At 41.1% G+C, this 144,179-nt stretch overlaps 1 pseudogene; it reads left to right on the top strand.

Annotated features, from left to right (window-relative positions):
• The first annotated feature begins 7,769 nt into the window (after nucleotides 1-7,769).
• LOC147465022 (uncharacterized) lies at nucleotides 7,770-119,884 on the top strand (annotated as a pseudogene).
• Nucleotides 119,885-144,179: the final 24,295 nt, after the last annotated feature.

Genomic DNA, 144,179 nt, shown 5'->3' on the forward strand with positions numbered 1-144,179 from the left:
TTTTTAGCTAACATAATTGAAGTAATTTTTAATACTAGGGCAACTTTTGTGTGTTGTGCTTTGCTTGGAGCTCCTCCTTGGTGGACTTGTTGCATCTCCTGCCTGAAGTGAAGCCGTGAAACAAGGTACAATCCCCTCCTCCTCCCCCGCACCCATGCTCCCACAGCTCGATAACCGTCAGCGTGCGCGCTAACGATTACCGAGCTATGGGATCATGGGTGCGGGGGAGGAGGAGGGGAAAATTGATTTATTGTGAGCTACTCATGCGTGAGCTCCCCAATCGTAAGCGCGCGCGCTGATGGTTGAGGAGCTTTACGTGGTTGATGCTTAATCCCTGTAGCGACAGCATTTAACAAGTGCACCAGCATTTAACAGCATTTAACAAGCATTTAACATTTGACAGGCGGACCAGTGCGCAGTATTCAACATAGGCAGTATTCAACACAAGCTGACCAGTGCGCAGTATTTAGCCACCAGCGAACAGCAGACCTTCGAAGTTCAACTGCACGGACAAACTTGCAAATGGACAGACCTGCAAACGGACAGCATACCTGCGAAGTGGAGGTATTTTGGCAATTATTTGACTGAATTTTGAGTTATAGAAGGGCTTGGGATTCATGTTAAGAGCATATTGGTAGACATTTAATGCAATGAAAGTATACTGCTCAGTTTTATTTGCTCTTCTAAGTGCCGTAAACAGAGATTAGCATCTTGTGAGTAACCTTGACAAAGAGGTCGAGGTCATGCTCAAAATCGGCATTTTTCAGCCTGCACACACATGACGAGTTTTGTGCTTTATTCTTATAGAACAACCCATCAAATATAGTCTCCGCCTCCAAGATGCTCCCACATTTACTGTACATATCCACAAGGACACTACCCACAAAGGGATCACAGTGCACACCATGGAGTTTGCATCAACATGTAATGCTCTCCCAACTTTGAGAGGAGTCTCTTTGACTACAAAGCCGTCAACAAATGCGGCATGTTGCTTCTCTGCACGTATGGAACATACTTGACATGCATAGACAAATGTTATGTTATTGGGCCTCACTGTTGCTTCCTCGTGCATCTTGCTATATAACAACAGGGCCTTCTCTGCTTCTTCCTACTCAACATTTGCAGAAAGCATGGCATTCCATGAGACAACATCCCGATGGTACATCTTACAAAAGACGTCGCTTCAGCAAGATCCCCAAACATAGCATAACGGTCACGAGGGCACTACTCACATAGACACTTGTGTGGATATTCCATAATTGAAACTTGTGTGGACACTTGTGTGGACAACGTTCTTGAGGAATTCCATGATTGAAACTAGGCTCTTCCTACTCCATAAGGGTGCAGCAAGCTTGGATCATGATCGAAAAGGTCCAATCACATGGAGCAATGCCATGTTCCAGCATTAGCTTAAATACATGCCAAGCTGTTTGCGGTCTCATCCAGTCTATCATCCCAGCACAGTAGCACAAATGATGCAATCTACTTGCCTACAAGAGCTAGATTACGTGTGTGTGTGTGTGAGACAGCAGACATATTTGGACAGCGGACCAGTGCTCAATTTTTTTTTTCAAAAACTTGGCAAACTAGAAACAATAGAGGTACATTTACAAAAATTTGAAGGTTTTTACATCAAATTACACTAATTTTTTTAGCATTTTGTAGGTTTTCTCATCTTCAGATATAAACTTTAGAGGTAAATTTCAAAATTTGTATGTGGGATTACACTAAACTTAGTGTTGGGGTATAAAGCCCAATGTGGTCGCCCAGGTAAGTGGGCGGGCCGCCAGGTATATACACATATTCTTTTGTTAAAACCTAATAAGAACTCATTATGCTCTACACATTACAGTAGAGCGAGTTCACCATATCGTCGTGCTCTTCTTCTCGCACTCTCTCTCGCGTCGCACTTCCGCTCGTACTCCTTCAACTGGTATCAGAGCTCAGATCGAGGCTCGGGGCAGCATTGCAGGAGGCTAGAGTCACCAGCTCAGATTGGAGTGAAATTCGACAGGCAAAGACACTGCCCCAAATCTTGTGGGAGCGCCCGTAGGCCGTGGTGTGCTCAAAATTTCATTCTGAGGTCATCTCGGTCACCGTTCGGCTTCGACAAAGTTCTGCGCAGGCCATTTTCGACTACGTGGTCTCAGCGGGTGCAGATCCGACTCTACAAATTTGGGGTTTTTGGCCTACGACTGCAAGTGCTGAGGATATCGACACTCCCAGAGTGTGGATTTGTGGCTGTCTACACATCGAAGGACGGCTCACAGTTCTTGGAGGCGTGCCACATACAACACGGGCGCATCTACACACAGACTGTAGGCGACATCCACTAGTTCATCAGGTAGCTTGTGTTTGCTGCTTGATATTCCAGATTTCATCCTGACATTGCAGGTACTTCCACATGGGATGTATTGTCAGAGATGATGTATGTCTGTTGAGGGTTTGTTGGCTGTGAGTCACGCAGCAAACAACCGCCGCAGCGGTTACAGCATACAGTGGGAAATTTGTGGATGTATGACTTTGTGGGAAGTCTATGTACTGTCAGATTTACTGTAGCCTTTGTTGAGGGTCGAGTGAGGTTTTATTGAGCTGGGGGATTCTCGAATGTTGAGATCCTTTCGGTGATACAGGTCTTGGAGCGATCCCTCGAGCACCCTTAGATAGGCAGCTAGGATGTATTGACTGTGAGTTAGACAGTTGGGATTGCATCTTTGCTTTACTGCCGTTGAGGCATTGTCGCAGTCTATGCTTACAGGACAGTGACAGGATAGTCAGAGACAGTACAGGTGCAGGACAGGTTTACCCGCAGCTTACAGTGTCAGAGAGACAGTGTTTTTTGAGCTCTTTTTTGGTCTGTTTTTAGTACACCAGAGCCATTTTACAAAGGAGACTCTGCCAAAATTTCTGCAGAATCTGAAGCTTTCTTGGTTCATTTGACAGGTTGATATTGGTTCAGAGGTCAGTTTATAGAGGAAACTCTGCCGAATTTTTCCCAGAAAAGTAAACTACTATGAAGAGTAGCTATGGCTGGATCATAGGACACTGCTCTTTACAATATCAAGAAGCTGGATGGAACTAATTTCCCATTGTGGACGAAGCAGATTTGGCACGTGTTGGTACAAAAGAAGTTGATAAAACCTATAAAGCTCAAGGGGATAAAACCAGAAGATATGGACAAAGATGAATGGAGCAAAATGGATGAATTGGCACTTTCTACCATTATAACACCATATTAGAGAGTTTGAGACTTTAGAGGAGTCACCATGTTTTGAAGATTTGACCATATAGACAAATCTCAAACTATGTGTTTAAGACCAAAGCCTTCCATAAGGTAGTCCTTGAAAAGATCTTCCAAGCCATATTCTAAAAACTTTGGCTAAGATTTGACCATGTGGTCAAATCTTAAGCTCTTGTTGAAAATGGGAATTGGGAAATTCCCAAATTCACTTATATGGTGTTATTATGCTGACTTTGGCAGAAAGCGTTTACTTCAATGTAGCAGACGAGATGTCGGCTTATCAATCATGGTTAAAGCTGAGTGATCTTTATGAGAAGCAGAGTGTAGCTTCACAGGTATACTGGCTTAAGAAGCTTGTTGACTTGAAGATGAAAGAAGGGACACCTATGTCCAATCATATGAATGAATTCAACACAATCTATAGTCATTTGTCAGCTCAAGGTGTCAAGTTTGATGAACCTGTTAGAGCTATGTTCCTGTTGATCACATTGCCGGAAAGTTGGGACACTTTTCGCACAGCTTTGAGTAATTCTGCACCTCCAGATGGTTTGAACATAGCCGGTGTAGAAGGAAGTCTGCTTACTGAAGAAACCAATAGAAAGACAATGGACAAAGGCAAAGGAACAGCCTTAGTTGTCAGGGGAAGGACCAAAGAAAAGTACAAAGGTGGAAAGAGGAATCAGTCTCGTAGCAAGTCCCGCAGTGCTAAAGGCAAGAGTGACATAGAATGCTACCATTGTGGCAAGAAGGGTCACATGAAAAGAGACTGCAGAGAACGGAAAGCAGAAAAAGTCAAAGAGAAAGCTGAAGACCATGGTGAGAAGAACAAGTCCTCAGTGAAGATTCAAGAAATAAATGTGACAAACACTGTTGCAGAGGATGACAGTCTAGTGTCAGGAGACATCTACTTCTTGAAGAATACAATGGACTCAGCTCTTCTTACAGCATCTGATGGAAATGCACTGAGTGACTGGATTATAGACCCAGGGGCATCACTTCATGTGTCTCCAAACAAGGAGTGGTTTACTTCTTATGTGACCACTAAAGATCATGTTCGGCTAGGCAATGGGCAGACATGTGAGATCTTAGGTGTTGGAGATGTTCAATTGAAGTTTCAGAATGGCTCTTCTTTCACGCTGAAGAATGTGAGACATGTTCCCGCAATTACAAAGAGCTTGATCAGCACAGGTTTACTTGATGATGCTGGCTACGTCACCACTTTTGGACAGAACATGTGGAAGATATCCAAGGGTTCTATGACAGTAGCACGTGGAGTAAAGTCTGGAGGACTTTACATGATTTATGTATCAAATGTCTCTAAAAATGTAATCAATGTAACCGAGCAGCCGAACGTTTCTTTGTGGCATAGCCGGTTAGGACATATGTCCAAGAAGGGAATGGAAATCTTGTCTCGTTCTGGTTATTTGCCTGGCTTTTCATTTAATGATTTTGAATTTTGTGAACATTGTCTGTATGGTAAGCAAACACAGAAACCACATAAGCATAGAAGCAGTAGAAGAGATACACAGTTGGCACTTGTTCATAGTGATTTGTGTGGACCTATGCCTAACCTATCTCTAGGGGGAGCTTCTTACTTTATGACATTTATAGATGATTACTCGAGGAAAGTATGGGTTTACTTTCTCAAGCACAAGGATGAAGCGTTTAGTGTTTTCAAAACGTTTGTGACACTTGTGGAGAATCAGAGTGGAAAGAAGCTTAAATGCTTACGCACTGACAATGGTGGAGAGTATGTTTCAAAGGCCTTTCAGGACTTTTGTGAGTCAAAAGGTATAAAACGTGAACTTACTGCTCCTTACAATCCTCCTCAAAATGGTGTTGCTGAGAGGATGAATAGGACCATACAAGAGAAGGTCAGAAGTATGTTGTCTAATGCACAGCTGCCAAATGGGTTTTGGGCTGAAGCTGTATCAACAGCTGTTCATCTTGTAAATAGATCTCCTAGCAAGGTTTTGCAGAAGGATTCAGTGCCAGAGATGGTATGGTTAGGCAAAATGCCCTCATACAAGCATCTCAGAGTCTTTGGCTGTGAGGCATATACTCACGTTCCAAAGGAATTTAGGAACAAACTTGAGCCAAAGAGTAGAAAGTGCATCTTTCTAGGCCATGGTAATTCTGGTGAGATGGGGTACAGACTTTGGGATCCCGAATCCAGAAAGGTTGTCCGCAGCAATGATGTTCACTTTAATGAATCCAAATATCATTCTAAACCAGAGAGGGTTGAGGAGATTAGAAGAGTTGTCTTCCAAGAAGATGGACCTGCACGTGCAAGACAAAATGTCAGGGCTCACGAGGAGCAAGGACAGGATAGAGTGGAACCACAGGTTCTGGCTGAGCCTGAGCCACCTATTGTGCGTAGATCTGGACGTGTCACGCGACCTCCTGATAGGTTTGTTCCATCTAAGAATTATGTCATGTTGACTGATTGCAATGAGCCTTCATGGTACAAGGAAGCAGTGCAAATGAAGGACTCCGGTAATTGGCAATTTTCCATGCAGTCAGAGATGACAGCTCTGCATAAAAACCAGACATGGAAGCTAGTTAAATTACCACGGGTCAAAAAGGCTCTACCCTGTAAATGGGTTTACAGGTATAAGATCACCGCTCATGATATTCAGCCAAAGTACAAAGCAAGGCTTGTTGCCAAGGGCTTTAAGCAAGAACAAGGCATTGACTTTGATGAAGTCTTCTCTCCGGTCGTCAAGATGACTACATTGAGATGCTTTCTTGCATTGGTTGCCATATTAGATTTGGTGTTGCACCAAATGGATGTCAAGACAGCGTTCTTGCATGGTGATTTAGATGTGGAAATTTACATGCAGCAGCCAGAAGGGTTTGTTGAGAAAGGCAAGGAAGATTGGGTATGCCATTTGTTAAAGAGTCTTTATGGCTTAAAACAATCACCGAGGGCATGGTACCATAAATTCCACAAGTTTATGCTTTCTCAAGGCTACAAACGTAGTGATTTCGATCACTGTCTATATACAAAGAAGGCCAAGGATGGCAGTTGGCTGATCCTTATTTTGTATGTGGATGACATGTTGATTGCTGGCAAGCACTTGGAAGAAATTTCAGCTTTGAAGTCAAAGATGGCAAAATCGTTTGACATGAAAGACATGGGTGAGGCAAGTCATATACTTGGTATGCGCATTGAGAGAGACAGATCAAAGAAGTTGATTTGGTTATCTCAAACAGAGTATATTGACAAAGTTTTGCAACGTTTCAATATGGAGAAGGGAAAGGCACTGAGTGTTCCATTGCCACCATATGTGAAACTTAGCAAACAAGATTGTCCTGTGTCTGAAGAAGAACAGGCTGAAATGGATAAGATTCCATATGCGTCTGCAGTGGGTAGTTTGATGTATGCAATGATTGCTACTCGCCCAGACATTGCATTTGTAGTGGGAGTAGTAAGTTGATACATGTCAAACCCAGGCAAGAAACATTGGGAGGCAGTGAAAGGAATATTGAGATACCTGAAAGCTACAAAGAGTATGTGTATATGCTATGGGAGTCAGGAGCTAAGTGTAAAGGGTTTTACCGACTCAGATTATGCAGGTGACTTAGACAACCGAAGGTCTACGTCATGGTATGTCTTTACATTGGCTGGTGGAGCAGTATCATGGCGTTCTAGATTACAAGATTGTGTTACTCAGTCTACTACAGAGGCTGAATATGTTGCAGCATCAGAGGCATGCAAAGAATCAATTTGGCTTAATCGACTAGTAACAGATTTGGGAATCAAAGAAGAGATGCCTGTGTTATATTGTGATAGTCAAAGTGCTATACAATTGGCTCGCACTCCAGTTTATCACTCAAAGACAAAGCATGTGGATGTGAAGTATCATTTCATCCAGGAAATGCTCGAGGATAAGCAACTTCAGCTTGTCAAAGTTCATACCACAGAAAATCCTGCTGATCTACTTACAAAAGGACTTCCCTTAGAGAGCTTTGCACATTTTTGCAAGCAGTTAGGTGTAGGGTAGTACATCACTTCTCTACATCTCTTGTATATTAGCTTGTACAGTAGCTTCTCTCACACTTAAAGTACCACATTGGACTTTAAGTGGGAGGTTGTTGGGGTATAAAGCCCAATGTGGTCACCCAGGTAAGTGGGCGGGCCGCCAGGTATGTACAAATATTCTTTTGTTAAAACCTAATAAGAACTCACTATGCTCTACACATTACAGTAGAGCGAGTTCACCATATCGTCGTGCTCTTCTTCTCGCACTCTCTCTCGCGTTGCACTTCCGCTCGTACTCCTTCACTTAGGTTTTTTTTTAGCACTGCAGCGGACAAATCCGAAGAGCGGGCAACAAATTTGGAGATCGGTATCTGGAGCAAATTTGGTACACTCTATCAAGTTCAAACAACTTTAGGCCGTAGCTTTTCAAATGCAATGGAAGTTCACTTAAATGTGTTATTAACAAGTGGTGCAGATTGTAGCTATTATTTGAATGATGATGATGTATAATTCTTTTTCAAATCTTTATTGATCTAGACATTTATGGCTCCCAAAAGACGAGGCAGCAAGTCAATCAAGAGAACGTTTGATTCTCCATGCATGACCTTGAGATCTGGTCCTTCCAAGAGAAGGCATCCAATCGATCAAGAGGCATCTTCTCATGCAATTGCTACTCGTAGTCCTCATTTCAAACGAGGGGGAAAGAGACATAGGAAATGCATCTTTGTTGATGATGAAGCTGCCGTGGAGGAAGGTTCTAACCATTTGGAGAGTGGGGATGATGTAAAAGGAGATGAGTCTTGAGAGCTGACAGTGGAGGTTGAAACAGGTGAGGATGTTGAAGATGAAGATTTAACAGAGTCTGATGGGATAGGTGAGGATGATGTGGCCCAACATTCTCGACACTTGGGGAAAAAAATCCCGTTGGGGATTATGAAGGATGTGTTAAGTCAATTTTACTTAAAACGAATAAGCAACCCTCCACTTATACCTTTATGTCGTTTGGTTGCTCATGAAGCTGTACGAGTGGCTACGGATTCTGCATCTTGGTTGATTCCTAGTTTTGACAATGTTGCTTACTTGGATACAATGGGATCTTTTTTGGTGTCGGTGAAAGATTCCTTCAGCTCTTACATGCCTGTCACTCCTCTTGTGGAAGGTAGTTGGGATCCTATTTGGCAAGCTAAGAGTGTTTCATTTGATAATCAGCTCAATAAGGAGTGGCAAGAGCGTCGAGGGCGTCTGTTTTTGGTATGGGATGGAAACCATAGGCTGAAAACATGGATGCGACGCATAAAAGAAGGTAAGAATTAACATCGATGCACTAATTGTTTGCTAGATTTAGCTGTACCTTCTTTTTGGCTAATTTGGTGTTCTTTTGTCAAGTATGGCATGATAATGAGGAATATCATGTGAGTGTGAGATGCCAATTTTTGGAAGTAGAAAAAAAAAAGAGGCCGAACTATTGCTTGCTCTTGACACCACTAATGTGTAAGTTGTAAATTTGTGGTCTTTTTGTATTTCTAAATTAATCTCGCTTTAAACTATTATTTTTCATTTGTTTATATATTTATTGTAGCATTTCACTATCAACAGTGAAACCAAATCTTGGGCATGAGATATACATGTTCCAAAAATTTGGTATCCCCAATAAAGAGAGCATTCTTGCATGTCTCACTCAAGAGGACAGAAAGTGGGCTGAGATAGAGATGGCAGTTGAGAGTAGATTATATCAAGGAGTTCCTCCTTGGTATAATTCTCCTTGTGTGTTGATTTCTCAACTAGTTTGGAAGGTGAATTGTTGAATTGAGTATTAACTATATATATTTTTAAAGATTGTTTATGATTCATTCATTGAATGTAGTTGTGGTTATGTAGGATGATTTTAATGCATTTTTTTCAAAGGAAACTGCAAAATTGAAAGCTCTTGGATTAGATAAGGTGGAGTTTGAAAGGCGATTGCAAAAGGCAACTAAACAAGAAGAAGCTCGATTGAAGGATAGAGGTTATAAGTTTTTGACAATTGCCAATCCAGTTCATGGAGAGGAATTTTTTGAGTTGCTCTTTGATGTGAAGTGGGATGATCCATCCATGGTAAAAATCACACGAGACAAGTTAAATGCATTGTTCTCCTCAAAACTACCTTCTGAAAGGTATCACACTTTTCATTACTTTTTTACTAGTTTTTTGTTTATGTTTTTCAATTCTAATGAAAATAGTGACATTAAAAGAGAGTTAAATTTTCACTTGAGCAAAAAATTTCTACATGAATGGTATATGAATATACTTATATAAGATGGTGTTTAAGTTTTTGATATATTTTTGGTCTATAATGAAGGAAAAAATATATATTGGAGATGATGAGTCTTACAAAGGCCAAAGATCCAGTCTTTTTCCACTTTGGTGATTTGAAGCACTTTAGGGCTTACATTAGAAAAGAAGTTTATTGGGCTCACATGCATGATGAAGCTTTGTTGATAATAAGAAGGTTGGAGGTTGAAGAGTTCAAATTGCCAGATGGATTTGAAGCTTTTTTCAAGGTTGTTTTCTAAACTGGTCACTTTTTCCTAATAAATGTGGATTTTATTGCATTGTTTTATGATTTGAATGACTACCATAGGTGCAATTAAGAAATCATGGCTTGCAAGCTTTTCCTCAACTTTTAGGAGATATTAAAAGTGCCTGGGACTCTTCCAAAATGCCTGAGAAACAAGAGTCTTGTAAAAGGATTTTATACAGGTGCATTTACATGATCCAACAAAGTCTTTGGCTCTTATTAAAATTATTTTTCTTAAGAGATTAAATGTTGTTATGGTGTAGATGGATGTGTGAATGTGTTTTAAATGGTACACTTGCTACTATGCCTATGGTTACTGAAGATTGGTCAAAGCTAGAGGATGAAAATACCATGTATCCCGGTTCTATGGTAGAAAAGGGTATTTCTATGTGGGAGTGCAGAATTTGCCCATGGTGGTTGGACTACCCTTTGGGGGTGATCCCAAAGCAAGAACTAGACTTACATGCAAGTAAGTATAACACTTTTTCTTTTTACATCAAGTTAATTCTCATATTATTATTATTATATTCTTCTATTATGATATTCAATCTTCCTATTATCATTCAAGTCCACCAGCCTTGAACTCGTTAGCATTTGATCTCTCTCTCTCTTGATCTCTCTCTCTCTCTCTCTCTCTCTCTCTCTCTCTCTCTCTCTCTCTCTCTCTCTCATGCATGAAAAAGTGCATAAGAAAGTATGTTCTAGATTTTTATAAATGATTGAGTTTGTAAATGCTAAATTAATTTTCATTATATCATTAAAATTTTCTTGTGGTAGAGTTTTTGGAAGAGAATAAAGACAACGATAAAAACCAATCTGCTTCTTTAAAGAACTTAGAAGACATGGATCACAATCATGACTTGACCATGGATGGGGGCTCGCAAAAAATACAAGAAAGAAATCACTCACTACCTCTTCAAAGAGAGCACCAAAATCATGCGAGTGGGTCAAACATGGGTGACCACAACAAAACAACCTATCCATTAGGAGGGCTAAAGATTGACATGCCTAAAGAAAGCAGTGAAAAAAGCGTTTCAATAGTGGTTGAGTCAGTTATGGAGCGACCAACTTCATCAAAGCAACCAACCTCATGGAATACCTGTAAGTTTCTACTTGTTAAATATTTATTTTTTTGATAGTGCAAAACAATTCTATATTACTTGTAATTAAGATAAATTTTTAATGAAAAATTGTAGGCTTTCAATTTTTGACTGTGGTAGATTCTCTTCTAGTTGATATGGCTAATGTTGATGATTTTGACATTCAAAAGTAAAAGAAAGGTTTTGTGGCTTGTGTTATCAACATCAATAGAATGTTCAAGGTGGATGGTGTACCAAGCAACAAACGTTTTGTGTGTAGCATTAAAAAAATTTTGAGCACTCAAAGTCTTGGCTTGTATCACCATTGTGGAGCACCTTGTCGTGAGGTGTTTCGTCTTATCTTTGCGGATTTCCCTACTTCTTTGTTGGTGGATGGTTTAGTCCCAATTCGACCAGGTTACTCAAAGTTTTTGTTTTGATCCATATCACTTGAAAAACTCATTCTAAACATCTTTTCAAAGGTGGATTAAGCAAAAAGATTCCACAATGGAATATATTTTTGCCTTCTCTTGTGAAAGGTGTGATGGATGTAGCAGAACCTTTCTTTGCAGATGAAGGTTTTTTCGTGACTCTATGTCTTGCACAACATATTGGAGAGATTATTACCCATGCTATAAAGGCTGGGTTACGACTTCATCGCACATGGACTCTCATGTGTAATGGGGGATATAGACACCCAGATACCCTAGAGGAGGTGAATCAAAATATCATGTTGTTGTGAAAGATTGCATTATTAACTTGATTTTGATTCAAATGTGTACAATGTATGCTTACATGTAGGTAATTGATCTCACGGTGGGAGTTTTTTGTCGAGCGGATGTTGCTATACCCACATACAGTAGGGAGGCAGGGGAGAAAGTCTCTCCTCGCATGTTTCCTGCATCACGAAGCTTTTTAATGGAGGAGCATCAAGAACGCACCATTGTTCTTGATATGCCTATCAGAGGTGGAGCAGAGAGGTCATCCGACTTCTACAGGTGAGAAGACAATCATTTTAATGTAAATTGAGCTTTAATTTATAGTTGAAAAATGACTTACATATTTTAAATTTTCATGTGTAGATGGCTCCTTGCAACCTTCACGAATGACTCAGATTATGTACTAGATGTGTTTTCAGGATGTGGAGGTCTTGGCAAGGCATGTGGTGAGGTTTATCGATATTTTTGTGCTTGGAGGGGGATGACATAGTCTATGAGGAGTGTCTCAAAAAGGTGGTTTGTGGTCCATATGTGGAAAAGAGAGTTTGGTATCACATCCATAGTTTCTTGAAACAATTATTGAACACACTCTCTATTTTTTGTTTCAAGAATGTTGACATAGGACATCTAGGGTTTTATTGTGCATGTTCTTGAAGTGATCTTGATTGCAATACTTTTGTGAACTATCTACTCTTTCTAACATCCATACCAAACACTAATGCAGACACCTTGTTAAGCTTTGTTTTGAATAGGGATTTCTTTGAATGCTCTCTCTCTCTCTCTCTCTCTCTCTCTCTCTCTCTCTCTCTCTCTAGACTAGCATATTTAAAGAGAGTAAGTTTGAATAAGGATTTCTTTGAATGCTCTCTCTCTCTCTCTCTCTCTCTCTCTCTCTCTCTCTCTCTCTCTCTAGACTAGCATATTTAAAGAGAGTAAGTCTGAATAAGGATTTCTTTGAATGCTGTCTCTCTCTCTCTCTCTCTCTCTCTCTCTCTCTCTCTCTCTCTCTAGCCTAGCATATTTAAAGAGAGTAAGTTTGAGGCGTTTAATTATGCAATGTGAGGTGATATTGTTCTATTGAATATTTCTAAGTGGTTTGTGGTCCATATGTGCAAAAGAGAGTTTAGTATCACATCCATAGTTTTCTGAAACAATTATTGAACACACTCTCTATTTTTTGTTTCAAGAATGTTGACATAGGACATCTAGGGTTTTATTGTGCATGTTCTTGAAGTGATCTTGATTGCAATGCTTTTGTGAACTATCTACTCTTTCTAACATCCATACCAAACACTAATGCAGACACCTTGTTAAGCTTTGTTTTGAATAGGGATTTCTTTGAATGCTCTCTCTCTCTCTCTCTCTCTCTCTCTCTCTCTCTCTCTCTCTCTCTCTCTCTCTCTCTCTCTCTCTCTCTCTCTCTCTCTCTCTCGACTAGCATATTTAAAGAGAGTAAGTCTGAATAAGGATTTCTTTGAATGCTCTCTCTCTCTCTCTCTCTCTCTCTCTCTCTCTCTCTCTCTCTCTCTCTCTCTCTCTCTCCCCTTTCTATAGCCTAGCATATTTAAAGAGAGTAAGTTTGAATACGGACTTCTCTGAATGTTCTCTCTCTCTCTATCGCTCTCTCTCTCTCTCTCTCTCTCTCTCTCTCTCTCTCTCTCTCTCTCTCTCTCTCTCTCTCTCTCTAGCCTAGCAAACACTAGATTTAGGTTAGATTTTAATGCATGCCAATGAAGGTGCGCTTTGCCCAAAGAGCAAACACTAGTTACACAACAATATGTATACTCCCATCAGAATTTGAAACCTATTAACTCACACACTAACCATATTCAATCAGCCATGAATCACCACATGTTCAAGTAGGTTAGATTTAAAATTAAATTTTGGATTGAGTTTTTATCTTAGAGTCTACCTTCAGGATCACGGTAAAAAATTAGAGTAAGACGATTAACGGTGATCCCTCTCTTCCTCTCTACGGATGCGACCTTAAGTTGGGCAGCTTTCAACGGAATCATAATCAGATTGGAGGCCAACATGTAATGTGCTAAGTAATCCCTTGAACAAATATCTACTGTGAAAAGATGTTAAGATGCTATGAAATGCTACAGCTAGAGAAGAGGCAAAGGGGTTTTGTCCACTACATGTACTATCATGTAGACGTGGGTGTGTAGATTTCTCGTACCCACGAATATAGGTATCGACCAATAAAGACGATATTATAACCCGCTGGTTGTGATCTCTATGCACCTCTAGACCAAGGTGTGCGGAGATTGGACATGACTAGAGAGAGAGAGAGAGAGAGAGAGAGAGAGAGAGAGAGAGAGAGAGAGAGACGGAGGATGCCAATAGAAGATTAAATTTATGTTGAGGTTATAAGGTTTTTACCTCATTATGAGTAGTGACGAGGATGTCGGGCCGTGTAACCAAAACACCTATCTCTCAACAAGGATCTTATGTCCTTGTAATCAATGCAAGTATGTTGTGCGACGGACAAGACGCGTTTCTTTGCAGCACATTCACGAATTTTCAAGTTCGATCCATCTATTAAAGATCGAGTGGTTTCCAATTATAACTCGTCGGACTATGACACTGGCCAACAGGCAGCAATCTTGTAACCCAATAGACGTGCTCGCATGCGCTTTGGTCAAGCAACATATGTGAGGCCACAAGATATAGCCTCTGACAGCTGGGGAAATGATCATGCAGACCACATTCCCAACGAGGCAATGTTTGAGCCCGAGATCGATGAAATGATCGAGATGATTATGGATTCAGACAGGCTTATCTATGATGATATGAAAAGTGAAGTCGATATGCCATTGTAGGATGGCGGCACATTTGTCTAGATTGAAGACGCTCCTGGTTCTTCTCAACATGCAGGCAAAGTTTGGATGGATCGATAAAACTCCCTAAAATGCCATGGATTTTCACAGGAGCCCAAGAATCCAAAGTAAAAGAGACCATTCGATCTGTGCGGATCCCCACTGGCGTAATGCACTCGCTCCGAACGTGTTTTACTAAAGAAGGAAATCTTACCGGTTTGAAGTCACACGACTGGCATAAAATGTGTCAGGTATGTTTGAAGTGAAATATATCATAGTGGGAATTGTGTAACAAATTTGTGTGTTAACTTTAATATCATTGCTGCATGTGTTTTGCAGTTTATTTTACCGGTGTCCATTGAGGGATGTTTGTCTCTTGACGTCCGCAACACAATCTACAAACTTGCAAAGTTGGTGCAATGGATCTCACAAAAGGAGATCAACATAGACTCCATACCATTCGCCAAACTAAACGCTGCGGAGGTTGTGTGCATGTTTGAGAAACACTTTCCTACTACCACGCTAACCATTCAGGTACATCTTCTTGTTCACATAGTTGATGTGGTGAAAATAGCTGGCACAGTACATTCCAGATGGATGTTCTTTTTAGAACGTTTCATGAAAACGCTCAAGGGATATGTGCATCAGAAGGCACGTCCGGAGGTTAGCATGGCAGAAGATTTTCTGGTATCAGAGTCGCTAGTTTACATTGGAGAGTGGCTAGACGGATTTGATAAAGCTCGGGACACGCTATTATTAAGTATGGAGCCTGATTTATCTCTTGTGATTTTTTGTGTTAAAAACGCACATTTGTAAGGCCCCCATTATGAGGAGAAGCCATCGTGCGTGAAGAAAAATAACTCGCTGAAAAATAAAATCACTTGTCGGGAACCAAAAATTTTAACGCCAGAATATTCCTTTTCGTCGGAATATTATGGCCGGACGGCGGTCAAAAAGTGATTGGAAAACGACCGGTCGGTTGGCCGGCCGGTGGCCGGAAGTCAATGGCCGGTGGCCAAATTCAAAAGCGGAATTGTCTTCTAAAGGGCGGCCACACATGGGTGGATTGGAGGATCCGATTTGGACTTATCTACACAAGGGCAGCCACACATGGCTACCTCTCATGAGAGAGGGCATCCGTTTTGGTCTATAAAAGGAGGTCATTTCTACACACATTTCATAGTGTAAAGTTGATGCAACAAGGTGGGTGTGAGGTGGTGAGAGTGAAGCAAGGCGGGAGCTCCAAAAGGGTATAATCCCTTTCTAACCTACTTCTTGTTTTGAAGTACTAAAGCCATTGAGTGGCTGCTTTCCCGTAGGCGTAGCCCACATTGGGTGAACCACGTATCTCGTGTGTACTCTCTCTCTCTCTCTCTCTCTCTACTCTATAATCTCTTGTATGTGTAAATTATCTCTCTCCCTTAAGTAATCTACTCAATTATCTACTTAGCTATGTCTTATTTCCTAACAACAACTGGTATCAGAGCAAAGTTTGATCGTAGCTAAAGTATCTCAAGGAAAGGATTCCTTGAACAGTGAGTGGGAGTTATGGCGGAGGAAGGGAAGCTCAAGATTGAGAAGTTCAACGGCAAAAATTACCAACACTGGAAGATGCACATTGAAGACTATCTCTACCAAAAGGACCTCTATTTGCCACTAGGCAGTCTTGCAAAGAAGCCCGCAATGATGGCAGATGAAGCATGGATTTTCCTTGATCAAAAGGCACTGGGAACAATCCGCTTAAGCTTGGTGTCAACGCTGGACTTAAATGTTTCGGAGATGAACACCACGGGGGACTTGATGAAGTCATTTGATGACTTCTACGAGAAACCATTGGCATCCAATAAGGTATTTCTTATGAAGCGCTTGTTCAATCTAAAGATGGTAGAGAATGTTTTAGTTGCAAAAAACCTAAATGACTTTAACACAAACATAAGTCAACTTCAATCGGTGAAAATCAATTTCGATGACAAAGTGCGAGCTCTCCTTATACTATCATCTCTACCAGATAGTTGGGACAGCCTTGTGATGGCGATAAGTAATTCTATCTCTGGCACAAATACTCTTAAGTTTGATGGCGTTGTGGGTGTTCTCCTAAGCGAGGAAATGTGAAGGAGAAGCACAGGAGAATCATCAAGTGCTGCAATATCGATGGAAACAAGAGGAAGGCCTAATGAGAGGTTCAAAAACCAAAAGGGTCGTGATCGCTCAAGGCGGAGCAAGTCACGCACAGAGTCAGTTCTTGAATATTGGAACTGCGGCAAGAAGGGCCACGTCAAAAAGGATTTTTGGTCCAAGAAGAAGAAGGATAAAGAGTTTCAAGACAACAAGCCAACATCGAAGGCCAATGTGGCAGGTAAAGTAGAGCAAGATGCTCTAATTCTCTCATTAGACAATGTGTCTAATTCCTGGATAGTAGATTCCGGGGCTTCGTTCCATGCGACACCACACAAGCAACATTTCCAAGATTACACCAAAGGTAATTTTGGGTATGTATACTTGGGAGATGATGAAGCTTGTGAGATTTTCGGCAAAGGTACAGTTTCTGTCAAAACTGCTAACGAAAATGAATGGAAACTTAAAGCTGATAGGCATGTTCCTTCTCTTCGGAAAACTTTGATCTCTATAGGACAATTGGATGATGAAGGTCACAACATTGCATTCAAAAACAAACGGTGGAAGATCTCAAAGGGATCTTTGGTGGTTGCCAAGGGAAAAAAGGTCGGTACACTTTACTTCTGAATCAGCAAGCAACCTTCAGCTTGTGCAGCAACTATAGAAGTTGACAGTGCGGTGTGGCACTACCGGCTTGGGCATATGAGTGCCAAAGGAATGAAAATCCTTCAAACAAAGAAGCTTCTACCAGGTTTGAAAGAAGTAGACTTAGAGTTCTATGAAGATTGTGTTTATGGTAAATAAAAGAGGGTAAAATATCCAAAATCAGGAAATGAAAGAAAAAATAGAAAACTTGAGTTGGTTCATTTTGATGTTTGGGGTCCTGCAAGTACACCATCACTTGGTGGCTCATTGTACTATGTAACATTCATAGACGATGCGACTAGAAAAACATGGGTTTATGTCATGAAGAATAAATCTGATGTATTTTCCATATTTCAAAGTTGGAAAGCCTTTGTGGAGAATGAAACAGATATCAAGGTTAAATGCCTCAAATCCGACAATGGAGACAAATATTGCAGCCAATCTTTTGAAAGCTTTTGTGCTAGCAATGGAATTGGGAGGCAAAGGACAACCCCAAGGACACCTTAACAAAATGGGATTTCATAAAGGATGAACATGACAATCATGGAGCGAGCACGAAACATGCGGCTACATGTAGGCCTACCGCTTGAGCTTTGGGCGGAAGCTGTAAGTACGTCCTATTACTTAATCAACCGGTCACCCTCAACGGCATTGGATGGGGGAGTTCCAGAAGAGACATGGACAGGTAAACCGGTGAATTATGCATTTCTCAAAGTGATTGGGTGTGAGGCTTTCATGCACATAGATAGAAGCCTAAAATCAAAGCTAGATGCAAAGTCCAAAAAGTGTTTCTTCATTTGCTATGGAGAAGGTGACTTTGCGTATCACCTATGGAATCCTGAAGATGGTAAAATCTTAAGGACTAGGGATGTAATATTTAACGAACAACATATTTACAAAGATTACTTGGAAAGAAAACAAACAAAAGAAATAGGTGATGAGTACATGGAGCTTGAGGATGGTGAAGACTCAAGGACTGCAAACGATGACAAGGTGCAACAATGGCAACCAAATGAGGAGCCTCAAACTATTCCACGAAGATCTATAAGAGCAAGTAGACCTCTTGAAAGGTTTGTTCCTTCCTTCAACCATCTCTTGATCCTGAGATTCTGGAGAGTCGGAATCATATGAAGAAGCTATGCAACACGAATCCAAAGAAGAATGGACGAAGAGCATGCAAGTGGAGATGGACTCACTACATCGCAACCAAACATGGGAGTTGGTTCAGTTGCCTAAAGGTAAGCGGGCACTTCAAAACAAACGGGTGTACAAGCTGAAAGAAGAATTGAAGGTGGGAAGAAAAGGTACAAGTCTAGGCTTGTGGCAAAAGGGTTTTCTGAAAAGAAAGGTATTGACTTCAATGAAATATTTTCTCCTGTTGTAAAAATGAACTCAATTAGGCTTGTCTTAATCCTTGTGGCTGCTCATGATCTACATCTTGAGCAAATGGATGTAAATATGGCATACCCTCACGGTGACTTAGAGGAGGAAATTTACATGCTTCAACCAAAGGGGTATGAAGTAAAAGGTAAGGAGAAAATGATTTGCAAATTAAAGAAAAGCTTGTATGGTTAAAGCAAGCATCAAGACAATGGTACTTGAAGTTTGATCGATGTATGTTGGATCTTGGATTCACAAGATGCAACTCAGATCATTGTGTTTACACGAAGACTTTGGGAGATGGGAAGTTCATCATCCTAATGTTGTATGTTGATGACATGCTGATTGCAAGTGCTAACATGCAGGACATCAAAGACCTAAAAGAGGAGCTCTCTGAATCTTTTTCAATGAAAGATTTAGGTGTTGCAAAGAGGATACTTGGTATGAAGATATCAAGGGAAAGATGAAGAAGACAATAAAGCTATCTCAAGAGGATTACATCAAGAAGGTACTAGAAAGGTTTGCAATGCAAAATGCAAAAACGGTTTCTCAGCTTTGGATGGTCACTTTAAAATTACCAAGGATATGTGTTCAAAGACACAAGAGGAGATAGCCTATATGTCTAAAGTTCTATATGCTGCAACGATAGGTTCTCTTATGTATGCTATGGTCTAGACAAGGCCATACATTGCACATGCAGTGGGAGTTGTAAGTAGGTTCATGGACAACCCAAGTAAAGAGCACTGGCAAGCTGTGAAGTGGATATTTAGGTATCTAAAAGGGACAACAACAAATGCTTTGTATTTTGGAGGAATTGATATTTTTTCTAGAAGGGTATGTTGATGCAGATATGGAAGGTGATAAAGATACTCGAAGGAGCACTACTAGCTATGTCTTCACGGTTGGAGGTACAGCAGTAAGCTTCAAAGCTGTAGAAAGTGGTCTCACTTTCTACCATGTGTAAGGTTTCCAATTTCAAACCCTGATCAAATTAACTTGGTTGTTAAGAAAACACTGTAGAATGATCCAACTATGGCAAATATTGGTATTTTTGAAACCGTAACCAAAGCTTTACTCGGATTAGAATTTTTCAGAACCGAATTCCAATAAAATCTGGAAAAGTTACGGGCTCTGAAAGGTTACACTATGAATCTTATTACTTAAGTAAAATTGAATGGTTTCAGAAATTATTATTGCTAAAGACTTTTTATCCTAAGGTTCTAGAAATTGCAGAGATTTCCAAGTTTAATCATTAAAAGTCAGGAAAAATAGCAGAAATCGATTCTGGAAGCTGGGGGGGAGGGGGGGCTGTGTGGGGCTGTGATGAACCTGCCCAAGCAAATTTAGTAGCAGGGGCCGCCATCTTGAGCCTGGGGGCTGCTTGACCTGCAAGTAACTGCTTTTTTTCAGCCTATGAGAGCTTGTGAGTGCCAGAAATCTTTAAATAGGACCCCTTGCTTCACAATTTAAAACAGACTCGAAGCCTTGGTACATTCTCTCTCATCTAGAGGGACCTCTACGCAGAAATCAGTAAAGAGCAAAGCTCTAGTTGGTTGATCAACGGTAATTAGCACTAAATTTTTTTTAATTAGTAAAACTATGTTAACCTATTTACCTTTTTATTAATTAATTAAAGATTAAACCTATGTATACTCTAAAATTCTCTCCTAATTCAAAATTCTCTGCTGATTATTGAGGTTACGCTTAGGGACACTAAACTCATTAATTATTATATTATATTAGGATTGAAATTACTCATTTTAATCATAAATTAATGATAATGTTTTACTAATTATCTGAGTAGAATTACACTGTTTGTAGGGGAAAATAAAAGAGAGAACATAGCAAACTAATCCAAAATGCTTTGAGATAATTATTAGATAAAAAAAACATTCTATGAAATCCGTAATAATTATCTTAACCTCAGATAATTAGTTTAACTAATTATCGCATCAGAGAAACACTATTTTTAAGATAAAATACAAGGGGAGAAATAGCAAACTAATCCAAAGAGATTTTAGATAATTATTAGAGGTAAATACATCTTAGTAAACCCGTGATAATTATCTTAACTTTAGATAATTAGTTTAACTAATTATCCCAATTAAAAAACAATGTTTTTTAGGAAAAATAAAAAGGGAAAAACTGCAAACTAATCCAAAAGGCTTTGAGATAATTACCAAAGGTAAAACACATCTTAGCAAATCCGTGATTATTATCTTATTGACAGATAATTAGTTTAGCTAATTATCTTAGTAAAAAAACACTATTTTTAAGGATAAATTGAAGGGGAAAATTATCAAATCATGATATATGATTACATACTATTTATCATAGTTAGATTACATGATAAAAAGGTCGTGATAACTATGTCCATATTAGAAACTCAGTATAGATATCTCTCTAAGTTAAATTCCACTAATTCTAGCTAAAAACTAAAGAGGGAAATAAAGTAAATTATGCTATATGATTACATGCTATTTATCAAATCTATATTTTATGATAAAAAGGCCATGATAATTATTTCAAGGTAAGACTCTTAGTATAGATATTGATCTAAGTCAAAATATACTAATTCTGGCTAAAAGTTAAAGGGGAAAATTAGTAAATCATGTTATATGATTATATTCTATTTATCAGAGTTAGATTACATAATAAAGAGGTCGTGATAATTATTTCAAGGTTAGAAAAGTAGTATAGCTATTTTTTCAAGTCAAATTATACTAATTTTAGTTGAAAATTAAAGATGAAAATTATATAATTGAGCTCAAAAATAATAAGATAATTACTAGAGGTCAAAAATATCCTTAGCTACTTGTGATAATTACACCATAGTCAATTAACGAGTTAGAAAATTATAATTGACCAAAAGTCCTATTTTTAGCAAGAGATTAATTAAAATAAATAGACTTTGTGGTCAAAAGTTTTTAGGAAAATTATAAAAAGTGTAAACCTACGATATAAAGTTGAAAAAATGAAATCTTTGAGAGAAAATAAATAAAAGTAACATTAAGCTCAAAATAAGCAGATTCCAAGCTTAAAATTCGATGGAAAAATTAGAAAAAAGATATACAAAATAATAAGAAAATTAGGATAGCTTAGAAAACGTACCCTTAGGGAATCTGTGGAAAAAGTTATCATGCTTATATAGACAAATAAGAAATTACTAGGTCAACAATTTACCAATTAAGACTACAAATTTAACCTTGGATGGGTTACGTTTGAATACAAAGGTTAAGTCTAGATTTCAAATAATTTACCTAATGATTAGACATCCTTTTTATAAGGATAAGAAGTTATGGCACCTAAAAGGACCTGAGCAAATCCTACATCTGATGATGAGGACGTAGCTCCAAAACGAACTAGAGCGTCGCACGACGACGAAGCCGGGCCTAGTAGTGGACCTACGGAGGAGTCTTCAGGCGCCAGCACAGCAGCATATGGCCGATCAATCCCAAGTGGGTTTCCCATTATTCAATCAAGTCTTTAAATAGTTTAACACTAGAATGGTAACATGACACTTTTATGTCCTTAGACACTTTTGTGTCCTGTTAAGTGACCATTTTGCTTGAATTATTTGAAGAGTATGAAAATGAATTTCTAGGTGCTATATATCCACAAAGTTGCCTTATGATTTGAAAAAAACTTAGCAATTTTTTTTGAGGATCGACCTCACCATTAACCTTACTCATGCACAACATTTTGAACCTAAAATGTGTGAAAAAACGGGTCTTGTTTTTGGCTTTTTTTCAATTTTTGGCAACTATACCACTCTAAACTTCATGTTTGTGAGGTTTAGATAGCTAGAGGTTAGGCCTTCATAGTTCTCAACATGTTTTGATGCTTGTAGGGAGAGCTAAGTGTTAAAACTGAAAGTTATGACAAATTTACAAGATTTGCATAATCCTGTTTTTTGGCCAAAATTAGCACTTTTATGATTTTTGTGGTGGCTTTCTCGATATCCAAATTCCATTTTGATTGTGTAAGTGTAATGTATAACATAAATCTAATCTTCCTTGAGTTTTGGGGGACCTAATATGCTATATAGCATAGTATATGATGATGGTTGAGTTTTTTTATTGTTGAACAATACGATACATTTTAGAGTAGCACGTATAACTTTCTCAATATTGCTAGTTTCTTAGGCCAATTGTGTGTATTTTGTAGGTAGTAACCATATCTAATCATAGACTACAAACTTGGCTAGATATTGAGTAGTTTCTATGGGTTTCTAGAGGTCATAATGCTAAACCCAGTTTTTTCATGTTTGTTGTATTTAGCACTTTATCATTGCCCACAAGGTTCCAATTGAAAGAGATCCATTATCCTTTTGACATGCTCCATGGCTCCTTTTGAATCCAGAGGCCCAAAGGGAACTAAGAAAACATGTATATAGTATCTCTATTGAGCGTGACTATAGAAACTTTGATGATAGGTCCGCAGAATGGCAAAAATGCAACCTTTTTTGTACCTATTTTTTTTGCCCAAAAAAAAATTAGTGAGGTAAAATCAACCATATATTTTGGTCACCAACCCATTGAAGTTAACGGGGTATTTTATCTCATGTCCTACAAAAATCTCCACTCCTATTTATATGCAATCAACCGTAAGAAATTGCTGTTTTGGGCAAAATGCACTGGTCCATCAACTTTGGAGGCTTGTAGTGACCAAGGGATGAGAAAATTTACAAGTTTCTCATTTTTTCCATATGTAGTAGTTATTGAACTATAAGCTCATGAAAGGATTTTTCAACTATGGTTTTGGAATTTTTTTCCAAAACCCTGAAAGCACACTTTTATGTCCTGTTAGGTACCATTCTAGTGTTAATTAAGTTCTTTTATAAGTTAGCATTGCATACGTAAGAAGTGAGTAAGAATCAAGAAAGGAATAGTTGGTCAAAAACGGAAGGTAACTTCCAAGAAACCAATGTGCATTTGTTTATAATGTAGGAAAGAATTATTTGGGTTAAAACTGGTTGAATTAGGAAAGATATGATTGATCATCCTTAAGACAGCTTGTCTCAAGACACCTCTGACTCCTTGGTATATTTTGATGATAATGATGGCTTTCCAGCAATGGATAAGTCGGTTACCCCCATGAACGTTGAGTTTCTACTCCATGTCATGTCTTGATGTTTCTACATAAGTTAGGATACCGTTTTTTATCCTAGGGGAGCCGCCCGGTTGTATGGACAACTGGTTTGGTGTATAGGTACCTGGAACCTTGGGTGGGGGTTTATCCACTCCGGATTATGAATAAGGAATGGGTGCCGTTTTTTTCACCTTTAGGTGGTCTTGAGACAAGAAGAGTACCGGTCATGGTTATTATGGACAATCTTTTGATTGACAGTACCCTGTCTTAAGTTTAAAGATACCAGTTTGCTAAAAGAATGTTTTCAATATTGTTTTCAAGGGTTGTTTTAATAAAATTCAGTTATGAAAGTTAAAAGAAATCATTGTTTTAATTGTGACAAGAATGTGGTAGTAATTAAATAACATAGCAACATGTGTGAGTGCGGGGTGGTAAGTGGGGATTGACTAAGTTTGTCAATCATGGATGGGTGGACCTGATTAGTCAGGTAACTATCCATCCCCGCGCACTAAAAACGTTTGAAAAACATCTTCACTTGGAAGAGGAGTCCACCAGCGGCTGTGCCCTCACATATGTTAAGGGGGAAAAAGCGTTGGTTGAGGATACCTTAGCCCAATTTGTGGAAGTTATAGGGCCGAAATAGTTTTGGACTTTAATATGTTGTCCCGTTTTCGCTGGGAGACAAGACTAGGTCTTCTTCTAAGGTTATAGACCCAAGCCATTGTCAATGGTAAAGGTCTATTCCTTGGATTTTTCTGGTTTAGAGACTCTGGATTTTATCAAACCTAGAGACCTGTCAAGGATCCCATCCCGATCTTGTTATTGGCAGGTTGGGGATCTCACACCACGCAATGACGGAGGCAAGCAAAGAAATTATGTGGCTTCACAGATTCTTAGAAGAGCTTGGATTTAAACAACACAATTGTGTCTTGTATAGTGATAGTCAAAGAGCTATCCATATTGCAAAGAATTTAGCCTTTCATTCAAGGACAAATCACATTGAGGTGAGACATCACTTCATACGCACTCTTTTGGAAGAGGGACAACTAAAGCTAGGAAATGTGCGTACAAGTGAATATCCTGCAGACATGTTTACAAAGGTGGTCGACAAGGAGAAGTTGAGATTTTTCCCATCTTCAGTCGGCATTCAAGGATAAGAAGCCACGATGAAAAACAGTCACAGGTTTGGTTTGGAGATCAGTCTCCAAGTGGGAGATTGTTAAGTATGGAGCCTGATTTACCCCTTGTAATTTTTTGTGTTAAAAACGCACATTTGTAAGGCCCCCATTATAAGGAGAAGCCATCGTGCGTGAAGAAAAATAACTAGCCGGAAAATAAAATCACTCGTTGGAAACCAAAAATTTTAACGATCAGTCTCGAACAAAATATTTCTTTTCATCGGAATATTATGGCCGGACGGTGGCCGGAAAGTGATCGGAAAACGACAGTAGGTTGACCGGTGGCCATATTCAAAAGTGGACTTGTCTTCTCAAGGACGGCCACACATGGGCAAATTGGAGAGTCTAATTTGGACTTATCTACAAAAGGGCGGCTACACATGGCTGCCTCTTATGAGAGAGGGCAGCCCTTTTGGCCTATAAAAGGAGTCCATTTCTACACACATTTCATAGTATGAAGGTGATGCAATAAGGTGGGTGTGAGGTGGTGAGAGTGAAGCAAGGCGGGAGCTCCAAAAGGGTATAATCCCTTTGTGACCTACTTCTTGTTTTGAAGTACTAAAACCATTGAGTGGTTGCTTTCCCATGGACGTAGCCCACATTGGGTGAACCACGTATATCGTGTGTACTCTCTCTCTCTCTCTCTCTCTCTCTCTCTCTCTCTCTAATCTCTTGTGTGTGTAAATTATCTCTCTCCATTAAGTAATCTACTCAATTATCTACTTAGCTACGTCATATTTCCTAACAGCTATGGCAAACCATAGATGATGAGCGCATATCTGGGATTATCATGTGCAATCTCGGTGTTGAGAAGAAGATGATGGAAGATCTAGAGGCTCTTTGAGTCCCTCCCCCTTTATGAGTCCTCTCTCTCTCTCTCTCTCTCTCTCTCTCTCTCTCTCTCTCTCTCTCTCTCTCTCTCTCTCTCTCTCTCTCTCTCTCTCTCTTTCTCTCTACTTGTCTATGTTTTCTTCTCTAGATTAAATGTTCGTGTGCTTATGCAGGTTGGATGATGATGAGTTTCTTTCTTCTTTGTCACCCCAGCAGAGGCAGTGGTATGACGATCGTCATCGCTCTGGAGCACCATCACGCGTTCCTACTCCTTTAGCGTCTCTCTCCATTTTGGAGCATTCAGCAGGCTCCGAAGCTTTGATGTCAACGAGACATCTTCACACTCGTCTAGACACTGACGCTCTAGTGGTGGTGGCGGCGGTTGTTGTGGGATACCGCCGTTGATGCCTCAACACCGCCTCATGTTCGACGAGGCTCTTTACCCTCCCCTTCTTTGCCCGCTCCCACACTAGCCATGGCATCTCCATCTACGCCAGGTTTTGCGCGGCTGACGGCCATTTCTAGTAGCTACACACCACTACCTACTCCTCCGGGAGTCACCGCAGTTGACACTCCTCGCTTCGGGGCCTAGAATCTAGTGGAGACACCTGACGTCCGTACCCCCATCGACATGCCGCTAGAGACCCCTACCGGGACACCCAGGTTCACGCGCCACCAGCGAGAGGGCTTGCCTTACTCCGTCGACTTCAGTGGTTGCATCATCTTGGATGATGAAGGCAAGAAGGTGATCTTGCACATGCGCGGTCTTTGCTCCTAGGTGTCTAGACACTACATACTAAACACCTGGAGTGAAGTACCAAGTGATTTAAAAGACAGAGTCATCAGCATGCTGCATGACGAGTCTCCCATTTCAACATGGGATGATCGCTTCAATGAAGACCTGATGAAGGTTCAAATACACGAATATTGCAAGCACAAGCATTATGAAGTGCAAAAATCAATAAAGCATGGGTGGAACAAACTAGATTGGTTGTCCAAAGAGGATTAGAAGAATGAGAAGAAAGCAGCACGCGAGAATCTTGACAAGTGGAAGCAGCAACAAAAGGAGGCAGCCAAAGTGTGAGTAGAGACAGGGAGGTCGCACCACTTGGGGAGCAACTGGTGGGCATCATTTGAGACTGATTTTGTAAGTGTTTTTTCATTGCTCTTTAGGTTTGATAGTTTAGGGTTTAGGGGTTTTTAAATTCTAACATAATGGATTCTTTGTATATTTTGACAGTGGTCGATGAGGACGTGACCCCACACCGTACGAGCGCGAGTACACAGGCAGGAAGGGCTTAAAAGTCCTGATGGACATTTTGAGTTCTCGCGGTGGCATGGTTAGTATTAGGGTTTACTCTTTTCTATTTGTTGTATTGTTTTGTAAATTATATGTTTATACTTACGTCGCTTGGACACGATGAGACATCTGATTAAATGACGTCAATCTAGCTGTAGCTAGATAGCATTAGTTTCCTTTTGTCATAGCATATGTATCATGAGATGACGTGTATATTTCTTTTTGTAAATATTGGAAAGCCATGTATATTTTCTCAATAATGACAATGGTGTTGTAACTATTACAATTGCAAAGTTTAACAATCAGTTGATTTTGCCTATGATGTGTACAATTGTCATTGATTTTTTTCATCAATTTACTTTTGTCAGTTTTGTATCTTTATTCTACAAACAATACTATGGATGATGGAGTTAATGGTTATATTGTCTTGTGGGTGACTACTTTGGATCTATATCTAAGCTTGCACTTTCTTTCAAAGGTGAATCTAGGTTTATCTTGGATTCATTTAGGTTTACTCTATTATTGAAACATTTAATATGGTTGATGGGTAGCAGGGCCTTCGATGCCTTGCCACCAAAAAAATTTACTCTCGGGTGTCGCTATAAGCATCCCTATATAAGGCTCTGCAGCGTCGCTATGAACATCGCTATAGGTAGCCTGTAAGCATTGCTATGGTCGTCGCTATATGCATCGCTATATAGCGACACCTATAGCGACGCTCATAGCAACGTTTCCGTATCAACACTGTTAGCAATGGTCTTAGCGACGTCGGGGAGTATAAAAATCCAATGTATTTTCGTCGCTAACAGCGTCATAAGTGCACACAACCTCTTGTAGTGCTTGAACTTTTAATGCATAATAAATTTATTTAAAATAATTTGTATATTGATAAAAGAAAATTTCATGCTTTAAAATTTCAATGCTTTAAAAGAAATTATGGTTTGTGTTGTGAAATTTCGTTTTTGAATTAGGAAAAAATTTCGTTTTGGCTTATGAAAAAATCTTGTTTTAAAAAAAAATGTTTTTAATTATGTCGTTTTTGAAATTATGCGCTTGATGAGTTTAGGTTCTAGGTTTTGGTTAGGTTTAGTTTAGGTTATATGTTAGGTTAGGGTATATATAGGTGATATGTTAAGTTATAAGTTAGGCTATACATTAGTTCATGTTAGGTTAGGTTAGGTTAGGTTAGGTTCTAAGTAGTTAGGTTTAAATTAAAGGTTAAATTAGTTATAAGTTAGGTTATAGGTTATAGGATAGATTAGTTAGATTATAGTGTCAAGTTTAGGCAACAAGTTAGGTTATAGGTTAGGTTAGGTTAAGTTATAGGTTGTCTGTAAAAATTTAGGTTAGTTATATGTTAAGTTAACTCATGTTTAGATTATAGATGGACCCTGTGTTCGGATAGTTAGAACTTATGTACTTTTATGTTAATCTAAACACTTATCGGTGAAACGTCCAAACACGACCATTTACCAGCGTCTAACCCATAACCCTCTAACCCTATTAGCAAACTAAAATGGCCAAGCACTACAGTACTAATTGGATTTGGAGAGACCAAATCAAAAGTTGCCAAACCTAAATAGATTTACATAGCCTACCCTAACGCTTTAAATATAGTAACGTTTTAGCGGTCAAAATAAAAGTTGCTAATCTAAAGCCGATAACCCTTAGCAGACTAAATGGATTAATGATACCCTAATATGTTTTAAAGCGCTTTACCTTAGCAGCTTTACATAGTGTGCCCTAATGCACCATCCGAACACGGTGCACCATCTATTAGCGTCCAAACCAAAATCCATAGAACCCTAAGCGGCTAGCCCTAAGAAGATTGAAATGGAAAAATGCTACACTAATCCAATTTGGAGCGGCCAAACCTAGGCAACTTTACATAGCACACCCTAACACTCCAAAATACGGCCATCTATTAGCAGCGAAACCAACACTAGTCCTAAGACGTTAACCCTAGGTGGCTAGCCCTAAGCAGATTGAAATGGCTAATTACTATCATAATCCAATTTGGAGCAGCCTAACCTAAGCAGCTTTACACACCATACCATAAGTTCTAACTACCCGAACACAACGTCCATCTATTAGCGGCCAAACGAAGATGACTTGTGTACTTCTAAAAAGGCAAACAGACTTCGATTAGGTTAGGTTTAAGTTATAGGTTAAGTTAGGTTAGGTTAGTTTAGGTTTAGTTTATAGGTTAGGTAAGATTATAGTTTAGGTTAGAGCTAGCGACAAATAGTAGAAAAAACACAAACAGACTTCGAAGATGACTCGTGTACTTCAAAAAACGCAAACGGACTTTGGTTAGGTTAGCCTATAGGTTAGGTTTAGCTTGTAGGTTATGTTAGCTTAGGTTAGGTATAGGTTATAGGTTAGGTTAGGTTAGGCTAAGTTACAGGTTAGGTTAGAGCTAGTGACAAAAAGTAGAAAAAACGCAAACGGACTTTGAAGATGACTCGTGTACTTCAAAAAACACAAACGGACTTTGGTTAGGTTAGCCTATAGGTTAGGTTTAGGTTATAGGTTATGTTAGATTTAGGTTATAGGTAAAGTGAGATTATAGGTTAGGTTAGAGCTAGCGGAAAATGAATAGTAGAAAAAACGCAAACGGACTTTGAAGATGACTCATGTACTTCTAAACATGCAAGCGGACTTCAGTTAGCTTAATTTATAGGTTAGGTTTAGGTTATAGGTTAGTTTACGTAGGTTAGGTTAGGTTTAGGTTATAGGTTAGGTTAGATTATAAGTCAGGTTAGAGCTAGCGGCGGTAAATAGTAGAAAAAACACAAACTAAGTTATAGGTAAGGTTTAATTTGGTTATAGGTTAGGTTATAGTTTAGGCTAAAGGTTAGGTTAGGCACACACAAACTTCAAAAACACTAATATATATTCATTGACCCTGCGGTCCTAATCTCCGTGCACCTCTAGACCGAGGTGTGCAGGGATCGAACGTGAGATTTTTAGAGCTCGAGCTAGCAACAAATAGTTTAATGTGAGATTGTTAGAGCTCGAGCTAGCAGAAAATTGGACTTCAAAAGTGTACATAGACTTCAAGAACCTTAATATATAGTCATTGACCAATAAAGACGAGATTATTACCGTGTGGTCCTAATCTCCGTGCACTTTTAGACCGAGGTGTGCGGAGATCGGGCTTGGCTAGAGAATGTGAGGTTATTAGAGCTAGCAACAAATAGTTGAAAACGCAATCGGACTTCCAAAGTTCACATAGACTTCAAGAACCTTAATATATAGTCATTGACCAATAAAGACGAGATTATTACCCTGTGGTCCTAATCTCTGTGTACCTCTAGACCGAGGTGTGCGGGGATCGGGCCTGGCTAGAGAATGTGAGGTTGTCATGTATTTTCATGTACTTAGTAGTGTGTAGTTATAACAACTAGAGAGTTTTAATTATTTGTTGCATCATTGATAGATACAATATGAATGATAGGATGGCGTGTTCTTGTGTGCATTATTGCAAGCATCAGATCCTTCAAAAACAAAAAATATGTGACCAACACATACGCAATCACGGTCTCTTTCCGATTGAGCAACTACAAGATTTGCGTAATTGATCTCATGGTCTAGAGACTGAAGGTCAAGCTCCACAAGTAGATATTGCTCCAACTTCATCCCAGAGAAGGCAATTTTCAAACGAGCAACCATTGACTGAGTCCTCCCAACCAATACTTGATGTGGCATTCAAGAAGTAGAGATGGATCATGGAGCAGATGTTGGATGCGTTCTTTGACATGGATCCCATCATTGAAAACATAGAAGACAACAACATTGAACGCAATACTACAGACTAACCTCAGTCATCCCGTTCATATCAACGGCATGATAGCAATGATAAAGAGGACGAGATGATGCAAAGTCTTGCATGCATGCCGCTTTACAGTGGTGCAAAAATCTCAGTTCTCCGTATCGTGTTGGGCTGTTGGCAATGCTTAATTTGCAATCTGTCTACGGTTGGTCTAATGCCTCAGTCATAGAGCTTTTCAGGTAAATACATAGTATCCTAAGCATGATAAAGTGCAAATTACATTTCAATAATGTGATCAAGGGGCTGACTTGTTCATGTAACGACAGGTTTCTCAATGAGCAAATCTTTCCAGAATGGAATCACATGCTCCCTACCCGTCCAGCCGCTAAAAATCTTCTTACTAATTTGGGCTTGGATTATCACAAAATACATGCATGTCCTAATGATTGTATACTTTTTTGCAATGACTATGCAAATTTGGAACAGTGTCCCAATTATGGATCAAACAAGTACAGAGAGGATACACAAGGAAAATTTATCCCTGCAAAGGTCCTTTGACACTTTCCTATCATTCCAAGTATAAAGAGCATGGCACTCAAATACTAGATCGACAGATGATGTGATGCAGGTACCTGCTGTCACATGCATGGAAGCACATAGAGGAAAGTCGGCCTACATTTAAGAATGAGCCTTGATGCAACAAGTGAAGAAGACTATATCTTCATTCAAGACTCTAACAGGGTGCATGCAATGTTTGAAAATGGCTTTTACGAGAGATGACAATCTCAGTGGTCTTAAGTCCCACTATTGGCACAAAGTTTTACAGTTCATCTTACCAGTTGGCATAAAGGGTTGTTTGACAGATGAATTAGAAGAAAAATCTACAAAATCAGTGAGTTGGTATGCTGGATCAGTTCAAAAGAGATAAGAGAAGAAAACATCGATGCAGCACGCTTAAATGCTGTTGAACCAGTGTGCATGGAGGAGAATTACTTTCCAACAAACATTCTTACCATCCAAATGCATGTACTTCTGCATCTGGTTGATGAAGTTGCAGTTGCTGGGGTGGTCCATAGCAGGTGGATGTTCTTCTTGGAGAGATTTATGAAGATTTTAAAGGGGTTTGTTCGTCAAAGGGCTCACCCCGAGGGTAGCATGGCCGAAGGATGGCTTGTACAAGAGTCTCTTGTCCTCATCATTGAATTTTTTGTCTCAATTGATCCAGAGATGCCCCAAATGTGGACTATTGAGGTCAATGTCAAGGTGACAGGGGACGAGCCGTAGGGACAAGGCATCGTTAAGAAGATGGACATCACAATGCAAGAAAAGGTTATGAGATTTTTCCTTCTCAACTTAGACATCATGCAAAAGTGGCTAGAGAGGTACAAAGGGGAAAAGAAACAACGCTTGACAGGTCACCTTCAATTCAAGTGCAACCGTGCCACTAGAAACCTTCCTTTTCCAGATCATCTTCAAAACTTGCCTGACTTTCCAACTGGGCAGTGGTTAGATGCGACAATCTCTCAGGCAAAGAGGAACGGAGTGTTTATTATTGAAGAGGAAGAGGAGATGTCAAGGGGTTGCGATTGGCATGTATATTTCACAACTTCCTTTTCAAGCTCCACATGATCACATTTCTTTAATAACTTTTAGTCTGTTTCAATTTTGTGGCTGCAGTATCACAAATATGGAGCTTTGTGGTCACATGGGAAACACTTCAGAGGGCAATGGATCGATGAATAAAGGGTCACTTTCAACAGTGATGTTAGGGCACGCTTCGTCCAAGAAAGTAGGAGTAGTGCCAGGGATGAGAATATTGAGGCTAGCCAACTTGAATACTTTGGCTACATCCAAGACATCTTGAAGATTACCTTTAGAAAGTTTGATATTTTTATCTTTGATGTCAAGTGGTTCAATTTATCACCAGCGGCCCTAATGCAAATGTGCATAAAGACAAGAGTGGATTGATTCAAGTGAACTCTAGGCGGGTGTGAAAAGATGTGCGGAATACATTTGTACTTCTGTAACATTGTGAACAAGTTGTGTTCATAGCGATCCACTATGGACAAAAAATGATGAGAATGATCTCTCTAAACCCTGCTAGCTCTATGTCGTTCAAGTTGCTTCACGTAGCAAGCAAGTGTGTGAAGGATTGGACGTTGAGGTAGAAGAGGTGATTCATCAACAAAGTGCAGAACCAACAAAAACTTTAACTTTAGATTTTGAGGTGGATGTCAGCAATAAACAATTGTCTGAACCTAGATATGAGGTGTCAAATACTGAAGCTAATGTGGAGAACGACAAAGAAGTAGAGTTCAATGATGAAGATACAGAAGTACAGATTGAGATAGACATTTTTGGTGCATCAGATCTCAAAGAGGGTGAGAGATTAACTAATGATTTTTGCTAGGAACTCTTTTGTAAAACTCTTTTATTAGTCTATAATACACTTTAGATTCATTCATTTGTGTAGCAGCTTCATTGATTTGTTACTTGTTTTGATTAAGCATTTCTTCTGTAAACTAACGTATTTTGTGGGTGTTATTTGTGTATGATTAGACATGGCTGATGACGATGATCCATACTTTCCTAGTTTTAGTTTTCCGGTCACTTCGGTTGGCATGTCACCCGAGCGGATGGGCTCGTTTTTGTCTCAGTTCACACCAGAGCAGATCGCGATGGCACAGCACCTTTGGGTAGCAAGTCCCTCTAGACCTACTATGGCCGACCCTACGCTTGGGACTAGTGTGGTCCCTACACCGAGCGGCCCCACACCTCAGTCTAGTGTGCCCTCTACGCCTAGGACTCATGTGGCCCCTACATCGACGGGTGGTTCATTCTCGTGATGAGGTACGCATCGTTCTGGAGGTGGTGGTTGTTGTGGTAGCAGTTCTACTGATGCGTCCACACTACTGAGAGAGCATCCACCACTCTCTTCAGTGGATAGTTCACCGATTGGCACACCACGTACACCTTGGAGATTACACGAGCATGATCCTAGCAAGGCGTACAAGAGCAGGGATGGGGCTGTTGTGGCGGATAGAGTCGAAAAGGCCATACGATAGAGGATTTGACAGCTTTGTACAATTTAGTTTGGTCACTTTGTGATTGAGGTTTGGGATAATCTTGATCTTGAAAGAAAGAATTACATCATTGAGGCCATTCACAGAGAGTACAAGCCGGCAGAGGGGTACGATCCAGTCTCAAAACCTTGGATTTTGAGCGTGGCAAAGTCCACAATGTCACACCATCGGTCAGAGACAAGATACAGGTACAATGACGGTAGTCCCAAGCCGGCATGGTTGGACATAGAGGAGTGGGCGGGGATTGCACGAGAGACACAAGACAATCCTGACAGATTTCAGCAGTAGAGAGATACAGCCAAAGTACGTTTGAAGTCTGTTGGATCTTCACATTTTGGGAGTGGAGGCTACGATACACTTCAACATTGTGTAAGTAGTATACATATGCTTTAAATTATTGAAAATATATATGCTATTTGAAGATTTATCTAATGATTAAAACATAATTTTACAGGAAGTTACCATGAAGCGCCCTCCGACACGCCGAGAGGAGAAGTATGGGTACAAGCATGGACTTGTGGCCCTTTTGACCCAGCTGCAAGAGGAGCGAGAGGACCTTGACTGGGAGGAATTACCATGAGGGTCTTCTCACTCAGTGATTGTTTGCATATGTACAGTTTTGTAGTGCTTATGTTTATGGTTTATGGTTATGTTTATGGTATGGCACATATGTTATGGTTAAGGTTTGGCAATCAAGTTAAGATTATGGTTTTGCTATGATGGTATGGCAATCATGTGATGGTTATGGTTATGGTTATGGTTATGGTTATGGTTATGGTTATGGTTATGGTTATGGCTATGGTTATGGTTATGGTTATGGTTATGGTTATGGTTATGGTTATGGTTATGGTTATGGTTGTGCAATGATGGTATAGCTGTTATGGTTATGGTATGACAAGAAAGTTATGGTAATGGTTATGGTATGGCAAACACGTTATGTTTATGATTTTGTAGTTTTTGACTCATGTTTTAATTATGGTTATAAAATCTTTATGCCGTTATGCCATGATCAAGCTTTTGTTTTTGTGGTTATGTTATCCTTACAATTTTGCTAATTTCCATATACTCTCTCTTTAGCGTCAGCTTGTAGGTGGAGTGCGGTTGCTTGTGCACTCTTCCTTTGGGCAGAGAGGGATGTTTTCTTTTGCTGCAGCACATGCAACATCAGTTCCCATCCCTCTCTGCCCAAAAAAACTTTGCAGGTTTGGTCGTCGATATAGAGTACGGTACACGCCTCGGTATAACCTTCAGAGGAGGCGTCGGAATATACTTTACCGATGGTTATTTCATTGCGTATTTTGACGCTCATTTCATAGTTTATTCCGACGCACAATATATCGGTACTTATATCGACGTCACGATACCGGCGTCTCTTCTGAGGCCTATTTCAGCGCTTTTTAGTTTTAAAACTAACTTTATTTCATCGATATCTATACAGATTTCTCGCACCATGTTGTAGTGTAGAGCTATCCCCTTAGGGTTATCAACTTTATGTTTGGTCGTTAGGAGTTGGCCATGTAAATCCAATTAAGGTTGGCCATTCTAAATTGGCTTATGGCCACATTGGTTTGGTTGTTTAGTCCGTTTAAGAGCTAGCGGCTTAGGGTTAGTGGTTTTTGGTTTGGTTGCTGATAGTTGACCGTATTTGGCCGCTTAGGGTTGGATATGTAAATCCGCTTAAGTTTAGCTGTTCTAAATTGTGTTTAGAGTGGTGTTTGGCCATTTCAAGCTACTTAGGATATGAAATGTCCTTGTAAAGGTTCTTAGAGTTGGCCGTGTAAAGGCACTTGGGGTTGTATTTTTATTTAATTTTTGGGACCTAAGTCACAAATGGCCAAACATTGTGTGGCCAGTATGAAACGGTGATGGCCGAGAGTTTCAAGCAGCTTGGAAGGACAGGTTGCCACGAGATGGTTGGGTGAGTTTATTCGCACAGAAGAGGGTGTATGGCTGTCACAAAAACAATATGCTTTGGATATGTTAAAAAAGTATGGTATGGCTGATTGTAAGCCAATTGTAATGCCCATATATCAGAATGATGCAAGTCAAGTGCTTGAGAATGCTACCATGTACAGGAATGTTGTGAGTAGATTGATCTACTTGACTATCCCACATCCATGTGCTTGACTTTAGAGGTCAAGTGCTTGAGAATGCTACCATGTACAGGAATGTTGTGAGTAGCTTGATCTACTTGACTATCTCACATCCAAACGTAAACTACACAGTCAGATTGGTGAGAATGCTACCATGTACAAGAAGATTGTGGATAGCTTGATCTACTTGATTATCTCACATCCATACTTGACTACACAGTTGGATTGGTGAGTCAGTTTATGTAGTCTCCCAAGAAACCACACTTGGATGCAGTGGGGAACACTTTGCACTATGTGAATGCTACCGTGGATTATGCACTCTTTTATAGTGCTCATTTGGAGTTGCAGCTTTATGGCTATACAGATGTGGATTGGACTGGTAGTACACACAATTGCAGGTCTACCACCGGATCCATGTTCTCATTTGGGAGTGTTGTTATCACATGGAGAAAAAAGAAGCAACCTTTGGTTACTTTTTCAAGTATAGAGGTAGAGTACAAGGGTATTGCAGTGGTGTCATGTGAGGTAGCATGGTTGAGATTGCTACTTCACAACTTTGGAGTATAGGTACAGAGATCAGTTTTCATCTATTGTGACAATGTCAACAGCATATAGTTGGCATGCAACCCAATGGTTCATGCCAAGACAAAGCACATTGAGGTGCACTACCACTTCATGAGAGAGAGGGTTATAGCAGGTGACATCGACCTTGAGTACGTGGCGATGGATGAGCAGATTGCAAATATCTTCACGAATGCCCTTGGAGTGGAGAAGCTACAATGATTTCAATTGATGTTTGGCATACGAGTGATGGCATTGATCTTGAGGGTGAGTGTTGAGATGTCAAGCTCAACATATACGATTCTTGGGTGACTACCACCAACAGTCATCATCGATGGAGTGTCTTGGTGGATACACATATCTTGCCAAGTGATACTACAATTGTACTACACCAAGCTGGTCTACCTACTACCAGAATGATGGCACACTTATCTACTCACCTCACTCACTAGCAGTTCATACTAGACCATTGTACTAGCTCCTCTTTTATGTTGTACTTTCCCTATGTTTTGTAAACCTCTTATCTTGAGTTAGTGAAGAACAAGAAGTACAATCTTTTACCTCCATCTTATTGGGTGTGTGTGTGTGTGTGTGTGTGTGTGTGTGTGTGTGCACGTGTGCGTGCTTGAAAGAACTCTCCTTCTCTATCTCTTGACATCCCGAAGACTCATATTCTCCACATGTGGACTATGTCTCAAAAAAGGATGTCCGAAAAAATAACATCCTTCAAGTATGAGATGTACTTGTGTGTGGTGGTAGCTATAGACATTCAGCGACATGAGTGAGAGGGACCCTCACATACGTTGCTCCACACTGGCTAAATCTAACTCCCTGAGTTCCAAGACCATGTTGCTCACCGTGTGATTAAAACCACGTGCCAAACAAAACCATACCATATAGGCCTATCATTCCAACATGACCTCTCATGCGTCTGGTGAGCAAAATGGAAGCAACATATGCATTCCATTATACAAACACTTAATCAAAGCATATACAAAAAGGAAAAACAACCAAATTACATACTAAGATTAAGTTAGAAACATACCATGGAGTATAGAAGCCTAACTTCAAGGGGCCCAATATTGACACAACCTATCAACTAAACACTAAAGAAAAATTAGTGAATAAACACAAGCAATTACCTGATGAGTATTGCTCTTGCCTTGGCAATCTAAAACCCTTGGCAGATTGCAAATGATATGACAATTACCCTTTGGTAGATGAGAGGATCTTCCTTGAAAGTGCAAGTCTGAAGGTTCCAAGAATTGAACATTAACACTTGTGGAGTGATTTAGTAATCTTGAGTTGGGTCTTACCCCAAAATTGTGTTCTTATAGACACTCTCCGTGCTATAGACAGAACTGGAGATCCGCTCAAGTTGGAATCGTATTCACAACCGGATCCTTTCTAATCCAAAAAATCCATAATCTTGGGTTTTTTGTGAATAGTTGTGTTGTCTAAAATGCTTGCTTCATCTCTACACCTTGGTATAGATAAGCCTTTATGAGTTTAAAATTTTCAAAAATTGAAATTGATGTTCACACTAGAAGTGTGTAGTGCAAAAGTGACACCCAAAAAATCACAAATGGAAAGATCTTGCTTTTCCATTATGGTGGATGGGTACTCAATTGGATAGAATTCTTTGAGATTGATATAGCAATCAATGGATGGATTACAAATAGATGGCTCTTAGTCATTCCACTCCTAGACCCACCGAGGGGAGTGACCCTTTCAGCAGGTTGAGGCGAGCCGAGCCAAATGATGCCCACGTGCCACCAGAGGCCCAGCTGGCCCCATGACTCCATCGTAGATAGATCGATAGATTTGGACCTGAGCACATCAAGCTGCTAAGGAGAGATGAGCCCAACTGATGGATCGTCTAGTGGTGTTCATCAGGGTAGCTCTTGCTCTCGACCCTCCCATACACCATATTTTATAGCCCCCCCCCCCCCCCCCCCCCCCCCAGGATAGGATGCATTTCCATGGTTACCCTGAGCATATAGACATGCACATATCCCTAGTACTAGACCTCCACCCATCCCCATAGATCGCATTATCCACTAGAAGTCCTTTTCTTTTACTCTAAACCAGTTTGAACTATTTTGTCTTTTTGGATAGACGAAGGGCATACCCACATGTTTACTTGATTTGTCTCATTGGCCGACTCCGACCTCACAAAGATGTTAAAAATATTTATTCTCTCTCTCTCTCTCTCTCTCTCTCTCTCTCTCTCTCTCTCTCTCTCTCTCTCTCTCTCTCTCTCTCTCTCTCTCTCTCTCTCTCTCTCTCTCTCTCTCTCTCTCCCCCCCACCCCCCCCCCCCCATGCGCAAGCTTTCCCGCTTTCACTCTCTGATTTCACACGGGTGATTTCCCAATTTAATATTCTAATTTAACCCTCCCATTTATATCTCTGCATTCTTGGAACCTTGGCAATCCTGCGAGACCCTCACCTTTAGTCCTTTGAAATTTTGTGCAAGTATTGACTCCCAAGAGCTGATGATGTGCAAGCTACGGTTGTTGTCAATGCACCAAAATTTGCAGATTGAGTTGTCTCTGTAATCAGGCAAATACAATGGAAATATAGGTGCCTAGGGCTTCTCATGCGTGCTCTTCCTCCTCTTCCGCTTCGAGCTTTCGAAACCTTCTTGCATCAGAGTGGTGTGTAATGTGCACGTGTGAATGTATGTGTGTGTGTGTGTGACTCGTGAATGTGTGTGCACGCATGTGTGGACTCTAGAGTCGTGGACTTTGGATTCCTTAAGTGGAGTGGGCAACAATGTTGAATGGACATCGATGATCAGCTAGGGCCCATGCTGAAGGGGCAAGCAGGTTAAGCAGCAAATGCATGAATGAATGTCAACCGTGATGCGCCTAAATGCGCACACTTAATACTCATAGTGCATTTTATATTTTGTGGTGTTGGTGGGCACCATGGCTCGCTCTGAGCATGGCTTGGATTGTAATTTTTTGCGGTTATTAATACATTCCACTCACATATTGTGAGTGCCGCAAAAAAAAAGTCACAAGTGTGTCTTGAATTCTGCCAACCCAAGCCACAACCATAGCCACAGCCCCAGGCCCAAAGACTCAAGGAGCTTCCACTTGGAATTTGGGACTTGGCCTATTGCAAACACTTATATGTATCTCCACATGCCCCATGGGCCATGGCCCAAAGACTCAAGGAGCTTCCACTTGGAAGTTGGGACTTGGCCTATTCCAAACACTTATATGTATCTCCACGTATATATCCCTGAAAAAAAGGTTATCCCTACTCTAAACCTTTATCTCAAACCCCGCCTTTGTTCAAAATGGTATTTTAAAGATTACTCTACTTGTTAGAGCCGATTTTTGTGAACTTTTAGTCGGTAATTTTACACAAAACCCCAATTTTTTTCCGACAGTGACGCCGTCAAATCAAAATCAAAAAATGAAAATGGTCTAGCCCGCCACTATCGCACCACTGCCCAGAAGGGGCAATCAATGTCTCTATGTACTTCTTATTTACACAATGTTGGCACTTGCTTCAGCCAACCTCCATGCTTCCCTTGCTCCCCATATTCAAGAGATTCACACTCTCTATTTGGTGTCTGAAGCATGTATTCCATCCTTGTCCTCTTTGCCATAGCAGCACTATTGCTTGCCTCTTGGAATTCTCTAGGATGTGCTCTTGCCCTTTGTCATGAGGGCAATCTTGAGGCTCTCCTCGACTTCAAAAATCAAGCTTGGTCAATTGTAGCTCTAGCCTTGGAATTTGGGATGAAAGTGTGAGCTATTGTGGGTGGGTCAAGATCAAATGTGACAGCTCTTCTCTCAAAAGAGTAGTGAACATTTCTCTACACGCAAAGGGGCTTTGTGGGCACGTACTCCAAGCTCTGAGCCGCATTGCATCTCTTCAAATTTTGAACTTATCATGCAACTCGCTCAGCAACGATCTATTATGACAACTAAGCACACTCTATCATCTACGACAGCTTGACCTCAACAGCAACAACTTGTCAGGGATCTCTATGTTTTGATTGATCTTAAGAGCTTGCAAGTTATCAATCTCACTAGCAATGGATTCTCTAGAAAATTACTGTCTTTTGCAAGTTTGGGCTCACTGTCGGCTTGGTGTATGCACAAACCTTCAAATGTTAGAGCTTGGTGGAAACAAATTATAGGGTCATATCCCCCTAGATATCTGCAACTTGAGTGCTTTAACATGGATGTCCTTTGCAAAGGATAATTTCCCAGGAGCTTTGTATAGAGATGTGGGTAACCTGCATAATCTCCAATACCTCATGCTTGACTAGAATAGCTTTACCGCAGACAGTTATCAGAAAACTTGCCAGCATGTACAAAGCTAAAGTTTTTCAGTGTGAGTGATAATAAGTTTAAGGAAATCCTTGCTATGCTACAGTTCAACAAGTTGCCCATGCTTGAGCTTCATCGTTGGCCAAATGTGCTACCTTGCGGGGCCTAAACTTGGCCAAGAACAACTTTACTAGTGTCATCCCCATGGAACTTACTCGCTTGAAAAACTTGTCTTCGATGGCACTCTCTTCTAACAAATTGATGGGAGCTTGCACCTTTTGGTTTGGAGTGCGCATCTGGCTAGCATCATTTTGTCCAAGAATGATTTTAATGAGACCCTTCTAGACATTCTTATCTTATTGCAAACATAGCGAGAACTACCAACATAATAGTCAATCCATGGGATAAAGTTGACTGGACTAGTGCATGGAGGCTACAAGAGGGTGTCACTCTCTTGGAAAACAACAAACAACTTGCATCTAACACAAGCTACACTCAAATGACCTAAGTCGTCAAAAGCTAGTCACTAATCAACAAGCAAACCATGATCATTACATCATCAAATGACATTCAAATGCTATGAAATTTCTAGGAAAAGTATATAAGACCTAAGCACACATTCTTATGGTCTCAAATCTCGCTTTCAATGAGTGGAAAAAAATGAGATTATTAATAGTAGTGAGATTTTGGCCTAATCGTTTCTGACCCCGAATGCATCTAAATGCTTAGCAATGATACCCCAATACCCCACCTATACTTACTTTGTGATTTCCTAGCTTATAATAAAATTAGGCCATGGGCCGGCGACGTCAAATGCTACAATTTATCATGACATGTTTATGTCAATGCGTAGAGCTCTTACATGTGATTGCAACGCAATAGACGGCACTGCAATGTGACAACCGACAAGGGAGACAGAAGCATGAGGAAGGAGAGAAGAATCTCTCTCACGTTTTCCCATAAATGTCTTGGCCAGTATTCCTCCACAAACGGAATTCCATCTAAAGCATCTTCACTGTCAGGCAATATGAGTTTTGGCTCTTTAGTTTCAAGGTGGGGTTTTACCACCACTTTGGATTTCTCTTTATTTGGTTTCTACCACAAGTTCCTCAGGTTTTGCCATACTCTCAAGCTTGGGTTTTTGTTTTTCCAGAATTTTTTGAGTAATTCTTACCAAATTTTGATAAGCTTCAAGCTGAGATGCCTCCATATATGGAGAAGAATAGTTTTTCCATTTGTTTTCCATATTTTGGCTTGCTTTAAGTCGCACTTGGAAAGCTTCCAAGGCTGCATTGATTGGCTCAAAAATTTTGTCTACAAAATTGATCCTCCAGATTTTATTGTGGTTTCCTTGATTTCACTCTCAGTTTCTTTCACCTTTTCCTAGAATAGCTTTTTGACTTTCTCCTCAATTTCTTCCTTTTGTTTTTGTTTTCTCATCTCATATCTTTGACATCTTCTTTTCTTGGTCTTTTGCGAGAAATTTTAAGTATTCTCTGATTCATCAGAGGAGTTATGTTTCTTTTTCCTATCTTGGGCTCTAGTGATCACCTTGATTGGAACAATAGGTTCACTTTCCGAAGAGCTACTATGTATCACTTGGACTACACTGCTTTTCCTTCATTTAACGGATTCTTTGGATAGTCTTCAGGGAACCCTTCTTGCAGCATTGTGTACAAAAAGTTTCAACTGGCTTAATGCTTTTGTCAGGTTCTGGGCATTTATTTCTCCAATGATCATTTGCACCACAATTATGGCAGTTTCCAGTCTTTGGCTTAATCCTGGGTCTTACCATTGGAGGTCTAACACCTTGATTAGCTACAAAGTACATCGGTGTAAGCTCTCGTGCTATGTTTGATCCCAATTTTGGAACATGCAGCTATAATTTTGAGCTATCGTGTTATATTTGATCCCAGTTTTGGAACATACAGCTACAAATCCCTGAGCTAATTTATTTAAATCCATGACTGTCCTTGGTGGAATGTTTTGGAACCATGTCAAAGATTTTCCTTGTAAAGTCATTCCAAATCCCTCAAATTGAGTGTGGAAATCAAATATGCATTCTACTCTAAGCACTTGCTTGAAGCTAGCTAAGTGGTCATATGGATCCCCAGATCCATTGTATTTTTTGACCCATTTTTGAAAATTAGCTAGTCTGACACGTCTGTTTGGCTCCAACTCTTCTGGCAAACCAATCTGTTGGAAATAGTGACTCATGTAGCCCTGTAGTGGCTCTAATGTCACTCGGTTTCCTCTGTGATGAGGTAGGTTTGGGTTTTCTAACATTGTTTCCAAAAGATTTCTTGTGGAGTTCCTCTCTTTGGAATAGAATCGGGTCCTTGCTCCAATATCCGATCTCTTATAGAGTACCCTTGGTATCTGGTCTATTCTACCTCCGCATGGCTCATCATAACGAAGTTATTGTTATAACAATCCCTAAATAGGTAAGATGGTAGATCTCTTGGACCCTTGTCCTTGATCTTGAAGATATAGATTATCTTCATGGGTATTAACTGCCTTGTCTTGGAATGAGAGGTCCATCAAACATCCTTGACATTCCTATCCTCCCAGCAATAGACTCCAATCCTAGGATTATCAGTGCTAAGCCATTTCAAAGGTTTCAGATCAACTTGATCGTATTCTTCGAATTCTAAAGTCGGTGGACCTTCTTTTGCTGCCATATCCAAAATTATTGTATTCACTTCTAGCCCCCATTTGTCATCACATTAGGATTTTCAACTTTTACATACTTAGTCCCATTTTTATCCATATACATTTTTCCTTGTTTGTTTGCCCTGATTTCCTCTTTAAACTCTATTTCTTGGTCATCAATGCGAGTGACATACTCTTCATAGGATCCAAGTAAACGTGAGCTCCATGGGTGTAAGTCTTATAAAAGGTGAGTATGTGCTTATATTGCATTGGTATTTCAGTTCTTGACTGAGTCAAATAGGAAGACATTACATATGTTGAGTCGGAAGAAGTGTCTGGGACTTCTTCAAGGATAGTGCCCAATTGGTCACCTTGATTCACACTCTCTTTGGTGGATACCCTTCTAGCAATCTCTCCAAGTATGCCTTGATTTGCTACTATACGACCAGATATAAGGTTCATATAGACTTGTTAAGCCCTGGATAGAGTACTTACCGGTGGATTGGATTGTTATCCATTTTTTCCACTTGACTTGTATTCAGCTCCCGTCAAGCTCCCAATTCTTTGCCTGCAACTTGGTTCTTGTGGGCAGTTTTAACTAAGTTAGTTGTTTTCTCTCAAAGACTGTACAATTTTTGCTAACTATTGTGATTGGTCTGTGTATATCGCTTCAATCAGAGCTAAGTGAGTCAGCAAATGAGACTTCCAGATTCTACCCTTGCAAAGAGCCAAAGGAATAATCTGCAACCTGGAAACTAATTAATCATGTACTAATTTGGATCCGATGGAACCCAAACTTGACCAGGGACCTTGTATTATATTGCTATAACACTATACAGGCTCAAAAGTCCAAAATCTTATCTCTAGGGCTCAAAAGTAAATAATCAAATTATTTACTTTTCTTTGTTTTTTCACTTTTTAGACTTGTTTTTCCATATAGACGCCTTGTTGTAGTCTCTAGACAACCTTCACTGAGTTTGAACAAGATTTGTCCAAGTTACCAAATTGTTTAGTATCCGCAGACTCAGTTTTCAAGAATCTCGCTTAAATCTCACTTTTGTGATCCAAATTCCATCAAACTTGATATGAGTATTCTACTTGATATGCTTGACCCTGTAATGTACTCAATTGTGCAAAAACTCTCAATCTGGGGTAGATGTAAATAGTCGCGATTATTTACTTCTGGGACTTTTTAGCATTTTTTTCCAAGATGATGATATAAACAGGTAAAGAAACTCAACTTAAGCTCCCTAGCAAAGTTTCACAAAGTTTGGATAAACCCTCCTCAATTTGTCAACAATTTATTGTCCCGCAGATCAACCTCAATTTTCATTTTACAGATCCAAATTCCACCAAATTTGATATGAGTGTTCAATACAACATGATAGAACCTATGTTATGCTTGGTTGGCCAAAAAGACTTGAAAACTAAGTAATTACAATTATTTATAATTGTCAAATTTTAGCATATTTTTTATCATCTGAGTTTACACACATGTTAAACACTTTAAATAAGCCTCTGAGTCAAGTTTCACACAAATTGAAGCAAATTATCCAAGTCAGATACAATTTTTGGCCAAACAATATAGACTTTAGTTTTTCTTAAGTTTTTGGTCTGTTTTGTGATTCAAACTCTATGAGCCTTCACAAAAGATGTTTGTAATCATGCATAAAGTCTCTGGTATCAACCTTGATCAATTTGAGCCAAATGAAAATAATCACAATTATTTACTTTTGGCCTAAAATGAACAATTTTTTCAATAGGCAGTCTTTTTGTGACATGCTTTAAGCCTTTGAATCAATTCTAAGCTTAATTTGGCCTAATTCTCAAGAAAATATAAATATTATGAGTTTTTGCCAACTCTTGAAAATTTACCTCAAATGCATCCTTATGCTTTCCCACTGGTTCATGCAACTTTTATGAGCATAATCTCCGGCCGGTTTCAGTGGTTGACATTCTTTGATGTTGTTTCAAGCCGTAGACCTGAAATTATATAACTTCACATAAACAACTCACATATGATTCTTTTGGAGTGAGCAATGATTTGAGATGCCACCTTGGATTCTACTTACCCTACTTGCTACAATAGGGTTGTGGAAGGTGTCCACAAACACTTGTTTTCTTATTTTTTATGGTTTTCTGAGCATTGATCTTAAGAGTTGTCTTGTCCATCAATCATTCTTAAAATCCCAACCTAATCCTACAATTCTACAAGGTACTTAGCAAGTACAATCTACTCCCAAGCTATCTCTACACAGCAAAAGATGACACTCTTAAGCTATACGGTTTTAAAGAGAAAGTTTAACTCTAGGTGATCCTAGAGGAAATTAAATGACAACTACACTAGACACTCTTGTTCTACCTAGTTGAGGTCTACTCATCCCCGGTAGTGGCGCCAAATGTGGATGGGTTTCCTAACCTCACTCTTATCTTATTGCAGACATGGCAAGAACCACAAACATAATTGTCAATCCATGGGATGAAGCTAACTTGACTAGTGCATGGAGTCTACAAGAGGGTGTCAATTTCTTGAAAAACAACATACAACTTGCGTCTAACACAAGCTACACTCAAGTGACCTAAGTCATCAAAACTAGTCGCTAATTTGCAAGCAAACCATGATCAGTATACCATCAAATGACATCCAAATGCTATGAAACTTCTAGGACAAGTATATAAGACCTATGCACACATGTTTATAGTCTCAAATTTTACTTTCAGTGAGTGGCAAAAAATGTGATTATTAACAGTAGTGAGATTTTGACCTAGTCATTTTTATGCATCTAAATGTTTAGCAATGATACCCCAATACCTGGCATATACTTACTTTGTGATTTTCTAGCTTAAATTTGTACTTATGATAAAATTAGGCCATGGGTTAGTGGCATCAAATGCTACAATTTATCATGATATGTTTATGTCAATGCATAGAGCTCTTACCTGTGATTGCACTGCAATGTGACAACCACCAAGGGAGATAGAAGCATGAGAAGGAGAGAAGAGAGCATTGTAAGCTCACGCTGTGTATTTCTTATCCAAGAATTCAATAATAACTTTACAATTTGCTTTTATACCTTAGCCAAGGTTTCTTAGGTCAAAAACTAATCATCTGGGAGCTCTAACCAAGGATTAACTGATACAATCTGGAAGCTTATAGATTCGGCTCATAGATTACAATATCCACTCGTTCAATAGGAATTACAATATTCCCAATTTATCAATGAAGCTCCTGAAAAAGTTTTACATGAGTTAGCTTGCTACCAACTAATACCTTAACTTCCGAGGACACATACCCCAATCGCTAAAGAATTGTACAAAGCTACAGGTTCTAGAACTTTCTTAAAACCACTTAGAGGGACCAATTCCAAGATGGTTGGGGCTATTTTTACATATTTTTTTATCTGGATTTCATAATTATTATTTTTTTTGGAGACATACCAGTGGAGCTCTTTGGATTTCCCACTTTGATACGTGGAGATCAGAATTCAATAGGATTACAAGTAGTGGTGAATAACCTTGCAATTCAGCAGAAGCAGAGATCTTACAATACACTCAAGTTTTTGCATTTCCTCCATCAATTTACCTCTCTCACAATCAACCTGAGGGCCTATAACTCCGCAGGTGGGTGCATTTGTGATGCTCCTCAACATGGATCTCAGTTTTAATAACTTGTCGAGAACCATTCGTGAATCAATGGCAAGTATGACGGATCTTGAACTTCTAGATTTTTCATCAAATAGGCTAACTGGTAGAATCCCATTATCACTCTCAAATCTCACATTTCTTGCCTCCTTCAATGTATCCCTCAATCAATTGGTGGACATAATATCATAGGGTAATCATGTTAGCAGCGGCTAACACATGTAACATTTTTCGAGAACTTTTATTGTAAAAACACTTATTCTTTTGATAAATTGGGAATATTGTAACTCCTACTTTCCAAGTAGATATTGTAATCGATGAGCCGGACCTATAAGCTTCCAAGTTGTATCAATTTATTCTTAGTAAGAGCTCCCATATGATTACTTTCTGACCAAAAAAACCTTGGCTAATGTATAAAAGTCAATTTTTGTAAGTTATTATTAAGTTTTTGGATAAAAATACACAGACGCTCACTTCTCTCCTTCTTATGCTTCCTACTCCCTTGTCGGTTGTCACATTGCAGTGTCATCTATTGCATTGCAACCGCAGGCAAGAGCTCTATGCATTGACATATAACATATCATAGTAAATTGTAGCTTTTGGCATTTCATCATAAGTAGGAATTTAAGCTAGTAAATCACAAAGTAAGCATAGGTGGGGTATTGGGGCATCATTGATAATTATTTAGATGCATTCGGGGTCACAAATAACTATGTCAAAAACTTACTACTGTGAATAATTGCATTTTTTGCACTTCAAAGTGAGATTTGATACCATTAGCATGTGTGCTTAGGTCTTATATGCATATCCTATAAGTTTCGTGTAACATTCGGATGTCGTTTGATGTTGTAACGGTCATGTGTTGTTTGCCGGTTAGTGACTAGCTTTTGGTGACCTAGGTCATTTAAGTGTAACTTGTGTTAGATGCGAGTTGTCTATTGTTTTCCAAGAGATTGACACCCTCTTGTAGCCTCTATGCACTAGTCGAGTTAACTTCATCCCATGGATTGAAAATTATGTTCGTGGTTCTCGCTATGTGTGCAATAAGATAAGAGTGAGGCTAGGAAATCCATCCACATTTGGCGCCGCTGTCGAGGACGAATAGGCCTAAACTAGGAAAAAACAAGAGTGTCTTGTGTAGTTTTTCTTTAACTTCCTCTAGGATCACCTAGAGTAAAACTTCTCTTTAAAACCACTAGCTTAAGAATGTCATCGTTTGCTGTGTAGAGGTAGCTTGGAAGTAGGTTGTACTTGCTAAGTACCTTATAGGATTGTAGAATTAGGTAAGGATTTTGAGAATGATTGATGGACGAGATAAAGTCTTAAAATCAAGGCTCAAAAAACCATTAAAAATAAGAAAACAAGTGTTTGTGAACACCTTCCAGAACCCAATTACAGAAGAACCTAGGAGTAGGGTAAGTAGAATCCGAGGTGGGTTCTCAAATCATTGCTCAATCCAAAAAAGAGTCATATAATATTTTTTATGTGAAGTTGCAGAATTTCAGGTCTACGGCTTGAAACAACACCAAAAGACTGTCAACCATTGAATCCAGGCAGAGATTAGGCTCATAAAAGTTGTATGAACCAGTGGGTAAGCTTAAAGATACATTTTCAAGAGTTTGCAAACTGAGATTATTTATATTTTCTTGAGAATTTAGGCCAAATTAAGTTTTGACTTGACTTAGAGGCTTAAAACATGTCACAAAAAGACTGACCATTGAAAAAAGTGCAGAAAGTGTTCATTTTAGGCCAAAAGTAGATAATCGCGATTATTTACTTTCAACTCAAAATTGACCAAGTTTGATACCAGAGACTCTATGCATTATTACAAACATCTTTTGTGAAGGCTCATAGAATTTGGATCGCAAAACAGACCAAAAACGTAACAAAAACTGAAATTTGTACCGATTGTCAAGAAATTGAGTCTGACTTGCTTTGTGAACTTAGACTAAGAGGCTTGGTTTAAAGTGTTCACTACAACATGTCCTGTAGAAATCGATGCAGATATCGATGAGACAAAGTTAGTTTTAGAACTAAAAAGCGTTGAAATAGGTATCGGAAAAGACGTCGGTGTCACATCGTCGGTATAAGCATCGGTATATCAGGCATCGGAATAACCTATGAAATAAGCGTCTAAACAAGCGTTCGTGTGAGCATCGATAATTCTATTTCGATGCGTCTTCCAAAGTGTGTACCGACACCTATACCGTATTCTATATCGACAACCAAACCTGCAAAATTCTTTTGGGTAGAGAGGGCTGGGAACTCATGCTGCATGTTTTACAGCAAAAGAAAATAGCCCTCTCTGTCCAAAGGAAGAGTGCACAAGCAACCGCACTCCACCTACAAGCTGACGCTAAAGAGCGAGTGTATGGCAATTAGCAAAATTGTAAGAATAACATAACCACAAAATCAAAAGCTTGATCATGGCATAACGGCATAAAGATTTTATAACCATAATTAAAATATGAGTCAAAATTTACAAAACCATAAACATAACCCATTTGCCATACCATAACCATTACCATAACTTTCTTGTCATACCAAAACAATAACAGCCATACCATCATTGCACAACCATAACCATAACCATAACCATAACCATAACCATAACCATAACCATAATCATAACCATAACCATCACATGATTTTCATACCATCATAGCAAAACCATAACCTTAACTTGACTTCCAAACCCTAACCATAACATATGTGCCATACCATAAACATAACCATAAACCCTAAACATAAGCACTACAAAACTGTACATATGCAAACAATCACTGAGTGAGACTGTATCAAGAAGACCACAACTACAAAAAAAAATGTACCAAGAAGACTGTATAAAGATGACTGGGTAAAACTGTATCAAGAAGACCCTCATGGTAATGCCTCCTAGTCGACATCCTCTCCCTCCTCCTGCAGAAGCTGGGTCAGAAGGGCCACAAGTCCATGCTGGTACCCATACTTCTCCTCTAAGCGTGTCGGAAGGCGCTTCAGGGCAACTTCTTGCAAAATTATGATTTAATCATGAGATAAATCTTCAAATAACATATATATTTTCAATAATTTAAAGCATACGTATAATACTTACAAACTCATGTCGAAGCATGTCGTAGCCTCCACTCCCAAGCTGTGACGCTCCAGAAGACTCCAAACGTGCTCTGGCTGCATCTCTCTGCTGTTGAAACCTCTCAGGATTGTCTTGTGTCTCTCGTACAATCCCCGCCCACTCCTCTCCGTCCTACCATGCCGGCTTTGGACTGCCGACATTGTACCTATCTCTCACCTATGACTGACAGTGTGACATTGTGGCCTTTGCCACTCCCAAAATCCAGCCATTCGAGACTGGATCGTACCCCTCTGTCGGCCTGTACTCTCTGTGAATGGCCTCGACAATGCAACTCTTTCTTTCATCATCAAGATTATCCCAAACCTCCATCACAGAGTGACCAAAATGAACTGTACAGAGCTGTTGAATCCTCTATCGCATGGCCTTTCAGACCCTATCCGCCACAATAGCCCCATCCCTGCTCTTGTACACCTTGCCACGATCATGCTCGTGTGATCCCCAAGGTGTACGTGATGTGCCAATCGGTGAACTATCTACTGAAGAGAGTGGTGTATGCTCTCTTGTGGTGTGGAGGCATTGGTAGGACCTCTACCACAGCAACCACCACCTCCGGAACGACGCCTACCTCGTCTCGAGGATAAACCACCCATTGATGTAGGGGGCACATGAGTCCTAGGCTAGGGGACACACTCAACTGAGGTGTGGGGCCAGTCGGTGTAGGGACCACACTAGTCTCGGGTGTAGGGTCAATCATAGTAGTTCTAGAGGAACCTGTTGTTCAAAGGTTCTGTGCCATCGCGATCTGCTCTGGTGTGAACTAAGACAAAAACAATCCCATCTGCTCGGGTGACATGTCGGTCGGAGTGACAAGAAAACTAAAACTAGGAGAGTATGGCTCATCGTCATCGGCCATGGCTAATCATACACAAATAACACCCAAAAAATATGTTAGTTTACAGAAGAAATGCTTAATCAATACAAATAACAAATAAACAAAGCTACAACACAAATGAATAAATCTAAATTGTATTATAGACTAATAAAAAGAGTTTCACAAAAGAGTTCCTAGCTAGACCTTTTGGTATAGCAAACTTTCCATTGGGTTTAAGTCGAGGCCATATCTCTGGCATTCGACCCACAGCCTGCAGGCCATCTCTTTGGGCCTTGCTCTCCCTTTTTCCAGTGATGGTTTTACATATGATCTCCCCCACATTCTTGAAGATGTGCATTGGGTCAAGCAAATGATTAATCAGCAAGTCACTCCAGTACGGGAGTTCATGAAAAATAGAAATTCTTTTCATTCCAAGCGGCATCCAATCTCCCCTCTCCAGGCACATGCTTTTCCAATCACTCACTTTCGATGGATGCATGTCATGTTTACATATGTTTGGATGCATGTCATTTAGCATAATCGATAACCTAACCTATAATCTAAACCTAACCTATAACATGTGTTTGGATGCATGTCATTTAGCATAATTGATAACCTAACCTATAATCTAACATATAACCTAACCTAATTGAAGTCCGTTTTTTTTCGAACCAAACCTATAACCTAAACATGAGTTAACTTAATATATAACCTAAGTTAACTTTTTACATACAACCTATAACCTAACCTAACCTAACCTATAACCTAACTTGTTACCTAAACCTGACCTATAATCTAGCTAACCTAGCCTATAACATATAACCTAACTTATAACGTAATTTAACCTATAATTTAAACCTAACCTCTAAGCTAATCTAACCTAACCTATAAGGTAACCTAACATAATTAACGTTCTATAACCTAACATAACCTAACCTAACCTAGCATAGCCTAACGTATAACCTAACTTATAACTTATAACTTAACATATAACCTATACCTTAACCTAAACTAAACCTAACCAAAACCTATAACCTAAATCTTATCAATTGCATAATTTCAAAAACGACATAATTCAAAATGAATTTTCTTCAAAACAAGATTTTTTCATAAACCAAAACGAATTTTTTTCATAATTCAAAACGAAATTTCACAACACAAACCATAATATCAAAACAATTTTTTTCAAAGCATTATTTCAAAACAAAACGACATAAATATTTAAAGCGTTGAGCCCAAAAGATCAAGAAAATCTCAGATTTTATCAAAAACGCACTAAAGGCTCTTCTATCCAAATTTTGAGTTGATTGTCACATTTTTTGATCCAAATCATCCCATATCTCACACAGAGGGCTCTATATCATGTCTAGAACCAAGTTGCAGCAAAAAATGTCCAATTTGATGAAAAAGTTAATAATCGTGATTATTTGCTTTTTCACCAGAATGAGCTCAAATTTAAACTTTGACTTTATGGGACCAAAGCACATGATGTGTCAAGACCACCAATCAAGTTTGATCACATTTGGATCACAAAAACCTAGAATCCCTTTATATCTATTGTTTCAGAGTCTGAAGCCTAAATCTGGCACCATTTCCACCCTATGCACTCAAATGAGCCCACACTTCACTCAGAGTATCTAGATCACATATTTTTCAATCCTGTGATGTCAAAAGTGCAAAAATATTGAAAAAAATTCCATCTGTAAATAATCGTGATTATTTACTTTGGTTGCAAATTTTGCCTGGATTGCATGGTTTTTATCTCTACATGTTTTTATGCATATATGCATGCTCCAACATTGATTTGAAGCAAAATGGACATCATTTGCCAACAATCCTGACAAAAAGCATTTTAGAGCGAAAATTTGTGGAATTTTCTAACTACGAACTGTATTCTCCTACTAGGTGCAATGCAAGCGGCTGAGGAAGCAAAGAAGAGGATGACTCAGAAAGAAAAGCTGCAAGAATCTCCACCATATAAGTTGGAGCCGAGTTCAATGAAAACGGCCAAGGTAACCTACCTATCAAAGGAACATCTTGAAGAACACAATACCATAGTCTTCACCGTTCAAGAGTGAAGATGGAAATCAAGTAGAGTTATAGATGCTACCCAAAGAAATTTATGATGTAGCCGCAAAGCCAACCACAAAAGAAGCCAAAAGAAGGTTAGTACTTTGAGAATTATACAATCAAGAGCCATGTGGAGTAGATTTCAAGAGAGCTTATGAATTATTATCCACAATTAAACAGGATGGATCTGCTCAGATCACGGATCAGCAGGGACAAAAATTTGAAGTGGTCATTATCAAAAGGACATAGTGGCCAAAGCACTAAAACTGCCCACTTAAGGTATGACAATGAGGACCAGAGATAGGAAAACAGCTGGTACATTCACCAAGGATACAATTGTCACCACCTTCTCCAACCTCCTTCTAAAGCAAGTGGAGGATGTTGCCCGTCTTTATCACCAGCACTTCCACTTCCTCTCAAAGAGACCACCAAGATACACAACTTCAAATCATACGGTTGCAACCACTTTCACGCAAGTGTTGAAGTCAACAACAAGACAAACAATAGATCATGCTTAGTACGTGCTTACAACACTCAAGAGCACAAAGAAGGAAGGAAAGGTAACATATCTAGGTGCTCCAAAAGTTCCAATGCGATTGCATACCATGCCATTGGGATGGCAGATAACTTATCACCGGCCCCATATCAGAATACATGGATATTCTTAGCTCAACCCTCTCCACAAACCACTAGATCAAAGAAGAAAAGAATATATAAATCAGAAGCAGAATCGGTAGAAAGCTCGCGCAAAGCCCATAGCAATGAAAGCTCTGACAATGAAGAAAAGAGGGCAAGGAGAGTACAAATGAATAAGAAAGCAGTGGCAGCCCATCAGGAAGAACCTCAACCAAAAAAAAGCAAGGTTCAAAAGAGAAAAAGAATCGTATAAAAGAAGTTGCCAGTCTACAGGAGAAAATCCACAGTCATAAAGCCCCAAGGAAATCAAGGGTCCTAGGACCAAGAACCCCGAGAAGAAGATTGAAGAAGATCTGAAGGATTTGCTTGAGGGAATGTATGCAGAAGCCGAAGCCTTGAAGATACAAGAAGCTCTAGAAACGCAAAGAAAAGTAAGAGAAGAGTCGGTTGCACAAGAAAGGGAAGCAGAAGCTGCACAACAAAGTGAACCACAACATGAACAAGGAGAGATGTCTCCAAGACCACCTTCACTCGCTACTGAACAAGAAGACCAACCAATGTCGAGTCCAAGCCCTTCACCAACTGCCAAATCCAATGAAGGCGAGGAAAAAAAAGGGAAAGAGAAACAAGAGGAGGCAGCCGTTTATGAACAACCCAAGGAAACAAATTAGGATGAAGTTGTACCTTCTACAATACCACAAGCAGAATCAATTGAAGCATCTACAAAACCTCAAGAAGATTCAGTTGAACCATCTATAAATCCACAAGCAGAATCCATCGCACCATTGAAAGAGCCACAAGCCAAATCTGTTGGAACTTCTAAGCAGCCTCAGCTTGGGGGGTTCACCATTCAGTACTCCCCTATATAACGTGCGTTTGTGTTGGAATTAGGGTTGCAAGAAAACACATACAACTTGGAGAAGACGAAGGAAGCTCAAGGCACACAACTGAGAGTATGTTACTTAGTGTGCAATGGAAAGATAGATAGCCCTAGAGTGATGGGCGTATACACAATGCACGAGGAAAAAAACCTCCTAAAGAGGGAAAAAATGCCCCGGTGGTCCTAGTGTGTTCACACACATCACTACCACATGTATATGGTAACAAATCCCCCCTAGAGTGATGTGGTGAAAGAGAGCTGGCACATGAGTAAAGGGAAGTGCCATGTCTTGAGGACATGATCAGTCCACAAAAGGGAATAAGCCCAAAGCTTTGGGGAAACCTTCAAGCTTCTCATGAGACAAAGCCTTTGTGAAAAGATGTACAAGGTTGTCCTGTGTTGGCACATAAGCCAAGCTGATCTCTCCTAATGAGAGCCTCCCCCTGACATAGTGGTAATGCACCTCGATGTGATTTGTGTGAGCATGAAAAATTGGGTTCCTTGCAACTGCCAATGCGCTCTGACTGTTAGTGTAGATAGTGTTGGCAGTGTCCTGTCCAACACCTAAATCAGCCATAAGGCATCTGAGCCATACACACTCAACCGTAGTTCTGAAGATTGCCCTGTACTCAGCCTCACAACTAGAATTGGCCACAGTAGGTTGCTTCTGCTCAACCATGATATACATGAACTGCCAAGCATGAAACAAAAGCCACTTGTGGACACTCGTGTGTCAAAACAACCAGCCCAATCTGAGTCCAAAAAAGCATGTAAGTCGGGCGGCAATGATCCCCCCTTGGGATAAAACAAGCCAAGATGTAAAGTGCCATTAGGTAGCGGAAAATCCTCTTGACAGCCTGCTAATGCTTAGACCCTGGGCTATGCATAAATCTGCTGACCTGTGAGACTGCAAACTGAATATCCGGCCTCATGTTGCATATATAAATGAGACAGCCAACAAAATTTTGGTAAAGAGTGACATCAGCAGGATCACCAGCATCATGTAGACTTAACTTCAAACCTGTTTCCATGAGAGTAGCAATAAGTTGCAATCCTCAGGTCCAAACTTACTAGCAATGTCTCTATGTAACTTTTCTGACACAAGGCAATACCTCCATCACACTACTTAAATTGTATGCCCAAGTAATGATGCAACAGCCCCAAATCTTTCATCTTGAAAGTAGCATTCAAATCAGCCTTAAATTCAGCAATATATCTCTCATTTGGTCCAGTGATCAACAAATCATCTACATAAAGAACCACAATGAGAAGTACATCACCCTCACACTTTACATACAATGTGCTTTCTTTGGACTGTTTTTACGAAAGCCTCATTTGACCAAATGAGTGTCAGCTTTCTCATACCAAGCACGAGGAGATTGCTTCAACCCATACAAAGCCTTCTTACATCTGTACACTTTGTCCTCTTGTCCTTTTTTGACAAAACCGCGAGGTTGCTTTACATAAACTTCCTCAAATATGTCACCATTCAAGAAAGAACTAACAATGTCTGATTGATGTACATCCCAATCAAAATGAGCTATCAATGCACATGGAAAACGCACGGTAGTCATATGACAAGTAGGAGCAAAAGTCTCTTCATAATCTATGCCTTTTTGCTGTGCATAACCCATTGCAACAAGTCAAGCCTTGTGGCGATCGATCTCACCATCTGGCTTGCGTTTCAACTTGTATACCCACATCATACCAATGGTCTTTTCTCCAGGAGGCAAATCGCATAAAGTCCATGTGTCATTTCTATAAGTGCATCATATTCTGATTGCATGACAGCCATCCAATTTTTTGAATTCTGTGCTTCATCAAAAGACAAAGGTTCCTCAACATCATGTAAGCTAGACACAAAAAAAGCACAACAATCTCATGCATAAGATACATGGCTAGAGCCTGGGCGGGTACAACTAGACAAAAGTGCATCCAATTTATTGTCATGTAATGTATGCACCAGCGATTTTGGCATACCTCTAGCCTGCTCATTTTCATCCCTTTCCTCATCAAGTAAATCTTGTACATCTACGTCAGTAATAGCTGACCCGTAACATTTTTGGAAACCCCCATAGGCTGTAAATTTGCCTCATTGGAATTTACATTCGAACTTTAGCCACTGAAAAGAGAAAACAAAGTGTCATAAATGTCACATGAGCTTACATTATTGTCTCTAATACATGAATACAAGGGCTAAACGGAATCTTCCACAAACACTACATCCCATGAAACCAAAATACGCTTTGTTTGCGGATGATACAACCTGTAACCTTGGCTTTCAGCACTATAACCAACAAAAATACTTTTGATATCCTTATCATCCAATTTTTTGTGTTGTCTCTGTGACACCAAAGCATATGCCAAACAGTCAAAAACATGCATGTGCTCAATAGAAGGCTTTCTATCGTGCCATGCTTCATATGGAGTAATAGACTGCAAAGCTTTCATAGGACATTTGTTAAGTACATAAGTGGCACACATGATGGCCTCAAGCCAAAAAGAATGTGGCAAAGCTTGACTTTTGACCATACATCGTGTCATTTTTGTAATAGTGACATGTTTTTTCTCTCAGCAACACCATTTTGCTGAGGTGTATAAGGCATTGTACATTGGCGTTTTATCCCACGACTAGCCAAAAATGCATTGAATTCATGAGACATATACTCCCCCCCTCCATCGGAATGGAGGTGCCCATCGTACATTTCGATACATTTTCAGCCATAGCCAGAAATTGTTTGAAGCACATAAAAAATTCGGACTTCGCTTTAAGCGGAAATGCCCATGCATGCCTGGAGTAATCATCAATGAAAGTCACTAAGTAAAGGTAATTGCCCAAGGACAGAGTTTGCATGGGCCCACAAACATCACTATGCACAAGCTGCAACCTGCATGTGGCCCTAACTGAACCATCCTTTGGAAACTTCGAACGCTACATCTTACCCAATCTACAGCCTTCACAAACATGTTTGACAGGTTCTTCAAGAGGCAACAAAGAAGCAACCATATCAGATTTCAGCAAACGTAGCAAACGCAAAAAAATTTAGATGCCCAAAACGTGCATGCTACAGTTTTTCATCTGAAACTGTAAGGTCTCTGACCCAGACCAAAAAGAGCACCATTGTACCATGGAATGAACATAACGGAAAAAGTTACTATTTTTAGCAATTTTCCAAATTTTGTCAGTGCCATGATGTTTAGAATGTTATAAATCTTCGAAAAGTGAAAATAATTTTTGTGAAAAAATTCCAAAAATAGTAAGTTTTTGGTCACACGACCCGTCTAGTTTTGACCGTCTTGACAAATTGCACCTGTATCCCGAATTTGAAAAAAATGCATTTTCGAACCTCGGGGGACTGCTGAATATGGCAGGTACTCGGACAGATACACCTTACTTAGAGCTTAGTATAGAAATTTACTTCATTAAAATCCGACTCGTATGGCCCGTTTTAGCCCAAAACCAAAATTTCCTAAGGTTGTGCAGGGAGGCACCGCGGCTCGAGGCTGTGTGGGAATAGGTTCCAGGACACTCAGAGCTTGATTTAGCAGCTAGGGGGCGCCCTCTCTTCTTTGGGGAGTTGTGGGAGAGTTTCCATGCTTGGGAGAGAATGTGAGAGTCAGTTACACTAGCTAATTGGACACTTGGTAGGCATGTAACTGGACTTACCATGCTTAAGTGGAGTAGCTCTCAGATGCAAATAGCAAGCAAGGTCGATTTTCAGCATGGAGGGGCCTATTAAGACTGTGCTCACACACACACACACACACACACACACACACACACACACACATGCTCACACACCCACTCAGTACACACACACACACACTTACACACACACCTTGGGGAGGTGCTGCCGACACACATAGTTTTTGGAGAAGAAGCAAAGGAGGGAAGTGCTGCCCGATTCTCGTCTTGAGAGCTCCATTGGATCAGAAATTAGAGTGGATTTCAGCCCCTAATCACGGTAATATCAATTTATTTTATGCTTTGCTGCAAACCTCTCCATCATTCTCTTAATTCCTCTACTATTATGCTTAATCATAGCTAAATTACTCAATAGCTGCTCTCTAATTCTCCATATTCTTAATCTATTACATAATCATCATCCAATAGTTAATTATGCAAGCCATTAACCTCTCCTAATCATAGATTAATGCATGATTAGTAAGAACAAATCTCTCGCTAGTCATCATAGTAATTAATTGTCAAGCCGGTAATGATGTGGAATTAGTCATTTTCATCCTATTACCACACAATGTTTGAGTAGCTAAATTAGATTCAATTTGTTCATAGATTAGGAAGTAATTAAGGGAAATTAATCCGTCATTATCCACTAGGAAGGGAATTTTCTCTCACCTATGCATAAGGTAATTCTGCATCTTTCTACTTACATTAGGAAGGTGAGTGAGCATGTCTAATTCACCTCTCTAGTAGTTTAATTAAGAAAAATCTGAATTTCTAATTACCTAGGCCAAGTGCTTATCTTTAGAGCCAATTCCCATAGAACAAGTAAGGTACTATCCATAAATTACTATGCCTTAAAGGAAATATAACCCCTCGTACGGAATGAATTGTTCAGTGATTCTAATCTGTCATCTTCATTGTTATGGTACTCTCGGACATTAGTTCTTTTCTTCAAGTTGTCAATTAAGTAGTGAGTATAAAATGGCCCCGGTAAAGAGAACTCGCTTCGGTGGTGTCCACGACCGCGCGGCGGGAACAAGCAACGTGAATGGGAAAGGAAAAGCTCCCATGGATGACCAAGTACCGGCCATCTCACGGGCCACTGCGAGGAAATGGAGGAGGTAGGTCACATTTTTATTTAAGTTTGTTTAATTTAACATTGCATACGATAAGTTAGGAAAGAACACATGTTGGAGAAATCCGACGGAAAGCTCGGCATTTGAATTCAAGTGTATATTAACTTTCAAGTAGGAAAGAATGGTTGATGGATATACTGTTTGAAATAGGAAACAATGTCTGCTAGGGAAAATTTAGCTCGGCATGTTCATTCTATTTCCAATGTTGAACTAGTCCTGATCCCCCCACTAATCACGAGGGGCGGCTCGCGACGATTTCGCAGTAGCTAGAGCTACTAGTTTAGGGCCTCTACCCACGACTTGCTTTCTATGCGGTGGGAACCCACGTCTTGCTTTCTATGCGGTGGGAATGTCCATGTCATGCTTTCTATGCGGTGAACATACCTAGTTGTATGGACAGCTAGGCGACAACGAAAGGAGTAAACTCTCACTGGAGGGGGGATGTTGTACCTCCAGAACATTGGAATTTTAATGAATAAGTTTGAGTAGAATTTTTACTAGAGTTACTGTCTTGGTACCGCTTTGCAATACTGATTGAAGGGCTGTTTTATCTAATGTCATGACCTACAAAAATTGGTAGAAAACGTAGAACCGGCGGGACAACCAACAATCCCGGCAGGCCTAGCGGGCTTAATATGAAACCCAGCGGGCCCGGCTGGACAAGCAAGAATCCCGCCAGGCCCGTCGTGTACCCCCTCTATATTTGGTGGCTCTATATAACCCTTTTATAGACATCACATCACATCACCTCTTCCTCTAAATTTGGTCATCCTTTAAAATTTAGAAGAAAAACTAAAGATAAAAAAATGAATAGTCTTTAAAAAAAAATTAAAACTTAATGTAACTCTGATCATGGATCATTAGTTCTTTTTTGGACTGAACTGATTCTTGAAAGGAGGTAGAAAGGTGAATCTTTGGGTCGGTATCTCTACATTTGGGATGGACTGATCTCATGTTTGGTTCATCGTTATATTTTCTAAATTGATTGCTATATTGATTAGAACTTCTATCATGGGTCATTAGTTCTTTTTTGGACTGAACTGATTCTTGAAAAGAGATAGAAAGGTGAATCTTTGGGTCGATATCTCTACTTTTGGGATGGACTGATCACATGTTTGATTCACCGCCACTGTATTTGCTTGCTATTCTGATTAGAGCTCCAATCATGGGTCATTAGTTCTTTTTTGGACTGGACTGATTCATGAAAGGAGGTAGAAAGGTGAATCTTTGGCTTGATATCTCTACTTTTGGGATGGACTGATCACATGTTTGATTCACCGTTGTATTTGCTTGCTATTCCGATTAGAGCTCCAATCATGGGTCATTAGTTCTTTTTTGGACTGGACTGATTCACGAAAGGAGGTAGGAAGGTGAATCTTTGGGTTGATATCTCTACTTTTGGGATGGACTGATCACATGTTTAATTCACCGCTGTATTTTCTTGCTATTTCGATTAGAGCTCCAATCATGGGTCATTAATTTTTTTTTGGACTGTACTGGTTCATGAAAGGAGGTAGGAAGGTGAATCTTTGGGTCGATATCTCTACTTTTGGGATGGACTGATCACATATTTGATTCACCGTTGTATTTGCTTGCTCATGTTTGAGTAGATTGAGGTTTATTCCCTTCAGGCTTCACTACTACGCTTGTGTGTGATATTGATTATAACACTAATGTTTGGTTTGAATAATACTTGAAAGAAGAGATAGCATACTGAGCTATGTTTATTGGTATTGCAGGCATCCAATAAGTATGTCTTCCACCGGGAATGTGAGCGGTGATGTTGGTGTCTCTAGCCTAGCTTCCTTGAGGAGACCTCCTACCTCGATGCCAGGTCCTGCTTCGCAGGGCACCACTTCGCAGGGCAAGCGAAAGGAAGGTGGAAAAAGTCCAGGACCCGAGTGGAATTTTGCCACAAATTTAAATAAGTATCAAGATTGGAAATGTAACTTTTGTGGCGAAGATAAATCTGGAGGAGCACCTAGAATAAGGGATCATTTTCTAGGTGGCAATACCAGAATCCAAGGAGGAAAGTGCAAGGGCTTAGGTGCAGAAGAAGCAGCTATGCGCTTAAAAGCTTTAATTGGTAAGCTAATTTCCACGAGAAAAAGATCAAAACTCTCTACTTTCGACCATCACACCCCGGTATCGATAAGATCAAACCAGGACGAGGGATCATTGGGTGTAACGCCCACCAATGGAAGCACTCAAAGCAAGGAACCAACTTCTCATATCAATGGAACTACACCTCCAAACCATGGATCTCCTGACTTTCAGGTAGGATCGTCAAAAAGTAGACAAGTTAGCTTACAGACGAGCTTCAAAACGCTTTCCTTAGAAGAAGCACAACTTGCACTAGCTAAAGCCGTCTATTTCACTGGGGGATCATTGGCCATTGTCACCCGTGATGCATGGAAGTCGGCTTGGAAACACATTGGGGAGTATGGTGCTGTATTTACCCCTCCAACATATCACCATATGAGAAACCAACTGTTGGATAAATGTTACACAAGCACACAACAGGATATTCAAAGGGTAATATTAAATGCAACAGAACAAGCTGGAGACACCATAGTTAGTGATGGTTGGTCCAACGTTCAAAGGCGGCCATTGATCAACATCATGCTTTTCCAACGTTCAAAGGCGTCCATTGATCAACATCATGCTTGTATGTCCTCGTGGTGAATGTTTTATCAAAGCTGTGGATAGCTCTGGTCAAATAAAGTCTGGCAGTTTTATAGCTGACATCATTGGCGACGCAGTCGAGGAACTTGGAAAAGAAAATGTTGTCCAAGTAATCATGGACAATGCCAAAAATTGCAGGGCTGCAGGTAGGATACTTGAAAGTCGCTTCTCTCACCTATATAGTGCTGGTTGCAGTACACACAGCTTGAACTTGGTATTACAAGATTGGTACAAGAGTAATGACACAGAGTGGTTCAAATGGATAGTAGACAATGCTCACTTAATAGTCAAGTTTGTTTTGAAGCGTCAGAGGGTTCTTGACATGTACCATCAAAGGATGTCTACTATGTTAAAACTGCCGTGCAAAACTAGATTTTGCACCAACTACTATACGGTAGAATCACTAATAAAAAATAAGAATGCTGCGATGGAGACATTTTTTTGTGCCACTTTTTCAGAATGGGAGGCCGGTCAAAGGGAGAAGATAAAAAGCAAAATAGGGGTGATCAGAGATCTACTAGCTGATCGCCACTTCTGGGATGATGTGGTGGATGTGCACAATGTCATGATGCCAATTATGCTCGCATTACGCCAACTGGATTTTGCCTTGCCTAACATAGGTAAGGTGTGGATGGCTTGGTGGAGTATTCAAGAAAGCCTTGCAAATCCAGAGCAGCCCGAGGAGCCAATTGTGAATCCTTGGAAGACACCATTCACGCAAAAGAGGAGAGAAATTCTGAGAAAGTATGTGCATGGTCGATGGGTTGGAGCACATAGTCCACTACACAGCATAGCTTTCTTATTGGATCCAGAGTATTGGGCAATGGAAATAGACAAACTTGATGAGGAGGTGTTGGAAGACTTTTATGATGTGATAGGCAGGCTTTATGCTGATCCTGATGAGCATGCATCAGCTGTTACTGATCTTATGAAGTTTAAACTCAAAGAGGGTAAGTTTGGTACAGAATTTGTGCAGAAACTTGCCACGGAGCAACCAGCGTGGAAGTGGTGGATGATGAATGGTGGTAGTGCACCCACCCTTCTGTTAGAATCCTAGCCCAATGTGCATCCAAATCAAGTTCTGAGAGAAACTAGAGTACGTATAAATATGTACATTCCACCATCAGAAACCGCCTTCTAAATTCAAGAGCTGAAAAATTGGTGTATATGTACTGCAACCATCGGCTATTGGCAAGAGTGCAAGCTGAGAACTACAAAGAGGAGATGCCGCGCTGGACTTATGATGTAACCAATGATGAGGTGGACAAAGACAGTGAGCTGCAAGGGGAATCTCATGAAGTAGAAACTACATGTACTTAAGAAGAGATTGAAGAGAATTTGGAAATTGAACCAACTTTGACCCGTCACAAGCGACGGTGGTTTAATTAATAGATTATCGAATCCATTGAGTGACTTCTGTTTAAGTTCAGAAACTGTTTATCTTATAAGATTTTTTTTATATTTAGTTTAAGGTTTAGACATTTGCTTAATAGTAAACGAAGCCCTTAAAAACCTTTACAAGGACACAAATCACTATTAAAGCTTCATAATATACAAAGCCCTAACAAATCTTTGCATTATCAAATATCATAATTGAAGCTAAAGTGAAGACAATTCACAATTCACTAATAAATTCTCGCAAGACAATGAGTAAATGTTTTCAAATGTCACAAAAACTATCCAAGTGATAGTGAAATATTTGTGAGAATATCTTCATTCTCCTGTTCACGCTGACCTTTAAGCTTATTATAGTCTTCAGACATTTTGAACATTGCATATAGATTTTTGGATATCTCATACTCACATATAGCACAATGAAAGCTATTCATCATGCTTTTCATCAAGCATGATATATGGTACATATGTCCGCATGGCAAGCTGAAGTGACCACACCAGTCATGAAAGAATGATCTACATATGGGGCAAGGACCACCGTGCTCACCAAAAGCTGGAGGGGCCTCAATAGATGTTGGGTGCTCAATCAATGTGGCAACATTTTGTTTTTTTATAGTCGCCTCTAACTCTTTTACGTGGCGAGATAGCACCTTCACCTCCCTTTGCAAGTCTCTATTTAGGGTTGCTTCTGCATGAGAGCCTTGTGTAGCTTGTGATGCTTGCCTGAGTTGAGTTTGAAGCTCCTCCTTAACTTGGTGCACTTCCATTGATGCACCTTCTAGTGCCAATGACATCTCTTGCCGTGTGACGGTGATTGCACTGTTGCAAATGTCCTCAACCGTCATATGAGGTGTCCTTGAGCTGAAGTCCACTGCTTCACCCAAGACATAATGCATGTATAACATCTTGGCAAACCACAATGGACAATCCATATGATGCATAGGATGACCCATAACATCGAGATATATGTTCTCTCCATTGTCTCGTATGTCTGCATTAATGCATTGTGATAGCTTGAGTCGGCCTTTCTTGATGTTGTCATCTGCAACGCCTGGCCATATGGATTTGACCATTTCTCGGTCAATCCTAGAGTTCACCTCTTTCCATTGTGTACCCACTGGGTTGGCCCACTGGGAGCAACGAGCTGCAATTCGAGCGGTGTCATTCACTCCATCGCCTTGACACATGGATCTGAGATGCTCAAAAGCGCGCTTAGCCCTTTGATTATCATTATCCATATCCTGATTAAACACTATACTTCAGTTACGGCATACAAACTTAATGATAATCAATTGCTATAAGAGTAACCACCATTTTACGACAATCAATTGATATAAGAGTAACCACCATTTTACGAAAATCAATTGATATAAGAATAACCACCATCTTACGACAATCAATTGATATAAGAGTGACCACCATTTTTTAAATCAATGAATGACAATCAGTGATTCCACGTGGCTTATTGCTTGAAACTTAAGAGAAAAAACAAAACTCATAGAAAATTTGTTGTCTATTGAGATATAACAAAGTGTTTTTATTACTCATACATCATCCATGGCACATAAAACCCAAATTTTAAAAATGCTTTTATAAGTCAAAAGTCTCAGAAAACCCTGCTTCATAAAGTACATCATATATCCATCAAAAAAAGGCTACACTCATTTCAGAGGGAGGGCGTAAGCATCGTTCTGGTTGGGCTTCAAATCTTTCTAATTCTTCATCCAAAAGTGCCAAGGTCTTTCTCTTTGTGGATTTCTTCCTCACCCAACCTTCCACAACAATCCTAGATATGGCTTGTACCTCCACTGAAACCTTATGTTTGAACCAATCTGTGTTGTAGTAGTCAGAGAACTCTCCACTAAACTTACAAAATTGCCATATCACCCATCCTATGGCGTACACATTTGTGGCCTTGGTCCATTGGCACGGGTGATTGCCATCTAGTAACTCAGGAGCTCGCCAAGGATGAAGCTTTTGCTAGTTTTCATCGGTATTGTTGATCTTTTGTGTCTCTAAGCCAACACGCAGAGACAATCCCCAATCAATTTTTCCAATACGGGGAGTGAGATCCTTGGTAAAGTCCAACATGATGTTCCATGGATGGAGATCATTGTGGATCACTCCCTCGTCATGTGAGAATTGCAATGCCTTCACCAAGGCATGCTACAACGAGGGAGCATGATTGCACAGGCTCTTGATACGTGTTTTCTGGCCTTCAGAGGGCTGCTCCCATTCAAAGTCTGCAGGGATCTTTCCTTTCCCCTCTTGATGCGCTACAAGCGTCGTGAAAGAGCCATGTGGATGGGGCACTGTCTCCATAAGATCACCTAAAGTTCCCCCATTGAAGTAGGGGAATATCAGAAACCATGGCAACGTTACAGAGTGGGAAATACTCCTCACAATCCCTCTATGGTTGAGATCTACCCCACTTTCTGATGCAAAGATTTTCCATTGATGCTTGGCTTGTCCATGGAACTCCTTGGCACAATAAGTATTCGTTGCAGGAAGGAAACTGATCCCTTTGATTTGAACTTGCCACCCTGTGCCATAAGCCCCTGACCCAAGTTTCTTGATCTTCTTAAATGACTTATTTGGAATGCCCAGAGTCATACTACATTCAGAATTGTGTATACTGCTCTCCAAGTGACTGGCAGAAGCAGTAGAACCCGATGTTCCCTCAATGGCAGCCTCCTCAATAAACGGTTCTCCAACTTGGTTGCTCCCCACAACTCTGGTGACAGCCATTCTCATTTTCTTGCTTAGGCCAAACTGTGTGTCTATGTGGGATGCTCGCCTTGACCTCTCCTTTTCAGCTCTCCATCTAGTGTTCCAATGCTCTAGCTTACCCTTGTCTACTTCTTGAGGGCATTCCTCTTTCAAATCAGAGGCCACCTTGGGCAAATTGCCCACCCAACTACTCAGTAATGAGTTTATTGATTTGGTTGTTTTGTCTGGATATAACAGCAACATTTTGCGAGCAATCTCATTGTATAATTATTGCAATCTAGACTCATCTGCAACAATCTGCGCTATATAGTCGGGATCTAGTGCACTGACGATCGTAATCAACAATTGTCTAATTTTCTTTTTGAACTCTATCATTGAAGTAGCAGAAGTATCACTGTATAATTATTCCAATCTAGACTCATCTGCAACAATCTGCACTATATCGTCGGGATCTAGTGCACTGACGATCGTCATCAACAATTGTCTAATTTTCATTTTGAACTCTATCATTGAAGTAGCAGAAGGATCCATTTTGCCTGCAATGGTATTATTGCAAACAACACATTGTGAAATATAACTATGTGCCACTGCATTTGGATCTTTTCTACGTGAAAGAAAAAGTGAAATATAGACCATAGATCTCGTACCCTTTTGCAGTGACACACCTAATCGCAATTGCAACCATGTGCCAATGCCTCACCGTACAACAACTTACAAACAGATTATGCTCCCGTCATTCTAGCAACAACACACCTAGTCACAATTGCAACCATGTGCCGAAGCATGAATGACTGGGAGAAACATAAAACATAGTCACCCTACGCTTTTGCTTTGACACACCTAGCCGCAATTGCAACCATGTGCCAGTGCATCCACGCACCATGACTTCTTTCAAACAGATTCTCATGTCATTCTAGCAGCAACACACCTAGTCGCAATTGCAACCATGTGCCGAAGCATGAATGACTGGGAGCAAAATAAAACATAGTCATCCTACGCTTTTGCAATGACACACCTAGCCGCAATTGCAACCATGCGCCAGTGCATCCACGCACGGTAACTTCTTTCAAACAGATGCTCCTGTCATTCTAGCAGCAACACACCTAGTCGCAATTGCAACCATGTGTCGAAGCATGAATGACTAGGAGCAACATAAAACATAGTCATCCTACGCTTTTGCAATGACACACCTAGTCGCAATTGCAACCATGTGTCAGTGCATCCACGTACGATGTCTTCTTTCAAGATTCAAGCATATGAAGCATTATGAAATTATTTGAGCACACATTCATGCATTAAATGCTACCGTCAATCTAGCAGCAACACAACTAGTTGCAATTGCAACCATGTGCCGAAGCATGAATGACGGGAAGCAACATAAAACATAGTCATCTTGCATTTTTGCAATGACACACCTAGCCGCAATTGCAACCATGTGCCAGTTCATCCACGCACGGTGAATTCTTTCAAACGGATGCTCCTGTTATTCTAGCAGCAACACACCTAGTCGCAATTGCAACCATGTGCCGAAGCATGGATTACTGGGAGCAACATAAAACATAGTCACCCTACGCTTTTGCAATGACACACCTAGCCGCAATTGCAACCATGTGCCAGTGCATCCACGCACAGTGACTTCTTTCAAACAGATTCTCCTGTCATTCTAGCAGCAACACACCTAGTCGCAATTGCAACCATGTGCCGAAGCATGAATGACTCGGAGCAACATAAAACATAGTCATCCTACGCTTTTGCAATGACACACCTAGCCGCAATTGCAACCATGTGCCAGTGCATCCACGCACGGTGACTTCTTTCAAAAAAATGCTCCTGTCATTCTAGCAGCAACACACCTAGTCGCAATTGCAACCATGTGCCGAAGCATGAATGACTGGGAGCAACATAAAACATAGTCATCCTACGCTTTTGCAATGACACACCTAGTCGCAATTGCAACCATGTGCCAGTGCATCCACGCACAATGTCTTCTTTCAAGATTCAAGAATATGAAGCATTATGAAATTATTTGAGCACACATTCATGCATTAGATGCTACCTTCAATCTAGCAGCAACACACCTAGTCGCAATTGCAACCATGTGCCAAAGCATGAATGACGGGAAGCAACATAAAACATAGTCAGCTTGCATTTTTGCAATAACACACCTAGCCGCAATTGCAACCATGTGCCAGTGCATCCACGCACGGTGACTTCTTTCAAACAGATGCTCCTGTCACTCTAGCAGCAACACACCTAGTCGCAATTGCAACCATGTGCCGAAGCATGAATGACTCGGAGAAACATAAAACATAATCACCCTACGCTTTTGCAATGACACACCTAGCCGCAATTGCAACCATGTTCCAGTGCATCCATGCACGGTGACTTCTTTCAAACAGATGCTCCTGTTATTCTAGCATCAACACAACTAGTCGCAATTGCAACCATGTGCTGAAGCATGAACGACTGGGAGCAACATAAAACATAGTCACCCTACGCTTTTGCAATGACACACCTAGCCGCAATTGCAACCATGTGCCACTGCATCCACGCATGATGATTTGATAAAAGAAATTTTAAATCTTTAAGTTTTAACGCAAAAAACTCAAAAAACATCAAGAAAATAAGGAAGGGTTTAAAAAATTACTACTACACTGCTTTGATAATGCGGAAAGCTGCCAGAACGTTTGGTGAATCCTTTTCAATGTACCTCTTTTGTGAAAATACAAGCACCGGCGTCACCTTTATATAGCCACGGCGGGCCCGGCTGCCAAATAGCTTTACCCGACGTGACCGCCGGGAAGATTCACAAGCCCGGCGGGCCCCGCAGGCCAACTAATTAGCCCGGCGGGCTACGAGCTGGTCTCCAGGTCTCCCTAGAGGTCAAAAAACATGAATGTCAATTAACAAAATATTTGTTATTTTGCATTTCTATTGTTATTAACCTGAAATTATAGTGTGATCACGTCATTTTGAAATCCCTGCTTGTGAATCGGAATCTAATCAAGGAACTTATATGTTGAACAACCATTGTGGTAGTAATTAGGACACACAAAGAAGTGTGAGTGTGGGGGTGGAAAGTGGGGGCTTGGATCAGGTTGCCAATGCCTATGAGAAGGGTGGTCCCGATTGGTCGGGAATTCTCCATCCCCATAGTGTTATAACACGACACTAGTAATACTCATTGCCCCAAGAGCAGCGAGGTCTCAAGTGTACGTGACTCTGAAACATGGGGAAAAAGACACTCGGGATTTCTCTCCTCTTGGAAGGTGGGTCTTATCGCTAGATAAGTTAAGTACGCTTCCCCTACGAGGTGGAGCTAGATCTCATTGCTAGTAGGCTCGAACTCGACTCACTTTGTGATGAGAGATTGTCTGCTAGATGAACCATGAACCACTTTGTTTGCTTCTGCTATAGATCTAGTGGCCACCAGGTTTACCATCAGATCTGCCGTTTGAGACGGCGGTGGGGACCTCACACCTGGTATCAGAGCCAAGGTTTAGGTTAGGCTGAGAAATAAAGTCGTATTGTTTGAATATTTAAAAGAAACTAAGGGTATATAGGTAGCTGATCCAAATTCCTTGCATTGGTGTTGCAGGAAGACCTCGTGCTAGAATATCGAAAGTTCCAAGTGTTTGAGCTCATTTACGAGCAAGCTCGACGGTCCCCAATTTACCAATTCAGGCGAGATGTCATGGAGATGTTGTTGAAGGCTCATACACCACACTCCACTCGCATCGATAGAGGATGGGGGCTCGATTGGACACTTGCAGGAGGGGTTTACTACATCAACGCTCAGAAGCTAGGATGCCTAGCTACTGATTTGAAGAAGATACGTTGCGAAGAAGAATTGAGGGTGGTGCAGATATTCTACTTGCTGCCTACACGAATGGATCTGAATGTCTATGACGGCACCAATCAAACCCTCAACGCGTGGCTTTTGGAGAAGGTCACTAATGTAATCCCAGCAAACAGAGTTAGGACTTGTGGGGTACCAAAAGAAGAATCCCGGCTCGACACCATAGTTTACTATCCACTCAAGGATGAGTATAGAAACTACTTCACGAATAAAGTAGAGTATCATGTGAACACAACCTGCTAGGCGTCTCTTATAAGCATTCCAAAATCCATGTAATAAATGGATCATGAGTTATCCTAAACCTTGAGGGGTTTCAATTGTAATAAATTTTCATCAATAAAGTGTTTTTGTCTCTGGATCTTTGTCTTTTGATAAAGTGGGATCTTGAATTTTATTTAAGTCTCGTGTCTATTTGGAATCCAAGTAATGGTATCAAGAATCTCGTATAACCCATGTAGGCACCACCTACTGCTCTTTACTCGGCGGTGCAAGAGAAGAAGCTCCTCCTTAAACAAGCCCAACCTCCACTCTTTAAGGGCGAGGGGGCAAATGTGGAGAGAGATGCTGAAGTGTGGATGGAGGCTATGGACGACTACTTTGAAGCTACGGGAACCCAACCCGTAAATCAAACCATGCTTGCGATGTTCCGCTTGTCTGGCGATGCCAAGATATGGTGGAAGCAACATTGCAGGGACTTGGATATTAAGGATCTTCCCAATCCTGAGAATACATCAAGGCTGCAGTGATGGGGCGTTACTTACCACCCGCCTATAAAACCCTGAAGATGAACAAGTTATTTTCACTTCGGCAGCAGCTGACATCATCTGTCGAAGAATATTATTCAAAGTTCGTCACTCTTCGGAGATATGCTCCTAAGATGACTTTGGATCAACAGGTAGCAAGGTTCTGCCAAGGGCTAATCGACCCTTTGAATACTCGGCTGGAAGCTCTCAGGCCGACAACACTACAAGATGCTTTGTTGAGGGCCAAACCTTTAGCTCTTGAAGTACAAAAATTTAATCAGAATAGGAGGAATCATTTGGCAAAAAGGGCAAGGAAAAATGTTTGGAATAATAGACTAGCCAACCAAGCGTACGACCAGTGCCCTATTGTGGCTACCACCACAACCATGGAGTTCCCAGATGTTCGATACTACAGTTGTGGCGAGTTTTTGGGCATTACAGATCCAAGTGCCCCAAGAACACTCAGGCAACCAGCGCTAATGCCATACCCTTGAATGCCCATGGGCGTGGCCGATCTAATGGAAGAGGAGGACATGGAAGGATGAACAGAGGGCGAGGGCGTGGAGCTACCGCCAGAGTTAATGCCGTAGTGGTACAACCAACTGTGGGAGATGAAGCAGTGGAGAGAGCAACCTTGCATGTTGCAATTGAAAACCCCAATGGTTGCGAGCAATACGCAGTCATTCATACACTAGGATCTCTTAGAGGTGAACAAGTTAACTTCCTTATAGATTGTGGTAGCACTCTTTCATTTATTTCACCCAGATGCATGAGGAAGCTAAAGCTAGATAAGTATCCAACAAGCAAACTAGTCATAGAGTTAGCAAACGGCAAGGAAGTAGTATCTCAGCACTCTGCAGGTTTAGGGGGACACCCAACCTCTGCCCAATTTCGAACCCTACCCTTAGGATTCTTGATGGGATACTAGGGAAGGACTGGTTAAAGCAAAATAAGGCCCACATCCATTGTGCACAAGGGAACTTTACCTTTACAGATAACTTGGGTAATGAAGTCTTAATCTAGGGGGAAAATGGGAGACCTAGGGCTACTTTAGTTAAGGCCAGCAGACTTTTGAAGGGACTGAGAAAGGGGCAGCAAATTTATGCGGTAAATCTCAATAAGGTGGAGCAATCAGATACCACACTTGGACCAAACTGGTTGAGGGAGTATGATGATGTATTCCCATGAAGACCTTACTAATCTTCCGCCACATAGAGAGGTAGACCAGGAGATTGAGACCATCCCTGGATGTGAACCTATCTCAAGGCGACCTTATAAAATGTCACTTCCAGAGGCCATCGAAGTCAAGGAACAACTTAGGAAACTCATTGAACAAGGATTCATTCGACCCAGTACTTCTCCTTGGGGTGCACCAGTTCTTTTTCAGAAGAAGAAGGATGGAACCTTAAGGCTATGCATAGATTACCGTGGACTAAACCAGGTAACTGTCAAGAACAAGTATACAATTCCAAGGATTGACGAACTCTTGGATAGACTCCACGGCGCCAAAATGTTTACGAAGATTGATTTAAGGTCAGGATATTACCAAATCAGGATCAAGGAATCAGATATTCCAAAGACAGCTTTCAACACTAGGTATGGACACTACGAATTCATAGTAATGTCTTTTGGTCTAACAAATGCTCCTGCAAGCTTCAATCGACTTATGCAGGATATTTTCAGACCTTACCTGGATGATTTTTCCTTGGTTTTCTTTGATGACATTCTGATCTATTCTAAGAATGAGGCAGATCATGAAGAACATGTTCGCAAAGTACTTGATCTTCTTCAAGAACACCAACTTTACGCTAAAGCGAGCAAATGTACCTTCTGCTCACCTAAGGTCAATTATCTTGGATTTGTCATATCGGCCGAAGGTATTTCAGTGGACCCAGATAAAGTCAAGGATATCGTTGATTGGCCTCAACCCTCTACCGTCAGCGAAGTAAGAGGATTTTTTGGGATAACGGGATGGTACAGGATTTTTGTCAAGGACTATGCACGTATTGTTGCACCTTTGATGGAACTCTTGAAGAAAGGATTGAGGATCGAATGGAAGACCGAGCACGAGTCTAGTTTTGCTAAGCTAAAATAATTCTTGGTCTCAGCTCCTATCTTAAAGCTTCTAGATTTCAGTAAAGAATTTGAAGTAGCGATAGATGCTAGCAAATTTTCTTTAGGCAGAGTTCTTACTCAAGAAGGAAGACCGGTGGCGTATACTTCACAAAAGCTGAGGGATCATGAGAAGAATTATCCTACTCATGATTTGGAACTTTTAGCGGTTATACATGCACTGAAGTGTGGAGACATTATCTTCTCGGGCACAAGTTTCAGCTAGTTATAGACCACAAGAGCTTAGAATGGATTTTTACTCAACCTATTCTCAATATGCGACAACGGCAATGGATAGAGCTTTTACAAGAATATGACCTTGACATAAAGTATAGACCAGTGAAGGAAAATGCAGTTGTAGATGGACTTAGTCGAAGATCTTTTGTCGGAGCTATCTCTATTCCAAATATCTGGGATAGAATCAAAGAAGCATCTTTGGCAGATCCAGAATATCAACGTATAGTATCATTAGTCCAGTAGAATAAGATGCCTGAAGCTAAAGATTACTCTCTTATGGGAGGATGTCTTTACTACAGACATAGACTCTGTGTACCCAGAGACCCAGCTTTAAAGAAGGCTATTCTGTATGAAGCACACGATAGCCCTACATCTGGACATCCAGGCTATGCTAAGACTCTTCATGCTGTCAGGAGGAGTTATTTTTGGTCTGGAATGAAAGGAGACATACTTCGCTATGTGAGGCAATGTCTTTCTTGTCAGCGGATAAAAGCTGAAAGGATCAAGTTACCAGGGCAACTTCAACCTCTTGACATACCCCAGATGAAATGGGAATGCATCAGTATGGACTTTGTTACAGGATTACCTTCTACAGGAGGTTATGACTCCGTTTTCGTGGTTGTTGATATGCTCACAAAAGTGGCTCATCTAATACCCATAAAGACAACCTTTACTGCTTCGGATGTTAGCCGGGTATTCATCAAGGAGATTTTTAGGTTACATGGTTTACCCAAGCGTATCGTTAGTGATAGAGATGCCAAGTTTACATCTAAATTTTGGACTTCTCTTTTCCAATCTATTGGGTCACAATTAGCCTTTAGTACAGCATATCATCTGCAGACAGATGGGCAGACTGAAAGAGTAAATCAAGTCATTGAGGACATTCTCAGGGCCTATTGTTCGCAAGAGCCAAAGAAGTGGTTACAATATCTTCCTTTGGTAGAATATGCTTATAATTCTTCCGAACACAGAAGCATTGGAATGTCACATTTCAAAGCTCTTTATGGACAGGACTGTTTAGCACCACTGAACTTCTCGGATCCAACCCTCAGGGTAGAAGCCTCTAGGAAGATGTTAGAAGATATGGAAGCTCAGACTAGAGCTATTCGCCAAAACATTCAGGCAGCTCAGGATAGACAGAAGCACTATGCAGATAAGAACCGTTCGGAAAGAACCTTCAAGGAAGGAGATAAGGTTTTTCTACGAGTCCAACCGAAGAAAAGAAACTTATCACTAGGTAGATACAAGAATCTAAGCCCAAGGTATTGTGGACCATTCGAGATCGTTAACGTTGTGAGTGACCAGGCCTACAAGCTAAAGTTACCTACAAACTTAAAGGGTCATGATGTATTCCATGTAAGCTTACTCAAACCCTATATCCCTAATCCTGATCAACTCTTGGACTCAGATCAGATATTCATGCCAGCACAAGGAGTTCTCCAGCTCCAACCAGACTATATACTCGAAACAAGGGAAAGGAAGTTATGCAACAGAATAATCACGGAGCATCTAGTAAAGTGGAGGATTACCCTGAAGAAGATGTAACTTGGGAGGACGAACCAACGCTCATAAAGGATTACCCAAACACATTCTTGAGATGAGAACATCTCAAATTCTTCACGTTGGGGAGGTTGTAAGGTCTCTGACCCCAACCAAAAAGAACACCATTGTACCATGGAATGAACATAACGGAAAAAGTTACTATTTTTAGCAGTTTTCCAAATTCTGTCAGTGCCATCATGTTTAGAATGTTATAAAGCTTCCAAAAGTGAATTAAAATAATTTTTGTGAAAAATTTCCAAAAATAGTAAGTTTTTGGTCACACGACCCGTCTAGTTTTGACTGTCTCGAAAAACTGCACACGTATCTCGAATTTTTAAAAAAGCATTTTCGGACCCCGGGGGACTGCTAAATATGGTAGGTACTCATACAAATACACCTTTGTTAGAGCTTAGTATAGCAATTTACAGCATTAAAATCCGATTCGTATGGTCCATTTTAGCCTAAAACCGAAATTCCTAAGGTTGTGCGGGGAGGCACCGGGACTCGAGGCTGTGTGGGAACAGGTTCTAGGCCACCCAGAGCTTGCTTTAGCAGCTAGGGGGCGCCCTCTCTTCTTTTGGGATTTGTGGGAGAGTTTCCATGCTTGAGAGAGAGTGTGAGAGTCAGTTACACTAGCTAACTGGACACTTGGTAGGCATGTAACTGGACTTGCCATGCTTAAGTGGAGTAGCTCTCAGATGCAAATAGCAAGCAAGGTCGATTTTCAGCATGGAGGGGCCTATTTAAGAGTGTGCTCACACACACACACACATGCTCACACACCCACTCAGTACACACACACACACTTACACACACACCTTGGGGAGGTGTTGCCCGGCACACATAGTTTTTGGAGAAGAAGCAAAGGAGGGAAGTGCTGCCCAATTCTCGTCTTGAGAACTACATTGGATTAGAAATTCGAGTGGATTTCAACCCCTAATCACGGTAATATCAATTTATTTCATGCTTTGCTGCAAACCTCTCCATCATTCTCTTAATTCCTCTACTATTATGCTTAATCATAGCTAAATTACTCAATACCTGCTCTCTAATTCTCCATATTATTAATTTATTACATAATCATCATCCAATAGTTAATTATGCAATAAATTAACCTCTCCTAATCATAGATTAATGCATGATTAGTAAGAAGAAATCTCCCATTAGTCATCATAGGAATTAATTGTCAAGCCGGTAATGATGTGGCATTGGTCATTTTCATCCTATTACCACACAATGTTTGAGTAGCTAAATTAGATTCAATCTGTTCATAGATTAGGAAGTAATTAAGGGAAATTAATCCGTCATTAATCCACTAGGAAGGGAATTTTCTCTCACCTATGCATAAGGTAATTCTGCATCTTTCTACTTACATTAGGAAGGTGAGTGAGCATGTCTAATTCACCTATCTAGTAATTTGCTTAACTAAAATCTGAAATTTCTAATTAATTAGGCCAAGTGCTTATCTTTAGAGCCAATTCCCATAGAACAAGTAAGGTATTATCCATAAATTACTATGCCTTAAATGAAATATAACCCCTCGTATAGAATGAATTGTTCAGTGATTCTAATCTGCCATCTTGATTGTTATGGTACTCTCGGACATTAGTTCTTTTCTTCAAGTTGTCAATTAAGTAGTGAGTATAAAATGGCCCCGATAAAGAGAACTCGCTTCGATGGTGCCCACGGCCGCGAGGCAGGAACAAGCAATGTGAATGGGAAAGGAAAAGCTCCCATGGACGACCAAGTACCGGCCATCTCACGGGCCAATGACGAGGAAATGGAAGAGGTAGGTCACATTTTTATTCAAGTTTGTTTAATTGAACATTGCATACGATAAGTTAGTAAAGAACACATGTTAGAGAAATCCGACGGAAACCTCGGCATTTGAATTCAATTGTATATTAAATTCCAAGTAGGAAAGACTGGTTGATGGATATACTGTTTGAAATAGGAAACAATGTCTGCTAGGGAAAATTTAGCTCGGCATGTTCATTCTATTTCCAATGTTGAACTAGTCCTGATCCCCCCACTAATCACGAGGGGCGGCTCGCGACGATTTCGCAGTAGCTAGAGCTACTAGTTTAGGGCCTCTACCCACGACTTGCTTTCTATGCGGTGGGAACCCACGTCTTGCTTTCTATGCGGTGGAAATGTCCATGTCATGCTTTCCATGCGGTGAACATACCTAGTTGTATGGACAGCTAGGCGACAACGAAAGGAGTAAACTCTCACTGGAGGGGGGATGTTGTACCTCCAGAACATTGGAATTTTAATGAATAAGTTTGAGTAGAATTTTTACTAGAGTTACTGTCTTGGTACCGCTTTGCAATACTGATTGAAGGGCTGTTTTATCTAATGTCATGACCTACAAAAATTGGTAGAAAACGTAGAACCGGCGGGACAACCAACAATCCCGGCAGGCCTAGCGGGCTTAATATGCTTTCTATGCATGTAACATACCTAGTTGTATGGGCAGCTAGGCGACAACGGGAGGAGTAAACTTTCGTTGGAGGGGGGATGTTGTACCTCCAGAACATTGGAATTTTCATGAATAAGTTTGAGTAGAATATTTAATAGAGTTACTGTCTTGGTGCCGCTTTGCAATACGGATTGAAGGGTTGTTTTAACGAACCTTGTGAATCGGAATCTAATCAAGGAACTTATATGTTGAACAACCATTGTGGTAGTAATTAGCACACACGAAGAAGTGTGAGTGTGGGGATGGAAAGTGGGGGCTTGGCTCAGGTTGCCAATGCCTATGAGAAGGGTGGTCCCGATTGGTCAGGAACTCTCCGTCCCCATAGTGTTATAACTCGACACTAGTAATACTCATTTCCCCAAGAGCGGCGAGGTCTCAAGTGTACGTGTCTCTAAAACATGGGAAAAAAGGCACTCGGGATTTCTCTCCTCTTGGAAGGTGGGTCTTAGGATCGCTAGATAAGTTAAGTACGCTTCCCCTACGAGGTGGAGCTAGATCTCATTTCTAGTAGGCTCGAACTCGACTCACTTTGTGATGAGAGATCGTCCGCTAGATGAACCCTGAACCACTTTGTTTGCTTCCGCTATAGATCTAGTGGCCACTAGGTTTACCATCAGATCCGTCGTTTGAGACGGCGAGGTGGGGACCTCACAGAAAGAGCCCTTGAATCTGCAAGTGCATTTGCACAATTTTGTCCACATTTGTCATACAAAGTGACCTTATACAGCCCACGGCACAAAATGCCAGATGCAACAATTTCATCACCAAAATTGAGATCATGAACTGTACATCTCTCATCCACAAATTTGACTACAAGTCCAAGTTTAGCAAGTGTAGATACAGACAAAAGATTCTTCTTGATCCCAGGTACATAAAGTGCATCAACAAGTGTGAAAGAACTGCCATTTGCAACAATAAGCACAATCTTTTCAACCCCCTGATCCGGATAAGAGGCATTGTTGGCACAAGTGATTGAATTCCCGTGAGGGACAGACTCCAGAGAGGTGAACAATTCACGATGTGAGGTAATGTGCTTTGTAGCACCACTGTCAAAATACCACACATGTGAATCTACACCAACTGACATGCATGCATCATGGACAACGGGATTGTAAGTACACTCTGCACTAAAAGCCCATTCTACATCAACATCACTATCATAGTCTCCTTTTACAGAAGACTCAACAATGGCTGCATTTGTAGTGGAACCTGCATTTGCAGTGGAACCACCCTCTTTCTTCTTAGCCTCTTTGGCCTTCAACTTAGGACACTACTTGATCAAGTGATCATAAGCTTTACGATAATGGCAAGGCATCTTCTTTTTCCCCTTATCACCAGAATTTCCAGAAGAATTGCTGCCAGCAGCAGAAGCATTAGGAGTAGAAGTTTTGTCACTTGCAGCAGAACCATAAGAAGTGGCTGCATTGCTGTTACCACCCTTTCTTTGAGAAGCAATAAAAGCCTATTCAACTGCACAATGCCTAGTCCTATTTTTTTCTAGAGAGTGACTCTTGCAACAACAATGTGCATAATGCATCAAACTTGACAACTTCAAGATTTCCTTCGGTCATAAGTCTCCAAGTACTAGCAAAAGTCTTGTATGGATCTGGTAAGGCATCAAGAATAGTCTGCACAAGGGAACTGTCTGAAATGACTTCACCTACAAAAATAGGTTTCTCATTGATATCCTTGACACCAACAAGGAAAGTGTCCATATCATCTTCCTCATGCATAATCTTCGATTCCGGCTCTTTACGCAGCAAGCAATTTTAGCCTCATTCCAGCTTGCATAAAGACCTGCTAGAATATCCCAAGCCTGTTTTGTAGATTTTGTTGAACCAATGTGAGGAGTAATGGTGTGCTTTATAGACAACACAATCAATGCATGAGCCTATGCATCCTTTACATCCCAATGAGCTTGTTCTGCCGTAGGGAAAACAACTTTAACAGCAGCAATCCTTGCAGCAAGACCTGCCACATCCTCAACATCGCCTACATCCTCAGAACAAGGACGTACATCACTGCCCTGCACAATATTCTAGACACCTTTGACACAAGAACATGTTTCATCATGTAAGCCCACATAGGGTAATTGTCCCCATCCAATCTGTTCTCAGCAGCAAACATCTTGAACACATCTGTGTTGTTGTCATCCATCTGCACCTGATGTGAAAACTACCCAAAATGAGGAGAAATTGAGTGAGACCAGCATGTGCTATATAGCACAACCCGCAATAAACTATATGGGACCTATTATGCAGTAACTGGCATTGACAAAAATTCTACATAAAATGACAAAATTGCTTGTGCAGTCCAAGCTGTAGTGGAAACGGAGGTCAAAATGATCCCGAATCAGAACGCTCGCCAAAGCTCATTGAAATCCGAGAAAGTGAGCAGGCATGTGCTAGAGCTGCTGGCAACTAAGCTCGGGAGGACACAACCTGCTTTGATACCAATTGTTGGAATTAGGGGTGTAGGAAAACACACACAGCTTGGAGAAGATGAAGGAAGCTCAAGGCACACAACTGCGAGTATGTTATTGAGTGTGCAATGGAAAGATAGATAGCCCTAGAGTGATGGGCATATATTCAATGCACTTGGGAAAAAACCTCCTAAAGAGAGAAAAAATGCCCCGACGGTCCTAGTGTGTTCACACACATCACTACTACAGGTATTAAAAACCCCCTCCTTTAACAAGTCTAAATGAATAAAATGACCCCTTATTTTAGGAATTTTTTTCAAAATTGAATATTAAACCCACCTATATTAATGTATCTTTGTTAGATTGCCTTTAAAATTTTCATTTTAAAACCCCTCCTTTCGAACTCACGTTATACATTAACATGATTACATAGTGCACCCCCCAAGAGCCTCAGGTGAAATCTGAAGAATGAGAAACAACAGATGACGTCATCATCCAAGTTAATGAATATGTAAAGCAGATGCAGATGATGACAGAGAAGATATGCACATGGCAGCTCTTAGCCATAGTGCTAAAGCTAGAGAGTTGGAACAGGTAATTTATGCCCTCCAAGGCGAGCTGCAAGATAGGATGAACATCATTGAGAATCTTCAAGGCCAGATCAAAGATCTCAAAAATGAAGCAGAGCAACACCAAATTGTCAAAGAAAGGCAAAAAAAAGGAGATGGAAGATTTAGGGGAGCTTCTCACAAAGCTATTAGATGCATGTAAAAGCAAGGACCAACAGTTGAAGTAACCAACAAACTTTTGAGCACTACTCAGTCAGTCCAAAAGCTTCAAGTACAATTAAATATAGCCAATGCCTCTTTGCAATACTCAGAGAAGAGAATCAATGACCAAGTGGCATCCCTAAACAGATCAGGGAAAACCCAGTTGTAGCTTCACTCAAGGGGACAAATGAACTCTACAAGACCTTGGAAAAGAGAAACAAAGGCCTAGAACTTGAGTTGAATCTTGAACAGGCACAAAGATGGGACCTTGCCTTAATACGGGTACAAAGAGAAGAGCAGTTGCTAAAAGAAATAGAAGATCTATAGAGAGCTAACTAGCTACTGAGAGAAGGGCATATGGAAGCTCAAGAGGAGGTAGGTACCTTTGAATAGCCAAATATAGACATACCATCAATCTCCTTTGCAGATATGGAAACACAACCAACAGAAGGGCTGAATTCCAAGTACCAATCATCGAAGAAGAACAAGTGCCAATGGTCTAGCTTTCTAAAGCTGAAGAAGATGCACTTAAAGAGAAGATTGTTCATGAAGTGGATGTTGAATGGAAAGCAGCAATGGATTGGGAGTTGAGAATTCTCCACTCTGTCAATGTAACACAGCTCACTCCCAAACAAATTAATCATTAAGAGAAAGCTGGACTCACTTTTGGGCCTTTCAGTTCTAGAGAGAGAGTGGCGCTCGACCAATGAGGAAGAGGCTAACGTTACGTTGAAAATCGACATTTTGGAGTCAAACTCTTTTTTTTTTAAAGGAGGAAATATTATTTTGGTTCATCAAATCGCACAATTTTACGCTTTCAGGACATAAATGCCGTAAGTCGTACTAACTATGTACCAAGGAATTTCAGAACTTTCATTGAAGACTCTATCTAGTATCTTTGTTCCCGCCCAAATATGACTTTGCATTATGAAAATTTTGAACTCATTTTTGGGCCTTTTAAGATTGCCACATCATCAAAGTTGTACAAAAGAAAGCAACTCGGTAGACCCCTCTAAATATTGCTTAGAACCCCATGATATGACCTATCATTGGAAAGTTCTTGAAAAATGGATTCTAAAGAGCCAAGGTCCAAAAAGTTTGGATGACTTCTATGAAAGTTATGCCATTTTTTTTCAATCAGCTAGATTTTTTTACCGTTACGGTAATCTAAAATCACCTTTTTCTAAATCTACATGAAGGCAATGTCCAATACATGTATGCTATATATCAATAGATAGCATTATAAGAGTAGATTCTAAATATCCAACCTCCGACAAGTTTGGATCTTATTTGCAAAAAATTTACCGATCCCCACTTTTTGAAAGCTATGCCACATCAACAATTCTTACAAGGCCCATTTTTAAGTCCAAACTTTTCCTAATGAGTAGCTCTACTTCCCTCTCAAAACTTCTTCCCTTTTTTATATTTGCGCTAACCTTTCTGTGTATTCATTCTACTGCACGCCATGTCTACTTCTCGAAGGCCTAGCACTACCATTGACTCTGTTAGCATTTTTAACAGTTATACTACAGACGATCAAGCATGGATTCCATCTCGAATAACTATCGGAAGTTGGGTTCTACTGCAAACTAGGAGGAGGAAGAGGAGGCAACGCAATGATTTCATGGAGGCTTTCAAGGGTCAAGTTAAAGAGTTTAAAGTGTGTGCACAAAGCAAGCGGATGAAAGAGGTCCTCATACAACATGCTTTCCAGCATGCAGACTTAAGGTTGCAAACATCTCCTCCAAGTTTTCCAAGGCATCGACCCAACTGTAAGTTATTTCAGCATCTCGCTAAGTGCATGATTATATTCGAATATTAAGTGGTGGATATCATCTTTGGTATGTTTCAAATCTTTATCCATCGAATAGGACAGATTGGCAACCAGTTGAGAGTATAGTTGGGATTTTTTATGCTTTCCATGCATTTATTGGTGAGCAAATGTACCGAGGAAGACAACACAAGGAACTTGCAGATAATGGAATTTTCTTTTATGTTATGTCATATGTGGAACCGAGAACTTCCATCGGTTGGGGTCGTGTAGCTCCTTTGTCACTTCCATCCTTTGATAGCAAGGATTGGTCCCTGCCTGCTTCGCAAACTAGTGAAAGCTTCAGGAATAAGTTGTTTCAGGATATACAAAAGTCCCTCAAGTATTCAATTGCCACAAAAATAGTTTGGCTCGTACTATTTATGCCTCTTGAAGTGTTTGTAGATTTTTTCTTCGATGAGCAAATAAGAACTACCGCAACAATGTTCATTTGCAAGTCTGAGAGCTGTTTGGACTTTTTAGATGATAACTGGGATAGGAAACAATCACAAAACAAAATCTGTATTTTGCAAAAGAAGTCCATAATTTGCAAGTTCATTATAAGCTCTCAAAATTTCTTAGTATCGTTTTACTATATTAGATATCATCTTCTTAGTGGGCAGCTTATTCCACTCGACCAAGATACTGAGAACAGCCTCGAGAACAAACCTTTATCAATGGAGATCTACTTTTGAGATAGCCTACTTACTGTGATGGAGACAATGGCAAACACAACTCTGGCACAGCTCAGGATAGATCTTACATGTGAAGAACTTCCACTTTTGCCGGAATTGTATGCATTCACTCTCAACAATAGAAAGGTGCTTACTAAATCGATAAATTTTGATTGTCTTTAATACACTATGACTGAATCTAACTTTTTCTTCTTTTCAGATTCCAAGGCACAAGGAGAAAACAACATTTTGCAAGGAGTCACTAACAAATACACTTCACTTAATTGCTTCCACCGGAAGCTAGGTCACATATCTTGTGCACGCAAAGAGCTTTGATGCCATGCAAACCATGATGTACTTTTCAAAATGACTAATGCAGAGATATTTTTTGGGGGTCAAACAATGTTTCAAAATTGTACATTTTCAATGTTTCAAAACTTTACATATTGTGTTTTTTCTGTCAAGATTTATACAAGTAATTTTCTCCCTTTTCTTGCTACTGTCCTCTCCCCCGGTTTGTGCCACTCGTCCCCTGTCCTCTCCCCCGGTTTGTGCCACTTGTCCCCTATCCTCTCCCACGGTTTGTGCCACTCGTCCCTTGCCCTCTACTCCGGTTTCTCCCCTGCCCTCTGCTCCGATTGCTGCTACCTCTGCCTCTGGGGACGCTGGTCTCGGGCATCCTTTTGCGTCGCTCGAAATCATGGGCCTCTTCCATGGCTTCTGTCATAATAATCAATATCTAATTCTCCTAAATGATTTTCTCATATTAAACTGATCATTTAATGTGGGGAAGTGCCAAGGGAGAAAAAGCTAGAATATTGGTTAAGTTAGCAGACCGGCCACAGTAGGGATCCAAAGGAGGGAAAATAGGGATCCAAAGGGGGGGCCATCTGCAAAAGAGCCATGTGAAACAATGGGCTAAAAAGACCCTAAGGTTCAGCCCATTAAGACTTCCAAAATGCTAAGGTTCCAAAATTCAAAGGTTGTGTCCAAAGGTCAACCTTAGGGAAAATTGGATGCTTAGTGTGTGCCCAAAAAGTCTTTCTACATCCCTACATGGGAGGGGGCGAGCCCCAAAGCTAGGGGATGAGAGAGAAAGCCACACACACACACACAGGCTCCCTTTACACAAAGGGAATGAGGGACACATGTCAGCTCCCTAGGCCAGATGCCCACAAGGTGTGCCCAATTCCTATTGGAAGACCCTTGAAGTGGACCAATGAGAATTAGGCTAGAGTAAATCTAGTTTAATTAATTTAAAAACATTTAATAAAAGAAACCAATAAGAATTAAGTGTCCTAGAAGACTATTGGGCAGTCTCCCAAGGGGTCCAATGAGCATTCAGGAGCCCCATGGCTTGCCTGATTCCTATTGGCCAGGAGGCAAAGGGGTCCAATGAGAGTTTAGTTTAATTATTTAATTATCTAAAGCTCTCACAAAAGGGGAAAGGGGGACACATGTCAGAAGGCTATCACTTATGCTGCTTAATCCCTATTGGCTTGACCTGGGGAGGTCCAATGAGGCAAAAGCCAGACTAACTTAGCAGCTAGGGCTCGCCCAAGAGAGAGGGGGGGCTGATTTTTTCTTGGCATGGACACTCACACTCTCACACTTGACCATGTGTGAAGGGAAAATACTCTATCTCCTCCCAAGCTTTAATGGAGAGCTCATCACCTACTCCAAGCTTGTGAGATAGAAGCCTACATCAACACTCTCTTGGCATGTGGATGCAAATCCAACCAAGAGCCAAGCTTCAATGCATGCTCATCTTCTCTACCAAGCTAATTACTAAGCTAAGCTATGCTAATATGAGTGATTATGTGAGGAGATGTACTTCTTTCTCGTAAGATACTTCTTTTTCCTCTCAATCTACTCTCATACCCTGCTAGCTCTCACCATCTTCGAAGGTGTGTGAGGTCTTGGGTCTGAGAACGGGGATAATTCAAGTTGTGTTTGATTAAGTGTTTTTCTTGGTGTATGAAGCTTCCATCTTCATTGCACTAGCTAGTCTTGAAGGAACACAAAGAATTGTATTGTACAATGTCTCTCTTGATGGGAGAAACCATAATACAAAGCCTTTTGGAGGGGGGACCGGCTCCATGCAAATCCGGTCCTCAACTGTTGTCAATAGCTTAATTGCTCTCTCTTTTGAAAGTATTGTCGATGCTATCTAACTAGGTGTTATGCTTTTTGTTGCTCTCTCCACCCAAGAACTCTTGTAATTCTCATTAGGAATCTATTCTAATGAAATGCCCACTATGTTCATGCTAATTTCCGCTACAAATAAGATTTTAGGCCATTAAATGTTACATTGGTATCAGAGCTCAAGGTTTCTCTTTTCTTGCTCAAGAAGGGAGGTCCTCAAGCTAGCTACAAATGGTTGGTATTATTAATTGCCTGTGAGTAAGTAGAATAGGGATTTTTCAGCCTTTCAGTGCGCCTGCCTTTGTGCAGTTAACGGGGCATCACCGTCGAGAGCTATGGTCTTAATAGTGGAGTCCTACGGGGCTTGCCTACGGCTTAACCACTATTGAGCTATTAGAAGCTTGACAGGAGCCGGTGCTGTTTTGGTGTCGAAAGACCCTCTCTTCTATTCCTTGCAATTAATGGTATTCGAGCCGCGGGTACAGTAGCTTGAGTGCTTTTTCTAAAGGGGTAAAGAGGAGTAGCAACTAGGGCTTGAAGTGCCAAAGTACACCTAAAAAGTTTACACCTAAAAGTTGTTAGAATGGCTGACAATATTAAAGAGAGTGAAATTAATGTTGATAACTTTGATTTTGCTCATGAGCAAGCTACTAATGATGCTTCAATGCTTGTTAATTATCTTGTTTCTAGGCTTCAACAAGCCATGGGCAATCCATCTCTCCAAAGTGAAGTGCAACGCCAGCTCCGTGCTCACGGGATTCTCCAAGCTCATCACCATGACGAGAGAACACCTAGGAAGCCTCCTTGTGAGACTACCAAAAGAGGTCTCTCTCCGATTCGGGAAGAAGAAGAGAATCCATATGAAGGGCTCAAGAACTTACTTCTTGATGATGCATCTCCTTCCCAAAGGAGAACTCAAGAGCCTCCACCGAAGGAACGAGAAAGAAGCGAGTCTCCCGCCACCTCGGCAGAGATGGCTCCACGAAGACGGCGGGCTAAACGCTCTCCATCACCACCAAAGCGGAGAAGACCATCACACTCTTCTCCACGCCATAATTCAAAGAGGGATGATAAAAAGCAAGAGAAGAAAAAGGCGAGAAAGAGGACACCCTCTTCTCCATCTTCTTCATCCTCTTCCTCTTATGAAAGCTATGGTGAAGACGACAAAGATCAAGACAAGAAAAAGGCGAGAAAGAGGTCACCCTCTTCTCCACCTTCTTCAAATTCTTCATCTTCTGAAGAAAGTGATGGTGCAACTTTTGAACCATCAAAAAGAAGAGGCCATAGGAAATCCTATGCCGCATGGAAGAGGTCGTCCAAGCTGAAGAAATTCAAAGAGGGAGGGAAGAGCATCTCTTTCCTTACCTATGATGGCACCTTCGGTGCTACAGACAAAGTTTTGGCCTTTATCCAGCAATTCGATGCGGCGTTTGGAGATGAGGGCTTCACGGAGTCCTCTAAGCTACGCCATGTAGCTATGCACTTTCAAAAGTCCGCCAGACAATGGTGGTCTAGCCTACGAGCCAACGGTGAAGCTCCACGAACATGGAAGGCTTTAAGAGCTTCCATTATGAAGCAGTTTTTGGCCACCGATGCCAAAGACAAGGTACTCACCGAATGGCGAAGCTTAAAGCTCTCTCCCAATGAATCCATCCACAAATATGTAGACAAGTTTTGGGATCTACAACTCAAATCCACTGTCTTCAAAAAGTTGGATTTTGGAGAGCAAAAGCAACAATTTTGTGCGGGCTTAACCGAAGAAATGGCGGAGTATGTCAACTCCCAAAGGCCACGTACCATATCGGCGGTAATACATCATACTATGGTGGCCTTGCGAATCAATTTCCAAACGGGGGGTAAAAGAAATAATAAGCCCCCGGAAAACAAAGGTTCCAATGAGCCTAAGGGGAAGGACAATGTCCAAAAGTCTCCTAAGGGCAATTCCAACAAAGCTAAAGAGAAGGGAGTTTACAAAGGAAAGAATAAACTCTCTCCTGAAGAGCTTGAGCGTTATCGTAAAGATAACCGGTGTTTCAAGTGCGGCGAACAAGGGCATGCGTACCGCGCTTGTCCCCAAAAGAACAACCGCCAAGATCCTCCTAGAGCTTCTTTGGTTGAAATCCAAGAGGAGGAGATTCATCAAACTCACCACAAAGGATCTCCTCTATGCCATGCTTGGGGAAAGGTAAGAGAACATGATGCTTTTATTCTCTTTGACCCTGGTTCTACTCACAATTTCATATCTATGGAGTTAGCCACCAAGCTAGGCATACAATCCTACAAGATGGGAGATATCCTACCCGCAGACAGTGCCTTCAAGGGGCAAGAAGCTTCAGTCACTCCCTTAATCGGGAAATTGAGGCTTCATGTTCAAGGCTATGTGGACAAAGAGGACTTCTTTATCTCTCCTCTCAAGCATGAGGATGTAATCCTAGGGGCACCATGGTTTGACCGTCTGGCTGCCCATGTTAAATTTCCTGAAAGGAGAATCTCCTTTAAGTTCAGGGAAAAGGACATGTATATAGATGCTAGGGAGATGGGTAACACAATCCCCATTGTACATACACCAGCTTTCAACAAGTCAATAAAGAGCTCTATTTCCGTGTACATGATTTTTGTTAAAGATTCTCAAAATGAACCTAATGCTTTAGCAAAAGAAAATAAAAGCAACCAAAAGGAATTAGAGTTATCCAATTGTCTCAAGGGGTTTCAAGATGTCTTTATTGACGACATCCCTTGTGAGCTACCTCCTAAACGAGGTAATGACGACCATGCAATTGAACTTCTTCCAAGAAGTTCACCGCCTAACAAACCTCCTTATAGAGTTTCTCAAGCTCAACAAGAGGAGATTATGCGGCAAGTGCATGAGTTAATTGAGAAGGGCATGGTTAGGCCTAGCTCATCTCCATTTTGCTCACCTGTGCTATTAGTGCAAAAGAAAGACGGCACATATCGTATGTGTGTCGACTATAGAGCACTAAATAGGATCACTATCAAAAATAGGTTTCCCGTTCCACGGGTAGAAGACCTATTTGATAAGCTACAAGGATCGACCTACTTCATTAGGATTGACCTAAAAAGTGGCTATCATCAAATAAGGATAGTTGATCAAGACATTGTAAAGACCGCATTTCGTTCTACATTTGGTCTTTACGAATACATTGTCATGCCTTTTGGCTTGACTAATGCACCAGCCACATTTAACCGCTTGATGGAGAAGCTGTTCAGACCTCATCGAACCTTCACTGGAGTGTTCTTCGATGATATTATCATCTACTCTAATTCATTAGAGGAACACAAGCAACACCTCCAGGTAATATTTCAAGTTTTAAGAGAGAATAAACTTTATGTTAATCGAAAGAAAAGTGAATTTTTCTTGCAAGAGATTCAATATTTAGGTCACATTATCTCTCAAGATGGAATCCAAATGGATCCATCCAAGTTAGAGGTAATAAAAGGATGGCCTAAACCAAGGAATCTTCATGAACTAAGAAGCTTTATAGGTATGTGTGCATACTATAGACGCTTCATAGAAAAGTTCTCACAAATTGCGGGACCATTACATGACCTAACAAAGAAAAATGTTAGGTATACGTGGTCTGCTAAGGAGAACAATGCTTTCGAAAAGCTTAAAGAAAAGCTTATCTCTCAACCTGTGCTTACACTACCGGATCTCTCAAAACCATTTGAGGTCCAATGTGATGCTTGTGGTGATTGCCTTGGGGCTGTTTTGCTCCAAGAAGGGCACGCCATAGGCTATGAGAGTCGAAGGCTCGACCCTGTTGAGCAAGCTCTAGGCATATACGAAAAAGAACTCCTTGCAGTTCTACATGCCTTAGACTCATGGAAGCACTATTTATTGGGGACTCCTTTCATTCTGCGAACGAATCACCAAAGTCTTAAGTACTTCATGACGCAGACCAAGCTCTCCGACAAACAAATGAGGTGGGCAAATTTCCTTTCGCAATTTCATTTTCATATTGCTCACATTGCTGGCAAGCATAATCAAGTAGCCGATGCACTCTCAAGACGACCGAGAGTGAATGCGGTTTCCATAGCAACTCACAATGATCTATCTTCAATGATAGATGAGTATGCTATTGATCCCGATTTTAGAGATGTGATTTCATCCCTTGCATTAGGGAAGAAAGAAGAACCATTTACTTTACAAGATGGTTATCTTCTCTATGGCAATAGACTATGCGTTACTAACTCACTACGTGAGAAAGTAATGTATGAATCTCATGCTCCCCCATATGCGGGGCATAGAGGGATTCAGTCTACCCTAAAGGGAATTGAAACATATTTCTATTGGCCTACCATGAAAGTGAACATACATGAGTATGTCTCCAAATGTGTGGTATGTCAAAAGACAAAATTTGATAGAGGGAAGCAACTTGGATTGCTTCAACCCTTGCCAATCCCTAATTCACCGTGGGAGAGCATATCCATGGATTTTATCTTTGGATTGCCTAAGTCTATCCATGGGAATACGGGAATATGGACGATAGTAGACAGGTTCAGTAAACAAGCTCATTTTATACCTGTCAAAAAGACTATCAAAGCCCATCAAATGGCAACCCTCTTCATTTCACAAATTTTCAAGTACCATGGCTTGCCAATGTCCATAGTGTCGGATAGAGATCCTAGAATGACCAGTAATTTCTGGAAGGGTCTCTTTGAGAATTTAGGAACAAGGCTAAACTTCTCTTCGGCCTATCATCCACAAACTGATGGCCAAAGTGAAATAGCTAACCTAACTATTCTCGATCTACTAAAAGCCTATGTAACGGAAGTAGATCAAAGATCCCAATGGGAGAAGTACTTACCCTTAGTAGAGTATGCTTACAATAACACTGTACATACTTCTACAGGAAAAGCACCTTTCGAGGTAATTGAGGGAAGATCAAAAAGTCCCTTGCTACTTAAGGTACATGGGAAGATCTTCGCTGCAAATGAGTATAGCCGAGACCTACAAGAATCTTTCCAAAAGATTAAGGATGCTATCTCTATCTCATAGCAAAGGCAAAAAGCTGCTGCTGACAAGCACAGAAGAGCCCAAGCCTTTAAAGAAAACGATTGGGTCTTGTTAAAGTTTCCCAAGGCTCGATTAAGGCACACGACGGGCAAGAATCCTACGGGCCACCAAAAGTACTATGCTAAACTAGCAAAAAGGTACTATGGTCCCTTCCAGATTCTTAGGCCAATCAATGAGATGGCCTATCAACTTAAGTTGCCCAATCATTGGCTCATACACAATGCTTTTCATGTGAGCCTCTTGAAGCCTTACAAAGGAGAGCCACCTCAAGAACCAACTATTGAAGACCCACCGGAGATCGAGGACCACGAGGAGGTGCTGCAGCCCGAGTCCATTCTCCGACATGAAGACAAGGTATTAAGAGGCGGTAAGACTATCAGACGATATCTTATTAAGTTTAAGAATTATCCTTTTGAAGATGCTAGATGGATGCAAGGCATACAATTAAAGGATAACCTAAACCTTGTCAATGCTTACAATGCTTCCCAAGAGTAAGCAAATGTACAAAATGTTAAAAATGAACAAAAATTTTTGTCTTATAAGACTCTCTTTTTCTTTATTTGTGCACAAAAATGAAGTAGTATGCATGCTTAGATCAAGTTTGCGGAGACGACGTCTCCCGAACACCAAGTAGAGCTTGTCACTCTACTATGGAAGACTGATAGGACTAATGTGCAGACATGCTTGCGGCAGCCTCAGGCTCTCAAGCGCCAAATGGACTAGTCATCCATTATGGAATGATGTCGTAGGGTAACATAGGGATCCTCTACCCGCTAAGAAAAGGACTCATGCATATGCTTTATCTTCTCTACACCATAGTCGAGGACGACTATGATTTCAAGAGAGAGGTAATGTCATAATAATCAATATCTAATTCTCCTAAATGATTTTCTCATATTAAACTGATCATTTAATGTGGGGAAGTGCCAAGGGAGAAAAAGCTAGAATATTGGTTAAGTTAGCAGACCGGCCACAGTAGGGATCCAAAGGAGGGAAAATAGGGATCCAAAGGGGGGGCCATCTGCAAAAGAGCCATGTGAAACAATGGGCTAAAAAGACCCTAAGGTTCAGCCCATTAAGACTTCCAAAATGCTAAGGTTCCAAAATTCAAAGGTTGTGTCCAAAGGTCAACCTTAGGGAAAATTGGATGCTTAGTGTGTGCCCAAAAAGTCTTTCTACATCCCTACATGGGAGGGGGCGAGCCCCAAAGCTAGGGGATGAGAGAGAAAGCCACACACACACACACAGGCTCCCTTTACACAAAGGGAATGAGGGACACATGTCAGCTCCCTAGGACAGATGCCCACAAGGTGTGCCCAATTCCTATTGGAAGACCCTTGAAGTGGACCAATGAGAATTAGGCTAGAGTAAATCTAGTTTAATTAATTTAAAAATATTTAATAAAAGAAACCAATAAGAATTAAGTGTCCTAGAAGACTCTTGGGCAGTCTCCCAAGGGGTCCAATGAGCATTCAGGAGCCCCATGGCTTGCCTGATTCCTATTGGCCAGGAGGCAAAGGGGTCCAATGAGAGTTTAGTTTAATTATTTAATTATCTAAAGCTCTCACAAAAGGGGAAAGGGGGACACATGTCAGAAGGCTATCACTTATGCTGCTTAATCCCTATTGGCTTGACCTGGGGAGGTCCAATGAGGCAAAAGCCAGACTAACTTAGCAGCTAGGGCTCGCCCAAGAGAGAGGGGGGGCTGATTTTTGCTTGGCATGGACACTCACACTCTCACACTTGACCATGTGTGAAGGGAAAATACTCTATCTCCTCCCAAGCTTTAATGGAGAGCTCATCACCTACTCCAAGCTTGTGAGATAGAAGCCTACATCAACACTCTCTTGGCATGTGGATGCAAATCCAACCAAGAGCCAAGCTTCAATGCATGCTCATCTTCTCTACCAAGCTAATTACTAAGCTAAGCTATGCTAATATGAGTGATTATGTGAGGAGATGTACTTCTTTCTCGTAAGATACTTCTTTTTCCTCTCAATCTACTCTCATACCCTGCTAGCTCTCACCATCTTCGAAGGTGTGTGAGGTCTTGGGTCTGAGAACGGGGATAATTCAAGTTGTGTTTGATTAAGTGTTTTGCTTGGTGTATGAAGCTTCCATCTTCATTGCACTAGCTAGTCTTGAAGGAACACAAAGAATTGTATTGTACAATGTCTCTCTTGATGGGAGAAACCATAATACAAAGCCTTTTGGAGGGGGGACCGGCTCCATGCAAATCCGGTCCTCAACTGTTGTCAATAGCTTAATTGCTCTCTCTTTTGAAAGTATTGTCGATGCTATCTAACTAGGTGTTATGCTTTTTGTTGCTCTCTCCACCCAAGCACTCTTGTAATTCTCATTAGGAATCTATTCTAATGAAATGCCCACTATGTTCATGCTAATTTCCGCTACAAATAAGATTTTAGGCCATTAAATGTAACATTGGTATCAGAGCTCAAGGTTTCTCTTTTCTTGCTCAAGAAGGGAGGTCCTCAAGCTAGCTACAAATGGTTGGTATTATTAATTGCCTGTGAGTAAGTAGAATAGGGATTTTTCAGCCTTTCAGTGCGCCTGCCTTTGTGCAGTTAACGGGGCATCACCGTCGAGAGCTATGGTCTTAATAGTGGAGTCCTACGGGGCTTGCCTACGGCTTAACCACTATTGAGCTATTAGAAGCTTGACAGGAGCCGGTGCTGTTTTGGTGTCGAAAGACCCTCTCTTCTATTCCTTGCAATTAATGGTATTCGAGCCGCGGGTACAGTAGCTTGAGTGCTTTTTCTAAAGGGGTAAAGAGGAGTAGCAACTAGGGCTTGAAGTGCCAAAGTACACCTAAAAAGTTTACACCTAAAAGTTGTTAGAATGGCTGACAATATTAAAGAGAGTGAAATTAATGTTGATAACTTTGATTTTGCTCATGAGCAAGCTACTAATGATGCTTCAATGCTTGTTAATTATCTTGTTTCTAGGCTTCAACAAGCCATGGGCAATCCATCTCTCCAAAGTGAAGTGCAACGCCAGCTCCGTGCTCACGGGATTCTCCAAGCTCATCACCATGACGAGAGAACACCTAGGAAGCCTCCTTGTGAGACTACCAAAAGAGGTCTCTCTCCGATTCGGGAAGAAGAAGAGAATCCATATGAAGGGCTCAAGAACTTACTTCTTGATGATGCATCTCCTTCCCAAAGGAGAACTCAAGAGCCTCCACCGAAGGAACGAGAAAGAAGCGAGTCTCCCGCCACCTCGGCAGAGATGGCTCCACGAAGACGGCGGGCTAAACGCTCTCCATCACCACCAAAGCGGAGAAGACCATCACACTCTTCTCCACGCCATAATTCAAAGAGGGATGATAAAAAGCAAGAGAAGAAAAAGGCGAGAAAGAGGACACCCTCTTCTCCATCTTCTTCATCCTCTTCCTCTTATGAAAGCTATGGTGAAGACGACAAAGATCAAGACAAGAAAAAGGCGAGAAAGAGGTCACCCTCTTCTCCACCTTCTTCAAATTCTTCATCTTCTGAAGAAAGTGATGGTGCAACTTTTGAACCATCAAAAAGAAGAGGCCATAGGAAATCCTATGCCGCATGGAAGAGGTCGTCCAAGCTGAAGAAATTCAAAGAGGGAGGGAAGAGCATCTCTTTCCTTACCTATGATGGCACCTTCGGTGCTACAGACAAAGTTTTGGCCTTTATCCAGCAATTCGATGCGGCGTTTGGAGATGAGGGCTTCACGGAGTCCTCTAAGCTACGCCATGTAGCTATGCACTTTCAAAAGTCCGCCAGACAATGGTGGTCTAGCCTACGAGCCAACGGTGAAGCTCCACGAACATGGAAGGCTTTAAGAGCTTCCATTATGAAGCAGTTTTTGGCCACCGATGCCAAAGACAAGGTACTCACCGAATGGCGAAGCTTAAAGCTCTCTCCCAATGAATCCATCCACAAATATGTAGACAAGTTTTGGGATCTACAACTCAAAGCCACTGTCTTCAAAAAGTTGGATTTTGGAGAGCAAAAGCAACAATTTTGTGCGGGCTTAACCGAAGAAATGGCGGAGTATGTCAACTCCCAAAGGCCACGTACCATATCGGCGGTAATACATCATACTATGGTGGCCTCGCGAATCAATTTCCAAACGGGGGGTAAAAGAAATAATAAGCCCCCGGAAAACAAAGGTTCCAATGAGCCTAAGGGGAAGGACAATGTCCAAAAGTCTCCTAAGGGCAATTCCAACAAAGCTAAAGAGAAGGGAGTTTACAAAGGAAAGAATAAACTCTCTCCTGAAGAGCTTGAGCGTTATCGTAAAGATAACCGGTGTTTCAAGTGCGGCGAACAAGGGCATGCGTACCGCGCTTGTCCCCAAAAGAACAACCGCCAAGATCCTCCTAGAGCTTCTTTGGTTGAAATCCAAGAGGAGGAGATTCATCAAACTCACCACAAAGGATCTCCTCTATGCCATGCTTGGGGAAAGGTAAGAGAACATGATGCTTTTATTCTCTTTGACCCTGGTTCTACTCACAATTTCATATCTATGGAGTTAGCCACCAAGCTAGGCATACAATCCTACGAGATGGGAGATATCCTACCCGCAGACAGTGCCTTCAAGGGGCAAGAAGCTTCAGTCACTCCCTTAATCGGGAAATTGAGGCTTCATGTTCAAGGCTATGTGGACAAAGAGGACTTCTTTATCTCTCCTCTCAAGCATGAGGATGTAATCCTAGGGGCACCATGGTTTGACCGTCTGGCTGTCCATGTTAAATTTCCTGAAAGGAGAATCTCCTTTAAGTTCTGCAGATAAGGCAATATCAGCAGATCTATTACGTATACTTTCTCTTGAACCTCAAGGGGCAGAAGTGAGACAGCATGGCTAACATGAACAGATGGCAGAGATTAGACTTGAACACCAAGTGAGTCAATACCGAGCGAGTGGGGCAGCTATCGAATTCCATCGGCCGCTGATTCGCTTGGTATTGACCCATGTCTTGGCTGAAATGAGCCATTATAAAGAACTTGAAGACTGCCGCAAACACATGGGTCAATACCGAGCGAGTCAGAGGTGGATTCCAATTCCATAAGCAACAGACTCGCTTGGTATTGACCCATGTCTTTAAGGTAGTGAACCATTATAAAGAAAAACTTGGCAACTGCCGCAAAGACATGGGTCAATACCGAGCGAGTAGTACCAAAATCCAATTTCATTAGCCATGTTTCGCTTGGTATTGACCCATGTCTCGGTAGAGACCCATTTAATGAGCATGAGAATTAAAGAGCATGAGAATTACCACAACGCAACATTGACGACCTCATTCGTTGCGAGCGAGTCGGTGAAACTGCGCATGCACACGAAGTCTACATCATCGAGGTTGGTAATGCAAGCCTCCTCTGACCTTGCAGGCAGCTGTATGTGCGCATGCAGAGGCGCTGAGCTCAACAAAATTCTCAACTCCTCTTCATTCTCTTCGTTGATTTTCTCTAAAATAACTGACTCATCCGATATGTTGAATGGCCCTTCTGATGCAGAGCCTTGCCCTTGCCTTCCTTGAGTTGGCTCACCAGCTGCCTCAGGCTCCTCCCTAAAAGCCTGAGGCTCCTCAGGCTCCGGATCATTTTCCTTCAATATTGGTTGCTCCATAGATGCCTCAGGCTCCACCTTGACCTGCTCTTGTCCCTCATCGTCCACGATGGGCTCCTCCATGACTTGCTCATTTTGGTGTCTAGTTGGCTCCTCGATAACTGTCTCTGTTCCTTCCATGACTGCCTCGGGGTCCACTCTGGCTTGCTCTTGGCCCTCTGCGGCTATCTCAGCCTGCCCATCTGTGTCATTTCTCTCTACTCATGATGATTGGGTCCTTCTGTTGTTTGTTTCAGCCCTAGACGGCTCTGTCTGTCATGCACGAGGATGGAGAGGGGGGATGTTGAGAATATCCATGGTTCTACTATCCCGGATAGGCACTGGCTGAAGCAGCCCATCGTAGTGGAAACGAAGCCTACGAAGAGTATCAAAATCACGCGACATGATAGTGACGCGGTGTGCATAGACAGCCAGGATATATCCATCGCTGAAGAATTCCATGAGGTATTCTTCAGCAATTTCTTGAAGGCAGAGGAGTGCACTGCTGGCCCATCGCATGCCGACTCTCCACTGCTCGCAAATCTCCCGCACTACTCACTAGAAAGGGAGACGTGGAATAGTAGGTTGAACGTGTCGTTCTATCCTCCACATCTCTTGAAGTACACCTCTGTGTGCCTCATATCAGCGTCTTCTTGCTTGAGCATTCAAAGATTCACCTGTTGCCCTCCTAGCGCAGGCCTTTAAACGAGGCATCTCTACAAATACAATAACACCAAAATACAATTCATTTGTCAGCACAAGGGACTTCAGATTTCAAGAATGGTCAGTACCAAGCGAATAGGTAAATAGGAAAGAGTTGTCTTACCTTATTCGCTCGGTACTGACCTCAAAAAATAGTAATAGCAGGCATGACTTATATTTTATGAGGTCACTACCTAGCGAATAGGTGCATAGGATAGAGTTGCCTTGCCTTATTCGCTTGGTAGTGACCTCAGAAGATAGTAATGGCAGACATGACTTATAATTTCTGAGGTCACTAACGAGCGAATAGGTGCATAGGAAAGAGTTTCCTTGCCTTATTCGCTCGGTAGTGACCTTAGAAAATAGCACTGGCAGACATGACTTATATTTTATGAGGTCTCTACAGAGCGAATAGGCGCATAGGAAAGAGTTTTTTATTCGCTCAGAAGTGACCTAAGAAAATAGTAATAGCAGGCATGACTTATATTTTCTGAGGTCACTACCGAGCGAATAGGTACATAGGAAATAGTTTACCTTGCCTTATTCGCTCGGTAGTGACCTTAGAAAATAGTAATGGCAGACATGACTTATATTTTGAGGCCACTAACGAGCGAATAGGTGCATAGGAAAGATTTGCCTTGCCTTATTCGCTCGGTAGTGACCTCAGAAGATAGTAATGGCAGACATGACTTATAATTTCTGAGGTCACTAACGAGCGAATAGGTGCATAGGAAAGAGTTGCCTTGCCTTATTCTCTCGGTAGTGACCTCAAAAAATAGTTCTGGCAGACATGACTTATATTTTCTGAGGTCACTACAGAGCGAATAGGCGCATAGGAAAGAGTTTTTTTTGCCTTATTCGCTCGGTAGTGGCTTCAGAAAATAGTAATAGCAAACATCACTTACATTTTCTGAGGTCACTACCAAGCGATCAGGTTTGCATCCCCTGCAACAAAATACCTTATTCGCTGGGTAGTGACCTCAGAAAAGTGTACAAGCAGGCGAACAGGTTTGCATCCTCTCCCAAAAAATACCAATGACAGGTCCTAATTGTCATGTCGTTCCCTCCCATCACCTCCCCTAATATCGGGGGGATGGTACCATTGATCTGTCTCCCACGTCCACCTCTCATGAAACCGCATGGCGGTACCACCCCTCACAAACCAATCACTCATAAGCGAGAACCCACGCTCTGCTTTTTAGGCATGTCTGAAAGTCTATTTAAGAAGCAGTTGTTTCCGAACCTCCCTCAGGCTTTCGCAGAACAACTAAAGGAAGCTTAGGATAGTGGTGATTCCTTTCCAAGGTATACTCCCGCAGTGCCAGCAACACCGCATCCGGGCCCTTTCATGAGGTCCCCCCTTTGCCCTCCCTCGATGTTACCTTTAATGTTCTCTACCGACACAGCACACGGGAGTCAATTCTCGAGGTAAGCCGCTAGTAATTCTTTGCTTTCTGCTCCCAATTGCCAAGCTCCTAGTTTGAAGAGCTTACTTGCTAAATGCTCTCTGCAGGATGCTAGCCTGAAGCTGCAGCAAATGCTGATCATCAGGCAGAGGGTCTCAATCCTTAAAGACTCTCTGGAAGCAAGAAGGCCTGAAGACATGCAGCGATTGCTCGCCAAGAATGGATCTATGGAGGCTATCATTAATTGGCTTCAAGAAATGAAGGATGAAGTGCTTGAACTAGCCAGTAAATATGAGGAAGCCATTAACTTTGCCAACAGGCTTTGCGAAGAGATAGCCTGGCTGTGAAGGAAAAGGACTACATGGTTATTTCAAACCCTAAACCCCCGAAAATTAATAGTTCACTCTTCGTAAATTCTGAAATGTTTTCTAACTCAAAACCCGGTGTTCAGTTGTAATTTTGTTTCTTTCTTATAAAATCAAAACGCGTATTTGGCAAAAGAAAACCCTAAATCCGCAACAAGCAGGGGTTACCTTCCCCTTATTTGCTTAGTATTGACCTCTGTACTAGCAAACATCACTTAACTTTTCTTTTGGTCAGTACCAAGCGAATAGGGCCCTTCGGACTAAGTGACCTTACCTTATTCGCTTGGTACTGAGCAAGGACGATGACCTGTACCAAGCGAACAGGTGCAGCAAACAGGGTTTACCTTCCCTTATTTTCCTGGTACTAACTACACAAAATACAAGTGCACAAAAGGGTAGTAAGTAGCATACCTCTTCACTATGTGTAGAGTTCCGCATCGCTGAAGCACTGCAGAACAAGAGTAAGAGAAGGAGGATGTGCGAGAGTAAGAGGTGATGGATTTTGCTTACCGCGTAGCGTCGATGGGGGTAGAGTTAATTAGAATGATGCGCAGTAGAGGACGCAAAAATAGGTATAATAGTTGAAACTTGAGATGTTTGGCGGGGGTAATGCCTCAACTTAGAATGCTTACCTCGAGGAGGGTGACAACTTCACTTATGCACGAGATTGCGGTTGGTAAATCGTACTGCATGGGAATCTGAGACCATTTAATACTGGTTGTCCTTGAGAGCGCAGCCCACGTGCCTTTTTGAGTGACCATTTAGGGTCAGACAAACACCAATCGCCCTTGCAGTCGCCATCTCCATCTCCATCTCCAAGTGGAACAAACAGATCGTCGCTGCCTTTGCCTTTTTTGCACCCTTCCCCTTGGCCAACTCTCGTGATCCTGCATTTAGAGTCAGACGCCAATCGCCCTTTCATTCGCCATCTCTATCTCCATCACCCTTGCATTCGCCATCTCCATCTCCATCGCCATCGCCTTTGCATTTTCTGTGCTCTTCCCCTTGGCCAGCTCTCGTGATCCTGCGCTGAGTGACCTCCACTGGGTTGAGTCCTTTGCTGCCGCGTCACCATCACCATCACCCCCCTCTGGTTCTTGCTGTCGGTGGCCTACGACATCACCATCCAACTCGGCGCCATTGGATATTGCAGAGACAGGTTCTTTCTCCGTGCCTCTCCCCTTCCTGTGTGTTGTTAATTATGTACGCACTGAAGCCACTGTGTTAGGGTAAAAACGCATGCATGGTTGGAATAATTACTCCTTATGTGACCGTACGGCATTCATGGTTGGAATAATTACTCCTTATGTGACCACGCCTGAGTTTGGGCATAGTGAGTGAGTAGGCCTATAAATCTATCACTGATAACATAATATGCTCTGTTCTTATCCACCTGTTCCAAATGCTTAGGTCACAAGACAGAACCAAGCGAATAGGGTCCTTTGGAGATTCTTGGGGCCCCTACTCGCTTGGTTCTGACTCAAATAACGTCAACTCTTATGACATTAGCACACGGCACAGAACCAAGCGAATACGGTCCTTCAAAAATTCTTGGGGGCCCTACTCGCTTGGTTCTGACTCAACTAACATCACCTCTTATGACCTTAGCGCACGGGACATAACCCGTCGATAGGGCCCTTTGGTGATTCTTGGGGCCCCTACTCGCTTGGTTGTGACTCAACTAACGTCAACTCTTATGACATTAGCACACGGGACAGAACCAAGCGAATAGGGTCCTTCGGAAAGTCTTGGGGGCCCTACTCGCTTGGTTCTGACTCAACTAACGTCACCTCTCATGACATTAGTGTACGGGACAAAACCAAGCAAAATAGGACATTGAGGGGTACTCGAGGCTCAACATTCGCTTGGTTATGACACCAAATAGTTTTGGCTTGCTTTTTCTTTCATTCATGGGGATCATAGTCCTGGAGACAAACTTGAGCAAGGATACATGTGAAGAAAAACTATTCACATTCTTATATAACGCCCGTGCTCATCACCGTGCACCAGAACTATCCGGAATGTTCAATGCAGAGTTTTCTATACAGAGGATTATCAATTTCTCCTTTGAGTACCTACAAAACCATTTGCAGAAGTATGAGGTAGTCACTTGTGAAAATTCCATGACAGTTGATGGCATGAGATATGTGCACCTTGCCCACCTTGACCCTGACAAGAGTGCTTCTGAATCACTGTCTAGAAAAGTGTCCCTCCAATGCACTGCTTGTACAAGACAGGTGTATAAAGCACTTCAAAAGTGTCGCTTATTGGAATTCTACCATGGGTTTGTCTGTTACTTATACTTGCAGACGGATGGTGAGTCAGAGACTTCGCAGTCAACAACTTTCGGTAGTTGTCCATTGGCGCTGGAGGAAGAGGTAGAGGATGTGGAGGTGTAATTCAACCCAAAAGAAGAGCGGGTAGAGGTACTAAAGGAAACATTTGATGCGGGATTAACTCTTGTTTATCTTGCGGATGCAGCAATAGGGTGCAAGCAAGAAATCCCAAGTAAGGAAATGTATTTTCCTCTTAATTGTGCTCCTAGCTTTGCTATGGCGGGCGACACCCACTATGTTCTGCTCACAAATATCATGCATGAGCTCAATATATGGGAGGACTACTGCCTAGCGGCAATTGCAAATTTTTGGAGGCATACATGGGGTTTGTGGACGATGATGGAGTGGACCAGCATCTTATTGCTAACACAGCTGTCCGTGACTCATAGTTCACTTCAGGGTGGCAACTGATCAAAGATACGTTCAATGAAGCGAAGTTCGGAGAGGCCAATTTGCCAACAGATGAGCAGTTTAAATCGACAACAAAACAACTCATCTTGGAAAACATGGGTAGGCACGTGGCACCCAAAGATCAAGTAATGAATAGTCAGTCTATTCACTTGTGGGGGAGGTCGATGCTGGAAATGGACGAGAATTAGATGGTAACTTTTGTCGTGCATTCAAATGGTATTCAAGATGGCCCAGTGATAAAATATCATGATCATTTTTGCTGCCAAGTGCTAGTGTATGACGATAGTTTCCTTAGAAGAGCGGGAGGCTCACGGCAAGGGCTTGTCACTGAAGTCCAAGGCAAGGATGCGGTGTTGTCTCACTACATCGGGCGTTTCAACCACAAAAAGGTTTGTAGAAACAATTCAAGTACTTGGAAATTGCACTCATCTCACTTATGGCATATAAATTCATTGCAATTTTTATGTAGATCATAACATACCACAAGGAATACTCTGATGACAATGCAAAGTTCCCACTGTTTGCAATGAAAGTTATTACAAGATTGTGTGGTGGGCACCCCCTCCCACTAAACACAGAAAGACTAATTCTAATTGAGAAATAGTTTTCTCTACGCGTATTTGGCATTGGGTATGGGTGCCAAGCACTCAGAGCCCCCTGTTTCATGTCCTACACAGCTCAGGCTCTGGCTGCAAGGGTTGAAGATCCGGAAAGCTTAGATCCATACAACAAGTGGCTGTTTCTGAGGGAAAGAAGATGCTTGATGCCCGTGGGGATGCTGCCATCAATAGAGGAACGAGCTCATCTACAGAGCTTGCACATCGAAGAGGTACAAAGTGAGGAAGAAGGAGGTGCATCGAAGAGGATAAAAACGACGAGCTCAGGTCCATCTTCTCCCGCTCCTGACTCGTGATCGGCGCCACCTCGCATGGCGCTCCGCCGCATTCGAAGCTCCCCAAGCCATCTGTTTCTTCTCTTTGCGGATGTGTTGTAAAGACCGTGTAATTTCTGAACTCTTAAGAAGTTCCTTCTGCCTTGCTCTATGAATTAGTCGTCTATAAGTCCATTGGTAACTCTAATAGGCTATTGGCCTTTTCTTTTCTTCCCCCATGTCGAGTGTGCTTAAAATAACCTGTTCTTGCCATGTAGTGGGTTTTTTCCATGCCTTGTGTGGACCATATTGATAGTGAGCCATATGTCTTGACAAAATATAGACCATGGTTGAACAGTATGTGCTGCATTGAAATAAAACAAAATGGTTAGTAGAGTAAAATTTAAAGTTTTATTTTGTATACGTAGAATGCCAACCCACCATGTAATGTGTGATATGTTTCCCACCCCACCCTATAAGGTAAGCATCAGCCAAGTGATGTACCCTTAATGTCCATGCAAAACATATGTACAAGTAAACCACCTTTTCAATTATTCGACAGAGTGCATGAAGTGTACAGACATGAACTCTACTAAGAGGAATATCAAGCACTGTTTTAAAAGTTTTATCTTGAAGATGTCTGTTGGGAGCTCTAATCCATTGCACACTCTCAAGTGATTGTGCATCAGCCATGCAATATAAGCATGGATTTGCCACAGCTGCTCCGTGTGTTATGCTGTACATACACTTAAGAGTCTTTAAGTCACCTGCCATGTGCCATTCCACTGTGTAGTCACCAAATCCTTCCACTGAAAGAACGGCTCCATTTCTTTGTTCACTGATGATAGAAGGAATTTGTGTTTGACTAAAAACCCAATCGAGGATTTCAAAATTTTCCTTATCAACCTGCAGTGAAAAATGAAAACACAAAGTCAACAACCAAATAATCAATATTTTTGTTATCAGAGATTGAACGAAGCATACCTGAAATGATCCTAGAGTTAGAATGTTGTTTTCTGATTGCACGCTGAAGTATCGTGGATCCTCTTTCGTTATTGATGGATCCAGAGCTCTGTTCATGAGGGTAATGGTGACTCTCTCCAACTTCTTGTTCTTCAGGACCTCGCACTCATCGAGCTTCAAAACAAACTTGAGAACCCCACCGCATTCGTCTCGACGGATGTCAAAGAAGTGAACTGCATACCTTTGCAATGCTTCAAGATCGACGAAGAGGTTGTTGTGCTCGATAAACTGTACCTCTCTACCACCCTTGCCTAAGAACGTTGCTTCAATATGGAATGGTGACCCAAGTTTCTCAAACACCTCATCGTTTACGTGCCGACAAGCAGCCTTTACATGTGATGGCTTTGGTAGCAATGATCCTCTCTGTAGTTTATTTTGAGACTTTTTAGCTAATGCTTTGAAGAGTGCCATGTATCCCATCTGCGAGATGCCACTCTCATCAAGTATTGCTTGCACTTCCATTGGTTCCAGTTGATTCTCGTTCATGAAGGAGGTAAAGTAGCCTCCCTTTCAACTTACAAAATTTTTTCTGAGTTATCATCTCTTCAACTACTTCTTTTGGAAATCGACGGCTGTAATGCACTCCGGCAGTGAAGCCTGCACTGTTCGAGTTTGGATGCAGTAAAGACCTGCCAAAAAAGCACAATGCGTTATGATCATGTATAGGAAAGTAAGTGTATCCATTTTTTAATGAAGCACATTGAAGAAACAAACTTCGGGTTACCTTAAAACTTGTATTTGTTTTTTCAGGCCACCACTACCAACCTTCATGTTCTCAATGTTGCACAGATCTCGTTTTCTTTTTAGACTACCAAGCACGGTGTCTTTCTCTTGCAAACTTGTGATCTTGTTCTCAAGGCCTTGGATTGTCTCTTTGTTTGATGAAATCTTTTGAGAGCATGCTTCATTAAGTTTCTTCAGTTGCATGTTCTCCATTGCCAGGAAGTTTCTTTGCCTTTCCGCATTCAATCCTCTCAATTCCAAATGTTCAGTGTATCCCAATAGCCCATCCTTGCCATCGCCAGTGAAATGTAAGAGGTTAGTGATATTAGCAAAGGGAGGTGGCGCATTTGTCGTAGGATCCTTTGGATAAATAGACCCATCGGTCCATAAATCCAAATGATGTTCCTTGTTTGTCCTTCTAAGTTCTTTCTCCCGTTGAGATAAGAAAGACTCCCTCCTACGTTTATGCAATGGTGCGTACTCTTGCAATACATTAGCATGAATATGATGTGTGTTCTTTATTTGGGTAAGTGTTAAAGATGAAGGGGCTGAGGATTGTAAGTTCAAATTAGTGTTTTCATAAGGAAAAGATGCGTTCTCCATTTTTAGAGTTGATAGAGAAGAAGACGGAGAAATGTCTCAGGTTTTGGGAGGGAAAGCCATATTCTCAAGTTTAGAGTTGATAGAGTTCGTGTGGCTTATGTTTCTGGAGGGAACGCTTGTAAGTTGGCATTTCAAATCATTAGTCATATGGTTAGTTGGATTCCTGACAAGAGAACGAAGGATAAGAATGATAAAGATGGCAGCTACCTACCAAAGAATGTCATTTTGGCCTTTTGTTGCGAAGAAAAGTATCACATAAAATGCACAATTGAACATTTTAATTTTCTCTCTCTAAGCCGACGTGGCACTTCTTACAGGGCCCAAAAGTGAGTCCAACTTTCTCCTAATGTCTCAGTGGCATCAACATTCTTTGCCCTACCCTCTGATAAAGGTGGAGCTACTGCAAGTAAAAGAGAGACTTACAAGGATATGCAAGAAGAAGGGTCAGATTCTCTCCACCCTAAAAGGAGGAAGAACTGGCTCAACAAAAACTCAAGGATCTTATCTTGTTTACAAGGGCACCTGCATCAATACAGAAGGATCCAACATTCTGTCATGTACCAAGGGTAAGGACATGGCTAGTACATGAAGCATTAAAGAAGAAGAGACCAACTTGGCTCTGTTAAGTATGGAGCCTGATTTACCCTTGTAATTTTTTGTGGTGAAAGCGCACATTTGTAAGGCCCCCATTATGAGGAGAAGCCATCGTGCGTGAAGGAAAATCACTCACCGGAAACCAAAATTTTCACGGACAAGAATCAGGGGCAACTTTAAAGGCCTCGGGGGCGGAGGCCCCCAGAGACTTTTTTTTCGCCGGAATATTATGGCCGGACGGCGGCCGGAAAGTGGTCAGAAAACAACCGGTCGGTTGGCCGGTGGCCGGTGGTCGGAAGTCAATGGCCGGTGGCCGGTGGCCGAATTCAAAAGCGGACTTGTCTTCTCAAGGGCGGCCACACATGGGCGGATTGGAGGGTCCGATTTGGACTTATTCGCACAAGGGCGGCTTCACATGGCTGTCTCTCATAAGGCGGCTTCACATGGCAGCCCTTTTGGCCTATAAAAGGAGGCCATTTCTACACATATTTCATAGTGTGAAGTTGATGCAACAAGGTGAGTGTGAGGTGGTGAGAGTGAAGCAAGGCGGGAGCTCCATTAAGGGTATAATCCCTTTGTAAACTACTTCTTGTTTTGAAGTACTAAAGCCATTGAGTGGCTGCTTTCCTGTGGACGTAGCCCACATTGGGTGAACCACGTATATCGTGTGTACTCTCTCTCTCTCTCTCTACTCTATAATCTCGTGTATGTAAATCTGTCTCTCTCCATTAAGTAATCTACTCAATTATCTATTTAGCTACGTCTTATTTCCTAACAACTGGTATCAGAGCAAGGTTTGCTTGTAGCTAAATTATCTCAAGGAAAGATTTCCTTGAATTGAGTGGGAGTTATGGCGGAGGAAGGGAAGCTCAAGATTGATAAGTTCAACGGCAAAAACTACCAACATTGGAAGATGCAGATTGAAGACTATCTCTACCAGAAGGACCTCTATTTGCCACTAGGCAGTCTTGCGAAGAAGCCCGCAACAATGGCAGATGAAGCATGGATTGTCCTTGATCGAAAGGCACTCGGAACAATCCGGTTAAGCTTTGCGTCAACGGTGGCCTTCAATGTTTTGGAGATGAAGACCACACAGGACTTGATGAAGTCACTTGACGACTTCTACGAGAAACCATCGGCATCCAATAAGGTATTTCTTATGAAGCGCTTGCTCAATCTAAAGATGGCAGAGAATGATTCAATTGCAGAACACCTAAATGACTTTAACACAAACATAAGTCAACTTCGATCAGTGAAAATCAATTTCGATGACGAAGTGCGAGCTCTCCTTATACTATCATCTCTATCGGATAGTTGGGACAGCCTTGTGATGGCTGTAAGTAATTCTATCTCTGGCACAAGTACTCTTAAGTTTGATGATGTTGTGGGTGTTCTCCTAAGCGAGGAAATGCGAAGGAGAAGCACAGGAGAATCATCAAGTGCTGCACTATCAATGGAAACAAGAGGAAGGCCTAAGGAGAGGTTCAAAAACCAAAAGGGTCTTGATCGCTCAAGGCGGAGCAAGTCACGCAAAAAGTCAGTTCTTGAATGTTGGAACTGCGGCAAGAAGGGCCACGTCAAGAAGGATTGCTGGTCCAAGAAGAAGAAGGAGACAGAGTCTCAAGACAACAAGCCAACATCGGAGGCCAATGTGGCAGGTAAAGTAGAGCAAGATGCTCTAATTCTCTCATTAGACAATGTGTCTAATTCCTGGATAGTAGATTCCAGGGCTTCATTCCATGCGACACCACACAAGCAACATTTCCAAGACTACACCAAAGGTAATTTTGGGTATGTATACTTGGGAGATGATGAAGCTTGTGAGATTGTTGGCAAAGGTACAGTTTCTGTCAAAACTGCTAACGGAAATGAATGGAAGCTTAAAGATGTTAGGCATGTTCCTTCTCTTCGCAAAAATTTGATCTCTACAGGACAATTGGACGATGAAGGTCACAACATTGCATTCGGAAACAAACGGTGGAAGATCTCAAAGGGATCTTTGGTGGTTGCCAAGGGTGAAAAAGTCGGTACACTTTACTTGTGTACTGTTAGCACGCAACCTTCAGCTTGTGCAGCAACTACAAAAGTTGACAGTGCGGTGTGGCACTACCGACTTGGGCATATGAGTGCCAAAGGAATGCAAATCCTTCAAACAAAGAAGCTTCTACCAGGTTTGAAAGAAGTGGACTTAGAGTTCTGTGAAGATTGTGTTTATGGTAAACAAAAGAGGGTAAAATTTCAAAAATCAGGAAATGAAAGAAAAAATAAAAAACTTGAGTTGGTTCATTCTGATGTTTGGGGTCCTGCAAGTACACCTTCACTTGGTGGCTCATTGTACTATGTAACATTCATAGACGATGCAACTAGAAAAACATGGGTTTATGTCATGAAGAATAAATCCGATGTATTTTCCATATTTCAAAGGTGGAAAGCCTTTGTGGAGAATGAAACAGGTACCAAGGTTAAATGCCTCAGATCTGACAATGGAGGCGAATATTGCAGCCAAGCTTTTGAAAGCTTTTGTGCTAGCAATGGCATTCGGAGGCAAAGGACAACCTCAAGGACACCTCCATAAAATGGGATTTCAAAAAGGATGAACAAGACAACCATGGAACGAGCACGAAGCATGCGGCTACATGCAGGCCTACCGCTTGAGGTTTGGGCAGAAGCTGTAAGTACGTCTGTGTACTTAATCAATCGGTCACCCTCAACGGCATTGGATGGGGGAGTTCCAGAAGAGGCATGGACAGGTAAACCGGTGAATTATGCATTTCTCAAAGTGTTTGGGTGTGAGGCTTTCATGCACATAGATAGAATCCTAAGATCAAAGCTAGATGCAAAGTCCAAAAAGTGTTTCTTCATTGGCTATGGAGAAGGAGACTTTGGGTATCGCCTATGGAATCCTGAAGATGGTAAAATCTTAAGGAGTAGGGATGTAATTTTTAACGAACAAAATATGTACAAAGATTACTTGGAAAGAAAACAAACAAAAGAAACAGGTGATGAGTACATGGAGCTTGAGGACAGTGAAGACTCAAGGACTGCAAATGGTGACAATGTGCAACAACGTCAACCAAATGAGGGGCCTCAACCTATTCCCCGAAGATCTACAAGAGCAAGTAGACCTCCAGAAAGGTTTGTTCCTTCCTTCAACCATCTCTTGATCTCAGATTCTCGAGAGCCAGAATCATATGAAGAAGCTATGCAACATGAATCCAAAGAAGAATGGACGAAGAGCATGCAAGTGGAGATGGAATCACTACATCGCAACCAAACATGGGAGTTGGTTGAGTTTCCTAAAGGTAAGCGGGCACTTCAAAACAAATGGGTGTACAAACTAAAGGAAGAAGAAGGTGGGAAGAAAAGGTACAAGTCTAGGCTTGTGGTAAAAGGTTTTTCTCAAAAGAAAGGTATTGACTTCAATGAAATATTTTCTCATGTTGTAAAAATGAACTCAATTAGGCTTGTCTTAAGCCTTGTGGCTGCTCATGATCTAAATCTCGAGCAAATGGATGTAAATACGGCATTCCCTCACGGTGACTTAGAGGAGGAAATCTACATGCTTCAACCAAAGGGGTATGAAGTAAAAGGTAAGGAGAAAATGGTTTGCAGATTAAAGAACAGCTTGTATGGTTTAAAGCAAGCATCAAGACAATGGTACTTGAAGTTTGATCGATGGATGTTGGATCATGGATTCACAAGATGCAACTCGGATCACTGCGTCTACACGGAGAATTTGGGAGATGGGAAATTCATCATCCTAATGTTGTATGTTGATGACATGTTGATTGCAAGTGCTAACATGCAGGACATCAAAGACCTAAAAGAGGAGCTGTCCGAATCTTTTTCAATGAAAGATTTAGGTGCTGCAAAGAGGATACTTGGTATGAAAATATCAAGGGACAGGACGAAGAAGACAATAAAGCTATCTCAAGAAGATTACATCAAGAAGGTACTAGAAAGGTTTGCAATGCAAAATGCAAAACCAGTTTCTACACCTTTGGCTGGTCATTTTAATCTAACGAAGGATATGTGTCCAAAGACACAAGAGGAGATAGTCCATATGCTGCAGCGGTAGGTTCTCTAATGTATGCTATGGTCTGGACAAGGCCAGACATTGCACATGCAGTGGGAGTTGTGAGTAGATTCATCGAAAACCCAGGTAAAGAGCATTGGCAAGCTGTGAAGTGGATACTTAGGTATCTAAAAGGGACAACAACAAATGCTTTGTATTTTGGAGGAACTGATATTTTTCTAGAAGGGTATGCAGATGCAGATATGGCAGGTGACAAAGATACTCGAAGGAGCACTACTGGCTATGTGTTCACGGTTGGAGGCACAGTAGTAAGCTGGGCTTCAAAGCTGCAGAAAGTGGTTTCACTTTCTACCACGGAAGCAGAGTATGTAGCAATGACGGAGGCAAGCAAAGAAATTCTGTGGCTTCACAGATTCTTAGAAGAGCTTGGATTCAAACAAGACAATTGTGTCTTGTACAGTGATAGCCAAAGCGCTATCCATCTTGCGAAGAACTCAGCCTTTCATTCAAGGACAAAGCACATTGAGGTGAGATATCACTTCATACGCACTCTTTTGGAAGAGGGACAACTAAAGCTAGGAAAGGTGCATACAAGTGAAAATCCTGCAGACATGTTTACAAAGGTGGTCAACAAGGAGAAGTTGAGCTTTTGCTCATCTTCAATCGGCATTCAAGGATAAGAAGCCAGAATGGAAAGCAGTCACAGGTTTGGTTTGGAGATCAGTCTCCAAGTGGGAGATTGTTAAGTATGGAGCCTGATTTACCCTTGTAATTTTTTGTGGTGAAAGCGCACATTTGTAAGGCCCCCATTATGAGGAGAAGCCATCGTGCGTGAAGGAAAATCACTCACCGGAAACCAAAATTTTCACGGACAAGAATCAGGGGCAACTTTAAAGGCCTCGGGGACGGAGGCCCCCTGAGACTTTTTTTTCGCCGGAATATTATGGCCGGACGGCGACCGAAAAGTGGTCAGAAAACAACCGGTCGGTTGGCCGGTGGCCAATAATCAATGGCCGATGGCCGGTGGTCGGAAGTCAATGGCCGGTGGCCGGTGGTCCAAAGTCAATGGCCGGTGGCCGGTGGCCGAATTCAAAAGCGGACTTGTCTTCTCAAGGGCAGCCACACATGGGCGGATTGGAGGGTCCGATTTGGACTTATTCGCACAAGGGCGGCTTCACATGGCTGTCTCTCATAAGAGAGGGCAGCCCTTTTGGCCTATAAAAGGAGGCCATTTCTACACATATTTCATAGTGTGAAGTTGATGCAACAAGGTGAGTGTGAGGTGGTGAGAGTGAAGCACATGGAGCAGCGCATGGGCTGGCATACCTTCATCAGGTCTATGATCCCCATGTTGTGCATAGGGATATCAATGTCATAAATATACTGCTAGATGAGAAATTCCAATCTCATTTAGCATATTTTGGGTCTACAAGGTTGATGATGTCAACAGATACACATGTGACAATAGAGGTGGTCGATACATATCCCTCCAAAGTATTTTCATGCATTGAATGCAAAGAGGAGATATTTACAGCTTTGGTGTAGTTCTCTTAGACCTACTTTACAAGGAGGAGGCCTATGGATATCTGTAAAGGAAAAGGGGTTGGTGACCTTGTTCAATGGGTGGTTCAATGGCAAAGCATTGGCAGAGCATAGGAAATATTTGATGCTTCTCTGTTGGAACAAGGGCTTGAAGATCATATGCTACAAGTCCTAAATCTTTGATACTTCTCTGTTGGAACAAGGGCTTGAAGAGCATATGCTACAAGTCCTAGATGTGGCTTGCCCATGTATAAGCCTAGATCGTGCTACAAGGCCCACCATAGGGGATGTGGTCAATTCGTTGGATCAAATTGGGTTGGAAAGAGATTCCATGAAGCTAGAGTGCTAAGCTTTTCTATTGGCTTCACCTTCTTTGCCAATTTTGCATGATGAGGCTCCTAGGACATTAGGGAAAAAAATCAAGGAGAGTCAGGTTTTTTGTACCTCCCCAAGATTTTTGTTTTACCCTCACTCTCCTCATATGCCTCCCCTTCTAGAAGGAAGAATCCGGCAGTCCCATCTTTTAGAGGATTCCATATGCTCGTTATCTCATGATGTACCCACTCTCTTCATGGTAGTAATTACCTTGAAAGTGTCCACTTTCTTGGATTTATCTACTATATTGGGTGTGAGTAATGGCCAGGATCACACTCATTTTTGTCTTCATTGCGTCCACTAAGATATACCCATAATCTATGGTATTCCCGGTGGCTTGGCTATGCCTAGTGACAAAGCTGAAATATGTGACAAATAGGAGATCTCATTTATTTTTTAACATGTAAGATCCAAGCAACTACCATTATCCAAGCCACTAGGCACAAACAAGACTGTAGGTACATCCAAGATAGTGGATGTATCCAAGTGGGTTGCATCCAAGCTAGTAGACACATCACTAGCTTGCATGTAGCCATTATCTTGGATGTACCCTTTGTCTTGGGGTGTGGACAATCGCTTGAATAAGCCCACTGGCTTGGATCTCACTAACTTTGGTTTATCCACATTGTTTTGGTCCGCAATGGATTGTATACCACTTGTTTGTATGTGTCCATTAACTTGGATTTGCCACTATCTTGGGAGTGCCCTATACAAGCCATTGTTGATGAAACAATGTGAGTAAATCAATGTTAATGGAATACAAGCCAATAGGTTTATTGTGCACTAGCAGATCTCCACATGCAATGATTTAGTGAGCCCGTAAGACTCAAGTGGGTGAGCTAGTGAGTCCACACAACATGAGAGGAAGCCACCATCTGTTTGGTCAATTTTGCACCAAGAGACCGCAACGGCAATAGCAAGTGAACCAAACTATACACATCTTGGGAGGGTATAGAGGATCATCATTAGGGAGTTGGAAAGGCACATGTGCAGAGCATTATGAAGTGTTTTATCACCATATGACAATTTGGTTGGACTTCACAGTTGGATCTCAGCCCATTGGTGTCATTGTCGATCATGTCCTTTTGACTTTGACCATCACTTTTTCATTTACCACAATTCAAAGGATAGGAGTGAAGTCCTTTTCGGTAGAGAGACCCTCTCTATGTCACCCGGGAAAAGAGTAGACTTAAGGAGAGGCTTACTTCTATAAAAGGATCTTGAGATTGTTGAATGAAGACGTTGTTGAAGGGCTCTTTTCATGTGATACAATGTAAAGTGCATGATACAGATGCTTAGCATATATGGTGAATGTTTGCACAAGTAGTTAGAGAAAATCATAGAGGATGTTTGTGTACAATTTTTGTTCTCTTAAATTCAAACTTGATTGAGTATGTTGCACCAATCAACAAAAAGATCAACAAGCCTATAAAGATGCCCATTCCTTGCAAGATTCCCAAGTGATCACTTTTAAAGGGGGCAGTGTTGCCTATGTTTTTGCTATAAAAAAAAGTCTAAAGCTTTTTATGGCTCTACCCATGTAGGTGGACATACCATGAAATATTTGTTGACTGTTATTCTGTTGGGTGGGGAGGTTCACTGGAAACATCTACCTTCCTAGGTATATCATGATCCGCACTTGAGGAACAGAACTGTAGGGCATGTCCATGAAGAGAGAGTTTCTATCTTGGCTCCTCTATAAATGTGAGGTTGTGGTTTTGTGCCAATAATAGTCGAAAAAAATGCAAGGCCAAAGGGGTTTATGGCAACTCTTAGATTGTGATGGCGGTTGTGAAACTCTTGGATTGTATCATATCTTTTCAGTGTTTGCCACCAATGCTCTATTCTTTGCTAGTGTGGTGGTATTGGTTTTCATCATGTTATGACAAGGCTAAGAATCTATGCCTCATAAACTCAAGTCATGGTTGCAACCAAGTGGAGCTTGGTTTTCACTTGTAAGCATGAAGCTTGTTTTTTGGTCCCTTGCCATGGGCATTCAAAATCAATTATTGCTCTGGTTTGCTTTAGGTGGTTTTTGGTCTCGTCTTAAGCATATCCTTGAGACACATCAATGGAGGATAAGCATTAAGGAATATTGCTATTTCTCTCTCTCTCTCTCTCTCTCTCTCTCTCTCTCTCTCTCTCTCTCTCTCTCTCTCTCTCTCCATGAGCACTTGTTCAAGGGAATGTATTATATTTTCTTGTATATTTTGTATATATATTAAATGTATATTGGAATGTTTGAGTTTATTTGGATGTATATCCAAATATATACACAATCATCTAAATATACATCCAAACAAACACAAATATATACACAATGATCATCTAAATATACATCCAAATAAACACAAATATTCCAAATATATACACAATCATCTTTTTGGAATATACATACAAATAATCACAAATATTCCAAATATATACATAATCATCTTTTTGATATTTGTGTTTATTTGGATGTATATTTAGATGCTTGTGTATATATTTGGATATACATCCAAACTTACACAAATACTTTGATATACATTTAAATATATACAAAATATACAAGCAAATATAATACATCCTCTTGAACATGCGCTCACGTTGAGAGAGAGAGAGAGAGAGAGAGAGAGAGAGAGAGAGAGAGAGAGAGAGAGAGAGAGAGAGAGAGAGAGAGAGAGAGAGAGAGAGAGAGAGAGAAACAGAGAGGGGGGGGGGGGGGGGAATCCTCTGTATGGGCCATGAGGACCTCTCAAAGCCAAAGGAGTGCTCAATTTGACCAAAAATAGCATACAAAAGGTAAAAGTCTCCATTTTACACAAGGTTAAAAAAATCTCCAAACAACGAGACCATTTTTCTATTAAACATCAATGAGTTATTGAACAAAGTCTATGGTTGTTGTAGCCCCAAAAATTGTTGGAATTAGGGTTGGAGAGAAACATACACAGCTTCGAGAAGACGAAGGAAGCTCAAGGAACACAATAGAGAGTGTGTTACTCAGTGTGCAATGGAAAGATGGATAGCCCTAGAGTGATGGGCGTATATACAATGCACGGGGAGAAAAACCTCCTAAAGAGGGAAAAAATGCCCCGGCGGTCCTAGTGTGTTCACACACATCACTACCACATATATATGGTAACAAATCCCCCCTGGAGTGATGCGGTGAATGAGAACTGGCACATGAGTAAAGGGAAGTGTCATGCCCTAAGGACATGATCAGTCCACAAAGGGGAGTAAGCCCAAAGCTTCGAGGAAATCTTGGAGCTTCTCACAAGACAATGCCTTTGTGAAAAGATCTGCAAGGTTGTCCTATGTTGGCACATAAGACAAGCTGATCTCTCCTGCTGAGAGCCTCTCCCTAACATAGTGGTAATGCACCTAAATGTGCTTTGTGCGAGCATGAAAAACTGGGTTCCTTTCAACTGCCAATGCGCTTTGACTGTCAGTGTAGATAGTGTTGGCAGTGTCCTATCCGGCACCTAAATCATCCATAAGGCGTCTAAGCCATACACACTCAACCGTAGTTGTATAGACTGCCTTGTACTCAGCCTCACAACTCGAAGTGGCCACACTAGGATTCTTCTTGCTCAACCATGATATACATGAACTACCAAGTATTAAACAAAAACCACTTGTGGGCACTCGCGTGTCAAAACAACTAGCCCAATCTGAGTCCGAAAAATCATGTAAGTCTAGTGGAAATGATCCCCCCTTGGGATAAAACAAGCCAAGATGTAAAGTGCCACTAAGGTAGCGGAAAATCCTCTTGATAGCCTGCCAATGCTTAGACTGTGGGCTATGCATAAATTTACTGACCTATGAGACTGTAAAATGAATATCCGGCCTCATGTTGCATACATAAATGAGGCAGCCAACAACAGTTTGATAAAGAGTGACATCAGCAGGATCGCCAGCATCATGTAGACTCAACTTCAAACCTGTTTCCATGGGAGTGGCAATAGGCTTGCAATGTTCAAGTCCAAACTTACATAGCAATGTCTCTATGTAACTTTTCTGACACAAGGCAATACCACCATCACACTCTTTAAACAGTATACCCAAGTAATGATGCAATAGCCCCAAATCTTTCATCTTGAAAGTAGCATTTAAATCAGCCTTAAATTTAGCAATATGTCTCTCATTTGGTCCAGTGATCAGCAAATCGTCGACATAAAGAACCACAATGAGAAGTACATCACCCTCATGCTTTACATACAATGTGCTTTCTGTTGGACTATTACGAAAGCCTCGTTTGACCAAATGAATGTCACCTTTCTCATACCAAGCACGAGGAGATTGCGTCAACCCATACAAAGCCCTCTTACATTTGCACACTTTGTTCCCTTGTCCTTTTATGACAAAACCGTGAGGCTGCGTTACATATACTTCCTCAAATATGTCACCAGTCAAGAAACCAGTAACAATGTCTGATTGATGTATATGCCAACCAAAATGAGCTGCCAATGCACATAGAAAATGCACAATAGTCATACAACAAGTGGGAGCAAAGTTCTCTTCATAATCTATGCCTTTTTGCTGTGCATAACCCTTTGCAACAAGTTGAGCCTTATGGCGATCGATCTCACCATCCGGCTTGCATTTCAACTTGTAAACCCACTTCGTATCAATGGCCTTTTTGCCAGGAGGCAATTCACATAAAGTCCATCTGTCATTTTCTATAAGTGCATCATATTTTGATTGCATGGCAGCCATCCCAATTTTTTTAATTTTGTGCTTCATCAAAAGATAGAGGCCCATCAACATCATGTAAGCTAGACACAGCCAAAGCATAACAATCTGATGCATAAGATGGATGGTGAGAGCCTAAATGAGTATGACTAGACAAAGGTGCATCCAATTTACTGTCACGCAAAGTGTGCACCAGCCATTTTTCCATACCTCTAGCCTACTCATTTTGAGCACTTTTCTCATCATGTACATCATGTACATCTGCATCAGTTATAGGCATATCTGTAACATTTTCAGCAACCCCCATAGGTTGTACATTTGCCTCATTGGAATTTACATTCGAACTTCCACCACTGAAAAGAGGCAACAAAAAGTGTCATAAATGTCCTGTGAGCTTACATTACTGTCTCTAGTACATGACAGCAAGGACTGAACCAAATGTTCCACAAACACTACATCCCATGAAACCAGAATACGCTTTGTTTGCGAATGATACAACCTGTAACCTTTGCTTTCAGCACTGTAACCAACAAAAATACATTTGACAGCCTTATCATCCAATTTTCTACGTTGTGTTTGTGGCACCAAAGCATATGGCAAACAGCCAAAAACACGCATGTGCTCAATAGAAGGCTTTCTATCATGCCATGCTTCATATGGAGTAGTGGACTGCAAAGCTTTCGTAGGACACTTGTTTAGTACATAAGTGGTACACATGATGGCCTCAAGCCAAAAAAGAATGTAGCAAAGCTTGATTTTTGACCATACATCATGCCATTTCCGTAAGTGATCTATTTTTCCTCTCAACAACACCACTTTATTGAGGTGTATAAGGCACTGTACATTAGTATTTTATCCCATGACTAGCCAGAAATGCATTAAATTCATGAGACATATACTCCCTCCCTCGATCGGAACGGAGGGTGCCCATAGTACATTTCGATACATTTTCAGCCATAGCCAAAAAAAAATTGAAGCACATAAAAACTTCGGACTTCCCTTTAAGAGGAAATACCCATGCATACATGGAGTAATCATCAATGAAAGTCACGATGTAAAGGTAATTTCCCAAGGACGGAGTTTGCATGGGCCCACAAACATCACTATGCACAAGATGCAACTTGCATGTGGCCCGAACTGAACCATCCTTTGGAAACTTAGAACACTGCATGTTACCCAAAATACAGCCTTCACAAAAATGTTTGACAGGTGCTTCAAAAGGTGGCAAAGAAGCAACCATATCAGATTTCTGCAAACGCAGCAAACTGGTAAAATTTAGATGACCAAAACGTCCATGCCAAAGTTTAGCATCTGAAATAGCCCTTGAATCTGCAACTGCATTTGCAAAATTTTGTCCACACTTGTCATAAAAAGTGAGCTTATACAGCCCATGGCACAAAAAGCCAAATGCAACAAGTCCATCACCGAAACTGAGATCATGAACTGTACGTCTGTCATCCACAAATTTGACTACAATTCCAAGTCTAGGTAGTCCGGATACAGACAAGAGATTCTTCTTGATCCCAGGTACATAAAATGCATCAACAAGTGTGAAAGAACTGCCATTAGCAGCAATAACCACAATCTTTCCAACTCCTTGAACCGGATAAGAGGCATTGTTGGTACAAGTGACTGAATTCCCATGAGGGACAAACTCGAGAGAGGTGAACAATTCACAATGTGAGGTAATGTGCTTTGTAGCACCACTGTCGAAATACCACGCATGTGAATCTGCAGCAAACAACTGACAAGCATGCATCATGGACAACAGGATTGTAAGTGTACTCTGTGCTAAAAGCCTATTCTGCATCAACATTAGCATTACAGTCTCCTGTTACAAAAGACTCAACAACGGCTGCATTCGTAGTGGAACCAGCATTTGCAGTGGAACCACCCTCTTTCTTCTTAGCCTCTTTTGCCTTCAACTTAGGACACTGCTTGATCAAGTGATCATTTGCTTTACAATAATGGCAATGCATCTTCTTTTTGCCCTTATCACCAGAATTGCCAGACAAAGTGCTGCCAGCAGAAGCATTAGGAACATAAGTTTTGCCACTCATCGCAGGAGAACCATAACAAGTGGCTGCATTGCTGTTACCACCCTTTCATTGAGAAGCAATAAAAGCCTGTTCAACTGCACGCTTTCTAGTCCTGTTTTTTCTAGAAAGTGACTCTTGCAACAGCAATGTGCATAATGCATGAAACTTGACAACTTCTGGATTTCCTTGGGTCATAAGTCTCCAAGTACTAGCGAAAGTCTGGTAAGAATCTGGTAAGGCATCAAGAACAGTCTGCACAAGGGAACTGTCTGAAATGACTTCACCTACAGAAATAAGTTGCTCATTGATATCCTTGACACCAGCAAGAAAAGTGTCCATATCATCTTCCTCATGCATAATCTTCGACTCCAGCTCGACTCCAGCTCTTTACGCAACAAAGCAATTTTAGCCTCATTACGGCTTGCATAAAGACCTGCTAGAATATCCCAAGCCTGTTTTGCAGATTTTGTTGAACGGATGTGAGGAACAATGGTGCACTTCACAGACAACACAATCAATGCATGAGCATGCGTATCCTTTGCATCCCAACGAGCTTGTTCTTCCATAGGTAAAACAACTCTAATAGCAGCAATCCTTGCAGCAAGACCTGCAACATCCTCAACATCTCCTACATCCTCAGAACCAAGACGTACATCAATGCCCTGCACAATATTCCAGATGCCCTTTGACACAAGAACGTGTTGCATCATATAAGCCCACATAGGGTAATTGTCCCCATCCAACCTGTCCTCAGCAGCAAACATCTTGAAGACATCTGTGTTGTTGTCAGCCAGGGTATATGCTGCACCTGATGTGAAAACTGCCCGAAAATAGGAGAAACGGAACGGGTCCAACACGTGCTATATAGCACAAACCATAGAAGATTGTAAGGCACCTGTTATGCATAAAATGGCACTGAAAGAAATTCAGCAGAAAATGACAAAATAGCTTGTGCAGTACTGCATGTAGTGGAAACGGAGGCCGAAATGAGCCCGAATCAGAAATCTGAGCAGACTGGGCTCCACCAAACCTCACTGTAATTGGAGAAAGTGAGCAAGCGTGTGTTGGAGCAGCTGGCGACTAAGCCCGGGAGGACGTAACTTGCTCTGATACCAATTGTTGGAATTAGGGTTGCAAAGAAACACACAAAGCTTGGAGAAGACGAAGGAAGCTCAAGGCACACAATAGAGAGTGTGTTACTTAGTGTGCAATGGAAAGATGGATAGCCCTAGAGTGATGGGCATATATACAATTCACAGGGAAAAAACCTCCTAAAGAGGGAAAAAATGCCCCGGCGGTCCTAGTGTGTTCACACACATCACTACCACATGTATATGGTAACAAAAATTTTCTTTGAATATTGAATTAAGTACAAAAAATGCATTTTTTGCATTTTGTTGAACTCTTGGCTTCCAGATACTCAAAAACACACCACCGTACGTAATATTCATCCACCTTCAAGATGTACACATCATAATCTTCAAGTGCTAGATGATCCCAATCAATATTTGAGGTGTGCAGATCATACTCTTCAAGCGCTAATAGTAGATGATCCCAATCACCGTGTCGATCATACTTATCGAGCATGTGCATGTCGGCACTGTCATACTTAGGTCTATCTACAAAAGATGTGAAAAGGTCTTGTTCATATAATGAGAAAACACAAGGACCAATTTACAAATGTAATGAAAGGGTTGCCTAAATAAATCTCCAAAGCTAAGGCAACAATGGAGACTACTCAAAATTAGTCCTACCCTCAACGATGTGAAAAGGACTTCTTCATGTAATGCAAAAACATAAGTACCAATTTACAAATGTAATGAAAGGGTTGCCTTTTTTTTCAAAAATCACAATTGTGAGTGGATGTATTAAAATGTCACCGAGAAAAATAAAAATCAGCCTCAAGCTCGTGTTGAGCCTTGACGGACAGAAGGTTACATCAAAGCTTAGTCAAAAGTACCTAGTCGCACATTGTTGCCAAGTGTCCAATCCTTTACATGGCAAGGCTTGACCGGATGGCAAAGATTGCCTAAATAAATATTTAAAGCAAAGGAGCAATGGAGACCTACTTAAAATTAGTCATACCCTCAATGATGGTGCCAAACGAGGGCAAAACAGCAACAAAGCCCAAGATTTCAGCATCCAACAAACTAGAGGATTTTGAACTTGAACACATTAAGTTTTGCATGGATGTAATACTTGAACCTAGGTACTCTTAATCTAAAATATGCGACTTGATTGCGATAAGGCTGAAAATTGATGGTGAGGATGGTGCTGAAAATGTTGGGTTGAACGCTAAAAACAGTGATGAAGATGGGTTGAAAACGTTGGCCTGCTAGCTTGGAATCTGCTAACGCTGGGGTGCTGAAGGTACTCATATTGCGGATACTGCTGAAGGTACTCGTGTTGGGCAGCTATGGTGGATGCCACCTTGGGCAAACCATGGCAACAGCGAGAAGGTGCAGAAGAACGAGATGGAGAAGAGATTAAGAGAGTCGACACAAAAAGTAAACCACAAGCTTTGATTGATAGTTCTTTTGTGTAAATAACCTTACATATATGTAACCAAACTTGCCATGCAACACTTGACTTTCCACTTAACCTACACTTCATGCTATAAGGGATTGTGCCCACAGGCTAAGACACCACTAAACCCAGGCTTGCATACCCAACAACCCCCCTCAAGCCCAAACCACTGACAATGGACTCGAGATAGACAAACCAAGGCAGAGTTCATTCACCTGAAACCATGAGTAGAAGCCCCCCCCCCCCCCCCCCCCCCCCCCCCCCCCCCCCTCTTTGACTATAGCATAGGTGTGTGTGTGTTTCCCTCAACAAACCATCAGTGTGAGACATACAGGACCTGCCCAAACAACAAAGGGGCGGTCTTACCACTTTTTATGTGGCACTGTCTATAACCCGTACAATTTTGACACGATAATAACTAACAACTAACAACCGAAAACAAACCTATGACACGGAACATGTAAAAAATAGGTTTTGAATGAGTCCATGAGTTTACTCTTAGAGACATCATTATAACCTTGGCAATATTTCTTCTAATCCTTTGTCAAAACTTCGAGTAATATTCAGTCATACCTATATCTTCCATTCCTTCACTCACTACAATTATTGCATGAGCCTTTCTGAGCATACCTTGAGACGAGTGTCCTTGCCACAACTCGAAGACCATGTTTTTAGCAACATGTTGAGATGCGAGGACAGTAGACAAGCCATTGGATGTAGCGTTTTGAAAATCCTTGGAAAGACTATCAGTGCTACCTGTTAGGGAATGCGAGGTAATGACCCACTCTTGGCATTTCAAAACGCCCTGCTTACGCCACTCTAAAATGGGTCCAACAATTTTGCACAACATTTCAAAATGCACAGGAGGTCCCCCCACTCTTTTTATTACCGACCTTGGTTGCTTTGTATTTTGATAACGTTCTAGAACGCCATGCGTAGAGCTGATGACGTCGCCCTCTTCACTTGTGCCCTGGATCTTTGACTGCATCTTGAGAAGCACCCCAAACTGCCTGCATGTTGGAACGCCTAGGAGCTACCGCTTGCTTTGATACCACATGTTTGGGCGGCTATGGTGGATGCCACCTTGGGCAAACCATGGCAGCAGTGAGAAGGTGCAGAAGAACAAGATGGAGAAGAGAGAAAGAGAGTCGACACAGCAAGTAAACCACACACTTTGATTGATAGTTATTTTGTGTAAATAACCTTACATATATGTAACCAAACTTGCCATGCAACACTTGACTTGCCACTGAACCTACAATGCATGCTATAAGGGACTATGCCCACCGGCTAAGACACCACTAAACCCGGGCTTGCATACCCAACAACTCATACTACTGGTGCTGGTATTTCTTCTTGCTTATGGAGGTGACCCCCCATGTCCTTCAAGTAGCCAAGCAAAGCTAGGTTGGAAACCACTAATACAGCCCCACAATTTTTTACAAAAAGGCCAAAATGTCACTTATTATTAAAATGACTTAAGATATTGTTCCTATGCCTATATGCCAAACTGATTGTATTGTGCAAGAGAGGGTATGCAACTATGACTTGCATGAACATGCATGTCTTGCTAGAGGCTCACAAATTGCCAAGCTAGAACCTAAGCTAAACTAAAACTGATACTAGACTATAGCAGAAGCTTGTCCACGTGGCTCTAGTGCAATGCGCACGTGATAGATAGGGACATGCATACATGGCATGCTTTTCCATCATCTTCTAGTCATTCAAAGGGCTCATGTGCATACTGTAAGAGATCCTGGCAACGAAAGGAGTACTCAAAGATATTTCCATTCTGAATTAGAAACTTGGGGTAGTCTATAACATCATAGAAATTAGATTTGTGTGGGTTGTGTGAACCACTATTTGTGACCTTTGCATCCCATAATCTGACATCTCCTGCCTTCTCACCAAGCCCTTCAGGTTTACATAAACAAGGTTTCCAATAATATGCAAAGAATGAAAGTTGGCATTATCTAGAGCTTCCCCAATAGCTATATGTTTCCTTTGCCATTGTTGCACAAACCAAGCAAGCATTGAATCCCTTGTGCACAAGTCGCACAATGTCAAGCCAATGCTGCTTGAACCACTATGTGACCACTCTACTAAAGACCCAAATGGTGCTAGCAATGGTCGTTGTTGTTGAGATCCTTCCTAGTAGGTAGTAGCTTTAGTTGAACACCTGCTCATTTAAGGCATAAATTCTCATATCATTTCCAATGGAATATCAACAACAAGTGATTGTAGGCATTGGAACAATCGCTCTCATGGTACAACATCAAAACCTTTGCAAAAATAATAAAAACAACAATACCATATCCTCTTCTTCATGCACTTCATAGTGAAGATGTCTTGGAGCCCTCTCTCTCTCTCTCTCTCTCTCTCTCTCTCTCTCTCATGTTGGCACACGCAACTTTTGTAATGTCCCTATTATTCCACTCAACAACACCATTTTGTTGTTATCTACATGAAGGTACCTTTGACTTTCCTGCTTTTTCCAAACAAAAATGTTAAATTCATTAGAGAAGTAAACTCCTCCAACTAACATTGTATATACTTCCCATTGGCAGTCTATTTTTTATCTATAGCCTTAAAATTTTGAAATTGAGCATATATCTTTCCTTATGTGAGAAATTGTAGGGGCAATGATGCTGATAAAACTAGTTTGCCACTGTTAAAATTATTTCATTAATGTTTGGGCAAGGTTTTTAAGATCATTTGGCACATCCTTTAAAAATGACGTGCACAAATTTTGTTGTATGACCTATATAAATGATGGTTAAGTCCCGGGGGATTCACTAGTAGTACTAGGAAGACGTCACCTGCGTGCACCAAAACTGCCATTTTACCCCCTATATACGGTACCCTCCTTTGTAAAATCTACCTTTTTGGCCTCATAAACCCCCCCTATTGTACACTCACGTGACACCGTACGGTAATCCTTAGTGAAGACCCCGGGGGTTAAGTATGTTGCCCCTACGTTATGAAACGATGGTCCTTCACCATGGAGTTTTACAGTAGAAAGGGAAAAAAGAGAGAAGAAGAAATGACGAAAAGGGGGGGGGGGGGGGGGGGGGGGAGAGCATTGCATTGAAATGTTGGCATGTCGTAATATCATGGGAATAACACCATGCTTATTGATGCACATATGCCGCCTCTAATTTGTGTGCATTTCTATGCCATTGTTTTAACACAAAACAAGGTGAAGAGGCGAAGGCCTGCTAAGTTAAGGGGGGAATGAGATTTTTGGAAAGTAAGTTTAAATGAGTGCTTACAGTCAGATGAAATTTTTGTTGTGTTTTAATATATAATTATATTGTCCATCATACATATATAATCACAAATTGTTTTATAATAAGATGCACATTGCACATTATCATTTGAGAACAAACTAAAATGAAAAGGAAATAAAATAAAATTATGTATTATGTGCTATTCATTATACATACATTCTGCATACACAAGCTAGATTCATAAGAATGGGCAAAAAAATCTTGCACTTTTTTTCCACCTCTCCCTTCATTAACAAGGAACAAAGATAGCTCTATAAAACTTATTTTGCGTGATTTTGATGTCCAATGAGCTCTAGTGTAGTGGTATTATTGTTGAGCACATAGCCACTGGATTCAATTCAATCGGGCCGATCTTCGTTTCGTGTTGAAAATTAGACGATAAAACTGCCCTTCCAAGGGAGAGGGTAGGCTCACTATTTTTTGTGGGTCCTATTGTTGGAATTAACGTTTCAGGAAAACACACACAGCTTGGAGAAGACAAAGGAAGCTCAACGCACACAACTGAGAGTATGTTACTTAGTGTCCAATGGAAAGATTGATAGCCCTAGAGTGATGGGCGTATATAAAATAATGCACGGGGGAAAAAACCTCCTAAAGAGGGAAAAAATGCCCCAGCAGTCCTAGTGTGTTCACACACATCACTACCACATGTATATGGTAACAAATTCCCCCTGGAGTGATGCGGTGAATGAGAGCTAGCACATGAGTAAAGGGAAGTGCCATTCCCTAAGGACATGATAAATCCACAAAGGGGAGTAAGGACAAAGCTTTGCGGAAAGCTTTGAGCTTTTCACAAGACAATGCCTTTGTGAAAAGATTTGCAAGTTTGTCCTGTATTGGCACATACGCCAAGATAATCTCTCCTGCTAAGAGCCTCTCCCTGACATACTGGTAATGCACCTCAATGTGCTTTATGCGAGCATGAAAAACTGGGTTCCTTGCAACTGCCAATGCGATCTGATTGTCAATGTAGATAGTGTTCGCAGTGTCCTTTCCGACACCCAAATCAGCCACAAGGTGTCTGAGCCATGCACACTCAACTGTAGATGTGAAGACTTCCCTGTACTCAGCCTCACAACTCAAGTGTCTACATTAGGTTGCTTCTTGTTCAACCATGATATACATGAACTGCCAAGCATGAAACAAAAACCACTTGTGGAAACTCGCTTGTCAAAACAACCAGCCCAATCTAAGCCCCAAAAAGCATGTAAGTCTGGCAGCAATGATCCTCCCTTGGGATAAAACAAGCCAAGATGTAAAGTGCCATTAAGGTAGGGAAAAATCCTCTTGATATCCTGCCAATGCTTAGACCCTGGGCTATGCATAAGTCTGCTGACCTCTGAGACTACAAACTGAATATCCGACCTTGTGTTGCATACATAAATGAGACAGCCAACAGCAGTTTCGTAAAGAGTGACATCAGTAGGATCACCAGCATCATGTAGACTTAACTTCAAACCTATTTCCATGGCAGTGGCAATAGGTTTGCAATCCTCAAGTCCAAACTAACATAGCAATGTCTCTATGTAACTTTTTTGACACAAGGCAATACCGCCATCACACTTCTTAAGCTGTATGCCCCAGTAATGATGCAACAACCCCAAATCTTTCATCTTGAAAGTAGCATTCAAATCAGTATTAAATTCAGCAATATGTCCCTCATTTGGTCCAGTGATTAGCAAATCATCTCCATAAAGAACCACAATGAGAAGTACATCACCCTCACGCTTTACATACAATGTGCTTTCTGTTGGACTGTTTTTACGAAAGCATCATTTGACCAAAAGAGTGTCAGCTTTCTCATACCAAGCATGAGGAGATTGCTTCAACCCATACAAATCCTTCTTACATCTTCACACTTTGTCCTCTTGTCCTTTTTTTACAAAATCGCGAGGCTGCGTTACATAAACTTCCTCAAATATGTCACCATTCAAGAAAGAAGTAATAATGTTTGATTGATGTACATCCCAACCAAAATGAGCTGCCAATGCACATAGAAAACACACAGTAGTCATACGACAAGTGGGAGCAAAAGTTTGTTCATAATCTGTGCATAACCCTTTGCAACAAGTCAAGCATTATGGCAATCGATCGCACCATCCGGCTTGAATTTCAACTTGTAGCCTTTTTGTCATGAGGCAAATCACAAAAAGTCCATGTGTCATTTTCTATAAGCGCATCATATTTTGATTGCATGGCAGCCGTCTAATTTTATGAATTATGTGTTTCATCAAAAGACACAGGTTCCTCAACATCATTTAAGCTAGACAAATCCAAAGCATAACAATCTCATGCATAAGATACATGGCTAGAGCCTGAACGAGTACGACTAGAAAAAGGTGCATCCAATTTACTGTCACGCAATGTTGCACCAGCCATTTTGGCATACCTCTAGCTTCATCATTTTCAACCCTTTCCTCATCAAGTACATCATGTACATCTGCATCAGTAATAGGCTGAACATTTGCCTCATTGGAATTTACATTTGAACTTCTACCATTGAAAAGAGCCAACAAAGTGTCATAAATGTCGTGTCAGCTTACATTAATGTCTCTAGTACATGACAGCAAGGGCTGAACCAAATCTTCCACAAACACTACATCCCGTGAAACAAAAATACTCTTTGTTTGTGGATGATACAACTTGTAACCTTTTCTTTTAGCACTATAACCAACAAAAATACATTTGACATCCTTATCATCCAATTTTATGCGCTCTGTTTGTGGCACCAAAGCATATGCCAAACAGCCAAAGACACGCATGTGCTCAATAGAAGGCTTTCTATCATGCCATGATTCATATAAAATAATAGATTCCAAAGCTTTTGTAGGACACCTGTTAAGTACATAAGTGGCACACAGGATGGCCTCAAGCCAAAAAGAATGCGGCAAAGCTTGACTTTTGACAATACATCGCATCATTTTTGTAAAAGTGACATGTTTTTTCTCAGAGCAACAACATTTTTCTGAGGTGTATAAGGCACTGTACATTGGTGTTTTATCCCACAACTAGCCAGAAATGCATTAAATTCATGAGACATATACTCTCTGTTGGGGTGTAAAGCCCAATGTGGTCGCCCAGGTAAGTGGGCGGGCCGCCAGGTATGTACACATATTCTTTTGTAAAAACCTAATAAGAACTCACTATGCTCTACACATTACAGTAGAGCGGGTTCACCATATCGTCGTGCTCTTCTTCTCGCACTCTCTCTCGCGTCGCACTTCCGCTCGTACTCCTTCAACTGGTATCAGAGTTCAGATCGAGGCTCGGGGTAGCATTTGCAGGTAGCCAGAGTCACCTGCTCAGATTGGAGTGAGATTCGACAGGCGAAGACACAGCCCCAAATCCTGTGGGAAGGCCCGAGGGGCTCGGTGTTCTCAGAATTTCATTCTGAGGTCATCTCGGCCACCGTTCGGCTTCGACAAAGTTTTGTGTAGGCCATTTTCGACTACGTGGTCTCGGCGGGTGCAGATCCGACTCTGCAAATTTGGAGTCTCGGCCTACGACTGCAGGTGCTGAGGATATTGGCACTCTCAGAGTGTTGATTTGTGGCTGTCTACACATCGAAGGATGGCTCACAGTTCTTGGAGGCATGTCACATACGACACGGGCGCATCTACACACAGACTGTAGGCGACATCCACTAGTTCATCAGGTAGCTTGTGTTTGCTGCTTGATATTCTAGATTTCATCTTGACATTGCAGGTACTTCCACATGGGATGTATTGTCAGAGATGATGTATGTCTGTCGAGGGTTTGTTGGCTGTGAGTCACACAGCAAACAACCGCCGCAGCGGTTACAGCATATAGTGGGAAATTTGTGGATGTATGACTTTGTGGGAAGTCTATGTATTGTCAGATTTACTGCAGCCTTTGTTGAGGGTCGAGTGAGGTTTTATTGAGCTGGGGGATTCTCGAATGTTGAGATCCTTTCGGTGATACAGTTCTTGGAGAGATCCCTCGAGCACCCTTAGATAGGCAGCTAGGATGTATTGACTGTGAGTTAGACAGTTGGGATTGCATCTTTGCTTTACTGCCGTTGAGGCATTGTCAGAGTCTATGCTTTACAGGATAGTGACAGGACAGTGAGAGACAGTACAGGTGCAGGACAGGTTTACCCGCAGCTTACAGTGTTAGAGAGACAGTGTTTATTAGCTATTTTTGGTCTATTTTTTGAGTACACCAGAGCCATTTTACAAAGGAGACTCTGCCGAAATGTCTGCAGAATCTGAATCTTTCTTGGTTCATTTGACAGGTTGATATTGGTTCAAAGGTCAGTTTACAGGGGAAACTTTGCCGAATTTTTCCCAGGAAAGTAAACTACTGTGAAGCGTAGCTATGGCTAGATCACAGGACACTGCTCTTTACAATATCAAGAAGCTGGATGGAACCAATTTCCCATTGTGGAAGAAGCATATTTGGCACGTGTTGGTACAAAAGAAGCAGATAAAACCTATAAAGCTCAAAAGGATAAAACCAGAAGATATGGACTAAGATGAATGGAGCGAAATGGATGAATTGGCACTTTCTACCATTATGGTGACTTTGGCAGAAAGCATTTACTTCAATGTAGCAGACGAGATGTTGGCTTATGAAGCATGGACAAAGTTGAGTGATCTTTATGAGAAGCAGAGTGCAGCTTCACAGGTATACTGGCTTAAGAAGCTTGTTGACTTGAAGATGAAAGAAGGGACACCTATGTCCAATCATCTGAATGAATTCAACACCATCTACAGTCAGTTATCAGCTCAAGGTGTCAAGTTTGATGAACCTATTAGATCTATGTTCCTGTTGATCACATTGCCAAAAAGTTGGGACACTTTTCGGACAGCTTTGAGTAATTGTGCACCTCCATATGGTTTGACCATAGCAGGTGTAGAAGGCAGTCTACTTACTGAAGAAACCAATAGAAAGACAATGGACAAATGCAAAGGAACAGCCTTAGTTGTCAGGGGAAGGACCAAACAAAAGTACAAAGGTGGAAAGAGGAATCAATCTCGTAGCAAGTCCCGCAGTGCTAAAGGCAAGAGTGACATAGAATGCTACCATTGTGGCAAGAAGGGTCACATGAAAAGAGACTGCAGAGAATGGAAAGCAGAAAAGGCAAAGAGAAAGCTGAAGATCATGGTGAGAAGAACAAGCAAACACTTTTGCAGAGGATGACAGTCTAGTGTCAGGAGACATCTACTTCTTGAAGAATACAATGGACTCAGCTCTTCTTACAGCATCTGATGGAAATGCACTGAGTGACTGGATTATAGACTCAAGGGCATCACTTCATGTGTCTCCAAACAAGGAGTGGTTTGACTCTTATGTGACCACTAAAGATCATGTTCGGCTAGGAAATGGACAGACATGTGAGATCTTAGGTGTTGGAGATGTCCAATTGAAGTTTCAGAATGGCTCTTCTTTCACGTTGAATAATGTGAGACATGTTCCCGCAATTACAAAGAGATTGATCAGCACAGGTTTACTTGATGATGTTGTCTACATCACCACTTTTGGACAGAACATGTGGAAGATATCCAAGGGTTCTATGACAGTAGCACATGGAGTAAAGTCTGGAGGACTTTACATGATTTATGTATCAAATGTCTCTAAAAATGTAATCAATGTAACCGAGCAGCCGAACGTTTCTTTGTGGCATAGCCGGTTAGGACATATGTCCAAGAAGGGAATGGAAATCTTGTCTCATTCTAGTTATTTTCCTGGCTTTTCATTTAATGATTTTGAATTCTGTGAACATTGTCTGTATGGTAAGCAAACACAGCAGCCACATAAGCATAGAAGAAGTAGAAGAGATACACAGTTGGCACTTGTTCATAGTGATTTGTGTGGACCTATGCCTAACCTATCTCTAGGGGGAGCTTCTTACTTTATGACATTTATAGATGATTACTCGAGGAAAGTATGGGTTTACTTTCTCAAGCACAAGGATGAATCGTTTAGTGTTTCAAAGGTGGAGAGTATGTTTCAAAGGCCTTTCAGGACTTTTGTGAGTCAAAAGGTATAAAACGTGAACTTACTGCTCCTTACAATCCTCCTCAAAATGGTGTTGCTGAGAGAAGGTCAGAAGTATGTTGTCTAATGCACAACTGCCAAATGGGTTTTGGGTTGAAGCTGTATCAACAGCTATTCATCTTATAAATAGATCTCCTAGCAAGGTTTTGCAGAAGGATTCAGTGCCAGAGATGGTATGGTCAGGCAAAATGCCCTCATACAAGCATCTCAGAGTCTTTGGCTGTGAGGCATATACTCACGTTCCAAAGGAATTCAGGAACAAACTTGAGCCAAAGAGTAGAAAGTGCATCTTTCTAGGCTATGGTAATTCTAGTGAGATGGGGTACAAACTTTGGGATCCCGAATCCAGAAAGGTTATCCGCAGCAATGATGTTCACTTTAATGAATCCAAATATCATTCTAAACCAGAGAGGGTTGAGGAGATTAGAAGAGTTGTCTTCCAAGAAGATGGACCTGCACATGCAAGACAAAATGTCAGGGCTCAAGAGGAGCAAGGACAGGATAGATTGGAACCACAAGTTGTGGCTGAGCCTGAGCCACCTATTTTGCGTAGATCTAGACGTATCACGCGACCTCTTGATCGGTCTGTTCCATCTATGAACTATGTCATGTTGACTGATTGCAATGAGCCTTCATGTTTCAAGGAAGCAGTGCAAATGAAGGACTCCGAGAATTGGCAATTGGCCATGCAGTCAGAGATGACAGCTCTGCATAAAAACCAGACATGAAAGCTAGTTAAATTACCACAGGGCAAAAAGGCTCTACCTTGTAAATGGGTTTACAGGTATAAGATCACCACTCATGATAGTCAGCCAAAGCACAAAGCAAGGCTTGTTGCCAAGGGCTTTAAGCAAGAACAAGGCATTGACTTTGATGAAGTCTTCTCTTCGGTGGTCAAGATGACTACATTGAGATGCTTTCTTGCATTGGTTGCCATATTAGATTTGGTGTTGCACCAAATGGATGTCAAGACAGCGTTCTTGCATGGTGATTTAGATGTGGAAATTTACATGGAGCAGCCAAAAGGGTTTGTTGAGAAAGGCAAGGAAGATTTGGTATGCCGGTTGTTGTTAAAGAGTCTTTATGGCTTAAAACAATCACCGAGGGCATGGTACCATAAATTCCACAAGTTTATGCTTTCTCAAGGCTACAAACGTAGTGAGTTCGATCACTGTCTATATACAAAGAAGGCTAAGGATGGCAGTTGGCTGATCCTTATTTTGTATGTGGATGACATGTTGATTACTGGCAAGCACTTGGAAGAAATTTCAGCTTTGAAGTCAAAGATGGCAAAATCGTTTGACATGAAAGACATGGGTGAGGCAAGTCATATACTTGGTATGCGCATTGAGAGAGACAGATCAAAGAAGTTGATTTGGTTATCTCAAACAGAGTATATTGACAAGGTTTTGCAATGTTTCAATATGGAGAAGGGAAAGGCATTGAGTGTTCCATTGCCACCATATGTGAAACTTAGCAAACAAGATTGTCCTATGTCTGAGGAAGAACGGGCTGAAATGGATAAGATTCCATATGCGTCTGCAGTGGGTAGTTTGATGTATGCAATGATTGCTACTTGCCCAGACATTTCATTTGTAGTGGGAGTAGTAAGTCGATACATGTCAAACCCAGGCAAGAAACATTGGGAGGCAGTGAAAGGAATATTGAGATACCTGAAAGCTACAAAGAGTACGTGTATATGCTATGGGAGCCAGGAGCTAAGTGTAAAGGGTTTTACAGACTCATATTATGCAGGTGACTTAGACAACCGAAGGTCTACGTCAGGGTATGTCTTTACATTGGCTGGTGGAGCAGTATCATGGCATTCTAGATTACAACTCAGTCTACTACAGAGGCTGAATATGTTGCAGCATCAGAGGCATGCAAAGAATCAATTTGGCTTAATCGACTAGTAACAGATTTGGGAATCAAAGAAGAGACGCATGTGTTATATTGTGATAGTCAGAGTGCTATAGAATTGTCTCGCAATCCAGTTTATCACTCAAAGACAAAGCATGTGGATGTGAAGTATCATTTCATCAGGGAAATGCTCGAGGATAAGCAAATTCAGCTTGTGAAAGTTCACACCACAAAAAATCATGTTGATCTACTTACAAAAGGACTTCCCTCAGAGAGATTTGCGCATTTTCGCAAGCAGTTAGGTGTAGGGTAGTACATCACTTCTCTACATCTCTTGTATATTAGCTTGTATAGTAGCTTCTCTCACACTTAAAGTACCACATTGGACTTTAAGTGGGAGGTTGTTGGGGTATAAATCCCAATGTGGTCGCCCAGGTAAGTGGGCGGGCCGCCAGGTATGTACACATATTCTTTTGTAAAAACCTAATAAGAACTCACTATGCTCTACACATTACAGTAGAGCGAGTTCACCATATCGTCGTGCTCTTCTTCTCGCACTCTCTCTCGCGTCGCACTTCCTCTCGTACTCCTTCACTCTCCCCCTCGATCGGAACGGAGGGTACCCATAGTACATTTCGGGTAGACTTGATTAGGGAGTACACAGCACAGCATAACATAGTATAACAGAGAGGAAAGAAAAATTTTGAAAGCATCTACACAGGAAAGGACTAAGATTGTAGCCCCAAACTCCACAGCACTTGTGGAGTTTGGTATTTAATATTTGATATTACTAGTTGGTGCCAAAAATTGAAGGCCCCTCTTTTATAATATGGCCACTTTAGTTATGAGTGACGCATATCACTTATTGCATGACCCTCTAAGGGTGAGTTCTCACTATCCTATTTACAAAGCGGCCATAGTGGCTTATTGATAAAAGATCTAAGGACATTGTATAATTATAAAATGGTCGATGAATTTATTTATTGCCAATGCCTTCTCCTCAACTCCCCGAACTCCAATCTACAAGTCATCAACCATTGTTAGTAAAAGAATAGAAAGACAGCACAGTAGTTACCCATTATGCTCCAGCTATCCCAATTCTAGTTAATGGCATACAACAAGAGGGTGCCCAATCTTGTAACATCCCTCCCTTCAGGGATATCAATTGTCCTTAGTTACTCAATAGAGAATCAATTGGCCCGTGAGTGATAAAATGTGTGGAGAAGAGTTGAAAAGTTTAAGAAAACAAATTCAGGCATCTATTTAGCATCTTCTCTAGGGTTGCCTTTAAAAGTCAAAAGATAGCGTTATAACTCATGTCAATGTATGTAGTGGTGGTTTCATGATCAAGTATTTGGTCAGGGATGAGTTTCTCTTCTTGATCTACAAGTGTGGGTGGTTCTTCATATATATGATGTGTATATAGGGGTCCTCAAAAGGGTCGTAATAAACTAATGTTAAATGCATTTTGCATGTCTCAATGTGAAGGTAATTCTAAATAAAATGAAACATCATTGATCACAGCAAAAATTTTGAAAGGACCATAAAAACAAGGAGCAAGCTTAACAAAAATATTTGTATCAACACTTTTAATTCTTATCTTTTCAATTCAAAGCATAACATAATCTCCTTCGTTAAATGCATGTGCTTTGCGGTGCTTGTTAGCATGCTTAGTGTACAGTTCTTATGAATGTTTAATAGCAGAGTGTACACTTCCATAAATTTCATGAAAATTTATAGTAAAAGTATCAACAATAGGCACAATGTTAGAAACGCTTCAAGTAGAAGTAGGAAGAGAATGACCATACACAATCTCAAATGGAGACTTACATGTAGCAGAGTGCATGATGTTGATATAAGAAACTTGTAAAATATGCAAGTAATCATCTCATTTCTTGAGTTGAGAAGACACACAAGCTTTTAATAAATCAATAATAGTACAATTAGTGACTTTTGTTTGACCATTAGATTCAGGGTGGAATGCAGAAGTGAAATCAAGTGTAGTGCCAAGATTTTCAAATACTTTAGTCCAAAAAGCACTACAAATTTTTGAATCTCGATCAGATATGACCACTTTTGGCAAACCATGATGAGGCAAAATATCTATTAAAAAGAGAAGTACAGTTTGATGTACAATGAGATTTTTCTTGCATATGGAATGAAATATTCTTGCTTAACATAACGATCAATAATAGTATAAATCATGTCATGTTTGTGAGCAGTGAGTGAAAAGCCAATAACAAAGTCCATAGAAATGTGTTCCCAAGGTCTTTCAGGAATAGGGAGAGGGTGTAACAAACCTAGTTTCTTACATGTTGTTGCTTTAATCTTTTGGCAAATTAAACAAGATAAAACATATTGTTTAACATCACTTTTTATAACAGACCAATAAAAATCACGACATAAATTTTGAAAAGTAGCGGCAAAACCTCTGTGTCCAGCATAAGGTGGTTTATGTAACTCTTCAATGAGCAAAACTTGAAATGGTTTTGTGACGCACAATTTTTGCTTGAAGTAAAGGAAATTTTTGCAACCAAGTGGTTTTAATGTCATCATCTTGTGCATAAGTATCACGCATAGTATCAAACGAAGTTTCCGTAATGATAAATAGATTATTAAGAGAGGATCTTCGACTCAAAGCATCAGCTACAATGTTTTCTTTACCAGGTTAGTAATGACTGTTGGGCTAAAAACTTTCAATGAAGGTAGCCCACTTAATACGTCTATCGTCTATTAGGGGTCGAGACAACAAGTACTTGATACTATGCTGATCAGTTTTAATGATTAAGTCACCACCCATCGAATAGTGTTTCTATATTTTTAAATCATGTACTACAACACTCAACTCTTTGTCATATGTACTAAATTTAGCTTCAGACAATTTAAATTTACGATTTTGAAATGCAAGTGGATGGTCATCTTGTATAAGAACTGCACCAGTACCTTTTCCACTGGCATCAGTGACTACCACAAAGAATGGTCGATCAAAATCAAGCAATTGTAACACATGTACATTAGTCAAAGCATTCTAAAGTGCATTGATTGAGCTTTCTTGTAGATGAGTATATACATATGGGGTGTTTTTCTTTATTAGGAGAGTCAAGTAGTGTAATTTGTAGGCAAAATTACGAACAAACTTCCTGTAATAGCTGCACAGACCAATGAAAGAACGTAGCTCATATAGGTTTTTGGATCTAGGTCATGATTGTATAGCTTCAATTTTTTCGGGGTCTAAATGTGTTCCCTTATCCGATACAATGTGTCCCAAATATTCTAATTCAGATTAGAAAAATGATCTCTTTTCAAAATTCAAGTACAGATGGTTTTGTGAGAGAAGGTCAAAGACACGTGTTAAATGCTCCTTATGTTTTTGCACAGATTAATTTTACTAAACACCAAGATATCATCAAAAAATACAATGACAAAGTCTTGATGGTCAATAAAAATTTTATTCATCTTGCAAGTGAAGGCTGCAGAAGCATTTGTCAAACCAAATGACATGACAAGAAATTCATAGTGCCATGTTTCTGTTCTGAATGCAGTTTTATAGACATCTTGTTCAAACATTTCAACTTGGTAATACCCCAATTTAAGGTCTATTTTTCTCCCCTTTGAGTTTGTCCAGTAGATCATCCACTCTAGGATCGAATAGAAAATATATCCTTAATGGTGATCTTGTTTAGAGCTTTGTCGTCAATACACATACAAAAAGTTCCATTTTTCTTCTTGACAAGAAGTACGAGAGTTGTGTATGGCGAACTAGTAGGTCTAATAAGGTCTCAATCAAGTAAATGTGTGATTTGATTTCGTATTTCCCTGTGTGCGCTTGGGTTTACATGGCATGGTGCTCTACAAGGAGGTTCACTACCCAGAATAATATCAATTCTATGGTCTTCATGACGTGATGGTGGTATACTAGGTAAATCATGCATGAGACAATGTTTGAATTGTGAGAGAAATTCATTATGTGAAGAGTCTTGAGAAGTTTTGGTGTGAGTAGAAAGTTGGTTTATAAGCACTAGATATGTTTTTCCTTACTTTCAAATTGCTTGGCTTGATGGTGGTATACTAGGTAAATCATGCATGAGACAATGTTTGAATTGTGAGAGAAATTCATTATGTGAAGAGTCTTGAGAAGTTTTGGTGTGAGTAGAAAGTTGGTTTATAAGCACTAGATATGTTTTTCCTTGCTTTCAAATTGCTTGTTTGGCTTGACTGCGAGAGAGAAATGGAACTTTTTGGTGTTCTAGGAGTGCTTGGATGGTGTGGGTTTTGTTTTCATGGGTGGGAGTTAAAGTGTATATTTTAAAATTAATTGGTGGGTTAAACTCATGTCGAAAAGGCATCCCCAAAATCATGTCAATACCATGCAAAGGTGCGACTATAAATGTACGTGCAAGAGAGAATCACTAATGCAAACTTCAACATTGACTTGAGTTTACAGTTAAAATGTTGATTATTATAAACAATTTTCACTTTGTGAGGTGAAGAGAGTTGTGAAAGAGATAATTTCTATGCCAATCGTGTAGAGATGAAATCATGGCTACTACCATCATCGAAAAGAATTGTGACATCTTTGTCTTTAATTGTGCCTTTCACTTTAGGAAGAGTGTGTAGAAATACCAAGAGAAGTATCATCATTGGCATCATACTCAGGATCATAGCCCTCACCATAATTGACCTCAACTTCATTGTCGTCGGAAGTAGCATCTTTGTTAAGGTTAATTTGTGCACCATTTGGGTGGTTGTTGTTGAATGGTTGTGGTTACGTGTAACTCCATTAGGTTGGCCATTGAAATGACCATTGTTCTTAACAGGATTGTTTGGACACTTATCGACCTAATGACCAAACTGAAAGTATTTGTAACATTTCACCTTTTTATTACTGTTGGAAGAGTGATTAGGGCATTGGTTATTGGAAGGATTCTAGTTGTTCCTCTGATGCATGTGGTTTTTGTTGTTTCCATGAGGTTGAGAGGATGTAGTAGAGTTGAATCTGCATCTTTTGAAGAAGGTATGGCTTTGGTGTTTATTCCTGTCAAAGTTAGGAGAGGAAAAAATTGTCTTGTTACAATTAATGTTAGTAGATTGGTCCACTTGTAGTTGTTGTATACCTTTCTTTTTCTCTGCATTGATGCTAGATTGATGGCCTTTGACAGTGAATCAAGCTCAAAAATGTCGCCTTCAGCACCAACTTGTAGTGCTAACCCAGATATATACTTACGCTTTAATTTCTTGCAGCTGACATGTTCAATAGCTTGAAACTAAATGAGAGAATTCCAAAAATGGTCAGTGTAAGCCTATACATCTTCATTTCTACCTTATCCCATTGGCATTGTCCTTTAGCTTTGTACTGTGGGTAAAAGTTGAGGTAAAAATATTTTTTTGAATGCACGCCAGGTACGTGGTCTTTTACCATGCTGTTTGGTGGAATTCCACCATAATGAAACACTATTGGTGGTGAGGTGATTTGACGCAAATTTTACCATTTCACGTTCAGGGAAATTTTCATCATGAAAATAATCATCTAACTGCCTAACCCATGCTAGAACCATGCTAGCATCCTTGGTGCCATCAAAATCCTTAAAAGTGAAGGCTTTTCTTCTACTTTTGTTTGTTTTTTGTCGGTGCAGATTCAACATGTGCTTTATCCTCAAGTTCTTGCCTTTGCATGCATTCATAAGTGAGAGATTGCTGCAAATTTGTGAGTTGCTAAATAGTCGTGGGCGGCTGTGGAAGGTGTGCCATGTTGGCATGTTTTTCTTTTCTTTTCTTTTCCTTTTTCTTCTAAAAGAAAGCTTATAGAGTAAGATATATATGATCGGTATAGTGAATCAATGTCATAAAATCTAATATCTAACCAACCCAAATGATTTTCTCATATTAAATTGATCACTTAATGTGGGAGAATAAACGGGAACAAGTGTTAAGATATAGATATGTGCTTATAGATCTATCTCAACACGGGGCCAATAGTAAAGGGGCCCAAATGGGAGATGTTCTATCAAGAGCAAGGCTAACCAATGGAGCATAAGACCTTAGGGTTAGCTTCATTGAAGACCTCCAATAATGTGTGTAAAAGTCCTTTGACCTTAGGTAAGCTAGGGCTGAGCTTGAGGTGGGAACCCGGCCCAAGCTCGAGGTGTTTGTCCTGCTTGAGGTACTTGTCATGCTTGAGGTGTTTTTCCTGCTTGAGGTGCTTGATTAAGGTTCTTGAGGTGCTTGACTTACTCCATGCTTGAGGTGCTTGACTTGCCGCTTGATTAAGGTGCTTGAGGTGCCTTGACATGCTTGCCTGAGATGCTTGTGGGAATACCCCCTAGTCCAAGTGCTTTGTCATGCTTGATGACTAAGGTGCTTGAGCTCCTAAAGTCAAAAGCATCCCTACAAGAGGGGGGGCGAGCCCTTTTCCTAGGGATTAGAGAGAGAACACACACCCACACTCACAAGGGAAGCCCCAGCTTGACGAGGCAGCAAGGACACATGTCAGGTCCCTACCCATGTTACCTTCATGTGTTGCTTGAAGCCTATTGGCTAGGCTTCAAAGGGGTCCAATGATAAATTACTTGAATTATCTAATTTTTTTTGCATTTATCAAGTCCTCTCTCTCAAAGGGGAAAGGGGGACACTTGTCCCAAGGCTATCCTTGTTGCTTGTAATGGCTTCTGCTTGTGATTGGCTAGGCCTGGAGGGGTCCAATGAGCTTCAAGCATGAGCTACAAGGGGGGGTCGACCCAAGCAAGCTAGGGGGGTGCTTAGGGGGTATACTCACCCACACACACTCACAAGCACTCTCATTGTGTGCTATGCAAAGTGGAAGAGCTCCCTCTCCAAGCAAGTAGAGGTTGAGAGCCTACACCAACACTCTTGGCTATGGAGTGCAAATCCATCCAAGATTCATGCTTCAATGCTTAAGCTTGCCATCTCCTTCTTCTTCATTACTATGCTATTATGTATGCTAGCAACAAGAGTATGATAAGTGAGGAACTAATTCTTTCTCCTACGAAATGTTTCTTCTTCCTCTTCCCTACCCTCATTCCCTGCTAGCTCTCTCCACCTTCGAAGGTGTTTGAGGTCTTGGGACTGAGGCTTGGTATAGTTAAAGCTTTCTTCAAGTTTAGGTTATGCTATGATGGTGATGCATGAAGCTTTCCATCTTCATTGCTTCACCTAGGTCACAAGGAACACAAAGAATGTATTGTAACAAGTCTCTCTTTATGGGAGAAATCATAATACAAATGCCTATTGGAGGGGGGACCGGCTCCACATAAATCCGATCCTCAACTGTTGTCATGTTCTCTAAATTCTCTCTCTTGCAAAAGTATTGTCCCAAGTTAACTAATTGCTATGATTATGTTGATATCTTCAATTATGTCAACCCGCTATGCTCACAAAATCATTTCTTGAAAGTACTCTCATTCAATTCCGCTACTCTCAAATTGAATAGGCAAATTCCATTACATTGGTATCAGAGCATTTGGTTTCTCTTTTCTTGCTTAAGAAGAGAGGTCCTTAAGTAGCCTATAAATGGTTGATGTTGTTAATTATAATAGAGTAAGTGGAACTGGGATCTAATATCGGTTTTGTTAAGCCCACTATGTGGGGGATGGTGCACACCTCGGGAGCTTTGGACTTAATAATGGAGTCTTTTTAGACTTTCCTACGGCTTTACCATTATTGAGCCATAAGAAGTCCGAAAGGAGCTAGCCCTTGGAAACTCTGCTATGTTAGACCTACTCCTCTACTGTCTATAATTAACCACTTTGAGCCGTGGGTGTAGATACTTAAGAGCCGATTTTCAAAGGCTAAGAAGAGTGGCAACTAAGGTGACAATAATCAAGAGAGTAGAATGAACATTGATAGCTTTGATTTTGCACATGAAGGTGCTAATGATGATGCTCCCATGTTTGTGAATTATCTCGTCACTAGGTTGCAACAAGCTATGGGCAACCCTATTTTGCAAGCCGAAGTTACTCAACAACTTCGTGCTTATGGAATTTCCCTTCCTCTCCCAGAGGAGAGAGAGCTTAGGAGGCCTCTTGAAGAGACCCCCAAAAGAAGACTCTCTCCCATTCGAGAGGAGGAATCCAAAGAGAAATAAATCAATGACAGTCTAAGTTCTTTTGAAGATGTGGCTCCACGAAGACGACGGTCTAGACGATCGCCTACTCCTCCCAAGAGGAAAAGAGCAACCTATAGTCCTTCTCCTCATCACTCTGAAAGGCAAGAGAGGAAACAAAGGAAGAAAAGGGCTAGGAAGAGGTCACCCTCTTCTCATTCTTCTTCACCTTCCTCCTCTTCCGATGAAAGTTATGGCTATTCTCCTAGAGAATACAAGAGGGGAGGACATCGCAAATCATTTCCTGCATGGCGAAGGTCACAAAAGCTAAAGAAGTTCAAGGAGGGAGGAAAGAGTATCTCTTTTCTCACCTATGATGGCACCTTTGGTGCTACCGACAAAGTGTTGGCCTTCATCCAGCCATTTGATGCGGCCTTTGGGGACGAGGGCTTCACAGAGTCCTCCAAGCTACGCCATGTAGCTATGCACTTCCAAAAATCAACTCGTCAATGGTGGGCTAGCCTTCGTGGCAATGGAGAAGCCCCAAAGACATGGAAAACTCTACGAGTTTCCATCATGAAGCAATTTCTTCCAAGCGATACTAAAGATAAAGTTCTTACCGAATGGCGCGGCTTGAATCTTCTCTCTCATGAGTCTATCAACAAGTATGTAGACAAGTTTTGGGATTTACATCTCAAAGCTACTGTCTTTCAAAAGATAGACTTTGCCGAGCAAAGATAGCAATTCTGTGCAGGATTACCTGAAGAGATGGCCGAATACATCAACTCTCAACGGCTTGGTACTATTACCGAAGTAATCCATCACACCATGGTTGCTTCACGCATCAATTTCCATCAAGGGGCTAGACGTAATGTCAAGCCCATGGAAAACAAAGATAAAAATGATGCAAAGGGGAAATCCAATGCTCAAAATAATTCCCAAGGCACTTCCAACAACAACAACAATCGGTCCAAGGAGAAGGGAGTTTACAAAGGTAAAAACAAACTCTCTGCTGAAGAGCTTGAAGCTTTTCGCAAGGACCATAAATGTTTCAAGTGTGGGGAGCAAGGACATGGCTATCGTTCTTGCCCCAAGAAGAATACTCGCAATGAGACTCCTAGGGCTTCCACCATCGAAGCTCCAAAAGAGGATGCTCATTGCAAAGGATCATCACTCTCCTATGCTTGGGGAAAGGTAAGAGAGCATGATGCCTTCATCTTGTTTGACCCTGGCTCTACTCTCAACTTCATATCAATAGAGTTGGCCACCAAGTTGGGCATTCAAGCTTTTGAGATGGGAGATATAGTAACAGCTGATGCAGCTTTCAAGGGACAACAAGCCTCCGTTACTCCCTTGATTGGGAAGTTGAGGCTTCATGTCCAAAGCTATGTCGACAAAGAAGACTTCTTCATCTCTCCTCTCCAACATCAGGATGTTATCCTAGGGGCACCATGGTTTGATCGCATGGCTGCCAACATGAAGTTCCCTGAAAGGAGAATTTACTTCACCTACAGGGGAAAGAACATGTATATAGATGCTAGTGAGCGTGGTCGTACTATTCCACTTGTAAATCCTCTTTCTTTTGATAAATCAATGAAGAGCTCAGTTTCTGCGTACATGATTTATGTCAAAGAGTCTCTAAAAGCTAATAATGTTTCATCAAATGAAAATGATAGGAATCAAGAAGAGTTAGACTTGTCTACTTTTCTAAAAGGATTCCAAGATGTGTTCATCGATGATATCCCTATGGACCTACCTCCAGAACGAGGGGATGATGACCATCGTATTGAGCTCCTTCCAGGAAGCTCACCGCCTAACAAACCTCCTTATCGAGTCTCACAAGCTCAAAAAGAGGAGATTATGAGGCAAGTACAGGAATTGGTAGACAAAGGGATGGTGAGGCCTAGTTCCTCTCCCTTTTGTTCTCCAGTCCTTTTAGTGCAAAAGAAAGATGGTACATACCGTATGTGTGTGGACTATCGAGCACTAAACCATATCACTATCAAAAACAGATTTCCCGTGCCTCGGGTAGAAGATCTGTTTGATAAGCTACAAGGCTCTACCTACTTCAGTAGGATTGACCTTAAGAGTGGCTATCATCAAATAAGCATAGTGGATGAAGATATCCTAAAGACCGCGTTTCGCACAACATTTGGTCTTTATGAATATCTAGTCATGCCTTTTGGCTTGACTAATGCACCAGCTACTTTCAATCGTCTCTTGGAGAAAATTTTTAGACCATATCGTAAATTCACTGGAGTGTTCTTTGATGATATCATCATCTACTCCAAGTCTTTGGAGGAACATAAGCAACATCTCCAAGCGATTTTTCAAGCCTTGAGGGAGAACAAACTTTTTCTCAACCAAAAGAAAAGTGAATTCTTCCTTCAAGAGATTCAATATCTAGGTCATATTATCTCTCACGATGGTATTCGTATGGATCCATCAAAGTTAGAGGTAATAAAATCATGGCCTAAACCAAGGAATCTACATGAGCTAAGAAGCTTTATTGGTATGTGTGCATACTATAGACGCTTCATAGCAAAATTATCTCAAGTAGCAGGACCACTACAAGACTTAACAAAGAAGAACGTTAAGTTTGTATGGACTGCTAAGGAGCAAAATGCTTTTGAAAAACTCAAAGAGAAGCTTACTTCCCAACCAGTCCTCGTGCTTCCGGATCTCTCAAAGCCATTTGAGGTCCAATGTGATGCGTGTGGTGATTGCCTTGGAGCGGTTTTGCTTCAAGAAGGGCATGCCATAGCATATGAGAGCCGAAGGCTCAATAGTGATGAACGAGTCTTGGGCATTTATGAGAAAGAGCTTTTAGCTGTTTTACATGCCCTAGATACATGGAAGCACTACCTATTGGGGACTCCATTTATCCTACGAACCGATCACCAAAGTCTCAAGTATTTCATGACGCAAACCAAACTTTCCGACAAACAAATGAGGTGGGCAAATTTTCTTTCGCAATTTAATTTCGATATTGCTCACATAGCTGGTAAGCACAATCAAGTTGCCGATGCACTTTCACGACGACCAAAAGTTAATGCGGTGTCTATAGCTACTCACAATGATCTATCCTCTATGATAGATGAGTATGCTACTGACCCTGACTTTAGAGACATAATGTCAGCCCTTGCTTTGGGGAAGAAGAGGAACCATTCACCTTGCAGGATGGTTATCTTCTCCACGGAAATAGGCTATGTGTTACCCATTCCCTTCGTGAGAAGGTTATGTATAAATCCCATGCTCCTCCATATGCAGTGCATAGAGGTATTCAACCTACTCTCCGAGGAGTAGAGACGTATTTCTATTGGCCTACCATGAAAGTGGACATACAAGAGTATGTTTCAAAATGTGTAGTATGCCAAAAGACCAAGTATGATAGAGGGAAGCAACCTGGATTACTCCAGCCATTGCCTATTCCAAATTCACCATGGGAGAGTATATCCATGGATTTCATCTTTGGATTACCCAAGTCTATCCATGGGAATACAAGAATATGGACAATAGTCGACAGGTTTAGCAAGCAAGCACATTTTATTCCTGTCAAAAAGACTATTAAGGCACATCAAATGGCAACTCTCTTCATATCTCAGATTTTCAAGCACCATGGATTACCCACATCCATCGTGTCAGATAGAGATCCTAGAATGACCAGTAATTTCTGGAAAGTTCTCTTTGAAAATCTAGGAACAAGATTGAATTTCTCTTCGGCCTATCACCCACAAACGGATGGCCAAAGTGAGATAGCCAATCTTACGATACTCGATCTACTCAAGACTTATGTTACCGAAGTAGATCAACGCTCACAATGGGAAAAGTATTTACCTCTAGTAGAGTATGCCTACAATAATAATGTCCATACTTCTACCGTGAAAGCACCTTTCGAGATCATAGAGGGAAGACCTAAAAGTCCCTTGCTACTCAAAGTACATGGGAAGATCTTCGCCGCCGATGAATATAGCCGCGACCTACAAGAATCTTTTCAAAAGATTAGGGAGGCTATAGCCATCTCTCAACAAAGGCAAAAAGCTGCTGCTGATAAGCACAGAAGAGCCTTAATGTTCAAAGAAAATGATTGGGTCTTACTCAAGTTTCCTAAGGCTCGATTAAGACAAACGACGGGCAAAAATCCTACGGGCCATCAAAAGTATTATGCTAAACTAGCAAAAAGATACTATGGTCCTTTCCAAATCTTGAAGCCTATCAATGAGACGGCTTATCAACTCAAGTTGCCCAACTATTGGCTTATACACAATGCCTTTCATGTAAGCCTACTTAAGCCCTACAAAGGAGAGCCACCAATTGAACCAATTATTGAAGACCCTCCCGAAATTGAAGACCAAGAAGAGGTGCTACAACCCGAAGCTGTCCTTCGGCATGAAGACAAGGTACTACGACATGGTAAGATAATCCGACGGTATCTTATTAAGTTTAAAAATTATCCTTTTGAAGATGCTAAATGGATGCAAGGAGTACAACTTAAAGATAGTATGAACCTTGTCAATGCCTACAATGCTACATTAGAGTAAGCAAATGTACAACTCTCTTTTAAATGACTCATGTTTTTGTTTTATAAGACTAATCCTCTTTTTAATTGTGCACAAATTTAACTAGTATGCATGCTTAGAATCATGTTTGTGATGACGACGTCTCTCAAACACCAAGTAGAATTTGTCACTCTACTTTGGGAGAATGAAATGGACTAAAGAGCAGACATGCTTGCGGCAGCTATGTCTCCCAAGCACCAAATGGATTAGTCATCCATCTTGGAAAGATGTCTTAGGGTAAAAAAAGGGATCCTCTACCCGCTAAGTACGATTGACTAATGACTAAGCCTTTATCTCTTCTACCTCATAGTCGAGGACGACTATGATTTCAAGAGAGAGGTAATGTCATAACATCTAATATCTAACCAACCCAAATGATTTTCTCATATTAAATTGATCACTTAATGTGGGAGAATAAACGGGAACAAGTGTTAAGATATAGATATGTGCTTATAGATCTATCTCAACACGGGGCCAATAGCAAAGGGGCCCAAATGGGAGATGTTCTATCAAGAGCAAGGCTAA

The sequence above is a fragment of the Adiantum capillus-veneris genome, chromosome 1 (assembly GCF_014529385.1).
Source record: "Adiantum capillus-veneris isolate H3 chromosome 1, ASM1452938v2, whole genome shotgun sequence".
In the NCBI taxonomy this organism is placed as follows: Eukaryota; Viridiplantae; Streptophyta; class Polypodiopsida; order Polypodiales; family Pteridaceae; genus Adiantum; species Adiantum capillus-veneris.